Source organism: Topomyia yanbarensis, chromosome 1, assembly GCF_030247195.1.
Source record: "Topomyia yanbarensis strain Yona2022 chromosome 1, ASM3024719v1, whole genome shotgun sequence".
Taxonomy (NCBI): domain Eukaryota; kingdom Metazoa; phylum Arthropoda; class Insecta; order Diptera; family Culicidae; genus Topomyia; species Topomyia yanbarensis.
In genome coordinates, this window is record NC_080670.1 from 115613347 (window position 1) to 115731900 (window position 118554).

Below are 118554 nucleotides of genomic sequence, written 5' to 3' on the forward strand. Positions count from 1 at the left end.
GGAATGCGGCCACGCAAAAATTTCTCATATAAACTATAGGAAAAATTAAAAAAAGAATTTTTATTTTTGATGCTCAATGTGTTCAAGGTGCATGAAACGTCGAGATTTGATGCAAACTCGAAAAAAAAATTTGACGACGATTCACTTTTTTGGATTTTGGCACATTTTTGCCTTTCTCATATAGAAAGGTTATGCAATCACTCTGAAAAATGTCAACCTAATCCCGGCCCGGAGTGCCGAGTGTCATATCCCATTCGACTCAGTTCGTCGAGATCGGAAAAAGTCTGTATGTGTGTGTATGTGTGTATGTATGTGTGTGTATGTGTGTGTATGTGTGTATGTGTGTGTATGTGTGTGTATGTATGTGCGTATGTGTCAAATAATGTCACTCATTTTTCTCAGAGCTGGCTGGACCGATTTGCCCAAACTTAGTCTCAAATGAAAGGTGCAACCTTCCCATCGGCTGCTATTGAATTTTGGATCGATCGGAATTCTGGTTCCGGAATTACGCGTTTCAGAGTGCGGCCACGCAGAAATTTCTCATATAAACTATAGTAAAAATTAAAAATAGAATTTTTATTTTTGATGCTAAATGTGTTCAAGGTGCATGAAACGTCGAGATTTGATGCAAACACGAAAAAAAATTTGACGACGATTCACTTTTTTGGATTTTGGCACATTTTTGCCTTTCTCATATAGAAAGGTTATGCAATCACTCTGAAAAATGTCAACCTAATCCCGGCCCGGAGGGCCGAGTGTCATATCCCATTCGACTCAGTTCGTCGAGATCGGAAAAAGTTTGTATGTGTGTGTGTATGTATGTGTGTGTATTTGTGTGTATGTGTGTGTGTGTGTATTTTTCTCAGAGATGGCTGGACTGATTTGCCCAAAATTACTCTCAAATGAAAGGTGCAACCTTCCCATCGGCTGCTATTGAATTTTGGATCGATCGGAGTTCTGGTTCCGGAATTACGGGTTTCAGAGTGCGGCCACACAGAAATTTCTCATATAAACTCTATAGAAAAATTAAAAATAGAATTTTTATTTTTGATGCTAAATGTGTTCAAGGTGCATGAAACGTCGAGATTTGATGCAAACTCGAAAAATAATTTGACGACGATTCACTTTTTTGGATTTTGGCACATTTTTGCCTTTCTCATATAGAAAGGTTATGCAATCACTCTGAAAAACGTCAACCTAATCCCGGCCCGGAGGGCCGAGTGTCATATCCCATTCGACTCAGTTCGTCGAGATCGGAAAAAGTCTGTATGTGTGTGTGCGTGTTTTTTTTTTTTACAATGGAGAAGACCTTTACGTCCTAGCCCAGTACACGTGCTATTGGTAGGGTCCAATCCAGCACATGGTGTGCACTGGGGGCGTGTCGGGCTCGAATGGTGAGGCTGCCATTAATACCGACTAAACTCCATTGGGCTCCGCCATCATTCCTCCCAGGAACTACCTCTCGGTATTACTTCGGGGGGATGGCTGTACTAAATGTACTCATTCACTCTCATTCACGCGTTCATACGTCCTGTATGAGGCTTACTTGGGTGCTCTCTCAATCGCACTTTGATTCACTCTCAAACACTCCCACATGAGGCTGACTTTTGTGCTCACCTTTTTCGTCCCTTGCGAGGCTGACTTGTGTGCTCACCTTACTCATTCCTTGCTAGGCTTACTTTTGTGCTCGCCCCACCCATACTATGTGAGGCTGACTTGGGTGCTCACCCTATCACCTGATTCATTCTCAATCGTGCCACTCTATTGTACCTTTGTCACTCCCCCTGGCATCCCATGTGGGACATTTTTCTTAGGCCCCACTTCTGACATACCATGCGAGGCTGACTTGTGTGCTTACCTTTTTCATTCCTTGTGCAGAGTTCCTAATTTCCTCCGGTTTCAATCCCGGTAATATTCAATCATCATTTGCCAATCTCTTGGATGCTCGATTCCATGAGTTAAGTTGCATCATAAAGAATTAGCCTTAAGCTAAGTAAGTTTCATTAACGCTGCGCCTTGTATACGCGAAGGCAATGTTTAATAACAACAAAATTGTTTGCTTACGCCGCGATCCTACTGTAGCTGGGGCATGGCATCACCTTATGGAGCAGTCCATTGTTTTTAATTGAATCGGCCAGCGACCGACAGTTCTAGAGAGAGCTTTAGAAATGCTTTCAAAAAACTTCGTGCATTTCTCTCAGAGATGCGCGAAAGTGATCTAAACCCGCGTTGTTAAAAAGTCTTTTAAACCCGAGTTAAGAAGTCAGTCGTATAAGTCAGTTAGAGTTAGCACGCGAAAACCGGAGTGCGTCGTGCAGTCTTGAGAAAAGTTAGTCGATAGTTGAGAACCACCTGACCGGGTTCGGCGGCAGAGAAAATTCAGTCAGAAGTCTATTCCTATCAAAATATTAGTGATTAAAATTAAGCGGAAAATTCGACCGTATGTGAACATATATGTATGTGCCTGAAGGTGTATCGCAAAACAAATAAAGGTAGTGAAACTTAGTGCCTTTTCTGAGCGATATTTGTGCGAAAGAAAACGAAATAGCTTACGTTTGACCGAGTCCGGTAAGGCAAATCTGTAAGAAAAATCCACCCTGCTCCCGTCATACAAAACCAGTGGCCACCGGCGCCACATTCTGGTGACAGCGGAAACTTAAATCCGCAAAAGTGAAAGGCTAGGAAACGCCAAAAAACGGCCCGCGAGGCTTCCCTCGTCCAGTTGTAGTGGAGACAGATTGGAGTAGGCAGTGAATGAAAATTGTGGATTTGGACATATCTTAGAAAGTTTGCTTGTTGGTGGTAACCAGTTTTAATGCCTGAAATAAGTCCCGTCGCGAGGAAACCTTAACCATAAGTGTAGTCACCTCGACTAGATTCGAGAAAAGCAGAAATTCGACGATTTCTGATCGTGTTAATATTGAATGTGATGAAAAAAAAATGCGTAAATCGTCTGCGTAATATTGATGTTGAAAACTGAAGAAAAATCGCAAATCAGTCACGAAAAATGCGATAGCTTAAATGTGGAAAAAGGCAAACACTCAGCAGATCTAATCGATTCAGTGCAAGTTTCTTTGTTCGCAAAACTTTGACAGAGTGCGTCAACGGTCCCACACAAATACATCGTTTTGCGCTTGATAACAGTTTGGAAAGTGTTTCCAACAGATTTGGCATCACGTAAAGTTGTGCTGTGGAACTAGCGGCGCTCCATGTGCTGTAGAAATAGTGGTCTACATCATCTCGGCAAGAACGGGCAGAGCAACAATGCAATTCAGGTAAGTGAACCATTTTTACTTTATTTCAGCTACACCAAAAAGAAAAAAAAATCTGAATTTTATCGTTGACGTGTTTGCAAACATGACACAATTCAACGAACCGTAATTGACGAAATGATGGAATATTGCCGTGTTCCGTTTAATTTTGCATGAAACATATGCTTTACATGCGCAATGACATAGGGTTACACTTCCTACCATTCAGAACAAACGCTGTATGTGGAGTAGAATTACATGATTTACGAAGTAAAGCGTCATGTAAAATTGGAATCAAACGTGGGACTAAGTCATTTTGATGCTCGTATATGTCAGGGTCAGGAGACGTAAATTTACACTATTTTTGCTAGGTGTGTATCCAATATTCTCGCTTTTTACCAAATATCTAATAAAATTGAGTCATACGGCTCGGAATCTGGCTAGCAAAAATCGGGCTTTGAGCGAGACAAGCGGAACAATTTGAACTGTCAGTGGGGCTCATGAATTGTGCGCCCGCCGAGATGTTGACTTGTGTCAGTTCAATACAAATAGGATAGGGGTGCTATACGGGGTTTAAAGTAATTATTCAAGCAAATAGTCACTAACTCGATGACAAAACTAACTCGATGACAAATTTTTTATACTAACACTAACAGTCCGATAGAAATGGCGAGTCCAAGCTATCAGGTCAGTTTGTTTTATTAATACCGACCCTCCTTAAGGATATAAGGATCACTGATTAAAGATCCACTGAAAGCGCTACCAGGGTATCATGACCCGGAGCAGCACATTGTAGGTGACACGCAAAAAGTAGCTGTCCAATTTAATTTGTCCATTGCGACGATGAAAACCATCGCAAGCAATGCAGTTGTTTTCTAAACAAACGGTCAGAGGTTTGATGCCGCGTATATGATGCACACAGCACTATATGTGTTTGTGTTTGCTTTTAACGAATTAATAAACAAATAAAAGCATACGAGATACGCAGTAGACTTGAGCTCGAAGGTCACCGCCAGTATAAACGGCACAGAAATTCAATCCAAATTTGTCACCACTAAGGGTAGTACAATTGGACTTGAATCAGAGACTTGACGTGGGTCAAGTTCACCACCGTCGCACCAGGTTGGCATACAAAGCAAGCCGATCAACGGCAACGGCATAGCAAACGGCTATGAAATATTTTATTTTGCTGACCCTGACAATGGGTGGGTTTCGCAAACTGAACAGGGTTAAATGTTTTTGAGGACCCCAGAATAGACCATGGAAGTAACTCGTTTACGTTAGTTGTTTGTAAACCAACGAAAACTCGGCCGTACTCGGGCGACGTTGGATGCCTGGTATACAAAAAGGCATAACAAGTTTAAGGTCAAGTGTGCACAACACTGACCGCGAATAAAATAGTCAAGCCGGCACACGTATTGTAGGGTGCTTGTCAAAGTCGAATTAAGTTAAGTGAAACTGGCGGACACCACGGAGAACCAGGAGAAACGCCGGAGCAACGGCGGCGGTTATCCGGCAGGAAAGGCAAATGTCGAGCAGAATCGAGGAAATTAATGACTACATTTTACGGGAATACGACAATCTGTACAAAAACAAAACGAGATCAAGAACGCTCCAAGGCATTTTAACTAAAAAACAGACGTTGAAGGAAGCATACAGAGAATTTGAGAGCTTGGTAGCAAGCTACGAAAATCGAGTAGGACTCAATGATTGGAATACACTAATCGACCAATTGGAAATAGTAAGGAACAAGTACGGAGCGGCAATAAAGATCCTTGACGAAACCGTGATTTCCGAACAGACAGGTAAAACAGGTCTCAAAGCGCAGAGAAGCGTGTCAGAAGGCGGAAGAAGACAAACCTCTGGACGACGGAAAACCAAAAAAAACCACACCGGACTAAAAACACAAAGGAGTTTGTCAGAAAGTAGAAGTGGTACAGTAAGTGTAGACGAAGAGATCATGCAGGGGAATCAGAGAAACGTGGAGGCGTACCGCTTCCCGATGCAAATGGCGATACAATGTATCCCCGAATTTTTTGGATCTGTGGACGAACTAGAGCCGTTCTTGGTCCAAGTCAGCCACTTCGCCGACGAAATGCCACCAGACCCAAACCAAAAACCACTTTTAAATATAGTATTGATGAAACTAAAAGGCAAGGCGGCAACATTCATCAACCGAGTAAAAGCGGAGACATGGGCGGAAATGCTCCAGAAATTGAGGGGTCAATTTAGTAAAAGGACAACCGTAGAGGAAATCTCGCAGAAAATAGAGACCCTGGAGCAAAGACACAATGAATCCTTTGAAAATTACGCAGATAGAGCACTACGAATACAGGAATGTATCGACGAATTACAAATTCAACTGGGAAACAATGGCGACCAGGTATCCTTCGCGGAGAGGACGCTCAAAATACACTTTATAGGGGGTTTAACAAGCCCAAATCTGAAACAATCCGCAAGGAACCAGAGGATACCGTTTAAGGATTTAATACAGTTCCTGAAAGAGGAATGTGCGGAGTGCGAGCGGTTGGAAAACATAGAACAACGCTTGAAATCATGCCGACTAGGACAGAGCCCGCGCAGAGAGGTCCGAGGCAACAGACCCGGAAATTATAACCACTTCGCGACATATTCGGAGGCCGAAAGTGGCCAAACAAGAGGTTACAACAACCGAAATCCGGGACCTCCCGCAACGCAAAGAAGATTCGACAATAGAAACGGTCCTGATAGGGACTTCAGAAACTTTTCAGAGCAAAACAGATTCAGTAACAGAAACTCCAATAACAACTTTGGAAGATCGAGAAACTCGGGCAACGGTAATCGTGAATACTCACCTAGGCGTAGAGACGAATACAACGATAGGCCGCAAGGCGAATATAACACATACGCGAATAGTAGGAATCGAGAATATTCTCTTGGGCGTAGAACCGATTACCACGACAGACGACAAGTTGGACACAATAGATACACGAACGACGAGACCCGAGGAAATACTAATAGGCACAACGACAGAAACGGGAGTAACCAAGACTATGGCAGGACGCGGCCCTCGGTGACCGCGACAGATTCCACCAGCCATCGAGCTCGGGCTGACAGATAGCCGAGTTCCCAGCGAACTATACCTCCCAAAGGAACCCGGAACCTTTGACACAAAAACAGCAATAAGCACATTACAAAATCAACTGACAAAAATCGATCAACGCTTAGCCAGCATGAATATGAAAGGTAATATTACGAAAATGCACATTAAAGCGCCCGACAATTTAGTTGTCGCAATGCGCAATAAACAAGAGGACAACGAAGGGATCATTGACCATAAGATAACTAGGAATTGGTTCAATGCATACGAAATTGAATTGGAAAGTGCGTCCGAACAAGGTACGCGAGCAAGATTCCTTATAGACACGGGAGCAAGCTCCAATTTAATAAGTAGGAAGGGCGCAGAGACAATAGCCGCCGCAAAGATCAATATGGAAGAAAAGATACAATACTCGGGAGTAATGAACATCGCCCGAGTAAGCCTAGGGACTACAGAGGCGGACTTTACCATAAAAGGCCGCAAGATTAAAATAAAATTCGACGTGGTGGAGGAGCTGGGATTCGACGGAATCCTCGGTATGGAATTCATAAACAGACACGTGATAGCCATCGACAACCAAGGAGGGCGTCTGCTAATGCAAGAAAACCCCATAGCATTCGCACCAGAAGCAGAGCCGCGGCCAAGCGTGCAACAGTACCTGAGCGAGAACACACTCTCACTCGCGAAGGACAATGGACGGGAGACCAGCAAACCAAGAAATACAGGATTTGACATAATACAAAACTTCACAGGACTAGCGGAAAAGGCATGCGAAACTAAAGCGCGCCCAACCCTCGTGGAGGAAGGAGTCCAGAACACGACGAAAGTAAACGAAAAAGGATGCCAGACGGAAGCGATCATAGCCAACGCAGAAATCTTATACAATAGTAGAAACGGAGCTGGAAAAAGTATGAACCCCGAATATGGACCCGAAACCACGGAAGGAAGCAATAATTTTGAGCTTAAAAGCACCGGTATGATCAATCGTAATGATGAATACCTTGAAGAGCTCTACTTTGGTCGGGAGGAACAATTCCCAGAAAATCTCGACGATAACCAAGACTACAGCCTCGTTGATAATCAGAAATACGGTCAGTTACGTGGTAGCGAACGGACCGAGAAGTTATTCGAGATTCTCAATCTAAGCCATTTAAAAGGGGGAGATTTCGCAGCCATTGAATCAATAATGGCGGGATATAGCGATGTGTTCTACCAAAAGGGAGACCATCTAACAATCACGGAGGCGGCAGTCCATGAAATAGAGACAACATCGAATGTGCCAATAAATAAAAGGCAATATAGATTCCCCGAAGCAACAAAAAACATATAAATGCAGAAATCGATGAGATGCTAAAGCAAGGCGTTATAAAGCCTAGTAAAAGCCCATGGAATGCACCGGTATTGTGCGTGCCAAAAAAGGACGATGAAAACGGGAACAAAAAGTATAGAATCGTGGTCGACTTTAGAGCATTGAATTTGGTAACGAAACCATTCGTATATCCAATTCCGCTGATCGACGAAATACTCGACAATCTCGGAGAATCAAAATATTTTTCAACATTGGACTTGAAATCTGGATTTTACCAAGTCCCGATCAATCCAAAAGATGCGGCTAAAACAGCCTTTTCCACCCCAAAAGGGCATTTTGAATTCACAAGAATGCCTATGGGCCTTAGAAATAGTCCATCAACATTTCAGAAGTTGATGAACACAATATTATACGAAATTGAAAATGTGAAAGCTATCGTTTACCTAGACGATATTATCATTTACGGGTCGACCATTGAAGAACACAATGAAAACCTCATAAAAGTTTTGAAAGCTATGCGCCGACACAATTTGAAAATTGAGGCAGGAAAATGCCAAATTTTAAGAACCGAAATTAAATATCTCGGACATGCAATTGATTCAGAAGGCATTCGGCCGATGGAAGATAATATAAAGGCCATCAAAGAAATGACTGTGCCAAAAACAGTTAAAGGAGTCCGTTCGTTTTTAGGAACGGTTAATTTTTATGGTAAATTCATACCACAAATAGCAGAAAAACGTAAACCATTGAACGATCTGCTAAAGAAAAATGTAAAATTTAGTTGGACTAATGAATGTCAGAAAGCATTCGAAGAATTGAAAAAATTTTTAACTTTAGATACTCTGTTGGTAAGACCGAACTACAAAGATACGTTTGTGATCACAACAGATGCAAGCGAGTATGCCATTGGTGCAGTACTCTCTAATGAAAAGTCCACCGATAGACCCATAGCCTATGCGAGCAGAGGTCTAGTCGGTGCAGAAAGAAGGTACCATACGATAGAAAAAGAATTACTTGCAATCGTATGGTCAGTAAACAGGTTTAAACACTTTATATACAACCAAAAGTTTATTGTCTATACGGATCATAGACCATTGATCTCGTTATGGCATTTAAAAGAGACTTCCCCGACTCTTACTAGACTTCGCCTAAAATTACAAGGGTTAGAAATGGATATTCGCTACAAACAAGGCAAGGACAATGTTGTAGCCGATTTTTTATCAAGACTTCATCCGGAAACCGATAAGGATGAAATTACTCACACTGTCGCTGTAGTTACTCGACAGCAAAAGCGGCAACAGCAGCAAGAAGATAAAGAACTTGCGAGTCGGACAGACGCAGAGAACAAAACCCCAACACAAATTACGGATCAAACGGGAAGATTTGGTCTTTTCAAGAATAAACAGATATCCGAGTGGAATCCGCACATGGATGGTTTAGAGAATATCGATTTCGAATGGGACGAGAAGAGTGATGTTGAAAGATTGATCTCACACCAAGACTTCCAGAATGATCTAGCCCAAGGACGTATTGATTTTAAATTATTAAAATTTTCGAAGAGCAAGATCGAAGAAAGCCAAACAGACGCCACATTCGTGATTGTCAACAGTAAATCAGCCTATAAAGAGCTAAGCGAATTGGTCGACCTACCTCATGGGTTGAAAGATTATTTGAACGGTAGAGTATTTGCGATACCCAACCGAAAAATATGGGGAATGATATTAAACGGGTCGAGCCGATCAAGAGCCGACACAAAAGTATTTTTTGAAGGGTTAGTTGACGCGTTTGCGAACTGTCCCGAACATATGAAAGGAGATAAGAACATTCAAATTATCTCTTATAGAAATATACAAACTACACTGGAAACAAATATTTTAAGATTCATTGCAGGAAAATTCAATAAGGTGTTCACTCTATATGCACCAGAGAAAGAGCGAATGCACGTGCCAGTAGAAGAGAGAGAAACTGTTCTTAAAGAGTTTCATGACTCTCCGCTGGCCGGACATGTCGGAAGTAAAAGAATGATAAAACGTATAAGCCCACTATTCGAGTGGAAAAACATGCGTAGAGGCGTAGAAAACTACGTCAAACAATGTGACTCGTGCCAAAAGAATAAAATTGGTAGGTCCAACAAGATTCCGATGAAAATTACAACTACTTCCATTGCACCTTTCGAAAAATTGTACATGGATATTGTAGTATTACCCGAATCAGATTGGGGAAATAAATACGGTCTAGTCATGCAAGACGACCTAACTAGATTTTTAACAGTAGCACCGATGGAGAACCAGGAAAGTTCGACGGTTGCCCAAACTTTTGTAGAAAACTACATCTGTAAATTTGGAACTCCCTTGGAGTTAGTTACAGACAATGGAACAAATTTTGTAAGTTCCTTAATGAAAAATGTATGTAAGATTTTAAAAATAAAGAAAATCACCACAAGTACCTACCACCCACAAGCTAATTTGGTGGAAAGGTCCAATAGAGAATTAAAAATTTATCTAAGGCAGTACGTTGGAAAGGATCCGAGAACTTGGGATCAACGCTTGCCTTTCTCTACGTTTGAATATAATACAACGTTAAATTCATCGACTGGTTACACACCATTCGAATTACTATATGGTCAACGCGCAAACATCCCGAACTCAGTATACAAATGGGACAGTGATGGCGTATATTATGAAGATTATGTGAATGAGATGCGGTCTGCATTCAAGAACATGCATACTCAAGCACGCGAAAATCTAATTCTATCGAAACAAAAAAGGAAAGAATTGTACGATAGAAACACTAACACATGGCAACCTATGTGGGGCGATTTGGTGTTAGTTAAAGCCAACCCCACAGGTACCGGACAAAAATTGCAACCTCTTTGGAGAGGACCATACGAAGTCATTGAACTTCCGAGTGAGCACACGACCGTGGTCAAAAATGGAAACAGGTTAGAAAAGGTTCACAATAACCGACTAAAAAAATATTCAGATTAAGAGGTAGGGAGCAAAGCACAATTAAGGGTCACCGTACACATACCCAGCTAACTATACGACACTCAACGATGACTGATGATGTATAACTGGTTACTTGCAGAATGCTGGTACTACTATTGGTGTTATGCCTGGCTGGAGGGAGCGGGACGTCTAAGGTCATCCTAGAGAGAATCGGTGACGCGGTCATCACCCAAGGATACTACAGCATGAGGGTGAGTGTGGACACACGAGATATATCAATAGGGCGAATAAACGTGGATAAGGCCACGGCAGCATATCAGTTAATCTGCGGGAACTTTACCGAGCGACTAGGGAGGAGTTCATGTAAACCCCTAAGTGACGGGCTTAAAGCAGAGAACCTTCGTAACAAAGAGTTAGAGGATTTTACTGCGTCATTCTTCCCCCAAAGACATCCAAGAGGGATTTGGAATATATTAGGCGTTACGGACTCAGCCGATAGGACACGAGTCGATGAAAATATGGACAAACTACGTGGGAACGAGGAGAAACTGAAGCAGCTGTCAAGCCACCAAACTTCAGTAATTACTTCTATGTACGAATACGTCAACAACTCGATGCTGACCATCGATCAGAAGACGGTATCCATCAATAACAAGTTCGACGAACTTAAAAACCAAGTCAGAAAGGGGCAGGAGTACTCAAACGGCATCAAAGAAATACTGGCCCTAGAGGCCGAAATCATCGAAATCGGGTTTTTGATTCAAAACATAAACACTAAACTACGACACAGACAAGCATTAGTGGTGAAAGTGCTACTGAACGAAGCCAATATGGCCGATGTAATACTAGAACTAATAGAACCTAACGAGTTACTAGCCAAACTAGAAACGCAAGAAGATCTGTTACCAAAAGGGATATCGCTCCCACGAGGGACGAATGGGGACATAATCCCCGAAATATTTCAACTTATGAAGTTGTCGCGAACGGTGGGCAAAGGCGGCCAGATCGACCTAAACTTCAAGATACCGGTAGTTAAACAAGTTACCTTCGAGGTATCCAGAGGGTTTGTAACTCTCCATCTTAGGGACCACGTAGTGACTTTCGTGCATCTGCGTGAAAACATTATATTAATCGAGCGCACCAGGAAATGGGGATACGTCATAGACACGCAGACATACGAAAAATGCGTGAAGACTCGTAGTCTGCGGCTATGCAGCATACCGAATTTAGAGAAGAACTTAGAGCATGGGGGCGAGTGCCTAACCAATTTATTGTACAAAAACAACCAGGGCGGCTGCGACCAGCGCATCATCAAACTTGACCACACAATGTGGTTTGAAACAGAAAAACCCAACGTATGGCTGTATACGGCCCCTACAACCACCCAAGTCAATATTAGCAACGGAGGAAATTACACCAGCATGTCGGTACTAGGAACGGGCACGGTGCATGTGGTGCCGGGAATGGTAGTAACCACAGACGATATAAGAATCGTACATACAGAAGAGATCGATTTCGGACTAAAGGCCAACCTTGTAAATTGCAGCTTGGATTTCCGACTGCCCATGTTAGAACAATGGAATAAAGAGACTATCCCAACGTTAGGCAAGGACAACAAAATATTCTCATTCCTGGACAACAAGCGCCTGTTCGACTTAGGGGTGGACGTCAAAGACCTAACAGCGGATAGAACCACGTTGGAGAATTTAATATACGCACCGTTAGAACACCCTTGGGTGGGTTGGAGTACACTAGCCACCATTTGTGTCGGGGTGACGGCCATGGGGGTGTGTTGCCTACGTGGTAAAATAACATGCTGCCCCCGCACTGTAGGACGGTATGAGAAAACGATAACGAACAGAGAGAACAGGAGTGAAGAACGACGGCCCCCGCGATTTACGATATCGCAACCAATACCAATGACCGTTATGACTACTATGACCCAGGAAAGAAGGAGCCCCGAAAGCGGTGAGGAGAGGATCGGAAAGCTGGAGATATCTTCCCCTGTTCCAGTGCGAGCAGAGCGCGGAAACAGCACTACATGCACAGTAAGCGATATCGGGCGAAACAGCAGTACAAATACGGTTCCGGTAAACAGTAATCCTGCGACACTATCGGAAAGCGCGCAGGAGATAACTGCACTAAAGAAGAACGTCCGTTGAGACCAAAACGCGGAAACACCTTCCGGCACCAGAGAAGCAACAAATAAAAGGAGAAGCGTCAGCACAACAACTCCGCGAGTCAGGGAAGTCGAAATTCACGAAGAGGAACACGAGTATCTAGAACCCCGGTCGATACTGCCAGACAAGGAAAAGACTGCGGAACCGCAGGGTAGTGACGTGGATATAACTGCGAAAATTTTCGGAACGAATAATAAACTTACACATGTACACAAGAACGTACAAGCTTCCGACAAACCGCGGAGTAGAAACACCTCAAATATTACAATACAATGAAAAAGAAGACGAGAGAAAAAGGATATCAACGATAAACCGAAACATAGACCTAAGAATACGGTACCTAATGGTAAATACATATGTACATATTCACCTTATTAAACTACTCTAAATATAGAGACAAATAGCTATTGAATCACTATGTATATACTAGTCAGCATTCAAAAATAATAATTGAGTTATGGAATACATGACGAAAAATTCGCTATAATACGCTATACTAAAATAGGAACCTAGAATAATCATGCATACGAACAACGAAACGAAAGAAAAAAAATAAAGAATGGAATACAGAAGGAAGAGTAACATATAATACGGAGACACGAGGTCTTATTCAAAAAAAACCTGTTTTAATCCATCTAGCGGTGCAATTGTGCCTTTCTCATTTCTCTAAACTATGGCACGGAGGCTTTTTATGTTCAACATAATTGTGGAAATGTCCTACGGTGTCGACGGTGAAACACTTGAAACAAAAAAATATCATACTCCATTAGCCTAATCAGCATTAGATCAATGTTATCTGCTTGCTAACTCATTTTGTCATGCGGGGATGGGTATGTGAGGAGGGCGAAAGTCTCATGAACGAACGACTCCCCAGCATAAATTGGTATGCTTTGTAATATAGTGGTGGTTTAAAGATGATGGGGTTGAAAGGGAGGGGTATGAGGTGGTGGTCTGAGGGGTGATTTAAGGAGATTTTTAAAGGAGGGGAGTGAACAGTAGAGGAGGGGGGGGGGGGTGTAACCCCTCTCCGTAAACCATCAACTACGCCCCTGTTAAAATCCAGAAACCTTATGCGAGTCGAAAAAAAAATGGCCGGGATTAGGTTGACGTTTTTCAGAGTGATTGCATAACCTTTCTATATGAGAAAGGCAAAAATGTGCAAAATCCAAAAAAGTGAATCTTCGTCAAATTTTTTTCGTGTTTGCATCAAATCTCGACGTTTTATGCACCTTGAATACATTTACCATCAAAAATAAAAATTCTATTTTTAATTTTTCCTATAGTTTTTATGAGAAATTTCTGTGTGGCCGCACTCTGAAACCCGTAATTCCGGAACCAGAATTCCGATCGATCCAAAATTCAATAGCAGCCGATGGGAAGGTTACACCTTTCATTTGAAACTAAGTTTGGGCAAATCGGTCCAGCCATCTCTGAGAAAAATGAGTGACATTATTTGACACATACGCACATACATACATACACATACACACACACATACACACACATACACACACATACACACACATACATACACACATACACACACATACAGACTTTTTCCGATCTCGACGAACTGAGTCGAATGGGATATGACACTCGGCCCTCCGGGCCGGGATTAGGTTGACGTTTTTCAGAGTGATTGCATAACCTTTCTATATGAGAAAGGCAAAAATGTGCAAAATCCAAAAAAGTGAATCTTTGTCAAATTTTTTTCGTGTTTGCATCAAATCTCGACGTTTTATGCACCTTGAATGCATTTAGCATCAAAAATAAAAATTCAATTTTTAATTTTTCCTACAGTTTTTATGAGAAATTTCTGTGTGGCCGCACTCTGAAACCCGTAATTCCGGAACCAGAATTCCGATCGATCCAAAATTCAATAGCAGCCAATGGGAAGGTTACACCTTTCATTTGAGACTAAGTTTGGGCAAATCGGTCCAGCCATCTCTGAGAAAAATGAGTGACATTATTTGACACATACGCACATACATACACACACACATACACACACATACACACATACACACACACATACAGACTTTTTCCGATCTCGACGAACTGAGTCGAATGGGATATGACACTCGGCCCTCCGGGCCGGGATTGGGTTGACGTTTTTCAGAGTGATTGCATAACCTTTCTATATGAGAAAGGCAAAAATGTGCAAAATCCAAAAAAGTGAATCTTCGTCAAATTTTTTTCGTGTTTGCATCAAATCTCGAGGTTTTATGCACCTCGAATACATTTAGCATCAAAAATAAAAATTCTATTTTTAATGTTTCCTATAGTTTTTATGAGAAATTTCTGTGTGGCCGCACTCTGAAACCCGTAATTCCGGAACCAGAATTCCGATCGATCCAAAATTCAATAGCAGCCGATGGGAAGGTTACACCTTTCATTTGAGACTAAGTTTGGGCAAATCGGTCCAGCCATCTCTGAGAAAAATGAGTGACATTATTTGACACATACGCACATACATACACACACACATACACACACATACACACACATACATACACACATACACACACACATACAGACTTTTTCCGATCTCGACGAACTGAGTCGAATGGGATATGACACTGGGCCCTCCGGGCCGGGATTAGGTTGACGTTTTTCAGAGTGATTGCATAACCTTTCTATATGAGAAAGGCAAAAATGTGCAAAATCCAAAAAAGTGAATCTTCGTCAATTTTTTTTCGTGTTTGCATCAAATCTCGACGTTTTATGCACCTTGAATACATTTAGCATCAAAAATAAAAATTCTATTTTTAATTTTTCCTATAGTTTTTATGAGAAATTTCTGTGTGGCCGCACTCTGAAACCCGTAATTCCGGAACCAGAATTCCGATCGATCCAAAATTCAATAGCAGCCGATGGGAAGGTTACACCTTTCATTTGAGACTAAGTTTGGGCAAATCGGTCCAGCCATCTCTGAGAAAAATAAGTGACATTATTTGACACATACGCACATACATACACACACACATACACACACATACACACACATACATACACACATACAGACTTTTTCCGATCTCGACGAACTGAGTCGAATGGGATATGACACTCGGCCCTCCGGGCCGGGATTGGGTTGACGTTTTTCAGAGTGATTGCATAACCTTTCTATATGAGAAAGGCAAAAATGTGCAAAATCCAAAAAAGTGAATCTTCGTCAAATTTTTTTCGTGTTTGCATCAAATCTCGAGGTTTTATGCACCTTGAATACATTTAGCATCAAAAATAAAAATTCTATTTTTAATTTTTCCTATAGTTTTTATGAGAAATTTCTGTGTGGCCGCACTCTGAAACCCGTAATTCCGAAACCAGAATTCCGATCGATCCAAAATTCAATAGCAGCCGATGGGAAGGTTACACCTTTCATTTGAGACTAAGTTTGGGCAAATCGGTCCAGCCATCTCTGAGAAAAATGAGTGACATTATTTGACACATACGCACATACATACACACACACACATACACACACATACATACACACATACACACACACATACAGACTTTTTCCGATCTCGACGAACTGAGTCGAATGGGATATGACACTCGGCCCTCCGGGCCGGGATTAGGTTGACGTTTTTCAGAGTGATTGCATAACCTTTCGAGAAAGGCAAAAATGTGCAAAATCCAAAAAAGTGAATCTTCGTCAATTTTTTTTCGTGTTTGCATCAAATCTCGACGTTTTATGCACCTTGAATACATTTAGCATCAAAAATAAAAATTCTATTTTTAATTTTTCCTATAGTTTATATGAGAAATTTCTGTGTGGCCGCACTCTGAAACCCGTAATTCCGGAACCAGAATTCCGATCGATCCAAAATTCAATAGCAGCCGATGGGAAGGTTGCACCTTTCATTTGAGACTAAGTTGGGGCAAATCGGTCCAGCCATCTCTGAGAAAAATGAGTGACATTATTTGACACATACGCACATACATACACACACACATACACACACATACACACACATACACACACATACACACACATACACACATACATACACACATACACACTCATACAGACTTTTTCCGATCTCGACGAACTGAGTCGAATGGGATATGACACTCGGCCCTCCGGGCCGGGATTAGGTTGACGTTTTTCAGAGTGATTGCATAACCTTTCTATATGAGAAAGGCAAAAAAGGTTAATTCAGAAAAAATGAGAAGTTTAAAATAAAATAAGCAGTGTCTGTCAAAAAAGCAATTTAAAATGGCAGAAGATATAAAGAATCAATAAGAAGGAAGGTTGCAAAACAGTGATAATAAAATCGAATACAAGAGAGGGTCAGATTCAGAGAAACCTGAACCAAACTAAGGAAAAAAAACGGAAGGGCCAGAGTCAAAGGACCTGAGCCGATCACAATGTTACAAAAGGAAAAATATAAGAACGCCTGAGTCAGTGAACCAGAGCCAAAATAAAAGCCAGAGCCAAAAGGCCAGAGCCAACGGACCAGAACTAGAGCCGAAATCAAAAGGGGTCTCGCGTAGTTTCTAAATCTGATCGCGTAAGCTATACTACGATTAGAAACTCTGGAATTGACAAGACCAAAGCATCGAAATGGGAACACATGAATGAATGAGCAAGGGGGGGGGGGGGGGGGGGGGTCGGACCCCTAGAATGACATGGGTGAATGATACACAAGGAAACCGACGCCGGTATGCATGATAAACGAATGAGGTATGAGCGAGTGCTAAAATTTCAGATAGGACGAAAAAGTTGATAAACAAGGACTAACCAAGTAAGGGTAATAGGGGTGAAGAACAGGAATACGAGAAAATACGAAGGGAATAATCATTAGGAGATCGTAGCAGTGAAAACAAGGCAAAAAGTTTCATAATTAAAGAAGAGTGTTAATGGACACTATAATATATGTGACGAAAACGTCAGAAAAGGAAAATTATGAACGTGGGATCAGAAGTTAAACAAATGGCGAGAAAACGCCCAGATGGGAAATATTTTATGAAAAGGGCAAACATGCCAAAACAAGAAAGTTATCAACAAGTTGCAGTAGAGACAGACACTGCAGAAGAATTTCATTTTAAAATTCACAAGAGTCGCAAATCTGCCAAAGTGCGTTATTTTTTTCTATCTTTCTAAATATTATTAGGAGAATTTTGAGTTGGTTTCACAAGTTGCGCATCAGTCCACCTTGGCAATTGCAATTTTCAGGTACTCTCTAGGATGGATGTAGTTGATTATGGTAAGTAAGATTTCAGTATACTTTTCTTTCATAATCGCATGGTTACAAATACCATGTATCTTTTCGGGAATTTAAGTCTTTATTTACAGGTACCCTCCTGGGTCAACCTCAATTGGATAGGGGGAGATGTCGAAGCAACATACACAATAGCCCCAATAGACAGGAAGGAAGATAACGAAGTATTCCCGCAAAAATACTTACCTCGCTTCTACAAATGTTGTCGACTCAGTCTCTACGCATCGCTCGATCGAGATAGAAGTGTTTTGTTTTCGGTCTGTTGGAAAAAGAACAGTGCAGTAATCCGCGTTCAAGGTTATTTTGCCATTCTCTGCCTCTTCGAGGTTTGGACTTTTATTTTCTTTTGTGCGTGTGTTAACCGTTAGGTCACATTCCTCAACCTTTTGTTCGTAAAGCGAGGATTGAACAATAACCAGCTATTTAAGCTGGACTGGTGCGTCGTGGGAAACGAGTATACAGATAAGTGAAATCTACCTTTTTGATACATTTACGGCTTTTTCCCGTCTGCGCGGGTGCTGACCCCGTGCGTTGACGGTGTCGATGGCTTCCTCCCCGGATGGCCAAATGGAGATCGAGTCGACTCCTAAGGCTCTCCCCCGACCCAAACAATATCCAGAGCTCTCGACCGGTCCCTTTGTGGTCTTCTTTCGGCCCAAAACAAAATCGCTGAATCTATTACAGATTTCAAAAGACCTAACGGAACGGTTCTCGGCTGTGATCGAAATAAAAAAGGTCCGCTCAGACAGGCTGAGGGTCGTGCTGACTAACTCAAAGCAGGCAAACGATATTGCTTGCTGCGAGCACTTTACGAAGGACTATCACGTGTATATTCCAGCTGTGAAAGTACAGTCTGAAGGCGTTGTCACCGATGACAGTTTGACATGCGAGGATCTGCTGCAGTACGGGGTTGGCCGTTTCAGAGACCGCTTACTTCAGCCAGTGAAAATACTCGAGTGCAAGCGTTTGCACTCAGTAGTAGTTGCGGGGGATGGTTCAAAAACGTACCCCCAATCAAACTCTTATCGGTTGACCTTCGCTGGTACCGCTTTGCCAAATTACGTCCTCTTGCACAAGGTTCGTCTGCCTGTGCGTCTGTTTGTGCCGCGGGTCATGAATTGCACAAAGTGTAAACAATTGGGTCACACAGCCACCCATTGTAGCAATAAGGCCCGCTGTGGAAAATGCGGGGAGAATCATCTAGATGATTCGTGCAGTAAGAATGCTGAGAAGTGTCCTTACTGTGCAGAGAATCTGCATGATATCTCGGCATGTCCCGCGTACAAACTACGCGGGGATAAACTAAAACGCTCCCTTGCTGGACGATCCGAACGTTCTTTTGCAGAAATGCTAAAGAAAGCTACACCACCAACCTCAACAAACATCTATGCTCACTTGCCTCCTAACGAGGGCGAGGCTGATGACCCACAAGAGGGAACATCTACTAGGGCGCCTAGAAGTTATAGGAAGAGGAGGAACATTTCCTCTCCTAAAGTTCGTTGTAAAGGCCAGAAGGTATCCCTTGACGGGACTCAGAAAGTCACATCTATTGGAAGTGTTGCAACCAAACCGAAGCAATTAGCTCCTGGTCTCGGAGGATTAAACTCAGAGAAGGAGTTCCCAGCACTTCCCGGAACATCAAAAATCCCAAGTGTTCCTCTGTTTCAGTTCGAGAATAATCGCGGCACTGGAATTATCAAACTCTCGGACATTGTGGACTGGATAATAAAAACTTTCAATATAACTGATCCTATTAAAAGTCTGTTGTTAGCTTTTCTCCCTACAGTAAGAACATTTTTGAAGCAGTTGACTGCTAAATGGCCCCTCCTTTCAGCGATTGTATCCTTCGATGGCTAACTCATCGAACGAGGTCACGGATTTGATCACTGTTCTACAGTGGAATTGCAGAAGTATCATCCCGAAAATCGATTCCTTCAAAATTTTAATAAATAATTTGAGTTGCGATGCATTTGCATTATGTGAAACTTGGTTAACTTCCGACATAGATCTCAACTTCCACGACTTTAATATTATTCGCCTGAATCGAGACACCCCCTATGGAGGAGTGCTTTTGGGGATCAAAAAGCGCTATTCCTTCTACAGAATTAACCTTCCCTCGATAACAGGTATTGAAGTTGTCGCTTGTCAAGTAACAATCAAAGGCAAAGATCTTTGCATAGCTTCCATATATATTCCCCCCAACACCGCGATTGGGCATCGCCGGCTACATGACATCATAGAATCCCTGCCTGCACCGCGACTAGTTTTAGGCGACTTTAACTCTCACGGTACGGAATGGGGTTGCCTTTATGATGATAACCGTTCCTCTTTAATTCACAATATTTGCGACAACTTCAACATGACAATTCTAAACACGGGTGAAATGACACGGACTCCTCCCCCACCAGCGCGCCCAAGCGCATTAGATTTATCCCTTTGCTCGACCTCGCTAAAGTTAGAATGCGCGTGGAAGGTAATCCCTGATCCCCACGGTAGCGACCATCTGCCGATCGTAGTCTCAATCAATAACGGCTCAAGGCCATTGGAAACAATCAATATTTCGTATGACCTCACACGAAATATCGATTGGAAGAGCTATGCTGCCGCGATATCCGACAACATCGAATCTACTCAAGAACTTCCTCCGGAGGAAGAGTACAGCTTTTTGGCTGGCTTGATTCTCGACAGCGCGAATCAAGCTCAGACTAAGCCAGTACCCGGCGCGAACATACAAAAACGTTCTCCCAATCCCTGGTGGGATAAAGAGTGCTCAGACGTGTACGCAGAGAAGGCCGCCGCGTTTAAGACCTTCCGGAACGACGGGTTACCCGCTAGTTTTCGACAGTACGCGACGTTAGTTCTTAGTCGACCGTTACCGGTAGTAGACGTAGTTGAACGGCGCTACGCTACAAGTATTTATTTGATTAATTTAATTCAAGCCGCGCGCGATTTTCGAAAAAAAATAGTCAGCATTATGTCGTGCAGTGTTCGATCGTGTTCAATTAGTGATGATCGTTTTTTATGGAAGTGCGAGTTTTGCAACAAATCGTATCACGCGGCCTGTGTAGGAGTGCAACGGCACCAAGAGCATCACATCACGTCTTTTATGATTCCTCTATGCTCGGATTGTCAGCATAATCTTAAAACGGGGATTGACACACGTAAAGTGCTTTTCCAACAGGAGCAGCTCTTTAATTTAATCAAGACGCAAACGGATTCCAATCTTCGAATGGCTGCTGACATCAAAAAGTTGAACGCATTTGGTGAACTGTTCGATAACATTGATCACCAGCTAAAAGAAGCGGTGACTAATGTAAATAATATCACCTGCGCGAAAGTTGATTATGCGGTGTCAACATTATCGCGCACTATGGAAAACAACGCGGTCAATAAGGCCGATGAGCTCGTTGTTTTAAAAAATCATATAACGTCATTATTCAACATATCTATGGAATCCACAAGGAAGCGCATTGAGGAGTACGTGGTGGAGCTCACAACTGACCTGACTCGTGAGCTAAAAAAAATATGCTGCGAAGTTCAAAATTTAAGCGTAATAACCATTGACATGGCGTCTCAATGCAACGAACATACCGGTAACCAGTCGTTTTCTGCTCGTGATGCTCTTGACGAAATAAAATCACAAGCCAGCGCTGTTGGCGACGATATTTTAGACGAAGTAAGGGCAATTGCCGCGACAATTAGTACCCTGGAAACCAGTGTTAATAATGCTCGTTTGACACCTGCGGTGTCTCCCCCCAGTCTGATGGACGAATTGACCGTCGTTTCAAATAAAACTGCTATCTCAGGTTCGCAGCATAATCAAGTGGCAAAAGATGGATGGCGCACACTTGGTTCGAAAAGAGTGTGGCGCTCCGACTGGTCAGAATATGACTTACGTAAACAGCGTCGCATTAAACAACAAAAAGAGAAAGATAAAGCAGCAAAGAGTAAAAAATCGAGAAGAAAACAGGGTACAAGATACAGCAATATCAACAGTAATAACAATAACAACTGCAACAACAAAGATAGCAAGTGCAATAAGAACAGGAACCGCAATAAGTACAACAATAACAATAATCACAACTACAACCAAAATAGAAACAACAACAATAGCAACAAAAACAACAGCTACAAGTCCAATAATACCACCAACAATTTCAATAGAAACAGGCACAACATAAACAATAACGACCACAACGGAAACAGAAACAACAACATTAACAGCAGTAACAACAACAACAACAACAATAATCACAGAATAAGCAACTACAACAAAAACAGCAACAACAACTACAACAGAAATAACAACAACCACAACGAAAACAGAAACAGCAGTTACAGCAACAACAACAGAAACAGCATTTGCAATAGAAACAACAATGGTCTTAATAACAATCACCATAACAATAAACATCATTGTTCATCTTGCTCCTGTGAACGTTCGTGTTTTCGCCAATTTTAACGCACTTCTCAGAGGCAGACCAGGACAAGCATGACGCAACTGGTAACAGCACAATAGTTTTAAACAATATTTTTACGAATAACGAATCACAACCAACTTCTTCGAAAGCCACTGAAATTTTGGTTTACTGTCAAAATTTTAATAGAATGAGGAGCGCCGTAAAGATGAACGAAATCCATAAGAATATATTAGGCTCCTCATTTTCGATAATTCTAGGTACCGAAACAAGTTGGAATGAGGATATAAAAAGTGAAGAGGTTTTCGGTAGTGACTATAATGTTTTTAGAGATGATCGTGATTTACGACTAACCCAAAGAATGTCAGGCGGAGGAGTTCTCATCGCAGTTTCATCTATATTTAATTCCGATCTTATTGTCTCACCAAAATTCAAAGAATTTGAACATGTATGGGTTAAAGCACATATCGCTGATGAAATCCACATTTTTGTCTCAGTGTACTTTCCACCGGACCTAGCTTACAAATCAACATATGAGATTTTCTTTCAAGCAGCTGAAGAAATAATCTCTAATTTTCCTCCAGAATTCAAAGTTCATATTTATGGTGATTTTAATCAGCGCAACTTAGATTTTATTCCTGACTCTGAAAATGAGAGCATTCTACTTCCTGTCGTTGGGGATAACGAAACATTACAATATATGTTTGAGAAAATTGCATTGCTAGGACTCAATCAAATAAACCATATAAAAAATCAACACAATCGTTATTTAGATCTGCTATTAACAAACATTAATGAAGATTTCTGTGTTGATGAATCTCATTCTCCCTTATGGAAAAATGAAACGTTTCACACAGCAATAGAATTCTCTATTTTTGTGCACAAGAATCATAATTTCATTGATTGTGACTTCGAGGACGTTTTCGATTATAGAAAAGCAAATTATGAAAATATTAAATATAAATTAAGCAGTGCTAATTGGCAGTCCCTTTTAAAGAATCAAGTGAACGTTGAATGTGGAGTGGAGATCTTTTATAATATTTTATGGCAAATAATACAGGAGGAAGTTCCACTCACGAAAAAACGACGAAATCATGCATCCAAAAATCCAGTTTGGTTCAACAAGGAAATTATTAATTTGAAAAATCGGAAGCAAAAAGCTCACAAAATTTACAGAAAACACAATAATCAGGATAATTTGGAAAAATACCTTAACATTCGTGACCAACTAACTTTGGCTATTTCTTCGGCACTAACTGTATATAATGCAAAAACTGAAAATGAGATCAAGTCATGCCCAAAAAACTTTTTTAATTACATCAAAACTAAGTTGAATTCATGCAACTTCCCATCAAAAATGTCTTTAGATGGGAAAGAGGGTGAAACTTCAAAAGATATTTGTAATCTCTTCGCAACATTTTTTCAAGAAACTTATTCTAACTATTCAGACAATGATCGTGACTTTGAATATTTTTCTTATTTTCCTGATTATTCAAGGGATGTTGGTGTCAGTCACATTAATGTTCAAGATATCTTGTCTGGTCTCAATGATCTAGATGCCACTAAAGGCTCAGGACCTGATGGAATTCCACCTGCTTTCATAAAGAATTTAGCAACTGAGCTTACGTCACCTTTATTCTGGCTGTTCAATAAGTCACTAGAATCTGGTATTTTCCCAAAAGATTGGAAAAAATCTTTTTTAATACCTATTTATAAATCGGGTAAAAAATCTGATATTCGCAATTATCGTGGAATTGCCATTCTGTCTTGCTTTCCCAAACTTTTCGAATCCATCATAAATAAAACCATTTTCAACCAAGTCAAACATAAAATAACAAATTCACAACATGGGTTTTTTAAAGGCCGTTCAACTAGTACAAACCTTTTAGAATTTGTTGATTACTCGTTAAATGCCATGGATAAAGGAAATCATATAGAAGCTCTTTACACTGACTTCAGCAAAGCTTTCGATAAGCTGGACATTCCCATGTTAATATTCAAACTTGAAAAATTGGGAATCGAGATGAGACTCCTCAATTGGATTAAGTCGTATTTAACAGATCGTCAGCAAATAGTAAAATTCTATGAGATGAAATCTGATATAATTAAAGTTACTTCGGGGGTTCCGCAAGGTTCACACTTAGGACCTCTTCTTTTTATTTTATATGTCAACGACATCTCTCTTATTTTAAAAAACATTAATATTCTCATATATGCGGATGATATGAAGCTATTTTTAGAAATCAGAAATAATAATGACTATAATGTTTTTCACGATGAAACACAAATCTTTTATACATGGTGTTGTAAATGTTTACTGGAGTTAAATGTTAAAAAATGTAATGTAAATGTAAATGCGATAAAATAAGAGATTTAGGAGTTATCTTAGATAAAAAATTAAACTTTGTGGAACATTACAACACAATTGTTCATAGAGCTAGTAATATGCTTAATTTTATAAAACGCTTCGGATATCACTTTCAAGATCCTTACACAATTAAAACTCTTTACGTAGCATATGTTCGGTCTATTTTAGAATATTGTAGTATTGTTTGGTCACCATTCATAAAAAAACACGAAGTGAGAATTGAATCAATCCAAAAACAGTTTCTCATACGTCTCCCAACCTTTGAACGGAACGGATCGTTATATTTCACAGTGGTGTTCGTTGTGTAAATTTCAGTGATTGAAGGTCATCCTTTGTTCGTTCGTTAGCTGCCATTCTGCTGGTGCCGGCAGTAAATCCAGTACATTGTTTTCGCTGGTGCGGAACAATCGACGTTGTTTGCAGATAAGTTTTGCTTTATTTTTTTTTCCTCGTTTGCTTTCTTTCCTTTTCCCTACTTTTACTCTACCTTGTAATCAAATAATAAGACACATTCCCGTTTATATAACGCTCTGCCCTCGTGCTTAAATGGCCGAGGGCGAAATACCATCTGATGTAATCATGGAAGTCCCTGATCCCCCTAATACTCGCATTGCTCCCCGTATAAAGCAGTACCCAGAAGGTTCCTCTGGGCCATGGGTGGTATATTTTCGGACCGGAGAGAAACCGGTTAATATATTAAAACTTTCTCGAGATCTGACTGCTAATTACCCGGCCGTAACTCAGATAACACGTGTTCGGGCAAACAAGATACGTGTTCTAGTGAATGATCTCGGCCAGGCAAACGCGATTGCTTGCTGTGAGCGCTTTACGCGGGAATTTAAAGCATACGTGCCTTGTGTGGCCTGTGAAATCGATGGGGTAGTGTCCGAACCGGGCCTGAAATGCGAAGAACTGTTGGAGCACGGGGTTGGCTGCTTTAAGGACCCCTCTCTTGAACAGATTAAGATCTTAGAATGCAAACAATTGTATACCGCAAACACCGAGGGAGGTAAGACTACCTACTCTCTATCAGGCTCGCTTCGGGTGACATTCGCCGGGTCCTCTCTTCCCAACTACATCCTCCTTGACAGGGTTCGCCTACCAGTTCGCCTGTTTGTACCGCGGGTCATGAGCTGCAGCAATTGCAAGCAGTTGGGCCACACAGCCACATATTGTGGAAATAAGAAACGATGCGGCAAATGCGAAGGAGAGCATGAGGATGACTCTTGCGACAAAGAAACTGAAAAGTGTATTTGCTGCGGGGGCCCTTCACATGCTCTTAAATCATGTCCTGCGTACAAGCAGCGCGGGGATAAAATTAAGCGCTCCCTTAAGGAACGCTCAAGGCGTTCTTATGCAGAAATGCTAAAGAATGCTTCGCCATCTGTCCTGTCTGAAAATCCCTATGCTGGTTTGGCTAACGTTGAGCAAGAATCTGACGACCCACGAGAGGGAACATCTTTGGTTAACCCAGGGGAATCCAGGAAGAGGAGAAATCCAGCCTCCCCTACATTGCCTCGTAAGGGTGCCAAGGTGTCGTCCACTCAGAGTGCGCCATCTACAACCAATAAATCCAACGGAAGTGATGCACAAAAGCCGAAGCAATTTGCTCCAGGACTTGGAAATATTAATTCTAACAAGGAGTACCCACCACTTCCAGGGACATCCAAAACCCCAAGTGTCCCCTTTTTTCAAACAGATACTCAGTCCAGTAGCGGACTAATGAAATTTTCTGACATAGTGGACTTAATTTTCACAGCTTTCAATGTTACTGATCCTCTTAAAAGCCTTCTGATACGTTTTCTCCCTATAGTGCAAACATTTTTGAAGCAGTTGACTACTAAATGGCCCCTCCTTGCAGCGATCGTATCCTTCGATGGCTAAGTCATCGAACGAGGTCACCGATTCGATCACTGTTCTACAGTGGAACAGCAGAAGTATCCTCCCGAAAATCGATTCCTTTAAATTTTTACTAAATAGTTTAAAATGTGATGCTTTCGCATTATGTGAAACTTGGTTAACTTCCGATATAAATCTCAACTTCCACGACTTTAATATAATTCGTCTGGATCGAGAAAACCCCTATGGAGGAGTACTTTTGGGGATCAAAAAGTGCTATTCTTTCAACCGAATTAACCTCCCTTCGACACCAGGCATTGAAATTGTCGCTTGTCAAGTTTTAATCAAAGGTAAAGACCTTTGCATTGCTTCCATCTACATTCCTCCTAGAGCCTCGGTAGGGCACCGAACGCTTTGTAATATCACGGAATCCTTACCGGCACCGCGGCTAGTTCTGGGAGACTTTAACTCGCACGGTACGGTATGGGGCTGTCTTCATGATGATAATAGATCAACATTAATCCAAGATCTTTGCGATAATTTCAACATGACCATCTTAAACACGGGAGAAATGACGCGGATTCCTACACCACCAGCACGCGCAAGCGCGTTGGATTTGTCGCTTTGCTCGACATCGCTACAGTTAGATTGCATGTGGAAGGTGATCCCTGATCCCCACGGTAGCGATCATTTGCCTATCGTGATTTCAATTGCTAACGGTTCAAGACCATCGGAAATAATCAATGTCTCATATGACCTCACACGGAACATTGATTGGAAGAGTTACGCGACCGCGATATCCGTTAAAATCGAATCCACTCAAGAACTTCCTCCGGAGGAAGAGTACAGGTTTTTGGCTGGCTTGATTCTCGACAGTGCGAATCAAGCTCAGACTAAACCAGTACCCAGCACGAATACCCATGGACGGTCTCCCACCCTGTGGTGGGATAAAGAGTGCTCAGAGCTGTACGCGGAAAAGTCCACTGCATATAAGGCCTTCCGGGAAGACGGGTTACCCGCTAGCTATCAACAGTACGAGTCGTTAGAAAGGCGAATGAAGAGTCTAATGAAAGCCAAAAAACGCAGTTATTGGCGCCGGTTCGTCGACGGGTTAACGAGAGAAACAGCGATGAGCACTCTTTGGGGTACGGCTCGACGTATGCGTAACCGTAATAGTACCAACGAGAACGTGGAATATTCAAACCGTTGGATATTCGCTTTCGCCAAGAAGATCTGTCCGGACTCTGTCCCGGTACAGAAAACGTGCCGCGCCGCGTCTCCTCACGATACCGCGAACGAAACACCGTTTTCGATGGTGGAGTTCTCACTTGCTCTCTTATCGTGCAACAATAACGCCCCAGGGTTAGACAGAATCAAATTCAACTTGCTGAAGAATCTGCCTGACACTGCAAAAAGGCGCTTGTTGAATTTATTTAACAAGTTTCTTGAGGGTAACATTGTCCCTTATGAATGGAGGCAAGTGAAGGTCATCGCCATCCAAAAACCAGGAAAACCAGCCTCCGACCACAACTCGTATCGGCCGATTGCAATGCTGTCCTGTATTCGGAAGTTATTCGAGAAAATGATCTTGTTTCGCCTCGACAATTGGGTTGAAGCAAATGGCTTACTGTCAGATACACAATTTGGCTTCCGCAAAGGCAAAGGGACGAACGATTGCCTTGCGTTGCTTTCTACAGAAATCCAAATGGCCTATGCTAACAAAGAGCAGATGGCATCAGTCTTCTTGGATATTAAGGGGGCTTTTGACTCAGTTTCTATCAACATTCTGTCAGAGAAGCTGCACCAGCATGGTCTTTCGCCAATTTTAAATAACTTTTTGCTAAACCTGTTGTCTGAAAAGCACATGCACTTTTCGCATGGCGATTTAACAACATCGCGATTTAGCTACATGGGTCTTCCCCAGGGCTCATGTCTAAGTCCCCTGCTCTACAATTTCTACGTGAATGACATTGACGATTGTCTTGCCAATTCATGCACGCTAAGGCAACTTGCAGACGACGGGGTGGTCTCTGTTACAGGGCCCAAAGCTGCCGACTTGCAAGGACCATTACAAAATACCTTGGACAATTTGTCTGCTTGGGCTCTTCAGCTGGGTATTGAGTTCTCCACGGAGAAAACTGAGTTGGTTGTTTTTTCTAGGAAGCGTGAGCCGGCGCAACTCCAGCTTTTGTTAATGGGTGCAACGATCAACCAGGTTTTCACATTTAAATATCTCGGGGTCTGGTTCGACTCTAAAGGTACCTGGGGATGTCACATTTGGTATCTGAAACAGAAATGCCAACAAAGGATCAATTTTCTCCGAACAATAACTGGAACATGGTGGGGTGCTCACCCAGGAGACCTGATCAGGTTGTACCAAACAACGATATTGTCGGTGATGGAGTACGGGTGTTTCTGTTTCCGCTCCGCTGCGAACATACACTTCATCAAACTGGAGAGAATCCAGTATCGTTGCTTGCGCATTGCCTTGGGTTGCATGCACTCGACCCATACGATGAGTCTCGAAGTGCTGGCGGGCGTTCTTCCGCTAAAAAATCGATTTTGGGAACTCTCATATCGATTGCTCATCCGATGCGACATTCTGAACCCGTTGGTAATTCAAAATTTCGAGAGGCTCGTCGAGCTTAATTCTCAAACCCGTTTTATGTCCTTGTACTTCGACTACATGGCACAGAGCATCAATCCTTCTTCGTACAATCCCAACCGTGTCCGTTTCCTAGATACTTTTGATTCTACTGTATTCTTCGACACATCCATGAAGGAAGAGATTCGTGGAATCCCGGACCATATACGCCCGCAGGTGATCCCCAATATATTTTATAATAAATTCCGAGAAGTCGACTGCGACAAAATGTTTTACACTGACGGATCAAATCTCGATGGGTCCACTGGCTTCGGTATCTTCAACAATACTATCACCGCTTCATTCAAGCTCAATGATCCCGCTTCAGTTTACGTCGCAGAGTTAGCTGCAATTCAGTACACCCTTGGGATCATCCACACTCTGCCCACAGATCACTACTTCATCGTTTCGGACAGCCTCAGCTCTATCGAGGCTCTTCGTGCGGTGAAGGCTAAAAAGCAACTCCCGTATTTTCTGGGGATGATACAGGAGTCCTTGTGTACGTTATCTGAAAAATCTTATCAGATTACCTTTGTTTGGGTCCCCTCTCATTGTTCTATCCCGGGCAATGAAAAGGCCGACTCATTAGCAAAGGTGGGCGCATTAAATGGTGACATATACGAAAGACCAATCTGCTTCAACGAATTTTTTAGTATTTGTCGTCAGAGGACGCTCAACAGTTGGCAAACCTCGTGGAGCAACGGGGAACTTGGACGATGGCTACATTCGATTATCCCAAAGGTATCAACGAAGCCTTGGTTCGGGGGGATGGATGTGGGTCGGGATTTTATTCGCGTAATGTCCCGACTTATGTCCAATCACTACACCATGGATGCGCATTTGCGGCGTATTGGGCTTGCGGAGAGTAGTCTGTGCGCTTGTGACGAGGGCTATCACGACATCGAACACGTTGTCTGGGTATGCGCCGGGTATTGTGACGCCAGGTCTCAGTTAAAGGAATCCCTTCGGGCCCGAGGTAGACCACCCAATGTCCCAGTCCGAGATATGCTGGCAACTCGTGATTTCCCCTATATGTCCCTTATTTATACCTTCATAAAAACGATAAATATCCCAATTTAGCCCCTCTCTTTTATTTCTCGTTTTTAGAGTTTCCTCCTGCCTTGTGGAACCGATCAGCTCCAGAGTGCCACTATGTAACCGCCGTCGCCCTTACCACTACGCCTGCATAGAAGGAAACTGAAGCGAGAGCGACTCGAGGTCCGATGACTTTTGAAGGATTCCCCGCGGGTCCGAAGAATACCATCCGCCAATCCGGTACTCGACGACTTACTAGACTGAGGCGCAAATTTGTTTCGCTGATCCCCCTTTCCCCCCCCCCCCCCGTTCGAGCGAAAGTTGCAAGTTTTGCTCTTCTTTCCCTGTCTCTCCCCTGTCCTTGATACAACTGCTGCTACACTGATGCGGAAATAAGCCACCGTCTGAATATCTTGACCAAGCATAAGTTTTAGTTAAAAAATTCAAATTAGTATTCTGTATTCCTAGTTTTAAGATAGCTATAATTTTTACTCTTTATTGAAACTCTTGTCCTCCATCTTGTAAATAGAATTGAATCCCTAGTTTTAAGATTTCTGTGAAGTTTCTCATAAATATTTGTTCCTCCTTTTGTGTACTAAACTATATTGTTAGTTTTAAGATAACCGTAAAATATTTCGTAAAATACTATTACTCCCTCTCTTGTATATCAAAGTGAATCCCTTGTTTTAAATTTTTTCATAAAAAATCTTTTGGCCCTCTCTTGTATATTGAATCTTATTTCTAGTCTTAAGATAGCTGCAAACTCTTTTTTTCCTTTGTAAACAAAATATTTCAACATTGTAACCTCCTAGTTTTAAGATATCCAAAATGTAAAAACACAAGCATTTGGCACCGCCAAGCTAACGCATTTGTGCCTATCAAATAAACGAAATGAATAAAAAAAAAAAAAAAAACAGTTTCTATTATATGCATTACGCAAGTTAAGATGGACAGTATTCCCTCTTCCATCTTATGAAGCACGTTGTATGTTGATAGATATTCAAACATTAAAAGAACGTCGGGACTATGCTATGATCTCGTTTCTAAACGATATCGTCATGCAGCGTATTGACTCATCTTACATTTTGTCAAAATTAAATTTATATGCTCCTACTCGTCAATTACGCAATAGAAATTTGTTCGCGATAGGTCATCACCGTACAGACTATGCTAAATTCGGACCACTAAACCAGATGATGGCTGTGTATAACGAGCATTGTGAAAGTATTGACCTTACCATGCCCCGAACAAGTTTAAAACAGTTTTTCAACTCTTTACGGCATCATAGTACATAGAAATAGTTTACAGGATAGTATATAAGCAATTAATATTTATATAATGTAGTCTACATTTGATTGACGAAATAAATAAACAAGTTAGACAAGCGAATGAAGAGTTTGATGAAAGCCAAAAAACGCGGCTATTGGCGCCGGTTCGTCGACGGATTAACGAGAGAAACATCGATGAGCACTCTTTGGGGAACAGCCCGACGTATGCGAAATCGAAACAGTACTAATGAGAGCGTGGAATATTCAAACCGTTGGATATTCCATTTCGCCAAGAAGGTTTGTCCGGATTCCGCCCCGGCACAGAAGATCTACCGCGCCGCGTCCCGTCACGATAACGCGAACGAAACACCTTTTTCGATGGTGGAGTTCTCACTTGCTCTCTTGTCGTGTAACAATAAAGCTCCAGGGCCAGACAGAATCAAATTCAACTTGCTGAAGAATCTGCCAGACTCTGCCAAGAGACGCTTGTTGAACTTATTTAATAAGTTTCTTGAGGCTAACATTGTCCCACACGATTGGAGGCAAGTGAAGGTCATCGCCATCCAAAAACCAGGAAAACCAGCCTCCGACCACAATTCGTATCGACCGATCGCAATGCTATCTTGTATCCGGAAGTTGTTCGAGAAAATGATCCTATCCCGCCTCGACAATTGGGTCGAAGCAAATGGCTTACTGTCAGATACACAATTTGGCTTTCGCAAAGGCAAAGGGACGAATGATTGTCTTGCGTTGCTCTCAACCGAAATTCAAATGGCCTATGCTAGTAAAGAGCAGATGGCATCAGTGTTCCTAGATATAGAGGGGGCTTTTGATTCAGTTTCTATCAACATTCTTTCAGAGAAGCTGCACCAGCATGGTCTTTCAGCGACTTTAAACAACTTTTTACTAAACTTGTTGTCGGAAAAGCACATGCATTTTTCGCATGGTGACTTATCGACATCACGATTTAGCTACATGGGCCTTCCCCAGGGCTCATGTCTAAGCCCCCTGTTATACAATTTATACGTCAACGACATTGATGAATGTCTTGACAATTCCTGCACGTTAAGACAACTTGCAGACGATGGCGTGGTGTCTGTTACGGGACCCAAAGCTGTCGATCTACAAGGACCATTACAGAATACCTTGGACAATTTGTCTGCATGGGCTATTAAGCTGGGTATCGAATTCTCCACGGAAAAAGCTGTATTTTCTAGGAAGCGTGAACCAGCACAACTACAGCTTCTATTAATGGGTCAAACTATAGCTCAGGTCTTCACAGTAAAATATCTAGGGGTCTGGTTCGACTCGAAAGGTACTTGGGGATGCCATATTCGGTATCTGAAACAGAAATGCCAACAAAGGATCAACTTTCTTCGTACAATAACCGGAACGTGGTGGGGTGCCCACCCAGGAGACCTAATTAGGTTGTATCAAACAACGATACTGTCGGTAATGGAATACGGATGCTTCTGCTTTCGATCCGCCGCGAACATACATTTCATCAAACTCGAAAGAATTCAGTATCGTTGTTTGCGTATCGCCTTAGGGTGCATGCAGTCGACCCATACGATGAGTCTCGAAGTCCTGTCGGGCGTTCTCCCGCTGAAAAATCGATTTTGGGAACTCTCATATCGATTGCTCATTCGATGCGATATCTTGAACCCGTTGGTGATTGAAAATTTCGAAAGGCTTGTTGAGCTCAATTCTCAGACCCGTTTTATGTCCCTGTACTTTGACTACATGGCGCAAAATATTAATCCTTCTTCTTACAATCCCAACCGTGTGCATTTCATAAATACTTCTGAATCTACTGTTTTCTTCGACACATTCATGAAAGATGAGATTATTGGAATTCCGGACCATATACGCCCACAAGTGGTTCCAAATATTTTTTATAATAAATTCCGAGAAGTCGACTGTTCTAAGATGTTTTATACTGACGGATCAAACCTCGAAGGGTCCACTGGCTTCGGTATTTTCAATCAAAAGTTCACCGCCTCCTACAAACTCAGTGACCCTGCTTCAGTTTACGCCGCAGAACTAGCTGCTATTCAGTATACCCTTGGAGTCATTGACACATTACCCGCAGACCATTACTTCATCGTCTCGGATAGTCTGAGTTCTATTGACGCTATTCGCTCGATGAAACATGGAAAGCATTCCTCGTATTTTTTGGGGAAAATACGGGAGCTACTGAGTGCTTTATCTGACAAATCTTTCCAGATTACCTTGGTGTGGGTCCCTTCTCATTGCTCCATTCCGGGCAATGAGAAGGCGGACTCCTTAGCTAAGGTGGGTGCCATTGAAGGTGACGTTTTTGAAAGACCAATTTGCTACCACGAATTTTTCAGTATTACTCATCAGAGAACCCTCGAAAGTTGGCAAACCTCGTGGAGCAATGGGGAGCTAGGAAGGTGGCTACATTCGATAGTCCCTAAGGTATCGACGAAACCTTGGTTCAAGGGGATGGATGTGGGTCGTGACTTCATTCGTGTGATGTCCCGACTCATGGCGAACCATTACACGCTGGATGCACATCTCCGACGTATTGGGCTCGTGGAGAGTGGTATCTGCGCTTGTGGCGACGGTTATCACGATATAGAGCACATAGTCTGGGCGTGCACCGAGTACAGTTCCGCCAGGTCTCGGCTTATGGACACCCTCCGGGCCCGAGGAAGACCACCCAACGTCCCGGTTCGAGATGTGTTGGCAAGCCGCGATGTCCTCTATATGTCCCCTATATACACCTTCATAAAAACCATCAATATCCAACTTTAACTGCCCCTTTTTCCTTATCATTCTCAGAAGCGCTCTCTTCCACCTGTACCATACACCCACGATGGTTTGATGCGACTCCAAGGCGACACAAAACATCCCTGTCGAATGAGCCAACAAACACGGGACCTAAAGCACGAACATCACACGCACAACTCGAAATGTAGCCGATCAACATCTGAGCCGCACTACGAAATCGTCTGGAGAAACCCCTGCCATCTCGAGAACGACCACCCGGCGTCCCAGTACATGATTCTTCCTGATGAAGACCACCCTGATTCTGTAATCCATCCGTTGATCTCCCGAAGTCTGAAACTGAAATAATGTTCTCCCCCTGCCATGTTTGTCCACCCTACTTCCCCTGACTCTTATACACAGAAGTAACACCCCTTCCCCCCCCCCCCCCCCCTTCATGAAGCATTTAGCTCTTCTTGCCTTTTTAGTTTTAACTATTATATTATATGATCTCGTTGAAAATGCCCAACTCTACTACCACATAAAATAACTCTAATTAATGTCTCCGAATCTTTACCAAATTTAATCACGCCCTCTAATTATTTCTACTTTTAAGATAGTCGTAAAAATTTTCCCCCTTAGTTAAACATTATTTGCTCCAATAATCTCATTGCTAAAAATGTCAAACCATATTGCCATAAAAACTAAATGACCCCTCTAATCTTACGAAAATTATACTACCCCCTTGTGTATATGTATAGCTATAAATTAGCCTTAGTTTAATTTCAAAAATCAATATGTAAGCCCCTAGTTTTAAGTAATTTAAAATGTAAAACAAAACAAAATTGGCACCTTTAAGCTAACGCAAACCTGCCTTATCAAATAAACGAATTGAAAAAAAAAAAAAAATGTTGTCGACACAAAACATTTTTGGAGAAAAAATTTAAAGAAAAAAAATGCATTATGAAAAAAAAACACAATTACAAAAAAAAAACACAACTCGAGGAACACACAAAAAAATATATTATCCATCTCGAGCCTAAAACAATATTACAAAAAAAAATACTAAAAACCGAGCACAACAGGCAAAAGAACTCGAAATTATTAAAACGAGCAAAGTAGCAAAAGATCTCGAACAAAAAAAAACACATCTGGGGAAAAAGAAGGAATTGGGGGAAACATACTAACCACTAACACTCTTTTTCTTTTGCAAAGAATCACCGACAAAAAAAATAGAAGATTAGGAAGATTGCCAATCGAGTCGGTTTTCATTTTAAAATAAACTATAAACAAAAGTAATTTCACATATGACAAATTTTGAAGATTAAAGCAAATGATCGAAAACAAACACAAATTGAAATAATTAAATAGATATAGTAAATTACAGGTTGAGAATGAAGATAGCACAAAAAAATAGTTTGTTTATATTTTTAATACAATAATAATCTATAGCAGTCAAATTATCAAAACCGTACAACAAAGAAGCAAATAACATATAATGAAAAAAAAATTATTAAACATAGGAGATTTTGCATGAAGTGGAAGCAGAAGTCCAGAGTAGTGTGTGTCCCATGGAGATGGTAGTCACGAGCACTACCCAACGCGTTCGACAAGGATGGATTTGGAAAGGACGGTTGCAGGTGGTGACGGGAAGAAGATGGAGGGGATCCCGGAGGTGGAAGAATGGTCAAAATTCGAAACAAGCAGGACAGCCCATTATTAACGAGAAATTCAATGAAGCTGAGAGTGGAGTATTGGCAACGAAGGCTAAACCTGGATCAGCCTAAACCAAAGATTAAAGCCACAGTCGGAACAGTCAAACCCGGTCTGTGTGATTGAAAATAGCGCCTCAGTAGCCCACAACCAATATGGCCTGAAGGTAGCAAGCAAGCAGACAAATCTCCCGGATAAGCCAAACGTTGAGGGGGAAACCAATGTAGACAAATACGTAAAGGACGTCGATATCAATGTAATCGATCGAGGGTTGGTACAACAAATAAATTCTAACCAGAATCGAGGAGCGAGGAATCGATAACAAAAATTAACAACGTGAACGGAGAAGACAGAATCGAAACAATATGTATGAGCAAGCAACCATGGCCCAAGAAGACAACAATCTGCGGACAAAGAAGGATGTCACTTCTCAACCAATTGGAAATATCCTGTCGCACGAGGGGCCCGCAATCTGAATTCCTAGAACCACTACGCAACCGAGTCGAGGAGCCGAGAGTGGATGTAACGTTTGGAAGCAGGAAGATGTGCACACTGGGATCACCGTAAAGTTAGGATGTTAAGAAAATGTCAAATAATGATAGAAAATTGTAAATATTTGGTTTTGACAAAAGTAACAACAAATATGATTTTTGTAATGGCAATCTTAGGAATTAAGGTACAAAAGACTTTTTACCTCATTTAAAGGTAACCCGCGCAATTGTCTTGATGATGCGTCTCTCCGAGGCAACATCAAGCTCAATAAGTAATGGGGCATGCAGAGTCCCTAATTTCCTCCGGTTTCAATCCCGGTAATATTCAATCATCATTTGCCAATCTCTTGGATGCTCGATTCCATGAGTTAAGTTGCATCATAAAGAATTAGCCTTAAGCTAAGTAAGTTTCATTAACGCTGCGCCTTGTATACGCGAAGGCAATGTTTAATAACAACAAAATTGTTTGCTTACGCCGCGACCCTACTGTAGCAGGGGCATGGCATCACCTTATGGAGCAGTCCATTGTTTTTAATTGAATCGGCCAGCGACCGACAGTTCTAGAGAGAGCTTTAGAAATGCTTTCAAAAAACTTCGTGCATTTCTCTCAGAGATGCGCGAAAGTGATCTAAACCCGCGTTGTTAAAAAGTCTTTTAAACCCGAGTTAAGAAGTCAGTCGTATAAGTCAGTTAGAGTTAGCACGCGAAAACCGGGGTGCGTCGTGCAGTCTTGAGAAAAGTTAGTCGATAGTTGAGAACCACCTGACCGGGTTCGGCGGCTGAGAAAATTCAGTCAGAAGTCTATTCCTATCAAAAAATTAGTGATTAAAATTAAGCGGAAAATTTGACCGTATGTGAACATATATGTATGTGCCTGAAGGTGTATCGCAAAACAAATAAAGGTAGTGAAACTTAGTGCCTTTTCTGTGCGATATTTGTGCGAAAGAAAACGAAATAGCTTACGTTTGACCGAGTCCGGTAAGGCAAATCTGTAAGAAAAATCCACCCTGCTCCCGTCATACAAAACCAGTGGCCACCGGCGCCACACTTGCTAGGCTGACTTTTGTGCTAGCCTCTACCATACCATGTGAGGCTGACTTGTGCTCACCCTTAACATGCCGTGTGAGACTGACTTGGATGCTCACCCTTTCACTCCTCTGCCACGCCATGAGGCATCGATAGCTAAGTTCCAACATACTACGCTACGACCCTCCCGTCTTGGCATGAGGCAGTCCACTTATACGCCTATACACTCACTCTTCTGTCTTGCTTCGGGGTGGCTGGGTTTACCCCTTACGCGGTTGCCAGTCGCTGCGCCAAACCTGCCTCGGCATGAACAGACCATTCACTCCCTTTTTTGCGCTTGGCCTTTTTCGCTCCAGCTAACCAATCACTAGTTAGCCGTGCCCGTCGTCTGTTGCTCGGTTCGCCAGATTACCTGTAGCCTACTGACAATCTGGATGGTAGCAGCCGAGACTGCGTTCCACTTCTCCACCGATTGACACATCCGCTGAATAAGGGTATCAGGGGTTGTGTCCCAGCCACAGACGTCAAGCATTGCTCTTCTTTCGACGTCGAACCGATGACATACGAACAGTATGTGTTCGGCAGTTTCGTCTACACCTGGGCAGTCCGGGCAGACTGGGACCTTCACGTGCCCGAACCTGTGGAGGTACTGTCGGAAACAGCCATGGCTTGACAGGAATTGTGCCAGGTGGAAGTGAACTTCCCCATGGGGTCTTCCCACCCAGCTCGATATGCTAGGTATCAGCCGGTGGGTCCACCTACCTTTCGAGGAGTTGTCCCACTCACGCTGCCATCTGGCGACCGAGGTCACCCTAGTGCGCTCGCGGGCTCCCCTATTTCCACGTAGCTCAAAGCACTCCTCATCTTCCCGAATGACCAGCCCGACATGCTCGCTATCACGCAGGATGCATCGTGTGATACCGTGCGGTAGGCAGATATCACTCTGAGGCACATCACGCGGTAGATGCTCTCCAGTTTCTGTAGGTAACTGGTTACCCTCAGTGCTCTTGACCATGACGGGCCGCCGTACCTGAGGATAGATACGGCAACTCCTGCCAGTAACCTACGTCTACTGGTGCACAACTTTGAGCTGTTGGACATCATTCTCGATAGAGCCGCAACAGCAGTCGACGCTCTCTTGCATGTATAGTCGACATGGCTGCCGAAGGTCAGCTTGTCGTCTATAATGACTCCGAGAGACTTCAGACTTCGCTGTGAAGTGATCGCGACTTCTCCCACATGGATAACTGCATGTTGTGCCGACTTGCGGTTGTTGACGATAACTACCTCCGTCTTATGATGAGCGAGCTCCAGGCCTCTCGCGCTCATCCATTCCTCCACCGTGCTGATCGCGTGTTCTGCGGTTAGTTCTACCTCAAGAATTGACTCCCCGTAGACCTCCAAGGTTACGTCGTCAGCAAAGCCGACGATCTTGACCCCAGGTGGGAACTTCAGTCTCAGAACCCCGTCATACATGAGGTTCCATAGCACCGGGCCTAGGATCGAGCCCTGCGGGACTCCGGCGGTAATCGGAACCCTTTTCTGACCGGCATCGGTCTCGTATAGCAGTACGCGGTTCTGGAAGTAACTTTCCAAGATCCGGTACAGACCCACCGGTAGGCTAAGCCGGTGTAACGAGAGCGCGATGGCATCCCAGCTTGCGCTGTTGAATGCGTTCTTCACGTCAAGTGTCACTAACGCACAGTATCGAATACCTCGCCTTTTCCGTTGGATCGCTATCTCGGCAGTATTTATCACTGAGTTGAGAGCGTCCACTGTGGACTTACCCTTCCGAAAGCCAATCTGGTTGCTTGACAGACCGTCCGTACCTTCCGCGTACGGGGTTAGCCTGTTGAGGATGATCCTCTCAAGCAGTTTTCCAGTCGTGTCGATCAGACAGATTGGTCTGTACGCCGATGGGTCGCCTGGCGGCTTCCCGGGCTTCGGCAACAGCACCAATTTCTGCCTTTTCCATCTATCGGGGAAACGGCACTCGTCAAGGCATCTCTACATAGCTAACCTGAACATGTTCGGGTTCGCTATGATCGCTGTCTTGAGAGCGTTGTTTGGAACTCCATCCGGCCCTGGAGCTTTGTTCATTGCTAGGGATTTAGCCACTGCGAGTAGTTCTTGGTTCTTGAAGTGATTGGACTTCCACCCGCGTACCTGACAGGGATCTCCCGCCCTCGGATGCTGCACACCATAGTTGATCCTAAAGCGGATTGCTAAGTGATCGCTATGGGTGTAGCCTTCGTCTACCCTCCATTCCATGCCTGGAGCCAGACTCGGGCTGGCAAATGTTACGTCAATCCACGCCTCCACTCCGTTTCTACGGAATGTACTAGCGGAGCCATTATTAGCTAGCACAGTATCGAGTTTCGCAAGCGCCTCCATTAGCGCTTGACCCCTGCTATTTGTACAGCGGCTGCCCCACTCCACTGCCCAAGCGTTAAAGTCTCCCGCTATGACTACCGGTTTCCGGCCAACTAGGTCCGACGAGAGCCTGTCAATCATCTGGTTGAACTGTTCTATTGGCCACCTTGGTGGGGCGTAGCAGCTGCAATAGAACAAACCATTGATCTTGGCAATCGCAAAACCCTCGGCGGAGGAGTGTATTACCTCTTGAACCGGGAACCGTCCCGTTGTACAGATTGCCACCATTCCAGACCCGTCCGACACCCAATTGCCGTTGCCGGCAGGGATGCGGTACGGGTCTGATAAGAGGGCGACATCTGTCCTCGACTCCGAGACCGACTGCCACAGCAGCTGTTGGGCTGCTGCACAATGGTTAAGATTTAGCTGTGTGACTCTCACGGCTTCTTTTTATTTAACTCACCGAAGGGACACGAAGGTCCGCCCATAGCATGTTTATGGGCTTGCTTCTTAGCGGTGCAGATAAGGCACTTGTGTGCCTTAGTGAAACCCCGCTCTTTATGTCCCTCCTCGCCGCAGCGACGACATAGTTTGCTCCTATCTATGCCCTTGCACTCGTAGGCTTTGTGGCCGAACTCAAGGCACCGATAGCACCTATCCACTGAAGGCGGCTGGGGTATGCTAATAGGGCATACCGACCAGCCGATCTTCAGCTTCCCTTTCTCGGTTATCTTTTTGGCATCCGCCTTCAGTAGCCTGAGGTAGGCTACCTGGGTGCCAGAGGGTCCATCTCTAAATCGCACAGAGGCCCGCTCGATTGTGACGTCGCATTGTTCCTTAACGGCTGCGACGACATCTTCTGCGGTCGTGAGCTCGTCCAGATGCTTGCACTGGAGAGTCATTTCCGCCCCTAGCGACCTGACTTGGGCGCCTTCACCAAGGACCTCTTGGGCCAAGGCCTTGTATACCGCACTAGATTGTGCGCCTCGCTTTAGCACCAGAAGCATGTCTCCCGTGTTGGTGCGTCTCACGCTACGCACATCTTGCCCAAGGGCCGAAAGGCTTTCGGCCGCCTTCATCGACGTATTTGTACTTGTCGGTTTTTAACCACAAGGCCTCGCCTCTGTCCTTGGCCTTCTTCGCGGGCCGCAGTACCTCCGGTGTCGGTGCCGGCTTCTTCTTGGTGACCAGCGTCCAGGCGTTTGGGCCCCCCTGCCCCGGTCGCGCCGGGTCGCTGGTACCAACGCTCTGCTCAGCGAGGTCACTCTCGCCCTCGCTTATCTCGGCCAGACGGCGATTGGTCTTAACGGTTGCACGCCGTGTGGTGTCGCTTTTTGCACCCTCGTCTGGCGACTTCCTAGGGCGCTTCGCGCTCGACGCCGTCTTGCGATTGCCCTTGCCCTTGCCTTTTCCCTTCGAGGGGAACTCGGCAGCCGCTTCGAGCGACGTGGCTGCTCCATAGAAGGTGAAGGCCACTGTCTGAGTGCCTGTATCGACCTTCCCGCTTTCCTCCCTCTTGGAGGCCACTGTCTGGGTTTCTCTGTCAGACTTCTCCCGACATTCCACCCTCTTGGCATAAGCCTGCTGTTTCTGTCTTGCGACACGAACAGTTTTTCGGAGTTTCAGGAGACTCTGTTTTAACTCCTTGCTTATGTTTTGCTTTGCGCTAGTGTACTCGATTATTAAATCGAGCTACTCCACCACTTTGCGCATCGCCGATAATGGCCCGTCCGGTGCGTTGGTAGGGCTATTTCCTACCGCTGCTGGGGGTCACTGGTGCTTTCAGATGCAGCACTCATCGCTCCACTACTCTCCCCACGGGGGGGGGGAGACCTCGCCAAACCACCTCTAGCGAAGGGGTTTGGCAGCTCCGTTTGTTTACTATTTTTGTTTTTGTTCTCCATATCAGATCCCACGAGTAGCGCGAGAATAAATGTCCGCCACGCCAGAGCTCCGCATTAGCGTGGTAAGGGACGCTTACTGTGGGGGTTGCCCAGGTACCCCAAAGGCACCGTTAACGATCGAGCATCTTTTTCACCCCCTCGATCACTCATCCCTCGGCACGGGTCGTGTATGTGTGTGTGTGTATGTGTGTGTGTATGTATGTGCGCATGTGTCAAATAATGTCACTCATTTTTCTCACGTAATCTCAAATGAAAGGTGCAACCTTCCCATCGCCTGCTATTGAATTTTGGATCGATCGGAATTCTGGTTCCGGAATTACGGGTTTCAGAGTGCGGCCACACAGAAATTTCTCATATAAACTATAGGAAAAATTAAAAATAGAATTTTTATTTTTGATGCTCAATGTGTTCAAGGTGCATGAAACGTCGAGATTTGATGCAAACTCGAAAACAAATTTGACGACGATTCACTTTTTTGGATTTTGGCACATTTTTGCCTTTCTCATATAGAAAGGTTATGCAATCACTCTGAAAAACGTCAACCTAATCCCGGCCCGGAGGGCCGAGTGTCATATCCCATTCGACTCAGTTCGTCGAGATCGGAAAAAGTTTGTATGTGTGTGTGTGTGTATGTGTGTGTGTGTATGTGTGTGTGTATTTGTGTGTATGTGTGCGTATGTATGTGCGTATGTGTCAAATAATGTCACTCATTTTTCTCTGAGATGGCTGGCCTGAATTGCCCAAACTTAGTCTCAAATGAAAGGTGCAACCTTCCCATCGCCTGCTATTGAATTTTGGATCGATCGGAATTCTGGTTCCGGAATTACGGGTTTCAGAGTGCGGCCACACAGAAATTTCTCATATAAACTATAGGAAAAATTAAAAATAGAATTTTTATTTTTGATGCTACATGTGTTCAAGGTGCATGAAACGTCGAGATTTGATGCAAACCCGAAAACAAATTTGACGACTATCAGAGAAGAGAAGTGCCACTTCGAACAAAAAAAATCACGAAAGTTCTCACACAAGCGAATCGGATTTGTTACTGGTTTTCCTTGGTTTGCTTTGAGAGTGCATCCGTGAAAAGTTTCAACTAGTATAACTTTTGAAACTGGCTCGTATAAATCGTTGCAAGCGGCAAGGTCGTGCTTCGCTAAAGCGTACAGTAAATAAATGTGATAATTAAGCTGAAGAAATAAACTTTTTTTTCTGAATTCCAATCCAATGCAGTGAAAGCTAATGTGAGTACTTAAGGTCACAAGAGCACTTAGCACATATTAGGGAATCCAATGGAAGATTTTGTCGCGATAACTCTAATTTGTAAAACAAATATTTGTAATTCTGCGAACAAAAAAATAAAAAAAAGTTCGATAAAAGGTCAGCTGCGTCGGAAAAAAATGAAAACAGCATATGGCTTACTCTAGTAACAGTTGTGGAGTTATGATAGTTTTATAGCCCCTGGTAAAACTTAGATTGCACTTGTCGCGTGCTATAAAACTTCAATTGTTACTTGTGTTAATGACGTATACGTATACAATCTCGCCATCGTCGGTCTTAACAGCATTTGAGTTGTTTTCTCTAACAGTCTACTAATTTTTAAATTTATTTTAGAATTTTTTTTTAAATTGGCTGCTGAGTAACTGATTAGTATTTGCTTCTCGGTACGCAGATCTGAAAAGTGTGTAGCAGCGATGCCACAAGTACAGATTTATCTAGAAAGGTACAGATTTTTCGAGTATTACAGATTCTGTACGATACGGATACCATATTTTTGTAAAAAAGTACAGTTTGGTACAGATTTTTTTTTTAATGTGACATGTAAAATAATTTAACACCGCGATGCATACCAATAAACAGTTTGTAAATGTTGAGTTAGACCGCTGACAGCGTGATGGCGAGAAACAGAACTGGAGCTAACACTGACATTAGGATGCGGAATTCGAGAAACTTGTTTACAGCAAATCAAAGGATTGATGTCAAAATAGGTTTGTTGCCGTACCAGAAGAAACTGGAAGTACTTCTTCTTCTTTTCTACTTCTAGTAGCAAACCGAATAAAAAATTTTTTTTTGTTCCTGTTTGCTACGGAGCAACTAGGAGCAAGAAGCGTGTATTGAAACAAACCTAATTGAGTTCTTGTCGGCCGATCTCACGAACACTACTGCAGTTTCTTGGTTGAAAACAATCCCATTTATTTTTTCCGTTTTGTTTATTATTTTCCAGCAGCTAGTGATGTAATATTTGTGTCATGTGACGTGTACGTACTTGAGCTGTAGAAAAGTCTATGAAAGCCGAGCGGATTTGCGCGGATTGATAGGCCGCTTACATAGTGGCGGTGAGAAACTGTGTAGGGGTTGGTACTGACAGTAAGATGCGAGATGCGAGAAACCTTCTTACAACATATCAAATGGAACCTGTCAGAGTAAAAGCAGGTAGCCGGTGCAGATCCGCTCGGCTTTCACTCTGACATCATCCCTTTGGTTAGCAGCAAGCAGGTTTCTCGCATTCTAATGTCAGCTCTAGCCACAGCTTAGCTTCTAACTGCCACTCTGTAAGCACCCATAGGCTTCATTTGATTTGCTGAATCCAGGTTTGTCACATTTCGCATGCAAATGTCAGTACAAGCCACAGCCAGGGTTGCCCCATTCACAAATTTTTCTTTAAAGTCACAGATTTATATAACAATTAGGCAATCCATTAGACGTGTTGGATTAGCTGATTATTTCTTGATTGTTTCTTCTGACGTTACTCCGCACTGCTAGGCACAACGTCCGACAAAACCATTGATTCGATCTAACATCAAACGAATTGGTACTAATGAAAGATGTTTGTCGGACGCGTTTTTCTGTTCGCAGAAGTAAAGCAAAACAAACTTATTAACAAAACCCACCACTGAGTTGTCAAACAAACCTCTCCTAGATTGCCTAATGAAACACAGCTTCCAATTTGGCCCTGGCCGCAGCTCAGCTTAGGCTGAAAACAAAATGACAACGAGAATTTGAACGGGAGCTGATTTTGACATTACCCAGTCAAACACTCCGGAATTTGGACTGATTTCTGGCGAAAGTTTATCGCAAATGAAACAACTGATTCCGAGTCGGAATTTTTGGTTTTTCGTAGCAAAATATCAGCATCAGCACCAACTCAATATATCACTATCTCGAATGAAAAAAAATATATAAAATGATTCTGTTTGTCATTGTGTTGGTACAGAATACGAAGAATTTTCAACTCCCAGTGCAGATTTAATTGTGGCAACACTGGTGAGTAGTCAGAACGATTGTCGTTTGCATTTTTCATACGTATCAATCCGCTGAAGTTTTCGAGCCCATCATGGTTTACAGACCTTGGTGACATTTCGTAAAAATTTAAATGCGACGTTAAATCCTTGAAAAGGTACTCATGAGAATTTATACAAAGCAGCCTTTAATATTAAAGATTGAAAATAATTAAAAACTAATTTCCTCCACTTTCATAAGGATCAAAAAACTTATATCGAATCCTGAAAAAGGAAAATGGCTGGCTAACAAAATGCTGTTTGTGTTTGAATTTAATTTCCTTGCATGGTAGTTCTCAAAAGAAAGGACGCACAATAACCATTGGGAAGATATCCATTGAAAATCTTTCTTGGTCAGTGCGCTAAGAATCAACTGTGCAGTCAAAAGTTTAGATATTTAAACGTAAATGTATGCTTACATACGTCATCATAAAATCTTTCGGTTTTTCGATGGAAAAGGATAGGTTAATATTTAAAGTTAAATATCCGTTTGCAACCCAAAACGCACTCAATGTTTGAAAGATGGGTTAATTATTGCATGACAATTTTTATTTGGAAGAACATATTCTAACCACTTGTCGGATTATCGGGGATGAATTTGCTAGATATTTTATACCAGTAACGTCGTATAATTTTGAACTAATGTATTGATTAACAGTGTATTTTGCAGGGCATCGACACCACGTGCCGCTAGTGATTTTAAAAAGAATTGTGAGAAGTTTTTATTTCGAGTGGCCCTTCTCTTCTATGCGACTATTCACTTTTTTGGATTTTGGCACATTTTTGCCTTTCTCATATAGAAAGGTTATGCAATCACTCTGTAAAACGTCAACCTAATCCCGGCCCGGAGGGCCGAGTGTCATATCCCATTCGACTCAGTTCGTCGAGATCGGAAAAAGTCTGTATGTGTGTGTATGTATGTATGTATGTGTGTGTGTATGTGTGTGTATGTGTGTGTATGTATGTGCATACGTGTCAAATAATGTCACTCATTTTTCTCAGAGATGGCTGGACCGATTTGCCCAAACTTAGTCTCAAATGAAAGGTGTAACCTTCCCATCGGCTGCTATTGAATTTTGGATCGATCGAAATTCTGGTTCCGGAATTACGGGTTTCAGAGTGCGGCCACACAGAAATTTCTCATATAAACTATAGGAAAAATTAAAAATAGAATTTTTATTTTTGATGCTAAATGTGTTCAGAGTGCGGCCACACAGAAATTTCTCATATAAACTATAGGAAAAATTAAAAATAGAATTTTTATTTTTGATGCTAAATGTGTTCAAGGTGCATGAAACGTCGAGATTTGATGCAAACTCGAAAAAAAAATTGACGACGATTCACTTTTTTGGATTTTGGCACATTTTTGCCTTTCTCATATAGAAAGGTTATACAATCACTCTGAAAAACGTCAACCTAATCCCGGCCCGGAGGGCCGAGTGTCATATCCCATTCGACTCAGTTCGTCGAGATCGGAAAAAGTCTGTATGTGTGTGTGTATGTGTGTGTGTATGTGTGTGTGTATGTATGTGCGCATGTGTCCAATAATGTCACTCATTTTTCTCACAAAACCCACCACTGAGTTGTCAAACAAACCTCTCCTAGATTGCCTAATGAAACACAGCTTCCAATTTGGCCCTGGCCGCAGCTCAGCTTAGGCTGAAAACAAAATGACAACGAGAATTTGAACGGGAGCTGATTTTGACATTACCCAGTCAAACACTCCGGAATTTGGACTGATTTCTGGCGAAAGTTTATCGCAAATGAAACAACTGATTCCGAGTCGGAATTTTTGGTTTTTCGTAGCCAAATATCAGCATCAGCACCAACTCAATATATCACTATCTCGAATGAAAAAAAAATATATAAAATGATTCTGTTTGTCATTGTGTTGGTACAGAATACGAAGAATTTTCAACTCCCAGTGCAGATTTAATTGTGGCAACACTGGTGAGTAGTCAGAACGATTGTCGTTTGCATTTTTCATACGTATCAATCCGCTGAAGTTTTCGAGCCCATCATGGTTTACAGACCTTGGTGACATTTCGTTAAAATTTAAATGCGACGTTAAATCCTTGAAAAGGTACTCATGAGAATTTATACAAAGCAGCCTTTAATATTAAAGATTGAAAATAATTAAAAACTAATTTCCTCCACTTTCATAAGGATCAAAAAACTTATATCGAATCCTGAAAAAGGAAAATGGCTGGCTAACAAAATGCTGTTTGTGTTTGAATTTAATTTCCTTGCATGGTAGTTCTCAAAAGAAAGGACGCACAATAACCATTGGGAAGATATCCATTGAAAATCTTTCTTGGTCAGTGCGCTAAGAATCAACTGTGCAGTCAAAAGTTTAGATATTTAAACGTAAATGTATGCTTACATACTTCATCATAAAATCTTTCGGTTTTTCGATGGAAAAGGATAGGTTAATATTTAAAGTTAAATATCCGTTTGCAACCCAAAACGCACTCAATGTTTGAAAGATGGGTTAATTATTGCATGACAATTTTTATTTGGAAGAACATATTCTAACCACTTGTCGGATTATCGGGGATGAATTTGCTAGATATTTTATACCAGTAACGTCGTATAATTTTGAACTAATGTATTGATTAACAGTGTATTTTGCAGGGCATCGACACCACGTGCCGCTAGTGATTTTAAAAAGAATTGTGAGAAGTTTTTATTTCGAGTGGCCCTTCTCTTCTCTGCGACTATTAACCTTTTTGGATTTTGGCACATTTTTGCCTTTCTCATATAGAAAGGTTATGCAATCACTCTGAAAAACGTCAACCTAATCCCGGCCCGGAGGGCCGAGTGTCATATCCCATTCGACTCAGTTCGTCGAGATCGGAAAAAGTCTGTATGTGTGTGTATGTATGTATGTATGTGTGTGTGTATGTGTGTGTGTGTGTATGTGTGTGTATGTATGTGCATACGTGTCAAATAATGTCACTCATTTTTCTCAGAGATGGCTGGACCGATTTGCCCAAACTTAGTCTCAAATGAAAGGTGTAACCTTCCCATCGGCTGCTATTGAATTTTGGATCGATCGGAATTCTGGTTCCGGAATTACGGGTTTCAGAGTGCGGCCACACAGAAATTTCTCATATAAACTATAGGAAAAATTAAAAATAGAATTTTTATTTTTGATGCTAAATGTGTTCAAGGTGCATGAAACGTCGAGATTTGATGCAAACTCGAAAAAAAATTTGACGACGATTCACTTTTTTGGATTTTGGCACATTTTTGCCTTTCTCATATAGAAAGGTTATGCAATCACTCTGTAAAACGTCAACCTAATCCCGGCCCGGAGGGCCGAGTGTCATATCCCATTCGACTCAGTTCGTCGAGATAGGAAAAAATCTGTATGTGTGTGTATGTGTGTATGTATGTGTGTGTGTGTGTGTGTGTATGTATGTGCGTATGTGTCAAATAATGTCACTCATTTTTCTCAGAGATGGCTGGACCGATTTGCCCAAACTTAGTCTCAAATGAAAGGTGCAACCTTCCCATCGGCTGCTATTGAATTTTGGATCGATCGGAATTCTGGTTACGGAATTACGGGTTTCAGAGTGCGGCCACACAGAAATTTCTCTTATAAACTATAGGAAAAATTAAAAATAGAATTTTTATTTGTGATGCTAAATGTGTTCAAGGTGCATGAAACGTCGAGATTTGATGCAAACTCGAAAAAAAAATTGACGACGATTCACTTTTTTGGATTTTGGCACATTTTTGCCTTTCTCATATAGAAAGGTTATGCAATCACTCTGAAAAACGTCAACCTAATCCCGGCCCGGAGGGCCGAGTGTCATATCCCATTCGACTCAGTTCGTCGAGATCGGAAAAAGTCTGTATGTGTGTGTGTGTGTGTGTATGTGTGTGTGTGTGTATGTATGTGCGCATGTGTCAAATAACCTTCCCATCGGCTGCTATTGAATTTTGGATCGATCGGAATTCTGGTTACGGAATTACGGGTTTCAGAGTGCGGCCACACAGAAATTTCTCATATAAACTATAGGAAAAATTAAAAATAGAATTTTTATTTGTGATGCTAAATGTGTTCAAGGTGCATGAAACGTCGAGATTTGATGCAAACTCGAAAAAAAAATTGACGACGATTCACTTTTTTGGATTTTGGCACATTTTTGCCTTTCTCATATAGAAAGGTTATGCAATCACTCTGAAAAACGTCAACCTAATCCCGGCCCGGAGGGCCGAGTGTCATATCCCATTCGACTCAGTTCGTCGAGATCGGAAAAAGTCTGTATGTGTGTGTGTATGTGTGTGTGTATGTATGTGCGCATGTGTCAAATAATGTCACTCATTTTTCTCAGAGATGGCTGGACCGATTTGCCCAAACTTAGTCTCAAATGAAAGGTGCAACCTTCCCATCGCCTGCTATTGAATTTTGGATCGATCGGAATCCTGGTTCCGGAATTACGGGTTTCAGAGTGCGGCCACACAGAAATTTCTCATATAAACTATAGGAAAAATTAAAAATAGAATTTTTATTTGTGATGCTAAATGTGTTCAAGGTGCATAAAACGTCGAGATTTGATGCAAACTCGAAAAAAAAATTGACGACGATTCACTTTTTTGGATTTTGGCACATTTTAGCCTTTCTCATATAGAAAGGTTATGCAATCACTCTGAAAAACGTCAACCTAATCCCGGCCCGGAGGGCCGAGTGTCATATCCCATTCGACTCAGTTCGTCGAGATCGGAAAAAGTCTATATGTGTGCGTGTGTATGTGTGTGTGTGTATGTATGTGCGCATGTGTCAAATAATCTCACTCATTTTTCTCAGAGATGGCTGGACCGATTTGCCCAAACTTAGTCTCAAATGAAAGGTGCAACCTTCCCATCGCCTGCTATTGAATTTTGGATCGATCGGAATTCTGGTTCCGGAATTACGGGTTTCAGAGTGCGGCCACACAGAAATTTCTCATATAAACTATAGGAAAAATTAAAAATAGAATTTTTATTGCTAAATGTGTTAAAGGTGCATGAAACGTCGAGATTTGATGCAAACTCGAAAAAAAAATTTGACGACGATTCACTTTTTTGGATTTTGGCACATTTTTGCCTTTCTCATATAGAAAGGTTATGCAATCACTCTGAAAAACGTCAACCTAATCCCGGCCCGGAGGGCCGAGTGTCATATCCCATTCGACTCAGTTCGTCGAGATCGGAAAAAGTCTGTATGTGTGTGTGTATGTGTGTGTGTATGTATGTGCGCATGTGTCAAATAATGTCACTCATTTTTCTCAGAGATGGCTGGACCGATTTGCCCAAACTTAGTCTCAAATGAAAGGTGCAACCTTCCCATCGCCTGCTATTGAATTTTGGATCGATCGGAATCCTGGTTCCGGAATTACGGGTTTCAGAGTGCGGCCACACAGAAATTTATCATATAAACTATAGGAAAAATTAAAAATAGAATTTTTATTTTTGATGCTAAATGTGTTAAAGGTGCATGAAACGTTGAGATTTGATGCAAACTCGAAAAAAAAATTTGACGACGATTCACTTTTTTGGATTTTGGCACATTTTTGCCTTTCTCATATAGAAAGGTTATGCAATCACTCTGAAAAACGTCAACCTAATCCCGGCCCGGAGGGCCGAGTGTCATATCCCATTCGACTCAGTTCGTCGAGATCGGAAAAAGTCTGTATGTGTGTGTGTATGTATGTGCGCATGTGTCAAATAATCTCACTCATTTTTCTCAGAGATGGCTGGACCGATTTGCCCAAACTTAGTCTCAAATGAAAGGTGCAACCTTCCCATCGCCTGCTATTGAATTTTGGATCGATCGGAATTCTGGTTCCGGAATTACGGGTTTCAGAGTGCGGCCACACAGAAATTTCTCATATAAACTATAGGAAAAATTAAAAATAGAATTTTTATTTGTGATGCTAAATGTGTTAAAGGTGCATGAAACGTCGAGATTTGATGCAAACTCGAAAAAAAATTTGACGACGATTCACTTTTTTGGATTTTGGCACATTTATGCCTTTCTCATATAGAAAGGTTATGCAATCACTCTGAAAAACGTCAACCTAATACCGGCCCGGAGGGCCGAGTGTCATATCCCATTCGACTCAGTTCGTCGAGATCGGAAAAAGTCTGTATGTGTGTGTATGTATGTGTGTGTGTATGTATGTGTGTGTATGTGTGTGTATGTGTGTGTGTATGTATGTGCGTATGTGTCAAATAATGTCACTCATTTTTCTCAGAGATGGCTGGACCGATTTGCTCAAACTTAATCTCAAATGAAAGGTGCAACCTTCCCATCGCCTGCTATTGAATTTTGGATCGATCGGAATTCTGGTTCCGGAATTACGGGTTTCAGAGTGCGGCCACACAGAAATTTCTCATATAAACTATAGGAAAAATTAGAAATAGGACTTTTATTTTTGATGCTAAATGTGTTCAAGGTGCATGAAACGTCGAGATTTGATGCAAACTCGAAAAAAAATTTGACGACGATTCACTTTTTTGGATTTTGGCACATTTTTGCCTTTCTCATATAGAAAGGTTATGCAATCACTCTGAAAAACGTCAACCTAATCCCGGCCCGGAGGGCCGAGTGTCATATCATTCGACTCAGTTCGTCGAGATCGGAAAAAGTCTGTAGTGTGTGTGTATGTATGTGTGTGTATTTGTGTGTATGTGTGTATATGTGTGTATGTATGTGCGTATGTGTCAAATAATGTCACTCATTTTTCTCTGAGATGGCTGGCCTGAATTGCCCAAACTTAGTCTCAAATGAAAGGTGCAACCTTCCCATCGGCTGCTATTGAATTTTGGATCGATCGGAATTCTGGTTCCGGAATTACGGGTTTCAGAGAGCGGCCACACAGAAATTTCTCATATAAACTATAGGAAAAATTAAAAATAGAATTTTTATTTTAATTTATTTTTGATGCTAAATGTGTTCAAGGTGCATGAAACGTCGAGATTTGATGCAAACTCGAAAAAAAATTTGACGAAGATTCACTTTTTTGGATTTTGGCACATTTTAGCCTTTCTCATATAGAAAGGTTATGCAATCACTCTGAAAAACGTCAACCTAATCCCGGCCCGGAGGGCCGAGTGTCATATCCAATTCAACTCAGTTCGTCGAGATCGGAAAGTCTGTATGTGTGTATGTGTGTATGTATGTGTGTGTATGTGTGTGTATGTATGTGCGTATGCGTCAAATAATGTCACTCATTTTTCTCAGAGATGGATGGACCGATTTACCCAAACTTAGTCTCAAATGAAAGGTGGAACCTTCCCATCGGCAGTTATTGAATTTTGGATCGATCGCGATTCTGGTTCCGGAATTACGCGTTTCAGAGTGCGGCCACACAGAAATTTCTCATATAAACTATAGGAAAAATTAAAAATAGAATTTTTATTTTTGATGCTAAATGTGTTCAAGGTGCATGAAACGTTGAGATTTGATGCAAACTCGAAAACAAATTTGACGACGATTCACTTTTTTGGATCTTGGCACATTTTTGCCTTTCTCATATAGAAAGGTTATGCAATCACTCTGAAAAACGTCAACCTAATCCCGGCCCGGAGGGCCGAGTGTCATATCCCATTCGACTCAGTTCGTTGAGATCGGAAAAAGTTTGTATGTGTGTGTATGTATGTGTGTGTATTTGTGTGTATGTGTGTATATGTGTGTATGTATGTGCGTATGTGTCAAATAATGTCACTCATTTTTCTCAAAGATGGCTGGCCTGAATTGCCCAAACTTAGTCTCAAATGAAAGGTGCAACCTTCCCATCGGCTGCTATTTAATTTTGGATCGATCGGAATTCTGGTTCCGGAATTACGGGTTTCAGAGTGCGGCCACACAGAAATTTCTCATATAAACTATAAGAAAAATTAAAAATAGAATTTTTATTTTTGATGCTAAATGTGTTCAAGGTGCATGAAACGTCGAGATTTGATGCAAACTCGAAAACAAATTTGACGACGATTCACTTTTTTGGATTTTGGCACATTTTTGCCTTTCTCATATAGAAAGGTTATGCAATCACTCTGAAAAACGTCAACCTAATCCCGGCCCGGAGGGCCGAGTGTCATATCCCATTCGACTCAGTTCGTCGAGATCGGAAAAAGTTTGTATGTGTGTGTGTGTGTGTGTGTGTATGTGTGTGTGTATGTGTGTGTGTATTTGTGTGTATGTGTGCGTATGTATGTGCGTATGTGTCAAATAATGTCACTCATTTTTCTCTGAGATGGCTGGCCTGAATTGCCCAAACTTAGTCTCAAATGAAAGGTGCAACCTTCCCATCGCCTGCTATTGAATTTTGGATCGATCGGAATTCTGGTTCCGGAATTACGGGTTTCAGAGTGCGGCCACACAGAAATTTCTCATATAAACTATAGGAAAAATTAAAAATAGAATTTTTATTTTTGATGCTAAATGTGTTCAAGGTGCATGAAACGTCGAGATTTGATGCAAACTCGAAAAAAAATTTGACGACGATTCACTTTTTTGGTTTTTGGCACATTTTTGCCTTTCTCATATAGAAAGGTTATGCAATCACTCTGAAAAACGACAACCTAATCCCGACCCGGAGGGCCGAGTGTCATATCCCATTCGACTCAGTTCGTCGAGATCGGAAAAAGTCTGTATGTGTGTGTATGTGTGTGTATGTATGTGCGTATGTGTCAAATAATGTCACTCATTTTTCTCAAAGATGGCTGGACCGATTTGCCCAAACTTAGTCTCAAATGAAAGGTGCAACCTTCCCATCGGCTGCTATTGAATTTTGGATCGATCGGAATTCTGGTTCCGAAACTACGGGTTTCAGAGTGCGGCCACACAGAAATTTCTCATATAAACTATAGGAAAAATTAAAAATAGAATTTTTATTTTTGATGCTAAATGTGTTCAAGGTGCATGAAACGTCGAGATTTGATGCAAACTCGAAAAAAAATTTGACGACGATTCACTTTTTTGGATTTTGGCACATTTATGCCTTTCTCATATAGAAAGGTTATGCAATCACTCTGAAAAACGTTAACCTAATCCCGGCCCGGAGGGCCGAGTGTCATATCCTATTCGACTCAGTTCGTCGAGATCGGAAAAACTCTGTATGTGTGTGTGTGTATGTGTGTATGTATGTGTGTATGTGTGTGTATGTGTGTATGTGTGTATATGTGTGTGTATGTGTGGGTATGTGTGTATGCGTTTGTGTGTATGTATGTGCGTATTTGTCAAATAATATCACTCATTTTTCTCAGAGATGGCTGGACTGATTTGCCCAAACTTAGTCTCAAATGATAGGTGCAACCTTCCCATCGGCTACTATTGAATTTTGGATCGATTAATTTATTTTTGATGCTAAATGTGTTCAAGGTGCATGAAACGTCGAGATTTGATGCAAACTCGAAAAAAAATTTGACGACGATTCACTTTTTTGGATTTTGGCACATTTTTGCCTTTCTCATATAGAAAGGTTATGCAATCACTCTGAAAAACGTCAACGTAATCCCGGCCCGGAGGGCCGAGTGTCATATCCAATTCGACTCAGTTCGTCGAGATCGGAAAAAGTCTGTATGTGTGTGTGCGTGTTTTTTTTACAATGGAGAAGACCTTTACGCCCTAGCCCAGTACACGTGCTATTGGTAGGGTCCAATCTACCACACGGTGTGCACTGGGGGCGTGTCGGGCTCGAATGGTGAGGCTGCCAATAATACCGACTAAACTCCATTGGGCTCCGCCATCATTCCTCCCAGGAACTACCTCTCGGTATTACTTCTGGGGGGATGGCTGTACTAAATGTACTAATTCACTCTCATTCACGCGTTCATACGTCCTGTATGAAGCTTACTTGGGTGCTCTCTCAATCGCACTTTGATTCACTCTCAAACACTCCCACATGAGGCTGACTTTTGTGCTCACCTTTTTCGTTCCTTGCGAGGCTGACTTGTGTGCTCACCTTACTCATTCCTTGCTAGGCTTACTTAGCACAGACGTCAAGCATTGCTCTTCTTTCGACGTCGAACCGATGACATACGAACAGTATGTGTTCGGCAGTTTCGTCTACACCTGGGCAGTCCGGGCAGACTGGGACCTTCACGTGCCCGAACCTGTGGAGGTACTGTCGGAAACAGCCATGGCTTGACAGGAATTGTGTCAGGTGGAAGTGAACTTCCCCATGGGGTCTTCCCACTCGATATGCTAGGTATCAGCCGGTGGGTCCACCTACCTTTCGAGGAGTTGTCCCACTCACGCTGCCATCTGGCGACCGAGGTCACCCTGGTGCGCTCGCGGGCTCCCCTATTTCCACGTAGCTCAAAGCACTCCTCATCTTCCCGAATGACCAGCCCGACTGGCATCATGCTCGCTATCACGCAGGATGCATCGTGTGATACCGTGCGGTAGGCAGATATCACTCTGAGGCACATCACGCGGTAGATGCTCTCCAGTTTCTGTAGGTTACCCTCAGTGCTCTTGACCATGACGGGCCGCCGTACCTGAGGATAGATACGGCAACGCCTGCCAGTAACCTACGTCTACTGGTGCACAACTTTGAGCTGTTGGACATCATTCTCGATAGAGCCGCAACAGCAGTCGACGCTCTTTTGCATGTATAGTCGACATGGCTGCCGAAGGTCAGCTTGTCGTCTATAATGACTCCGAGAGACTTCAGACTTCGCTGTGAAGTGATCGCGACTTCTCCCACATGGATAACTGCATGTTGTGCCGACTTGCGGTTGTTGACGATAACTACCTCCGTCTTATGATGAGCGAGCTCCAGGCCTCTCGCGCTCATCCATTCCTCCACCGTGCTGATCGCGTGTTCTGCGGTTAGTTCTACCTCAAGAATTGACTCCCCGTAGACCTCCAAGGTTACGTCGTCAGCAAAGCCGACGATCTTGACCCCAGGTGGGAACTTCAGTCTCAGAACCCCGTCATACATGAGGTTCCATAGCACCGGGCCTAGGATCGAGCCCTGCGGGACTCCGGCGGTAATCGGAACCCTTTTCTGACCGGCATCGGTCTCGTATAGCAGTACGCGGTTCTGGAAGTAACTTTCCAAGATCCGGTACAGACCCACCGGTAGGCTAAGCCGGTGTAACGAGAGCGCGATGGCATCCCAGCTTGCGCTGTTGAATGCGTTCTTCACGTTAAGTGTCACTAACGCACAGTATCGAATACCTCGCCTTTTCCGTTGGATCGCTATCTCGGCAGTATTTATCACAGAGTTGAGAGCGTCCCCTGTGGACTTACCCTTCCGAAAGCCAATCTGGTTGCTTGACAGACCGTCCGTACCTTCCGCGTACGGGGTTAGCCTGTTGAGGATGATCCTCTCAAGCAGTTTTCCAGTCGTGTCGATCAGACAGATTGGTCTGTACGCCGATGGGTCGCCTGGCGGCTTCCCGGGCTTCGGCAACAGCACCAATTTCTGTCTTTTCCATCTATCGGGGAAACGGCACTCGTCAAGGCATCTCTACATAGCTAACCTGAACATGTTCGGGTTCGCTATGATCGCTGTCTTGAGAGCGTTGTTTGGAACTCCATCCGGCCCTGGAGCTTTGTTCATTGCTAGGGATTTAGCCACTGCGAGTAGTTCTTGGTTCTTGAAGTGATTGGACTTCCACCCGCGTACCTGACAGGGATCTCCCGCCCTCGGATGCTGCACACCATAGTTGATCCTAAAGCGGATTGCTAAGTGATCGCTATGGGTGTAGCCTTCGTCTACCCTCCATTCCATGCCTGGAGCCAGACTCGGGCTGGCAAATGTTACGTCAATCCACGCCTCCACTCCGTTTCTACGGAATGTACTAGCGGAGCCATTATTAGCTAGCACAGTATCGAGTTTCGCAAGCGCCTCCATTAGCGCTTGACCCCTGCTATTTGTACAGCGGCTGCCCCACTCCACTGCCCAAGCGTTAAAGTCTCCCGCTATGACTACCGGTTTCCGGCCAACTAGGTCCGACGAGAGCCTGTCAATCATCTGGTTGAACTGTTCTGTTGGTCACCTTGGTGGGGCGTAGCAGCTGCAATAGAACACACCATTGATCTTGGCAATCGCAAAACCCTCGGCGGAGGAGTGTATTACCTCTTGAACCGGGAACCGTCCCGTTGTACAGATTGCCACCATTCCAGACCCGTCCGACACCCAATTGCCGTTGCCGGCAGGGATGCGGTACGGGTCTGATAAGAGGGCGACATCTGTCCTCGACTCCGAGACCGACTGCCACAGCAGCTGTTGGGCTGCTGCACAATGGTTAAGATTTAGCTGTGTGACGTTCACGGCTTCTTCTTCTTTTTTAACTCACCGAAGGGACACGAAGGTCCGCCCATAGCATGTTTATGGGCTTGCTTCTTAGCGGTGCAGATAAGGCACTTGTGTGCCTTAGTGAAACTCCGCTCTTTACGTCCCTCCTCGCCGCAGCGACGACATAGTTTGCTCCTATCTATGCCCTTGCACTCGTAGGCTTTGTGGCCGGACTCAAGGCACCGATAGCACCTATTCACTGTATGTGCGTATGTGTCAAATAATGTCACTCATTTTTCTCAAAGATGGCTGGACCGATTTGCCCAAACTTAGTCTCAAATGAAAGGTGCAACCTTCCCATCGCCTGCTATTGAATTTTGGATCGATCGGAATTCTGGTTCCGGAATTACGGGTTTCAGAGTGCGGCCACACAGAAATTTCTCATATAAACTATAGGAAAAATTAAAAATAGAATTTTTATTTTAATTTATTTTTGATGCTAAATGTGTTCAAGGTGCATGAAACGTCGAAATTTGATGCAAACTCGAAAAAAAATTTGACGACGATTCACTTTTTTGGATTTTGGCACATTTTTGCCTTTCTCATATAGAAAGGTTATGCAATCACTCTGAAAAACGTCAACCTAATCCCGGCCCGGAGAGCCGAGTGTCATATCCCATTCGACTCAGTTCGTCGAGATCGGAAAAAGTCTGTATGTGTGTGTGCGTGTTTTTTTTACAATGGAGAAGACCTTTACGTCCTAGCCCAGTACACGTGCTATTGGTAGGGTCCAATCTACCACACGGTGTGCACTGGGGGCGTGTCGGGCTCGAATGGTGAGGCTGCCAATAATACCGACTAAACTCCATTGGGCTCCGCCATCATTCCTCCCAGGAACTACCTCTCGGTATTACTTCTGGGGGGATGGCTGTGCTAAATGTACTAATTCACTCTCATTCACGCGTTCATACGTCCTGTATGAGGCTTACTTGGGTGCTCTCTCAATCGCACTTTGATTCACTCTCAAACACTCCCACATGAGGCTGACTTTTGTGCTCACCTTTTTCGTTCCTTGCGAGGCTGACTTGTGTGCTCACCTTACTCATTCCTTGCTAGGCTTACTTAGCACAGACGTCAAGCATTGCTCTTCTTTCGACGTCGAACCGATGACATACGAACAGTATGTGTTCGGCAGTTTCGTCTACACCTGGGCAGTCCGGGCAGACTGGGACCTTCACGTGCCCGAACCTGTGGAGGTACTGTCGTAAACAGCCATGGCTTGACAGGAATTGTGTCAGGTGGAAGTGAACTTCCCCATGGGGTCTTCCCACTCGATATGCTAGGTATCAGCCGGTGGGTCCACCTACCTTTCGAGGAGTTGTCCCACTCACGCTGCCATCTGGCGACCGAGGTCACCCTGGTGCGCTTGCGGGCTCCCCTATTTCTACGTAGCTCGAAGCACTCCTCATCTTCCCGAATGACCAGCCCGACTGGCATCATGCTCGCTATCACGCAGGATGCATCGTGTGATACCGTGCGGTAGGCAGATATCACTCTGAGGCACATCACGCGGTAGATGCTCTCCAGTTTCTGTAGGTAACTGGTTACCCTCAGTGCTCTTGACCATGACGGGCCGCCGTACCTGAGGATAGATACGGCAACGCCTGCCAGTAACCTACGTCTACTGGTGCACAACTTTGAGCTGTTGGACATCATTCTCGATAGAGCCGCAACAGCAGTCGACGCTCTCTTGCATGTATAGTCGACATGGCTGCCGAAGGTCAGCTTGTCGTCTATAATGACTCCGAGAGACTTCAGACTTCGCTGTGAAGTGATCGCGACTTCTCCCACATGGATAACTGCATGTTGTGCCGACTTGCGGTTGTTGACGATAACTACCTCCGTCTTATGATGAGCGAGCTCCAGGCCTCTCGCGCTCATCCATTCCTCCACCGTGCTGATCGCGTGTTCTGCGGTTAGTTCTACCTCAAGAATTGACTCCCCGTAGACCTCCAAGGTTACGTCGTCAGCAAAGCCGACGATCTTGACCCCAGGAGGGAACTTCAGTCTCAGAACCCCGTCATACATGAGGTTCCATAGCACCGGGCCTAGGATCGAGCCCTGCGGGACTCCGGCGGTAATCGGAACCCTTTTCTGACCGGCATCGGTCTCGTATAGCAGTACGCGGTTCTGGAAGTAACTTTCCAAGATCCGGTACAGACCCACCGGTAGGCTAAGCCGGTGTAACGAGAGCGCGATGGCATCCCAGCTTGCGCTGTTGAATACGTTCTTCACGTTAAGTGTCACTAACGCACAGTATCGAATACCTCGCCTTTTCCGTTGGATCGCTATCTCGGCAGTATTTATCACAGAGTTGAGAGCGTCCCCTGTGGACTTACCCTTCCGAAAGCCAATCTGGTTGCTTGACAGACCGTCCGTACCTTCCGCGTACGGGGTTAGCCTGTTGAGGATGATCCTCTCAAGCAGTTTTCCAGTCGTGTCGATCAGACAGATTGGTCTGTACGCCGATGGGTCGCCTGGCGGCTTCCCGGGCTTCGGCAACAGCACCAATTTCTGTCTTTTCCATCTATCGGGGAAACGGCACTCGTCAAGGCATCTCTACATAGCTAACCTGAACATGTTCGGGTTCGCTATGATCGCTGTCTTGAGAGCGTTGTTTGGAACTCCATCCGGCCCTGGAGCTTTGTTCATTGCTAGGGATTTAGCCACTGCGAGTAGTTCTTGGTTCTTGAAGTGATTGGACTTCCACCCGCGTACCTGACAGGGATCTCCCGCCCTCGGATGCTGCACACCATAGTTGATCCTAAAGCGGATTGCTAAGTGATCGCTATGGGTGTAGCCTTCGTCTACCCTCCATTCCATGCCTGGAGCCAGACTCGGGCTGGCAAATGTTACGTCAATCCACGCCTCCACTCCGTTTCTACGGAATGTACTAGCGGAGCCATTATTAGCTAGCACAGTATCGAGTTTCGCAAGCGCCTCCATTAGCGCTTGACCCCTGCTATTTGTACAGCGGCTGCCCCACTCCACTGCCCAAGCGTTAAAGTCTCCCGCTATGACTACTGGTTTCCGGCCAACTAGGTCCGACGAGAGCCTGTCAATCATCTGGTTGAACTGTTCTATTGGCCACCTTGGTGGGGCGTAGCAGCTGCAATAGAACACACCATTGATCTTGGCAATCGCAAAACCCTCGGCGGAGGAGTGTATTACCTCTTGAACCGGGAACCGTCCCGTTGTACAGATTGCCACCATTCCAGACCCGTCCGACACCCAATTGCCGTTGCCGGCAGGGATGCGGTACGGGTCTGATAAGAGGGCGACATCTGTCCTCGACTCCGAGACCGACTGCCACAGCAGCTGTTGGGCTGCTGCACAATGGTTAAGATTTAGCTGTGTGACGTTCACGGCTTCTTCTTATTTAACTCACCGAAGGGACACGAAGGTCCGCCCATAGCATGTTTATGGGCTTGCTTCTTAGCGGTGCAGATAAGGCACTTGTGTGCCTTAGTGAAACCCCGCTCTTTATGTCCCTCCTCGCCGCAGCGACGACATAGTTTGCTCCTATCTATGCCCTTGCACTCGTAGGCTTTGTGGCCGGACTCAAGGCACCGATAGCACCTATCCACTGAAGGCGGCTGGGGTATGCTAATAGGGCATACCGACCAGCCGATCTTCAGCTTCCCTTTCTCGGTTATCTTTTTGGCATCCGCCTTCAGTAGCCTGAGGTAGGCTACCTGGGTGCCAGAGGGTCCATCTCTAAATCGCACAGAGGCCCGCTCGATTGTGACGTCGCATTGTTCCTTAACGGCTGCGACGACATCTTCTGCGGTCGTGAGCTCGTCCAGATGCTTGCACTGGAGAGTCATTTCCGCCCCTAGCGACCTGACTTGGGCGCCTTCACCAAGGACCTCTTGGGCCAAGGCCTTGTATACCGCACTAGATTGTGCGCCTCGCTTTAGCACCAGAAGCATTTCTCCCGTGTTGGTGCGTCTCACGCTACGCACATCTTGCCCAAGGGCCGAAAGGCTTTCGGCCGCCTTCATCGACGTATTTGTACTTGTCGGTTTTTAACCACAAGGCCTCGCCTCTGTCCTTGGCCTTCTTCGCGGGCCGCAGTACCTCCGGTGTCGGTGCCGGCTTCTTCTTGGTGACCAGCGTCCAGGCGTTTGGGCCCCCCTGCCCCGGTCGCGCCGGGTCGCTGGTACCAACGCTCTGCTCAGCGAGGTCACTCTCGCCCTCGCTTATCTCGGCCAGACGGCGATTGGCCTTAACGGTTGCACGCCGTGTGGTGTCGCTTTTTGCACCCTCGTCTGGCGACTTTCTAGGGCGCTTCGCTTTCGACGTCGTCTTGCGATTGCCCTTGCCCTTGCCTTTTCCCTTCGAGGGGAACTCGGCCGCCGCTTCGAGCGACGTGGCTGCTCCATAGAAGGTGAAGGCCACTGTCTGAGTGCCTGTATCGACCTTCCCGCTTTCCTCCCTCTTGGAGGCCACTGTCTGGGTTTCTCTGTCGGACTTCTCCCGACATTCCACCCTCTTGGAATAAGCCTGCTGTTTCTGTCTTGCGACACGAACAGTTTTTCGGAGTTTCAGGAGACTGTTTTAACTCCTTGCTTATGTTTTGCTTTGCGCTAGTGTACTCGATTATTGAATCGAGCTGCTCCACCACTTTGCGCATCGCCGATAATGGCCCGTCCGACGCGTTGGTAGGGCTATTTCCTACCGCTGCTGGGGGCTCACTGGTGCTTTCAGATGCAGCACTCATCGCTCCACTACTCTCCCCACGGGGGGGGGGGGGGGGAGAGCTCGCCAAACCACCTCTAGCGAAGGGGTTTGGCACCTCCGTTTGTTTACTATTTTTGTTTTTGTTCTTCATTTCAGATCCCACGAGTAGCGCGAGAATAAATGTCCGCCACGCGAGAGCTCCGCATTAGCGTGGTAAGGGACGCTTACTGTGGGGGTTGCCCAGGTACCCCAAAGGCACCGTTAACGATCGAGCATCTTTTTCACCCCCTCGATCACTCATCCCTCGGCACGGTTTGCTTCACGCCTTGGAATTGGGGTTATGACCTACCTTGCTTTACGTGGTGACCTCGGCCCAGATCATCACAACCATCCTCCTTTACCAGGGCTTTGGACCTGTAGCTCTGGTTCTCAATAGTTCCATGTACATATATTATTACAGACATGCCACTATTGAGATCTGTCATTCGCTAGCGGAGTTGTGTGTATGTATGTGTGTGTATGTGTGTGTATGTATGTGCGTATGTGTCAAATAATGTCACTCATTTTTCTCAGAGATGGCTTGACCGATTTGACCAAAATTAGTTTCAAATGAAAGGTGCAACCTTCCCATCGGCTGCTATTGAATTTTGGATCGATCGGAATTCTGGTTCCGGAATTACGGGTTTCAGAGTGCGGCCACACAGAAATTTCTCATACAAACTATAGGAAAAATTAAAAATAGAATTTTTATTTTTGATGCTAAATGTGTTCAAGGTGCATGAAACGTCGAGATTTGATGCAAACTCGAAAAAAAATTTGACGACGATTCACTTTTTTGGATTTTGGCACATTTTTGCCTTTCTCATATAGAAAGGTTATGCAATCACTGTGAAAAACGTCAACCTAATCCCGGCCAAAATTTTTTTTCGACTCGCATAAGGTTTCTGGATTTTAACAGGGGCGTAGCTGATGGTTTACGGAGAGGGGTTACACCCCCCCCCCTTCTACTGTTCACTCCCCTCCCTTAAAAATCTCCTTAAATCACCCCTCAGACTACCACCCCATCCAGCCATCATACTCCTCCCATTAAACCCCATCATCTTTAAACCACCACTATATCACAAAGCATACCAATTTAAGATGAGGAGTCGTTCGTTCATGGGACTTTCGCCCTCTTCACATACCCACCCCCGCATGACAAAATGAGTTATCAAGCAGAAAACATTGATCTAATGCTGATTAGGCTAATGGAGTATGATATTTTTTGTTTCAAGTGTTTCACCGTCGACACGTAGCTCATCAAGTTCGTGGCTGGCATGCCATTGTGTATAAGTGCAAAGTGTACTAAGAATGTAATGGACATTTCCACAATTATGTTGACCATAAAAAGCCTCCGTGCCATAGTTTAGAGAAATGAGAAAGGCACAATTGCACCGCTAGGTGGATTAAAACAGGGTTTTCAGAGTGATTGCATAACCTTTCTATATGAGAAAGGCAAAAATGTGCCAAAATCCAAAAAAGTGAATCGTCGTCAAAATCTCGACGTTTCATGCACCTTGAACACATTTAGCATCAAAAATAAAAACTCTATTTTTAATTTTTCCTATAGTTTATATGAGAAATTTCTGTGTGGCCGCACTCTGAAACCCGTAATTCCGGAACCAGAATTCCGATCGATCCAAAATTTAATAGCAGCCGATGGGAAGGTCGCACTTTTCATTTGAGACTAAGCTTGGGCAAATCGGTCCAGCCATCTCTGAGAAAAATGAGTGACATTATTTGACACATACGCACATACATACACACACATACACACACATACACACACATACATACACACACACATACAAACTTTTTCCGATCTCGACGAACTGAGTCGGATGGGATATGACACTCGGCCCTCCGGGCCGGGATTAGGTTGACGTTTTTCAGAGTGATTGCATAACCTTTCTATATGAGAAAGGCAAAAATGTGCCAAAATCCAAAAAAGTGAATCGTCGTCAAATTTTTTTTCGAGTTTGCATCAAATCTCGACGTTTCATGCACCTTGAACACATTTAGCATCAAAAATAAAAATTCTATTTTTAATTTTTCCTATAGTTTATATGAGAAATTTCTGTGTGGCCGCACTCTGAAACCCGTAATTCCGGAACCAGAATTCCGATCGATCCAAAATTCAATAGCAGCCGATGGGAAGGTTGCACCTTTCATTTGAGACTAAGTTTGGGCAAATCGGTTCAGCCATCTCTGAGAAAAATGAGTGACATTATTTGACACATACGCACATACATACACACACACATACACACATACACACACATACAGACTTTTTCCGATCTCGACGAACTGAGTCGAATGGGATATGACAATCGGCCCTCTGAAACCCGGCATTCCGGAACCAGAATTCCGATCGATCTGAGAAAAATGAGTGACATTATTTGGCACATACGCACATACATACACACACATACACACACATACACACACACATACAGACTTTTTCCGATCTCGACGAACTGAGTCGAATGGGATATGACACTCGGCCCTCCGGCCGGGATTAGGTTGACGTTTTTCAGAGTGATTGCATAACCTTTCTATATGAGAAAGGCAAAAATGTGCCAAAATCCAAAAAAGTGAATCGTCGTCAAATTTTTTTCGAGTTTGCATCAAATCTCGATGTTTCATGCACCTTGAACACATTTAGCATCAAAAATAAAAATTCTATTTTTAATTTTTCCTATAGTTTATATGAGAAATTTCTGTATGGCCGAACTCTGAAACCCGTAATTCCGGAACCAGATTTCCGATCGATCCAAAATTCAATAGCAGCCGATGGGAAGGTTGCACCTTTCATTTGAGACTAAGTTTGGGCAAATCGGTCCAGCCAGCTCTGAGAAAAATGAGTGATATTATTTGACACATACGCACATACATACACACACATACACACATACACACACATACACACATACATACAGCGAAATCGGTTAATTAGTATTAAGCATAATGACAAAAATACCAAAACAGCTCCGAGAACCGAAAAAATCAAAAATCCAACGAAAATGCAAAATAAGTTTTAAACGCCTTTTTAGATGCAAGCGTCGCGAAAAATATGAAGACGGATAATGGACCCCCGATATTTTGTATACTTTTGCTATTATATCTTACGCCGATCTCCTTACTTAATTTTAATATTAATAATACTTCCTCTCTCCCTCACTCCGACACTCTACTGGCCAGAGATTACTAACTAGGGAAGTTAAGAAAAGCCTTGAGCCATGCAATATAGTATCAGAAAACCAGAAGTGACGATATCATATATAATATGGTTTATGTTTATGTTTATTACCTTCACCAACAGGCCCCTTGGCCCCAATGGTAGTTTCTTAAACTAATTACATTTTAAAATTGCCAACATTTTCGCTTTTATCGAATTCCGCGTCCGGTTGAAGTCAAAGGCCGTCGCCACACTGTTTAAATTCGCTGGAGTCCGATAACAGCACTCTGGAAACCATAGTTGGTTCTCCTGAACGGAACTCGCAGAAGAGAGTTATTACGTAGAGCTCGAACACGGGCTTGAAGATCCAGACGTCCGAGGATTGTAGGGCAATCCACTCTTGCTGAGAGTAAGTCCGAGACGAATAAGGCTCGAGAGCAGTCCCTCCGAATGCTGAGTGTATCCAGGTGTATTAGCTGGCAACGGTTTTCATAGCTCGGCAGCTGAAATCTGTTTCGCCATGGGAGATTCCGAAGCTCGAAATAAACATTCTCGAGTTTATCCGATACAGTGCAAGATGCAAATGTATACGAAGAAAATGAATGTTGATGAGGGTGTGACAAAATTGCTGGATATTTGTGAATTCATCCGCCAATACAAAATTAGAAGAAAAATCTGAGCTTCAATATGTGACCTCCATTTTCGATGTAAAATCGTGTGCTGAATCCGAAAATGATGTCCAAAAAATTTAAAGTAGAACAGTATTCGAGTTAGAGTGAAAAAGTGACTTTCACCTTTAAATAAAAAAGTACATTTGACACATGAGGGATTCCATGAGAAACCGGCCGACCACAAAATATGACCATCGTCGATTCGAACGAAACTTTGAAGTTGTGTTCGGCTTATGAATCTCCATGATTTTCTCTGACTATTGCAATATTTTGATACAAGAGCATTTTTTCAAAAGGGCGTAAACATTTCTACGTGCCTTAATTTCAAATTAAATTAAATTTGTTTAGTTCGATTACTCTTTTTTATACAGAGTAACTTTCTGAGAACGAGTTTCAGGGAATAATCATTTATGTACGAAAAAAATATACACTGAAAAAAATGTGCCATTTTTCACAAAAACAAAAATTTGTGTTTAATAATTTATTTAATTGCAAGAAAACCATTTTTTCAATTTTTTATATTTTCTCAACAAAAACCTAAAGAGAAAAGAATCATTTTGAATGTGATTGTGTGATGGAAAACTCACCGGTAAAAAAGTTTTTCTAACAATTACTTTATACATGTCTTTAAATTTCATACTAATTGACATACAAAACTGTAATTTTATTACAGAATATAATTCTATGTATCATTTTAAATCAAAATGCATTCAACAAAAATTTTCCAAAATGCTATAGTTTTTGAGATATTTGGAATTTTGTTCAAACAAAAACAGTTCATTCGTGTGATTATGCCCTATTTGAAAGTTATTCGCGTTACCCTATCATAAAATGTCGAAAATCATATGTTTATCGTTTTAAAAAAGTAAAAGAAACTCCGCTAGCGAATGACGGATCTCAATAGTAGCACGTCTGTAATAACATACGTACATGGAACTATTGAGAACCAGAGCTACAGGTCCAAAGTCCTGGTAAAGGAGGATGGTTGTGATGATCCGGGCCGAGATCACCACGTAAAGCAAGGTAGGGCATAACCCCAATTCCAAGGCGTGAAGCGACCCGTGCCGAGGGATGAGTGATCGAGGGGGTGAAAAAGATGCTCGATCGTTAACGGAGCCTGTGGGGTACCTGGGCAACCCCCACAGTAAGCGTCCCTTACCACGCTAATGCGGAGCTCTGGCGTGGCGGACATATATTTCTCGCGCTACTCGTGGGACTATACATGGAGGCAAATAAAAGTAAAAACAAACAGACGGAGGTGCCAAACCCCTTCGCAAGAGGTGGTTTGGCGAGGTCTCCCCCCCGTGGGGAGAGTAGTGGAGCGATGAGTGCTGCACCCGAAAACACCAGTGACCCCCCAGCAGCGGTAGGCAATACCCTACCAATGCATCGGAGGGACCAATAGCTGCGATGCGCAAAGTAGCGAAGCAACTCGATTCTATAATCGACTTCGCTAGCGCAAAGCAGAACATAGCCAAGGAGTTGAAGTTGAGCCTTCTGGAGCTCCGGAAAGCTGTTCGTGTCGCAAGACAGGAACAGCAGGCATATGTTGAGAGGGTGGAATGTCGGGAGAGGCCCGACAGAGAAACCCAGACAGTGGCCTCCAATAGGGAGGAAAGAGAGAAGGTCAATAGAGGTTCACAGACAGTGGCCTTTACCTTCTACGGAGCAGCCACGTCGATCGGAGCGGCGACCGAGTTCCCCTCGAAGGGAAAAGGAAAGGGCAATCGCAAGACGGCATCGAACGCGAAGCGCCCTAGGAAGTCGCCAGGAGAGGGTGCCAAAACCGACACCACTCGGCGTGCAACCGTCAAGGTCAAACGCCGCCTGGGTGAGGTAAGCGAGGGCGAGAGTGACCTCGCTGTGGAGAGCGATGGTACCAGCAACCCGGCACGACCGGGGCAGGGGGGCTCAAACCCCTGGACGCTGGTCACCAAGAAAAAGCCGGCACCGAAACCGGAGGTACCGCGGCCTGCGAGGAAGGCCAAGGACAGAGGCGAAGCCTTGTGGTTAAAAACCGACAAGGACAAATACGCCGATGTCCTTAAATCGATGAAGGCGGCCGAAAGCCTCTCGGCCCTTGGGCAGGATGTGCGTAGCGTAAGACGCACCAACACGGGAGAGATGCTCCTGGTGCTGAAGCGAGGCACACAATCAAGTGCAGTATATAAGGCCTTGGCCCAAGAGGTTCTTGGTGAGGGCGCCCAAATCAGGTCGCTAGGTGCGGAAACAACTCTCCAGTGCAAGCACTTGGACGAGTTCACGACCGCAGAAGACGTCGTCGCAGCCGTCAAAGAGCAATGCGGCGTCACAATCGAGCGGGCCTCTGTGCGATTGAGGGACGGACCCTCTGGCACCCAAGTAGCCTACCTCAGGCTACTGAATGCGGATGCCAAAAAGGTAACCGAGAAAGGGAAGCTGAAGATCGGCTGGTCGGTATGCCCTATTAGTATACCCCAGCCGCCTTCAGTGGATAGGTGCTATCGGTGCCTTGAGTCGGGCCACAAAGCATACGAATGCAAAGGCATAGATAGGAGCAAACTATGTCGTAGATGCGGCGAGGAGGGGCATAAAGAGAGGGGGTGCACTAAGGCATATAAGTGCCTTATCTGCACCGCTAAGAAGCAAGCCCATAAACATGCTATGGGCGGACCTTCGTGTCCCTTCGGCGAGTTAAATAAGAAGAAGCCGTGAGAGTCACACAGCTAAATCTTAACCATTGTGCAGCAGCCCAACAGCTGCTGTGGCAGTCGGTCTCGGAGTCGAGGACAGATGTCGCCCTCTTATCAGACCCGTACAGCATCCCTGCCGGCAACGGCAATTGGGTGTCGGACGGGTCTGGAATGGTGGCAATCTGTACAACGGGAAGGTTCCCGGTTCAAGAGGTAATACACCCCTCCGCCGAGGGTGTGGCGATTGCCAAGATCAATGGTGTGTTCTATTGCAGCTGCTACGCCCCACCAAGGTGGCCAATAGAACAGTTCTACCAGATGATCGACAGGCTCTCGTCGGACCTCGTGGGCCGGAAACCGGTAGTAATAGCGGGAGACTTCAACGCTTGGGCAGTGGAGTGGGGCAGCCGCTGTACAAATAGCAGGGGTCAAGCGCTAATGGAAGCGTTTGCGAAACTCGATACTGTGCTAGCTAATGATGGCTCCGCTAGTACATTCCGTAGAAACGGAGTGGAGGCGTGGATTGATTTGACCTTTGCCAGCCCGAGTCTGGCTCCAGGCATGGAATGGAGGGTAGACGAAGGCTACACCCATAGCGATCATTTAGCAATCCGCTTTAAGATCAACTATGGTGTGCAGCATCCGAGGGCGGGAGATCCCTGTCAGGTACGCGGGTAGAAGTCCAATCACTTCGACAGCGAAGCTTTCACCGCGGCCCTGGGACTGGAGGCCAACACCGACAGTCTAAGCGGGGATGCGCTGGTAGCTGTTCTATCACGCGCGTGCGACGCCACTATGCCGAGAAAAACACTGCCAAGAAACGGTAGATGCCCGGTATACTGGTAGAGTGCCGAGATTGCAGCTCTACGGTCAGCCTGCCTCAGAGCTAGACGTAGGATGCAAAGAGCTCGCACCGAGGATGCAAGAGAGAACCGCCGTGAAGTGTTTCGAGCTGCGAAATTAGCCCTTAACAAGGCTATTAAAAGCAGCAAGAGAGCGTGTTTCGACAACCTGTGCGAGAGTGCCAACGCGAATCCGTGGGGTGACGCCTACCGGATTGTGATGGCCAAGACCAAAGGGGGCTCCTCACCCCCAGAACGGTCTCCGGACCGGTTGGCAACGATTATCGAAGTACTCTTCCCGTCTCGAGCCACAAGCCCCTGGCCACCTGCACTACAAGACAGTGCGGCACGGTCGAAATGGTGGCTCCAGTGACGAATGAAGAACTACTCGCAGTGGCTAAATCCCTAGCAATGAACAAAGCTCCAGGGCCGGATGGAGTTCCAAACAACGCTCTTAAGGCAGCGATCATAGCGAACCCGAACATGTTCAGGCTAGCTATGCAGAGATGCCTTGATGAGTGCCGTTTCCCCGATAGATGGAAAAGGCAGAAACTGGTGCTGTTGCCGAAGCCCGGGAAGCCGCCAGGCGACCCATCGGCGTACAGACCAATCTGTCTGATAGACACGACTGGCAAACTGCTTGAGAGGATCATCCTCAACAGGCTCACCCCGTACGCGGAAGGTACGGACGGTCTGTCAAGCAACCAGTTTGGCTTTCGGAAGGGTAAGTCCACAGTGGACGCTCTCAACTCAGTGATAAATACTGCCGAGATAGCGATCCAACGAAAAAGGCGAGGTATTCGATACTGTGCGTTAGTGACACTTGACGTGAAGAACGCATTCAACAGCGCAAGCTGGGATGCCATCGCGCTCTCGTTACACCGGCTTAGCCTACCGGTGGGTCTGTACCGGATCCTGGAAAGTTACTTCCAAAACCGCGTACTGCTATACGAGACCGATGCCGGTCAGAAAAGGGTTCCGATTACCGCCGGAGTCCCGCAGGGCTCGATCCTAGGCCCGGTGCTATGGAACCTCATGTATGACGGGGTTCTGAGACTGAAGTTCCCTCCTGGGGTCAAGATCGTCGGCTTTGTCGACGACGTAACCTTGGAGGTCTCAATTCCTGAGGTAGAACTAACCGCAGAACACGCGATTAGCACGGTGGAGGAATGGATGAGCGCGAGAGGCCTGGAGCTCGCTCATCATAAGACGGAGGTAGTTATCGTCAACAACCGCAAGTCGGCACAACATGCAGTTATCCATGTGGGAGAAGTCGCGATCACTTCACAGCGAAGTCTGAAGTCTCTCGGAGTCATTATAGACGACAAGCTGACCTTCGGCAGTCATGTCGACTATACGTGCAAGAGAGCGTCGACTGCTGTTGCGGCACTATCGAGAATGATGTCCAACAGCTCAAAGGTGTGCGCCAGTAGACGTAGGTTACTGGCAGGCGTTGCCGTATCTATCCTCAGGTACGGCGACCCGTCATGGTCAAGAGCACTGAGGGTAACCAGTTACCTACAGAAACTGGAGAGCACCTACCGCGTGATGTGCCTCAGAGTGATATCTGCCTACCGCACGGTATCACACGATGCATCCTGCGTGATAGCGAGCATGATGCCAGTCGGGCTGGTCATTCGGGAAGATGAGGAGTGCTTTGAGCTACGTGGAAATAGGGGAGCCCGCGAGCGCACCAGGGTGACCTCAGTCGCCAGATGGCAGCGTGAGTGGGACAACTCCTCGAAAGGTAGGTGGACCCACCGGCTGATACCTAGCATATCGAGCTGGGTGGGAAGACCCCATGGGGAAGTTCACTTCCACCTGACACAATTCCTGTCAGGCCATGGCTGTTTCCGTCAGTACCTCCACAGGTTCGGGCACGCGGAGGTCCCAGTCTGCCCGGACTGCCCAGGTGTAGATGAAACTGCCGAACACATACTGTTCGTATGTCATCGGTTCGACGTCGAAAGAAGAGCAATGCTTGACGTCTTTGGCTGGGACACAAAACCGTGGAGAAGTGGAACGCAGTCTCGGCTGCTACCATCCAGATTGCCAGTAGGCTACAGGTAATCTGGCGAACCGAGCAACAGACGGCGGGCACGGCTAACTAGTGATTGGTTAGCTGGAGCGAAAAAGGCCAAGCGCAAAATAAGAGAGTGAATGGTCTGTTCATGCCGAGGTAGGTTGGCGCAGCGAATGGCAACCGCGTAAGGGGTAAACCCAGCCACCCCGAAGCAAGACAGAAGAGTGAGTGTATAGGCGTATAAGTGGACTGCCTCATGCCAAGACGGGAGGGTCGTAGCGTAGTATGTTGGAACTAAGCTATCGATGCCTCATGGCGTGGCAGAGGAGTGAAAGGGTGAGCATCCAAGTCAGTCTCACATTGCATGTTAAGGGTGAGCATAAAAGTCAGCCTCACAGGTTGGTAGAGGCTAGCACAAAAGTCAGCCTAGCAAGGAATGAAAAAGGTGAGCACACAAGTCAGCCTCGCATGGTATGTCAGAAGTGGGGCCTAAGGAAAATGTCCCACATGGGATGCCAGAGGGAGTGACAAAGGTACAATAGAGTGGCACGATTGAGAGTGAATCAGGTGATAGGGTGAGCACCCAAGTCAGCCTCACATGGATGGGTAGGGCGAGCACAAAAGTAAGCCTAGCAAGGAATGAGTAAGGTGAGCACACAAGTCAGCCTCGCATGGAACGTAAAAGGTGAGCACAAAAGTCAGCCTCATGTGGGAGTGTTTGAGAGTGAATCAAAGTGCGATTGAGAGAGCACCCAAGTAAGCCTCATACAGGATGTATGATCGCGTGAGTGAGAGTGAATGAGTACATTCAGTACAGCCATCCCCCTAGAAGTAATACCGAGAGGTAGTTCCTGGGAGGAATGACGGCGGAGCCCAATGGAGTTTAGTCGGTATTAATGGCTGGTCACCATTCGAGTCCGACACGCCCCCAGTGCACCCCGTGTGGTAGATTGGACCCTACCGTTAGCACGTGTACTGGGCTAGGACATAAAGGTCTTCTCCATTGTAAAAAAAAAAAAAAAAATACAGACTTTTTTCCGATCTCGACGAACTGAGTCGAATGGGATATGACACGCGGCCCTCCGGGCCGGGATTAGGTTGCCGTTTTTCAGAGTGATTGCATAACCTTTCTATATGAGAAAGGCAAAAATGTACCAAAATCCAAAAAAGTGAATCGTCGTCAAATTTGTTTTCGAGTTTGCATCAAATCTCGACGTTTCATGCACCTTGAACACATTTAGCATCAAAAATAAAAATTCTATTTTTAATTTTTCCTATAGTTTATATGAGTAATTTCTGTGTGGCCGCATTCTGAAACCCGTAATTCCGGAACCAGAATTCCGATCGATCCAAAATTCAATAGCAGCCGATGGGAAGGTTGCACCTTTCATTTGAGACTAAGTTTTGGCAAATCGGTCCAGCCATCTCTGAGAAAAATGAGTGACATTATTTGACACATATGCACATACATACACACACATACACACATACACACACAAATACATACACACATACACACACATACAGACTTTTTCCGATCTCGACGAACTGAGTCGAATGGGATATGACACTCGGCCCTCCGGGCCGGGATTAGGTTGACGTTTTTCAGAGCGATTGCATAACCTTTCTATATGAGAAAGGCAAAAATGTGCCAAAATCCAAAAAAGTGAATCGTCGTCAAATTTTTTTTCGAGTTTGCATCAAATCTCGACGTTTCATGCACCTTGAACACATTTAGCATCACAAATAAAAATTCTATTTTTAATTTTTCCTATAGTTTATATGAGAAATTTCTGTGTGGCCGCACTCTGAAACCCGTTATTCCGGAACCAGAATTCCGATCGATCCAAAATTCAATAGCAGCCGATGGGAAGGTTGCACCTTTCATTTGAGACTAAGTTTGGGCAAATCGGTCCAGCCATCTCTGAGAAAAATGAGTGACATTATTTGACACATACGCACATACATACACACACATACACAAACACACACACATACATACACACACACATACAGACTTTTTCCGATCTCGACGAACTGAGTCGAATGGGATATGACACTCGGCCCTCCGGGCCGGGATTAGGTTGCCGTTTTTCAGAGTGATTCTATATCCTTTCTATATGAGAAAGGCAAAAATGTGCCAAAATCCAAAAAAGTAAATCGTCGTCAAATTTTTTTTCGAGTTTGCATCAAATCTCGACGTTTTATGCACCTTGAACACATTTAGCATCAAAAATAAAAATTCTATTTTTAATTTTTCCTATAGTTTATATGAGAAATTTCTGTGTGGTCGCACTCTGAAACCCGTAATTCCGGAACCAGAATTCCGATCGATCCAAAATTCAATAGCAGCCGATGGGAAGGTTGCACCTTTCATTTGAGACTAAGTTTGGGCAAATCGGTCCAGCCATCTCTGAGAAAAATGAGTGACATTATTTGACACATACGCACATACATACACACACACATACACAAACATACACACATACATACACACACACATACAGACTTTTTCCGATCTCGACGAACTGAGTCGAATGGGATATGACACTCGGCCCTCCGGGCCGGGATTAGGTTGACGTTTTTCAGAGTGATTCTATATCCTTTCTATATGAGAAAGGCAAAAATGTACCAAAATCCAAAAAAGTGAATCGTCGTCAAATTTTTTTTCGAGTTTGCATCAAATCTCGACGTTTCATGCACCTTGAACACATTTAGCATCAAAAATAAAAATTCTATTTTTAATTTTTCCTATAGTTTATATGAGAAATTTCTGTGTGGCCGCACTCTGAAACCCGTAATTCCGGAACCAGAATTCCGATCGATCCAAAATTCAATAGCAGGCGATGGGAAGGTTGCACCTTTCATTTGAGACTAAGTTTGGGCAAATCGGTCCAGCCATCTCTGAGAAAAATGAGTGACATTATTTGACACATACGCACATACATACACACACACATACACACACCTACACACACATACATAAACACATACACACACACATACAGACTTTTTCCTCTCGACAGATCTCGACGAACTGAGTCGAATGGAATATGACACTCGGCCCTCCGGGCCGGGATTAGGTTGACGTTTTTCAGAGTGATTGCATAACCTTTCTATATGAGAAAGGCAAAAACCTACAGAATAAGTTCTTTTAACTTAACTTTAGGTACTTTTGAGTTGTGCGTCACTTTCGCTCTTACTAGTGTTGTCAAAAACAAAACGAGAGATTCAACTCAGTCGAGGTCCTCCGTGCAGTAAGGTACTTTTGAGTTGTTTGGGTTATACTCAAAATTAGGTAAATTCAACCTAAATTTCAGTAAATTAAACTCAAGGTTGAGCTATTATTTTTGCCGTAGTCAAATGGAAACTACCTTCAACACGGTTTACCTAATTTTACCTTCCTGCACGTTACCCCGAGCAGGGATACCAGGCATACTTTTAAAATGTCTTCACATTTCATGAAAAAATGTCTTCATTTGTCTTCACCGACTAGGATTCTGAATCGGTTTTGTATTTTGAACCAGAATTCTGCCAGAAATCTGTCAGACAACCGAAACAAATTTGTCTTCTAAGTGAAACACCTGCCTTCACAGCCTTTCAAATGTCTTTAAAATGAAGACATGTCTTCACATCTGGCATCGCTGACCCCGAGATTGAATCAAAAGTACTCAAATATAGGTAGTTTTTCGGTAGCGTGTAGTGTTCTGTATCTATATTGGATGACGCTATTGTATGTTTATACTGAAGGCTGAACAGAGATGCTAGATTTGCAGACAAGCCTGCAAATGTGCAGACTTTTAATTTTAGATGCAGACTTTTTTGATTGAACAGATATTTGCAGATTTTTTTATTTAGGTTGCAGATATTTACAAATTTTTAAAACTGAATTTTCTTTTTTATATTGCAAATCATGAATAAGACAATTTTGACGAAAAATAGTTTTCCTGACTTTCTATGTACTTCCCAGGCCATTAGAATTTTCACTGCAAACATTTGAAAAAAGTACCTGGCATCTCTGATGCTGAACCAATCAATTTATGTTACCGAAATAAATACGATTCACACAATACATCAGGCTTCCGTCACCGGTACGGAACGTCAAGATTAGTTACATGCAATTAAATGGAAGCATTCACACTCAACATCAACGGCACGGAACGTTTTGGCGTACTGCACATTTGAACGGGCACAAGGGAAAAGTATTAAGTACGATTGATACAACAGGCTTCCGTCCCCGGTACGGAACATCACCGGCACGTCAAGATTAGTTACATGCAGCTAAATAGAATCATTCACACAACATCAACGGCACGGAACGTTTTGACGAAGTAGTGAACGGGCACAAGAGAAAAGTATTAAGAACGATTCAGACGATACATCAGCTTCCGTCAACGTCAACGGAACGTCACCGTTTCGTCAGGATAAGTTTAATACTTTTCTCTTGTGCCCGTTTATACATGCCGTACGTCAAAACGTTCCGTGCCGTTGATTTTGTGTGTGAATGCTTCCATTTGACTGCATGTAACTAATCTTGACGTTGCGTACCGGTGACGGAAGCCTGATGTATCGTGTGAAACGTACTTCAAACTTATCCTGATGGAACGGTGACGTTCCGTTGACGGAAGCTGATTTATCGTCTGAATCCGTTCTACTGAAATTCATGGATAAACATTAGATCGGTTCACGGTTTTAAAAGTTTCTTTTTTGTATTTTAGATGCGGGTCCTGGCGGTTCTATTTCTATTTCATATGACAACAAATGATACCAGAGCAACGGAACAGAACGTTTTAGTTATGTCCAAAAACCTAACTACCGTTGATGAACAATTTCCGTAAGTAAGCAGATATAATGGTTCAGATTATCTAGTCTAGTCTCGTCTACACATACACAGCCAATATATGTAGGGATCCAGGAAAATTGCAGACGTTCGCCCACAATTTTTCATGTCATTATTAACGTTTGTGGCACACATGGAATATGACACAAGCATTATAGTGGCCAGACCAACTGTGCAGCGTACAAAATGAAGATTATTCATTATTATATGGCAATCAAATTATTCATTTAATGATAAATTTAATCAACGAATTATTTTGAACCTTGAATAAGGAAGAAACGTGGACAACCGTTTCATTTTGATGGGGGTTTGATAAATCGTTGGGAGTGATTTTGCTAAGAGGGTTAATGTCACTCCTTTGGTTACTGGGATGGGACAGAGGTATTTAGCCCTGTCCTGACTAATGAGCCTAGGTTATAGCGCCTTTACTCGCTCTCTGAAATATTGATAGAGAAAATTAGCGAAATCGGTTAATTAGTATTAAACATAATGACAAAAATACCAAAACAGCTCCGAGAACCGAAAAAATCAAAAATCCAACGAAAATGCAAAATAAGTTTTAAACGCCTTTTTAGATGCAAGCGTCGCGAAAAATATGAAGACGGATAATGGACCCCCGATATTTTTGTATACTTTTGCTATTATATCTTACGCCGATCTCCTTACTTAATTTTAATATTAATAATACTTCCTCTCTCCCTCACTCCGACACTCTACTGGCCAGAGATTACTAACTAGGGAAGTTAAGAAAAGCCTTGAGCCATGCAATATAGTATCAGAAAACCAGAAGTGACGATATCATATATAATATGGTTTATGTTTATGTTTATTACCTTCACCAACAGGCCCCTTGGCCCCAATGGTAGTTTCTTAAACTAATTACATTTTAAAATTGCCAACATTTTCGCTTTTATCGAATTCCGCGTCCGGTTGAAGTCAAAGGCCGTCGCCACACTGTTTAAATTCGCTGGAGTCCGATAACAGCACTCTGGAAACCATAGTTGGTTCTCCTGAACGGAACTCGCAGAAGAGAGTTATTACGTAGAGCTCGAACACGGGCTTGAAGATCCAGACGTCCGAGGATTGTAGGGCAATCCACTCTTGCTGAGAGTAAGTCCGAGACGAATAAGGCTCGAGAGCAGTCCCTCCGAATGCTGAGTGTATCCAGGTGTATTAGCTGGCAACGGTTTTCATAGCTCGGCAGCTGAAATCTGTTTCGCCATGGGAGATTCCGAAGCTCGAAATAAACATTCTCGAGTTTATCCGATACAGTGCAAGATGCAAATGTATACGAAGAAAATGAATGTTGATGAGGGTGTGACAAAATTGCTGGATATTTGTGAATTCATCCGCCAATACAAAATTAGAAGAAAAATCTGAGCTTCAATATGTGACCTCCATTTTCGATGTAAAATCGTGTGCTGAATCCGAAAATGATGTCCAAAAAATTTAAAGTAGAACAGTATTCGAGTTAGAGTGAAAAAGTGACTTTCACCTTTAAATAAAAAAGTACATTTGACACATGAGGGATTCCATGAGAAACCGGCCGACCACAAAATATGACCATCGTCGATTCGAACGAAACTTTGAAGTTGTGTTCGGCTTATGAATCTCCATGATTTTCTCTGACTATTGCAATATTTTGATACAAGAGCATTTTTTCAAAAGGGCGTAAACATTTCTACGTGCCTTAATTTCAAATTAAATTAAATTTGTTTAGTTCGATTACTCTTTTTTATACAGAATAACTTTCTGAGAACGAGTTTCAGGGAATAATCATTTATGTACGAAAAAAATATACACTGAAAAAAATGTGCCATTTTTCACAAAAACAAAAATTTGTGTTTAATAATTTATTTAATTGCAAGAAAACCATTTTTTCAATTTTTTATATTTACTCAACAAAAACCTAAAGAGAAAAGAATCATTTTGAATGTGATTGTGTGATGGAAAACTCATCGGTAAAAAAGTTTTTCTAACAATTACTTTATACATGTCTTTAAATTTCATACTAATTGACATACAAAACTGTAATTTTATTACAGAATATAATTCTATGTATCATTTTAAATCAAAATGCATTCAACAAAAATTTTCCAAAATGCTATAGTTTTTGAGATATTTGGAATTTTGTTCAAACAAAAACAGTTCATTCGTGTGATTATGCCCTATTTGAAAGTTATTCGCGTTACCCTATCATAAAATGTCGAAAATCATATGTTTATCGTTTTAAAAAAGTAAAAGAAACCTTTTCAGCGTATTTGGATCATGGAGAAGCTTTCAACAAAAAGTTTTCCTAACAACTTTTGACATATTTTCATAATTTATACTATTTGCAGTAAAAAATACAATTTTCTTTTTGAATATGATTCTAAACGCCATTTTAAATCAAAACGCTCATATCAAAAAATTTCTGAAATGTAGTACTTCTCGACATATTTTAAATTTTGTTTTAACAGTACAATTTTTTTGTTTTATTACGGCCTTTTCAGAAGTTATTCTCCATCAACAACAATAAGTTTTTCAAAATTCCCATAACATTTCCTGTAACTTCTCTTTTGATATTGAGGCAATATTATAACCCATTTGAAAGTTACAAGAAAATAACCAAAATATGAACGAACTGTTTAGTTTAATATGGTTGAATAGTATTTTGGTTGTTTTCGTATAGCTTTCAGACGGTTTACAATATCACCTTGATGTCAAAGAGAAAGTTACAGGAAATATTATGAGCCTTTTAAAAAACTTATTGTTGTTGATAGAGAAAAGCGAATAACTTCTGAAAAGGTCGTAATAAAGCAAAAGAAATGTGTTGTTAAAACAAAATTTAAAATATCTCGAGAACTACTACATTTCTGAAAATTTTTGTTATGAGCATTTTGAATTAAAATAGCGTTTAGAATCATATTAAAAAAAAATGTATTTTTTTACTGCAAATAGTATGAATTATAAAAATATGTCAAAAGTTGTTGTTAGGAAAACTTTTTTATTGAAAGCTTCTCCATGATCCAAATACACTAAAAAGTTTCTTTTACTTCTTTAAAACTATAAACATATGATTTTTGACATTGTATGATAGGGTAACGCGAATAACTTTAAAAAATGCATAATCACACGAATTAACTGTTTTTGTTTGAACAAAATTCCAAATATCTCAAAAACTATCACTTTTTGGAAAATTTTTGTTAAATGCATTTCGATTTAAAATGATACATAGAATTATAGTCTGTAATAAAATTACAGTTTTGTATGTCAATTAGTATGAAATTTAAGAGCATGTATAAAGTTATTGCTTGAAAAACTTTTTTACCGATAAGTTCTCTATCATATGATATAATATCATATCTTATCACATTCAAAATGTTTCTTTTCTTTTTAGGTTTTTGTTGACAAAATATAAAAAATTAGAAAAAAAAATGTTTTTTTTTGCAATTTAAATTTTTACACTAATTTTTGTTTTTGTGAAAAACGACACAACAATTTTTTCAGCGCATATTTTTTTTCATGCATAAATATTTATTCCCTGAAACTCGCTCTCAGAAAGTTTTGCTGTATAAAATACAATAATCGAACAAAAAAAATTGTAAAATGATGCACGTAGAAATGTTTACGCCCTTTTAAAAGATCACCCCTTAGTCAAAATAATCTTACTGATTGTGGAAAAATTTTAGTCCTCCATGCCGGTGAAACGTGTAAAGTTTCATAGGAATCTAAGATGGTCACGATTTAAATATTTTCGGACGGATCTTCGTGGAATTCCTCACATTATTTCGTGACGTTACAACGATTTGACGAATGTTCATTCGACAAATATGTTATAACTTTATCAAATGAAGGCCTACGTCAAAACTTATTACAGATTCAGAAAGTAGACAAAATTCCACGAAAGATTCAAACAACATTAACTGAATATACTGAAAGAGGATTGTTTTATGACCGATAATGGAACGTGACGTTACAACGCGTGACAAATTAGAACTTTCAACGTATTTCAATAAAAGTCAAATCATCAAATTCTAGTATATTTAGTTTATGTTGATTGAATCTTTCGTGAAATTTTTTCTTCTTTCCGAATCTATAATAATGTTTGATGTAGGTGTTCATTTGATGAAGTTATAACATATCCGTCGAATGAAAAAGCTTTGCTAAAAACGGTATTGTTCCTTTTTTATTCGATACTAGCTAATACACGTCGCGCGTTGCTGCGGCTTTCAACGAAATAGGAGTGAAACACAATTCGTTCCGAAGTGCCATCTGGTGGGCAGATAACAAATGTCTACTACGTATACATTTTTATGGCAATCGGTAAGGCGTTTGGGAGTCTATAAATCACACACATAAAAAAATTCATTTTTATTTATTCGACATTTAGTTATCCACAATTTTCTGAGGATAAATGCGGGCTCGCAGTACATTCAACTCAAACACGACAAACAATGCGGGCTCGCAGTACATTCAACTCAAACACGACAAATTTTATTATGTCGTTCATAGGAATGATTCATGTCTAACTATTGAGAAATGATGTATTTACCCAATTCATTGGTGTTTTCGTCGAAGCATAAATGCAACACGGAACTAATGGTTCCCAAAATAGTGAATTTTGGAATAATTAGGTTTTAACATTACAAAAACAGTGCAATAGTTAACAACTTTATGAACATTCATAAAACAAAAGTCAAGTCGATTATTTTCTTTTTAAAATTAAGGAACATTTACAGTCTGACAGTGAACGAATTCATGATTTAATGCATCTTGATCATGATCTGGTTTTCGGGGTTGTGCATTACTTCACAAAAACCAAACAGTTTGAATATGGAGAAAAAAATAGTTTCTTTTACCAAAATTGTTTTTCGCTAAGGAGAAATATGGCATAGTAAACAGTCTGAATATACTTAGTTGAACTCTTCCCCTCAACGTGGAATAATATTCATGACTTTCCTCATGCCTCGTGAACATATTCATGATACCTAATATATAAGCCTCGATCCACTATTTGTTTTCGTGGAATAGTTCACGTAATCGCAAGATATTATTTTTAGACTCGTGATTCCTAGTATATTAGTCTTGACTCACCATGTCCTGGTGGAATAGTGCACAAAATCATAAATTAACAGGCATTCGTGATCAGGTTCTTGATTCATAGCACATTATTCGCGATCTATCTTGTGTGCTTGAAAATATTTAGAAGATATCCCTAATCATTTTCACTTTCATATAACTTTTGAAAATTTTGAGTGAACTATTCCAAAATATTTATGATGAAATACAATATGGTTGTGTCTAGCTGGTAGTGACCAGCCATATTTACGAGCAGTGAATGTAAGAAATATATTAGGACTTCGAACATCGTTATTCCCGTGGTAATGTTCAATGTGGTGTCCGAGCAGAAAATGAAAACTGAGTTGAGCGGTCAAAATGAACTATTGAGCTACAAATCGCTTTAGCAGCACATTTCCCAAAACATGTTACCGCGAATTGGTTACACTTTTATTGGGCAGTTCATATTGTTATGTTGCTCCGAGTTAAACATTCAATAGTAATCCAAAAATAGCATACAACAATAAAACGAAGAAGAATTATGAATATCGTTATAATACTGCTGATGTCATGAACATAAGTCACAAGAATAAAATATCACGTCGGTTTTCACAGTAAAGAGGGACAAGTCTATCTTTACCAGGAGACATTTTTTTCGTAGTTATGCTGCCTAAGCTCGACTCCTGGCAGCAGAAGACAAAAAATTAGCTCGAAGATTTTAAGCCTGTTTCCAATGATCCTGCCACTTCTATTTTTCCTATTTGTATATTTCACATCCTTGCTCTCTCTTCAGTACTATGGCTCTAATTTTTTTAACTTTTCCTACCTAGTACATAACTTTATAAACACTATTCATAAAACCAAAGCTCGACTCATGATATTATTCATAGATTTAGGGACATTAGTTCACGAAATCAAAACATTTTGGATATTTTCTCGTGAACTATTTCACGAATCTCGGAATTTTATTCATGAATCCATTCAATCCTGGAGAGCTAATTCATGATTTCTAATATATTAGTTACGATCAAGGTTTTTTACTTCTGTATATAAGAGTCAGGGGAAGTAGGGTGGACAAAGATGGCAGGGGAGAACATTATTTCAGTTTCAGGCTTCGGGAGATCAACGGATGGATTACAGAATCAGGATGGCCTTCATTAGGAAGAATCATGTACTGGGACGCCGGGTGGTCGTTCTCAAGATGGCAGGGGTTTCTCCAGACGATTTCGTAGTGCGACTCAGATGTTGATCGGCTACATTTCGAGTTGTGCATGTGATGTTCGTGCTTTAGGTCCCGTGTTTGTTGGCTCATTCGACAGGGATGATTTGTATCGCCTTGGAGTCGCATCAAACCATCGTGGGTGTATGGTACAGGTGGAAGAGAGCGCTTCTGAGAATGTTAAGGAAAAAGTGGCAGTTAAAGTTGGATATTGATGGTTTTTATGAAGGTGTATATAAGGGACATATAGAGGACATCGCGGCTTGCCACCACATCTCGAACCGAGACGTTGGGTGGTCTTCCTCGGGCCCGGAGGGTGTCCATAAGCCGAGACCTGGCGGAACTGTACTCGGTGCACGCCCAGACTATGTGCTCTATATCGTGATAACTGTCGCCACAAGCGCAGATACCACTCTCCACGAGTCCAATACGTCGGAGATGTGCATCCAGCGTGTAATGGTTCGCCATGAGTCGGGACATCACACGAATGAAGTCACGACCCACATCCATCCCCTTGAACCAAGGTTTCGTCGATACCATAGGGACTATCGAATGTAGCCACCTTCCTAGCACCCCATTGCTTCACGAGGTTTGCCAACTTTCGAGGGTTCTCTGATGAGTAATACTGAAAAATTCGTGGAAGCAAATTGGTCTTTCAAAAACGCTTTTAATCCACCTAACAGTGTGATGAGACATTTCTTATAACTCTTATCACTCTCTTCGGATATTATATCGTTTGAGAACATTTAGAGCTTGATGCTTCGTGATGTTTTTGATAACACATACTACATGGGATAGTGGCAGGACTCAGAGAATCTCTCAAATCAGCATAGGACAACATCAGTGCTAGAAATCTCAAACCAAATCAATGGGAAAGCGAAAAAATGGCCCATAAAATAGACATACAAACGAATTATTGCTAATGCTCTGTTAATAAAATATCTAAATTCCTCAATCAATGCATTGTGGTGGGAAAACTGAATTTTCCTAAAGGGGTTATATATTGTACTGAGCCAAAAAAATCGATTTTTTTATTGTTTTGAAGTTTATACTTTACTCAAATTTCCAACGCGACTGAGAACAGAGAAATCTACGCTTTTTCTTGAAAAGGGCGATACTAGCAGTGATACCATTCAAAGAAAATCAACAGTGAATATTTCCAGACTTGGTTTTATTTCCTATTTAGGAGCTATTGTGTTTTTTACATTCTTGATTGCATGATTCAGTGATCGAAACCCAAAACTTTATAAAGTATTTGAAATTATTAAATTAAAATTTGTTTTTGCTATTCAAATTGACAAAATGATAGTATCGCCCCTTTGGCGATTGTTTACCTTTTCAGTCCCACCTATCAGCATTGAAGTATCGCCCTTACGTTTTTTTACAATAACTAACGTTTTACACCACCGATTTCGTCCGGGTTTTTTCAATAGCGATCATTGTTACTATTTACAGCTGGTATCAGCTTAATATTCCTAAAAAATACGAAAAAAGCAGTTTCGCCTCGAAACTGCTAGCAAAAAAGTATCGCCCTGTTTGTTTGCATGGAGCGTGGAGGGCGAAACTTTAAATAAACAAACAAAATACAGTTTCGCCCGTTGTATTTTTTTGCTGTAGTTTAAGAAAGCAATAAGGTGGAAGAGAGCGCTTCTGAGAATGTTAAGGAAAAAGTGGCAGTTAAAGTTGGATATTGATGGTTTTTATGAAGGTGTATATAAGGGACATATAGAGGACATCGCGGCTTGCCACCACATCTCGAACCGAGACGTTGGGTGGTCTTCCTCGGGCCCGGAGGGTGTCCATAAGCCGAGACCTGGCGGAACTGTACTCGGTGCACGCCCAGACTATTTTGTTTATTTGTCTTATCGTCTTCGAGCAAGCTCGTACAGACTAGGTAGTAACTTATATACTAATATTCATTACGGTGCAACATTACATTATACTAACAACAAAACATAACATAGTCAACATCAATTATTACGAATATCTAACACAATTCTATACCAGTAGTTGTTGAAACTCTCGAAAGTAAATTCCTTTCGGCCAAGTTGATGGGTTCAGCGCTATATCACGTAATTCCAGATCAATGCCTACTTTGAACGACACATACGGCATCGTCGATGTATCCTTCCACGGTGGTACAAGTTTCTGCGCAGTAATCGTATCTTCTGTCTCTCCAATGCATTGTGAAACCATATCAATTACCTCTTTTTCGGTGACGGTGTTTTTTAATCTGGTAAGGAAAATCCAGCATTTCGTCGATGGTAAGACTTTTCTACTGTTCTCTAGAAGATTTCTCGAGCCTTGTACTAGCTTTGTCGATGACAGTGGGGATGATTCAGACGACACTGACACATTGAATGAGCCGGAAAAACCGGCCAGCGTTTGATGGATTCCAGCGATTTCATTCTTCAGCGCCAAAATTTCATCGTGCAAATCTGTTTCGCACTTTTTAGCTCTTGTGTCAGTGTGGGTTTCGGTAGTTGCGGTGGCAGCAGCGATGTTGGGAGCGGCGGTAGCGGCGGTAGCAGCAACGGTGGATCGAGATGAAATACTAGCGATATCAATTAGCTTGCGTCTATCCCAAAATACCTCCATGTCGTTAACATTACACATTATTTCGCCACATGCAGTGCATAGCCAGTAGATATTGAAATTATTGTTGCAGCTGATCGCCTCAGAACCAGTGATAGAAGCGCATTTTAGATGATAAACATCTGATCCGTCAGAACAAAAGCCTTTACACACGATTGTTTCTTCATCGGGTGCGATCTTTGTGAAGCATTTTTTGCAAATCATTTTGACTCAACTGCGATTTCAAGAATAATAAAAACTTTTTGTAAATGCTCTTCTCTGCCACTAATGTATAATCACTTCATTGAACTTCAGAGAAATAGCAAACAGTAACAGAGTTAATTTAACAAGCAATTTTCAACAAAATTCACAGCGCGGAACAGAAGCAAAACAAACGGGTACTATGTGCTCTATATCGTGATAACTGTCGCCACAAGCGCAGATACCACTCTCCACGAGTCCAATACGTCGGAGATGTGCATCCAGCGTGTAATGGTTCGCCATGAGTCGGGACATCACACGAATGAAGTCACGACCCACATCCATCCCCTTGAACCAAGGTTTCGTCGATACCATAGGGACTATCGAATGTAGCCACCTTCCTAGCACCCCATTGCTTCACGAGGTTTGCCAACTTTCGAGGGTTCTCTGATGAGTAATACTGAAAAATTCGTGGAAGCAAATTGGTCTTTCAAAAACGCTTTTAATCCACCTAACAGTGTGATGAGACATTTCTTATAACTCTTATCACTCGCTTCGGATATTATATCGTTTGAGAACATTTAGAGCTTGATGCTTCGTGATGTTTTTGATAACACATACTACATGGGATAGTGGCAGGACTCAGAGAATCGCTCAAATCAGCATAGGACAACATCAGTGCTAGAAATCTCAAACCAAATCAATGGGAAAGCGAAAAAATGGCCCATAAAATAGACATACAAACGAATTATTGCTAATGCTCTGTTAATAAAATATCTAAATTCCTCAATCAATGCATTGTGGTGGGAAAACTGAATTTTCCTAAAGGGGTTATATATTGTACTGAGCCAAAAAAATCGATTTTTTTATTGTTTTGAAGTTTATACTTTACTCAAATTTCCAACGCGACTGAGAACAAAGAAATCTACGCTTTTTCTTGAAAAGGGCGATACTAGCAGTGATACCATTCAAAGAAAATCAACAGTGAATATTTACAGACTTGGTTTTATTTCCTATTTAGGAGCTATTGTGTTTTTTTACATTCTTGATTGCATGATTCAGTGATCGAAACCCAAAACTTTATAAAGTATTTGAAATTATTAAATTAAAATTTGTTTTTGCTATTCAAATTGACAAAATGATAGTATCGCCCCTTTGGCGATTGTTTACCTTTTCAGTCCCACCTATCAGCATTGAAGTATCGCCCTTACGTTTTTTTACAATAACTAACGTTTTACACCACCGATTTCGTCCGGGTTTTTTCAATAGCGATCATTGTTACTATTTACAGCTGGTATCAGCTTAATATTCCTAAAAAATACGAAAAAAACAGTTTCGCCTCGAAACTGCTAGCAAAAAAGTATCGCCCTGTTTGTTTGCATGGAGCGTGGAGGGCGAAACTTTAAATAAACAAACAAAATACAGTTTCGCCCGTTGTATTTTTTGCTGTAGTTTAAGAAAGCAATATCGTAGAATCCAAAATTTTAGGTTAATTTGTTGCGTTTCAAAGCCCCCATTCGCATGTATGAAAAAAACCTTATGTTTACAATTGTAAGTATCGCCCTTTTCACAAAAAAGCGTTGAAATGAAATCGCAGCTTCTGATATCACGCTATCTCTGAAGTGCATGCGTGCATAGTTCCAAATTTTACTTCGACATCGACTTTTTCTAAAGGTGACTTCCTTGATTTGGTCACTATTTATTAAAAAATCGCGGTTAAATAAAAAATAAAACTATTAAAAAATTTCAAATAGTTTATAATTTTCACAAACTTATTAGGTAAAATTGCTTTCGTAATATTGTGTAGGAAAAAAGCTGAAAATTTCAATTTTTCTCTATGTGCAACATATAAACCCTTAAGTATACCAATTAATTGGTATACGAATTGGAATAGGTTCGCCAAATTTTGGAAGAAGTCTATAGTCCCTTGAAAACTACCTAAAAATTGTTGTAGTTCGAAGCAATAAAAAATCCCCAAAAATGAAATGTACCTATTAATGTGAAACACAGTGAATAATACATACAATAAAGACCCATTTTCATCAGTCTCGTGGTGCATTTTAGGCTGACAAAATAGGTACATTGACTAAATCGGGCATTTTTTTCTTTATAATAAACTGAAACTGTTAAAATATTCTTCCCGTCCCTTGATGTGGTCTGATAACTATTTCTGATTATGATGAACTTTTTATTTTTGCATATTTCCATCTTCATGATAATGAAACATGCTCAAGAAAGGATTTACTCGAATTCAGTCTTGTTCGTCTGCTAGAGCCCATCAAACATGTGTTCATATTTGGCTGATAAAATCGGGGTTTCAATTTATTATAATAGATATTCAGCATTCGAAGAAGTTTCTTGTGAACGAGCGTAGAACGACTTTGTTTCTACTTACTTGAAGTCAGCGGCGTAGCCAGAAATTCGGTTTGGTGAGGGTTTTGTGAAAATCGATCTTACTGTCCAAACGGCATAATTCCGAAACCATAATTTTTGAAGTTTTAAAATTAAGCAGAATTATTTTTCAGAAAATAGTAACAGAGTTCGTGTCTTTAGCGAATTTGTTGAGTCTTTATTGTAGTCATGAATGTAAACCTGAGAAAATTCACCATAAATACTTCTTGAACGATATACCGTCAGAATTATTTTATCAAATGAAGCGCTGTTTAACGTTTGTGAAACTCATCGAAAATACTAAACCTCCTAGATTGGCGGTTTCAGAATGATGCTATCCTTAAATTACCGTTTTTGAGCATTTGACCTATACATATAATTGGCCATACATCAAAAATGAAATGCTCATCAAAATCGATCAGGACCTGCTAGAGTCGCATGGAAATCGTCATTTTTCATAAATTTCTCTCTACATTCGGAAAGTGTTATCCTCGTTATTAATCATATTACGTTTTCGTCTCAACTCGACGCATTCCCAAAATAAAAACCTGTTTTAATCCACCTAGTGGTGCAATTGTGCTTTTCTCATTTGTCCAGACTACGATTCCATGGCTGGTTATGTTCAATACAATGGTGGAAATGAATAGTACATGTTCAGTACGATTTGCACATACATACAATGGATCAACAGCCACGATCTTGAGATACTATGTGATACTGAAACATCGCTTGAAACCAGCGGCGGATCATGGAGAAAGATCCGGGAGGTCCGGGTCCTGCCGAAAATTTTCAACTTGTTAAGAAATTTTAAACTAGTTTTAATTTTAAAGTAGCAACCCCTCACTGCATACTCCCTCCGGGCCGGTATGATTGTCGATTTTTAGAGTGATTGCATAACCTTTCTATATGAAAAATGCAAAAATGTGCAAAAGTCCAAAAAAGTCAATTTTTGTCAAACATTATTTTTTTTCGAGTTTACATCAAATCTCAATGTTTCATGCATTTTAAAGTCATTTGGCATCAAAAATACAAATTTGATTTTGCAAATGTTTCATTTCAGTTTATATAGGAATTTGATGTGTGATTGCACTCTTCAACTCGTAACTCTGGAACCGGAAGTCCAATCAATAAAAAAAAATCAATTGCAGCCGATGGAAAGGTTGTACCTTTCATTTGAGACTAACTTTGTGCAAATCGGTCCAGCCATCTCTGAGAAACCGAGGTCACATTTTTTTCCACATACACATATACACACACAGACATTTTCCGATCTCGACGAACTGAGTCGATTGGCATATAACACTTGGCCCTCCGGGTGGGGATTAGATTGACGAATTTTAGAGTGTATGAGAAAGGCAAAAACATTTTTAGCAAATGTTGAAAGTTATGCATTTTTTTGGTGAGCAGTTCTATGTTTCATAGACATTAAATCAATTTTAACTTCGCTTCCTATTAAATAAAGACCTTTATTACAGTACATCTCTACAAAAGCGAGCTCAATTTGAAAAGAAATCTGAGGATTATGATTGATTACAGAACTCTGGAATTTTCTATTGGAATGTTTTCAGGCAGGAATTTGATATTGATGCTATTAGACAACTGTGAAATCAAGACCAATAGATCAGTTACATATCAGGACCCCATTCCGACAATTTATCAAAAGTCCTCATGATGTTTAAAACAACAGGTTATCAATCTACGGATCAGATAATTGTTATTGTAATATTGAATTAAATCAGTCTGCATCAATAAATTTTCAACTTCAATCCATTATTTTTTTTTGGTGTTGTGGTGGGGGGAGGGGGGTTGTATGGTGTTAAACCCCAAAACCTTCTCTTGGCTACGCCGTTGCTTGGAATTATTTATTTCGCTTTTCATGTTCCGATATGTTTCAGATCGATCCGATGGTTATAAGTTAGAAAAATTGCAGTCAGAAGGTTCGTACAAATGAACATTTTTGCACTGATAAGTTATCAAGTTCCTTCCAGACAACTTGAAGGTGTTCGGTGATTATTTCTAGCGGTTGTAGATAGAAAAATGAAATACAAAATTCGTTTTATCGTAATAATGTTTGGCTTATTTCAATGGATTATTACTATATTGAACAATAAATAGGCGACAAAAGGTAATCCACAAACAACAAGCCATAACTTTTAAAGTATTCAAAATAGATATTTGAAGTCTTCAGTAAAGTTATTCGCAAAAGTAAGAGCTACAAATTTGCTGAAGACATCATTTCGATATAATCACTTCCAAGAAAATTTATGAAAATATCTCACTCATAAGAAGATTAATCAGCAAAAGCACTATACCAAAAGAAAGGGAATATTACCTCCATTAAATTCTCCGAAGATACTATTGACCTAAAATAAGCCGTTTTGGCGTTAATAATAGATTACATGTTTTTGGTCATATTTCTGGCAATGGGAAATGATAAAAATCTTTCGTCCGCATTTAATGTTTAATATCTCTTTTTATAATAGTCCGATTTCAACAATCTATAGCTTGTTCGAAAGGTATTCGTTAAAGCTGTCTAAAAACATATAAATTGTTAATCTATATTGTCAATTTCGGCAGATAATTCAAAAAGAACTGCAAAAAACGCAATTTTTGCGCATTCAAACATTCATATCTTGGAAACTAAACATCAGAATCAAAAACAAATTAATAGCGTTCATACTGTTTTTTAGTTCTTTCATTTAAAATTGGTTTGGATAAGATCGGTTCAGCCATTGCTGAGAAACACGAATGAGAATTTGTCCGTTACATACACACACACACACACACACACACACACACACACACACACACACACACACACACACACACACACACACACAGACATTGTCCCAAATCGTCGAGCTGAGTCGATTGGTATATAAGGCTCGGCCCTCCGGGCCTCGGAAAAATCTTGAAAGTTTGAGCGAATTCTATACATTTCTTTTATACGAAATGTAAAACGTCACCTTCAATGGCACCCGCCTTAGCTAAGGAGTCCGCCTTCTCATTTCCCGGAATGGAGCAATGAGAAGGGACCCATACCAAGGTAATCTGGAAAGATTTGTCAGATAAAGCACTCAGTAGCTCCCGTATTTTCCATGTTTCATCGAGAGAATAGCGTCAATAGAACCCAGACTATCCGAGACGATGAAGTAATGGTCAGCGGGTAATGTGTCAATGACTCCAAGGGTATATTGAATAGCAACTAGTTCTGCGGCGTAAACTGAAGCGGGGTCACTGAGTTTGTAGGAGGCGGTGAACTTTTGATTAAAAATACCGAAGCCAGTGGACCCTTCGAGGTTTGATCCGTCAGTATAAAACATCTTAGAGCAGTCGACTTCTCGGAATTTATCATAAAAAAATATTTGGAACCACTTGTGGGCGTATGTGGTCCGGAATTCCATTAATCTCATCTTTCGTGGATGTGTTGAAGAAAACAGTAGATTCAGAAGTATTTATAAAATGCACACGGTTGGGATTGTAAGAAGAAGGATTAATATTTTGCGCCATGTAGTCAAAGTACAGTGACATAAAAAGGGTCTGAGAATTGAGCTCAACAAGCCTTTCGAAATTTTCAATCACCAACGGGTTCAAGATATCGCATCGAATGAGCAATCGATATGAGAGTTCCCAAAATCGATTTTTCAGCGGGAAAACGCCCGACAGGACTTCGAGACTCATCGTATGGGTCGACTGCATGCACCCTAAGGCGATACGCAAACAACGATACTGAATTCTTTCGAGTTTGATGAAATGTATGTTCGCGGCGTAGCGAAAGTAGAAGCATCCGTATTCCATTACCGACAGTATCGTTGTTTGATACAATCTAATTAGGTCTCCTGGGTGGGCACCCCACCACGTTCCGGTTATTGTACGAAGAAAGTTGATCCTTTGTTGGCATTTCAGTTTCAAATACCGAATATGGCATCCCCAAGTACCTTTCGAGTCGAACCAGACCCCTAGATATTTTACTGTGAAGACCTGAGCTATAGTTTGACCCATTAATAGAAGCTGTAGTTGTGCTGGTTCACGCTTCCTAGAAAATACAGCTTTTTCCGTGGAGAATTCGATACCCAGCTTAATAGTCCATGCAAACAAATTGTCCAGGGTATTCTGTAATGGTCCTTGTAGATCGACAGCTTCGGGTCCCGTAGACACCACGCCATCGTCTGCAAGTTGTCTTAACGTGCAGGAATTGTCAAGACATTCATCAATGTCGTTGACGTAGAAATTGTATAACAGGGGGCTTAGACATGAGCCCTGGGGAAGGCCCATGTAGCTAAATCGTGATGTCGATAAGTCACCATGCGAAAAATGCATGTGTTTTTCCGACAACAAGTTTAGTAAAAAGTTGTTTAAAGTCGCTGAAAGACCATGCTGGTGCAGCTTCTCTGAAAGAATCTTGATAGAAACTGAATCAAAAGCCCCCTCTATATCTAGGAACACTGATGCCATCTGCTCTTTACTAGCATAGGCCATTTGAATTTCGGTTGAGAGCAACGCAAGACAATCGTTCCTCCCTTTGCCTTTGCGAAAGCCAAATTGTGTATCTGACAGTAAGCCATTTGCTTCGACCCAATTGTCGAGGCGGGATAGGATCATCGTGATCTGATTCATGCATCCTAGTATAATAGTTACAATCTAATATCCGTTCTCGTGAAATAGTTCACAAAATCATGAAATATTATTTTTTCTCGTGAGCTGGTTCATGATACTTAGTATAACAACCACGACATACCATTCATTCCCGTGAAATAGTTCACGAAATCCTAAAATAGTATTCATGTATTCGTGAACTGGTTCTTGATTCCTAGAACAATAGTCACGTCGGATTATAAAATAGCTCATGAAATAGCTTACATAATCATGAAATATTATTCATGATCCGTGATTCCATAAACATGACTTACATTTGATTTTGCGTGCTTGTGATATTTAGAAGATATCCCTAATTATTTTCAATTTCATGCAACATGATAATGAAATTTTCACGTGAACTATTTTACAAAATTTAGAGTATTGTTCGTGGAATTATTTTTGATCAATGCACTTTTTCATGAAATGTCCAGCTGCTATCGACCAGTAATAGGTACAAGCAGTAGATATAAGAAAACTGTTAAGACCTCTAACATCGATATTCATTTGATAAAGTTCAGTGTGATGCCTGGATAGAAAACGGGCTGAGCACATCAAATCATATTCGTAATATAGTTCACAGAACAAGATACCGCGAATCTGTCGAAATTTTATGACAGTTCATATTGTGACGCTACTCCGCGTAAAAAACCGATGATAACCAAAAAATAATAGATCGCGATAAGTCGAAGAAAAATTACCAACACCATGATAAAACTGCTAATATCATGAGTTCAAATTCGAAATTAAGCTCTGGAAGAAAATATCACTATAACGTGAACAGAAATTACGGAAATTGTGATTAAGATCCTGAAATCATGAACATAAATCACACTCGTGACAAAAACATCAAAAATCATGACTAAAATACTGAAATCATGAATATTAATAAAGATAAATTTCTACTCGTGACAAAAATATCACGACAACGTGAATACAAATTATGGAAATAATGATAAAGTCCCTGAAATATTGAACATAAATCACAATACTCATGACTAAAATATTAAAAAACCGTGACTAAAATCCTGAAATCATGAATATCGTTCGACTGTACAAATAGTTTCATCAATAAAAGGCGAAAATAAATATAATACATAGAATAAAAAAAGTGCATAAAATAATTTAAATACATGATATGAATAAACCCATGAATTGAATATACTGATCAGAATGAATCCAAAGAAGGAAGCGAATTAATAGATAAAATGAACCCAAATGATCAAAATGAACAAAAGGCATGCTAAATAACATAAATGATTGAAATGAAATGATCACATATTTAAGATTGGCCAAGTATTCAAAATGAATAAAATAAACAAAACAAATAAAACCCATGAAATAAATAAATTAATGAATTTTAAGAATTGATCTAAATAAAATGAATAAATAAAACGAATTGTACGAACATTGCTTTGGAAAGTTCTAAAATATTTTGAAAAATTCCATTATTTGAAAATGACAATTAATATACAACGCACTTTCTAGTGTTTCCATCCTTTTTTATTTTGACCTTATCGTTCTTCTTTCATTGGCGGCGTCGTTTAAGATTATCTGATGTTTTTGCTTAATTGATGGACCTCAATTAGTTATTTAAGAACCAGAAAGTTCAATTCGTCTTGGAAAATTTTTTTTCGCGCAGAATAGAATTTTCAGGTCTATTATTTTAACGTACAATTGAAAAATAGTGAGATACGGTCACATGAACTTTCAAACCCATCAAACACAGTGCGTCAGAGAGAGAATGCAATTCGTGAATGAGACAAGCAAGTATATATTTAAAAGTATTAATTTGCATAGAGAAGAGTGTAAAGTAGGGTGACAATGATTTACATGAAAAAAAAAATTCACAACCTACATCCCCTAGCGTCGTTCCAAATCATGAAAAAATGACACTGTCCAAATTTGAGAGAAATCGGTTAACCCTAACCCCTCCCCCAACGAGCTTAAAGTTTGTATGGGATTTTTGGCCAAAATGTATGAGGAAACACTCACAGTTCACATTATCGCCCCTAGAGGTCGCTGTTAACTTCCGAACACGGACTTAGGAAGGAGTTAAGCTTTTGAAGATATGCCGAACAAGTTTGTCGAAGACTGCAAGACAATCCAACCAACCGTTAAAGAGTTATTAACGTTTAAAGTTGGATACTGCTGCTTAACATGCGCAAAGGGCGTACTCCGCTTATCTCATATATGTGACCCACATGCAAAGGTGGGGCAAGGTTGGGAAAAACTCATATATCTCTGAAACGACGAGAGATAGAAAGTTATGATGTTCCACAAAGTTGTAGAGAAATAAAAGGACTTTTTGGTTTCACTGGAAAGTTTCAGGATTTCTCCGCATGGTGGCGGTAATGAGCCAAGCAATTTAAAGGGAATGCTCCTATCTGTACAGCGCTAAGAGATGGAGCATTTGGATGTTCTACAAAGTTGCAGAGTAGCAAAAATACTTTATTCTCTCATTTAAAAAATGCAAAATTCCACCACATGGTGGCGCCAGTAAGCAAAATTATTTCAAGGTAATACGCCTATCTATACAATGGTAAGAGATAATGCAATCTGATGTTCTACGAAGGTGTAGAGTACTTCTTGAGACACTATGTGGATGACTTGTCAAGAGACACATCTTTGGGTACTCTTTGAAACACATGCAGAAGAATTCGAAATCGAAAGGAGACGTTTGGCCAGATTCTAATACTGTGTAGAATATCATTCAATATGCTCCCACAACACAGTGGTCTAGAATGTGAATTTAGCAGCAATTTTAACTTTTTGCTAAAATTAAATGACTTAGCCTTACAACATGTTTGGTATAGTTGTTGTACTTTGCAATGCCCTTCTTTTTGTTTTAACAGATGCTAGGGTGATTCTCATTTTAGAAATTTTTAAAATAGAACTTTCAACGGTTCAAGATAATGTTCGATGTAGAAGTTGTAGAGAAACACATTTTAAACAAATTTGCTGAAGATATGCAAGCTCTAGCTTTTGTAATTTTCATTGCACGAGAAAACCAAATGTAAGCTTCAGGGTGTTCTGTAACCTTCCGCCAGCTAACAAAGCTAGTAAAAATGTGTTGGCGCACCAGCGGCTGCTCGTTCATTGGGCCACTTGCGCGACTTCCGAAGGGTTAAAAAACGGTTTTATTTCTAAAACTTTTGTAGTTTTTATTTTACACTGAAGCACCCTTTGGACAACTTGAAATTTATTTTAGGGCGCATAATTTGCATTAAAACATTAACTAACTACTAAACTTTTTTCGAAGTTATGAGAATTTTCATATAAAAACGTTTTTAATCCACCTAACAATGTGATGATACATTTTATATAACTCTTATCACTCTCTTCGTATATTATATAGATAGAGAACATTTATAACTTTATGCTTCGCGATGTTTTTGATAACACATACTACATGGGATAGTGGCAGGACTCAGAGAATCGCTCAAATAGGACAACATCAGTGCTTGAAATCTCAAATGCTAAACCAAATAAATGAATAAGCGAAAAAGGGCCCATAAAACAGACATACAAACGAATTATTGCTCTATTGATAACATATCTAAATTCTTCCATCAATGTATTGCGTGGGGAAAACTAAATTTTCCCAAAGAGGTTAAATAAATATATGTTGTGCTAAGCCCGAAAATCGAAAAAAGTCTTTTTGAATCAATTTAAAGTTCATACTCTCAATAGCGTTCAGCCTTGTTCGTCTGCTAGAGTCCATCAAACATGAGGTTGATAAAATGGGGACAGACTAAATCGGGGCCTGATCAAACCGGGTCTTCAATGTATTATAATTAACAGGCAGTATTCGAAGAAGTTTCTTGGGGACGAGTGTTGAACGACTTTGTTTCTACTTACTTGGAGTCAGTGGCGTGGCCAGAAATTCGATTTGGTGGAAGTTTGATGAAAACTTACTGTCCGAAACGCCATCTTTGAAGTTTTAATATTATGGATAAATAATTTTTCAAAAAATAGAAACAGAGTTCGTGTCTTTAGCGAATTTGTTGAGACTATCATTTAAAACTACTTTATTTCAGTCATGAGTACTAAGTGTAGGGAGTATATCAAGTTTTAAAATGATATTTACGAAATATTCCTTAATCTATTTTTTTTAAATCGGTTTCTATTGTGAGCTTCACAAACTCAAGCTTTGGATAAAATGTAAATTTTATTATTTATGAACAGTAGAAGAGATTTATCATAACAGAATAGAGATTACTGGATAGGGAAAGTTATGAAAATTAGAGCCATAGTACTAAAGTGAGAGCAAGGATGTGAAGTAAACAGATCGGAAAACTAGAAGTGGCAGGGTCATTAGAACAGGCTTAATATCGTACGGGCATAATTTTTGTCTTTTGCTAATGAGGGTAGAGCTTAGGCAGCATAACTACGAACCACCCGAGTTAACTAGCATGTGTCCTGGTATAGGCAGACAAGTCTATCTTTACCGTGACAACCGACCCTGGCACTTCTTGTTTTCCGATCTGTTTACTTCACATCCTTGCTCTCACTTGAGTACTATGGCTATTATTTTCATAACTTTCCCTATCCAGTAATCTCTAGCTAATTGAATGTAGTTCAAATATAAAAAAGAAAATGTGACTAACATAGTCGAAATAAAAAAGTAAATTATAAAGCAATTGAAAATTTTTAATAGAAGTGACGAGCGAGTGAACGATACTAGAGCATATTCGCGCGACTATACAACGGTCGGTCGGTTTTTCTCATCACTCATTTGACCGTCGTTATGCTACTTGCTAGCATCGGCAGTAGCGGAGTAGAATTTTTCGTGCTGTGACCCGTGCCAAACAGTTCGTAAATCCACCAGATGGAAAGCTCCCCGATAGCAGTTTGCAACGAAGGTCGTCCGCAGAACTTCAAAATTGATCTATGCTTCCAGACCTCAACCATTATTATGTCTCCCAAGAAACCAGCATGGCCTACCTATTGTGTCTTTCATAATAAAACAAATCAATGGTTAGGAAAGTGTGTCCTGAAAAGGGCAGGTTCTGGTTTTCTCGGCACTGTTTCGCCTGCCAACGCCTGACGGCAGAATGGCATGGATATTAGGCAACATACCATCCTGGAAAATGGTCACGCCGGAGAGCAATGTTTTAAAATCCGGTTTTCGTCGTGTATGGTACTCTCTAATCAGAAATGAAAATAATTGCCTCTGCTAACACAAACAGATTCACAAAACAGCCGTGTTCAGCTCACAAATAAATCCTTCTTGATATTGTAGAGCCCTTTGAGGACCCTGTACGCTCTAAACAGTTCAACACAAAATGAAACAAATCTACAGTGGACCTATATTTAAAATTTTTCATCATTTAAATGTGCGGTTGGTGCATCATATTGACAGGTCTGACCGAGATGAGCTGAATTTTTTCGCCAGTTCCGAGGAGTTTTCGAGTAATTTTTCAAAACAGTTTTTCGTTATGACAACATTGTTGAACTTATTTTCGACAAAATGGCAAGAAAATTATTAATTATATGCAGTACAGCAAAAGATATAAGCGTACCAAACCTTACATGACTTTCCTACCGAAATTTTTAAAAGGGCCCGTATATTGAAATGTAAGGTGTTAGTCACGATAAAAATGGAGCTTCATTGTATAAAGGGTTCCGCCGCGGTATTGGTATTTAATTAGCCTACTTTGGGGTCCTTAAACTAATGTCACTGTTGAGTTACTTAGTACTTTGGAATGGTAATCCATGTTTTCATGATCTCACATGGACTACCATTCCAAAGTTGGAATGGTAGTCCATGTGTTTGGAAGTTATGTGTGGTACCAGATGTGATGAAAAATTGACCATTAGAGTGAGACATGGTTATATGAAAAAAAATTTTTGCTCAGAGTAACTTATTAGGATACATTTAGCACCCTCTGAAAATTTTTGGCTCGATCGGTGAAACTATAGTTTTGCGCCCACTGTTTAAAGTTTACATGGGATTTCATATGAGGAAATCGTCTTTTGCAAAATAATTCTTCCAAGAGTCGTCCGTTACTTCCTAAAAATAAATAGATGTCTGATTTTTATAGGAAATTTATCAAGGAAATAAAGTCTAGAAGACCGCGAAACGATCTGAGGCTTGTTGAAAAAGTTATTAATCAAAAACCGATTGATACTCTGAAGATCGATGAAAATTTCATATTTCATAGCATCATTGCTGCTGACAGTCTAATTATATACAAAATTTTTAACTTTCTCTTATTATGTACAAAAGAAGCCTCAATTTATCTATCAAAACCTTTGCAAGGTGGCCAAACAGTATAAATAAATGATTTAGACACAGTAAATCAAAACAAAATTTCATATAATTGGACAACCAACAGTAGTGGTGCTAGAAAAAAATGATTTTTTTTATCAATCGTCAGAGCATCAATCGGTTTCTGTTTAATAACTTTTTTCTCAAGAGCCAAATCGTTTTGTGGTTTTCGAGACTTTGTTTCTGTGTTGAATTTCCTATAAATGTCACATAACGATTTATTTTTAGGAAGCAATGGGCAACTCCTGGAGGAATTATTTTATGAAAGTTAATTTTCCCACACAAAATCCCGTGTAAAATTTAAACAGTAGGTGCAAAAATATAGTTTCAGAGATCGAGCTAAGAATTTGCACAGGTACCTAAAAAGCTGCTCGGAGCTGGAATCTAATTTGACTATTGTCCATCCGGCATTCAAATTGCTCTAGCACCCTTTGCTTACTGCCGAAGTATCAGTCCCATACTCGTATAACCAATATCAATTGAGTTGGGTTCGCAGCACATGGCACGTCTCGAGGCGACCAACGAGCACCAACGGCAACAACATACACCACATCTCTGCGGCGATAGCAAGCAACATGCGCGATGAAACGCACAAAGCAAAATGACACTACCCAGCCGGTTCAGTCTCTACTACGACAGAGCGATCGACGAGCGCTGGCTGCAATGTTGCAGTTATAGCAGGAGACGATCTTTCCTTGCCGGAATAGTCGCACAAAGCAAAATTCAAATATCTGGTGATGTACTCCCCCCCCCCCGACTGGGCAGGCAGCGCAGTTGCCATGCACGCTTTGCTTGTTTGCAAGGTGATAGGGGATGCTGATTATAATAGAAGCACAGCGCGAATTGGATTGTAGCATACTTAGGTATTTATCCCAGGCTGCATTATTAGCGGAATGTAGTGTTTAAGTCTAGTAGTCCGCGTAAGGGACGATCCATAAATGACGTAGCATTTTTTGAGTGATTTTTAACACCCCCCCTCCCCCATCGTAGCATTTCGTCACAAACCTCTAAATACCCCCCTGGTAATTACGTAGCTTGACGGTAATTCTCCCCCCCCCCCTTTGTCCCCGTAAAATTTAAAAAAAATAAAAACGATGTTAGTTATTCTCCTTTAATACAGCTACGTAGCATGACATGACCCCTTACCCCCTGTCGTCACACATCATCACAAAATACAAAACTGCCCCCTCCCCCATATAATCCTACGTCATTTATGGATGATCCCTAAGGTGACAGAATATATTTTGAGCCCTATTCCTAAGTTATAAATGAGACCAGATATGATGAAAAAGTCACTAATCGGCATTCAAATGACCCTAGTAGTTCTCACCTATAACCAAAATATCAGCCCTGTAATCGTGCAACCAATGCCTGTCTAAATGAGTTCACGGCGCATAGAGTACGCTTCTTCTGCGGCAATCAACGAGCACTGACGCGCGGCACTGTTCATGACGTCTTTGAGGAGAGAGCGTTCTTAGAACTAGTCAACAGTTGCTTCAAAAAATTAAAAAAGGTTAATAAATGAGGCAACAGGAGAAATATCAATGGGATTACAAAGAAAGTCAAGAATATAAATTTTATTTTAACCTGAGAGTCCTAAATCTGTAACATGTTATGTATAATAAAAGAATCTCTGCACAAGAAATAAGAGTATTATTTTAAACTAGTTTGATTCTCTAACGCTATTGTGCGGAAAAAATAGAAAACATTCAAAAGGTGTATCAAAATATATTCATTCTCGATAATATATGGTTGTTAGCACCACTATGCGGCCTAAATTATATTTATACACGAAAGCCTTTGAAATGCTCTACAACTTCGTAGAACATCAGATTGCATTATCTCTTACCATTGTATATATTTTGCTCACGCCACCATTTGGTGGAATTTTGCATTTTTCAAATGAGAGAATAAAGTATTTTTTGCTACTCTACAACTTTGTAGAACATCCAAATGCTCCATCTCTTAGCACTGTACAGATAGGAGCATTCCCTTTAAATTGCTTGGCTGCCACCCTGCGGAGAAATCCTGAAACTTTCCAGTGAAACCAAAAAGTCCTTTTATTTCTCTACAACTTTGTGGAACATCATAACTTTCTATCTCTCGTCGTTTCAGAGATATATGAGTTTTTCCTAACCTTGCCCCACCTTTGCATGTGGGTCACATATATGAGATAAGCGGAGTACGCCCTTTGCGCATGTTAAGCAGCAGTATCCAACTTTAAACGTTAATAACTCTTGAACGGTTGGTTGGATTGTCTTGCAGTCTTCGACAAACTTGTTCGGCATATCTTCAAAACCTTAACTCCTTCCTAGGTCCGTGTTCGAAAGTTAACAGCGACATCTAGGGGCGATAATGTGAACTGTGAGTGTTTCCCCATACATTTTGGCCAAAAATCCCATACAAACTTTAACTCGTTGGAGGAGGGGTTAGGGTTAACCGATTTCGCTCAAATTTGGACAGTGTCATTTTTTCATGATTTGGAACGACGCTAGGGGGTGTAGATTAGTAATTTCAAAAAATGGTCGTTTTATTGTCACCCTAATATGCATGTTTTTATTCAGTTTGAATAGGCGCTCGTCGAGTTAGAGGTGACTAAACCATCGGTTGTAATTGGTGCCATGATAGTTATTTCTCGACAAAAATATGATTACTGGTTAAAGCCCAAGTTAATGGAAGAGAAATTTTTTCTCTTTTCTTTACTGCCAACATCTGTGATTGGCGAGTAATGGTTTGTCCGGAATTCCTTTTCAAAGAGAATTTTGACAGTTGGCTTTTAAGCCGGAATTATATGTTTGTAGAGATTTCATACTTTGATTAAAAAATTGGTTAAAATATTTCAATTTGAATTTAAAATGAACTGTGAGTGCCATTCTAATTAAACATGATACCTATCGACGTGGGGGAGAACATTTATTTACGTTTCAAGTGAATTTTCACAAGTTTGGAATAAAGATCAATTATCATTGAAGGTCTGCGAATTAAAATTATACACGTTTTTCAGCGAGGTTTAAATAAAAAGTAAAAGATCAAACAGAAAATTAAACTTTGACAGAATGATAATTTATATTCACGAGCGTTATATTTAATTTTTTTTGCGCTGTGGCAGACAGAATATAGATATATTTCTATAATGCATCAATGCAAATTGGAACGATTTATGCCAAAAATCGAAATAAATATATTGATCACCGTTGTGTTCACAATAAATTTCAAAACATTTTGTATTCAGAAGTTTTATGTGATTTTATTCTTATTGGAACATTGCACATATTTAAAATCAATTATTTACTCTTAGCTTAGGGTATTTGTGAAGCTAATTTCTAAGCGGTTAACATTCTGATTCAATTTGCTAACGACCAGTGTAAGTAAATTCATAAAATATTGCATTTGACGATCTATATCCAATTGCCATTTGTTTGGATCTATCCCTTAAAAACAATAATTTTCTTCCGTTATTTACTATCTTTGATCTGTGATACAATAGATATATGGGCAATCATTCGTGAAAATATGTTATCGATTTATATTAACGAATTAAATGGTCCCGCTTATTCTCTTAGCTATAAGCTAAAAGAAAAGAATCAAAACACTTCTTATTGTAGTTCTGTTTCTAATTCACAAAAACAACTTTGATCTGAATTGATCTCAATTTATCCAAACGTGCTCTATTGTAACCCTTTGATGTGCAATTGGAATCAAGCGTGTAGAGAAAAGGAAAGAACGAGGAAATAAAAATCAGGTAGATAAACACGGTAAAAAAACTTTACCCATTTTATGTATTCAAATTGCCTATTTTCGGAAGTTATTCGAACTGTCAAAAAATGGGTGTTTTATTGCTTCTAACAATTGGTGCTTTTTATTCATTTCACAACTACTCTATGAGATAATGTCAATGGATATACTGATCTTAATAATGAGTGAAAAGTCATTAAGAATTATTTTAAGCGAGTTAACCTGCAAACTAAGGTTCGTAGTGGAAGCTGCAAATTACCGGCCTGCATCTGAGTACGTGGCGGAAACGGAACATTTCGGCAATACTCATAAAAAACGGCTATTTAAACTACTGAGGATGTTGCAAATATGCGTTTGGCATTTTTAGAGCAGCCAAAAGATCCAGCCATTAAAAATATATCCAGTTGGCGGTTTTATTTTGTTAAGTAGATAAGGAGACAATAATGTGAAATGAATGTTATTTTATGTTTTTTTAATTCAGAAATAATTCTATTGACAGTATTTTTCATTCTGGCGCGATTTTCATGAATGGATATTTTTCACGCGTTTTGTTGTAACAGTTCTGCGAAAAATAAAGGGTAAAACATACCCAGGTTGACGTACAAGAGATGTATTCATTTATGGATACGAACTCTTTACCCACTTAATGGGTTATTCCACTTCTATTGAACATGCGTAGTTTTCTATGTATTAATTGGTATTTTATTTTATTAGTGTAATTCGACAGTGCTTGTCCTTCCTACCTGATAAACTGGCTTATTTATTGCCATCTTCATTGCGAGCAAAGAGGGCCATATTTATCTAGAAAGAAGCCGAAAAGAGGATTGAAAATAACGAAATGTATGCAAGAGAAGCATGACATATTTTTGCATATTTTTGTCTTCTTCCGGTAACACGATGCTGCCATTTGCATTGCTGCGTTCTGATCAGCAATACACGGCTATGTTAAAAAAACTGTACAATAAAGTTAATTTAAAATTCACTGTTTATGCCATTTAATAGTCTGATTATTTCGAGATTTTTTTTATTGCTCAATAAAATGGAGAATCGACATCTTGTTGAATGGGATTTATAACATAAGTATTGTATCAAATAAAATAATTTTTTCAAGCAATTTCATCAGAAGATGGCGGCTCTGCAGCATTTTCACCTCATGCGCGTTTTTTGGAAGGGGTCCACGGTCGGAAATCTATCTCCCGTGATTTTTGACCTAGTGCCAAAAACTAAAGTTTTTCTGATTCCTTATGTCAATAGCAATGTACGTAGGATTTTTTCGATATTTTGATTTTAAGCGAAATGGCGCAGTTGTGAGTGAAAAAACGTAGATAATGTCATTAAAATCTACACAAAATCGTTAATCAATAAAAAGGTAAGCAATAAAAAATTTAATCCGTACGTGACTTGAAAAATCAATTTTGAATATACTGTGAAAATTTCAAAGCGACCAAAAATTATTTGCTCGAGTTACATTTCCGGCCAGTGGTTTCGAGAAAAACGCGGTTAAAGTTTGCAGTACACATGGGTTATACATAAGAAGCGATGCGGCAAAATTGAAAATTATACTTTTGGATTGTTTTCGTTCTCCATGTTTTGGGATATCATTTTTTACATCCTAAAGCACATTTTAGACTAGTAAATAGAAAATCTATTGTTTTAAAATTCTACAGTGGAGTAACCGCTTAAACAATTTATTATTTAAGATCCATAATTGACTAAAACGTTATTTTGCTAAGAATGGTGCATACTATCGAGAACGTTATAGAGTTATATTTTTAGTCGCTAGCCACTCCAAGGGCTTGAAGAGCTTCTCTAACATTACACTTAGTAGTTTGTCAGTTCAGCCAAATCTGACTGTTCCAAATTAAATCAAATGCTTATAGAAAAAGAGTGAAAGCTTACATCTTTTGAAAAGTTTGTATCAGTTGCTGTTCTGCAACACATGAAAAATGCCATAAAAATTATTTATTTGCTTCAGATAATTATGTCGTCCATGGAATGGAAATCTTAAATTTTAGCCTGGTGGGGCTTATTATACCATCCTACCCAACTAGTCTACTAACCATGCATATAGAATTTGGCAGACCTACATTGCTGAAAATGAAGTAATTCAAATTATCAGCACGATAATGAATTGACAATTATAAATTTACAAATTGAACCTGATACTGGATGCAGACAAAATTTCTTGGACCAATCGTTCTGAATTTTGCACAGTTCTTCTTCTTCACATCATTGCCCAGGCAACTACAAGAGCTTTTTGCAAACTGCTAAATATTATTATTTTACAATAACATGTTAATCGTTGTTTTAACAATAATCGGACTTTGGTTTTAAAGTACTACGAAAAATCGAAAATCGACCAAAAAATAAAAGCTCCCTTAATTACTTGTGAAATGCTGTGAAAAACAATTGTGCAAATGTCTCAACGTTTGTCCAGTAGATTTTGAGTTATGGTGTATACCGCAAAAGAAGATTTCGATGTGGCGCCTGACTGCAAAGACAAAGAATCTTTGCATCGAAAAAACTATAGTATCCAATTTTTTGCCGATAATACCTTACACAACCCCCCTTAAGTTCCGACACGATTTAAGCGATTTTTCCGTATTCAACTTTTTGCGTCATTTTGTCAAGTCATCTGTCTAGTCTCAGCTTTCACAGCTCTTTCATACCCTGTGCATATCTGTTCTATCATAAAGAATTAAACGAAAATTTGTACTACAGCGGCAATGCAAATCGTTCAAGATAGGCTAGAAAATTATAAATTACGAAACAATACAAGCAAGCTCCGATAACATTTAAATAACGATCAAAATAAGAATATTTGTAACAGTTTGCCGTCATATTTAAAAGTGTTACTTAGGCTATATGGAATGGCTTCATTTACAATTTTTTATTCAATCTTAGTTTTGAGCTCTTTCAAAAGCAGTAAAAATATAAATAAACTTCCACATGCTTATGGTGTTCTTTGTGAGAAGATACAACTAGAAAAGGGAACAAATTGTGATTATATATTCTTTTCCTCATGTAAAAATAACTAAAAAATTGTGAGCAAATTAAACTTCACTCATTTTGATAGCCATAGGTAAACTAACGAACGAAAACAATTTTCATCTCTGAATCCAATTATAAAATTTCGTTCGACAGTTTGTTTCAATATGATTCGACTTCTGCTAACCTGCAATATAACTCTTCGATGTGGCGTTTTGAAATGAGCGTGTAGCACCTTCTAGATATAGGACGATAAAGAATATTTAAAAAAAATGCATTTAAAATTGGATTGCACCTGTTTTTCTTACGGGATAAAACTTGCTTACTTGCCCTCATATGGTTTGTGTGCAACATGGGCCATAATATTGCACATAAAGGTCGAAAAGTTGATTCAAATTATTGAGATGTATGCAAGAGGAACAAGGTTTCAATTCTCAATCATTTTACCAAGGTGCCGTATCACATCACTCTCTTTACCCTGAGTGTTCGATAACCTCCGTATTGGAAACACATTTTTAATTTTGTTCTTTATCAGAAATATGTGATCGTCCTGAAAAGGACGGTTTATACAGCAATATGTATTTCATTGGTGAGTTTCAGCGTTCGATTTATGCTTTCTTTTCGGTTTTCAATACTGAATACGGCAATACTGATTGGATGTTTTGCAACACACCACCTTGAGCAATGGGCGCTTCGGAGAGCAGTTTGTTCAACTTTTCGTTGTTACGAATCGCCAGCTGCTGAAGACGTGGGATAATTCGTCTTTTTGTTGTCACGGGCAGCATTTTCCTTCCAAATTCAACACTTTAGCAGCAAGGTATTCCATTACGGCTACTAAGTAAACAGCACTCCGACGCGTTCAACACAATTTGCTTGTGTATCGACCAACGAAGGGGAGGAGCTACGAAGAATACATATTGAGGACAACACAAAAAGGACGAGCTTACATTGTGCTGCTGTCAGGTATAAAAACTTAGCATTCTGCTGCTCAATATCAGTTTGTTTGTATCGTCGTACCATATACTTCGATCTGAATGTTTCCGAACATTGTCAAAGAATATAAGAAGAAGCGGCCGTCCGTTTGCAGCTATCCGAAAAATTCGCCAAGCACGTCGTCTCAGATGGCACAAACACACCAGCTCCAAGTAAATTCCGAACACTGCCCAAACAAAAGGCCCTGTTCAGGGCCATCAATTTATCAACAAAGAATCGAATTGAAATTTTGTTATTACAAGCATCAGAAGGTTGCTTGCCAAGAGCGTTGGATGGTAAGTGAGCCACTTGTGAAAAATATCATCGCTTTCACGTTGAATGGCACAAAATAAAAAGTTATCATTTGTGTGATTTGTTGACAGTTTCGTGTAATGATTCAATTTACAAAAAGATTCATTAAATGCTTTTTTTAGGATTACCATATTGTGGGGTATAGACAGTCCCATTATGTTAGAGCATCCCTATTTACTGAGTCCTCTCACAGTTATTATGTTACCCGTTCACTCATCTAGGTCTCAAGGGGGTGTCGATAGTCGGGAGATATTATTAGTTTACTCTCTGTTCGCTCTCTCTGCTCTTCCACTCATCGATCTGGGTACGTGGCTGCTCGAGATGCAGACTTGGCCTTTTTCACTTCGGACCACCTTACAAGCCGGACGCAGCAGTAAGTATCTCCGTACAGCAACACAATTGGACAACTTCGAACCAGATAGACTTTCACACATATGAGGATAAATATGTTCGAATATTTTAGATTTCGATGTAGGTGTATCGATATATCGGTATTTCGATTAGAAATAACGAAATAACTGCTTTTAATACAACTTATCAGAAGATAGTCAAAATTGTAGCATTTGTACCGTGAAGGCACATAATTCCGCGCACCTAAGGCATGAGTAAACCTAAATTCGTTATGAAAAATCAATCCAAATTGTTCTAGAAAGACGTTTGAATAAGGTTAACTTAGGTAACCGCGGTGAAGATAATTTCCATTAAACCGCGGTAAAGAATCTACCTTTGAATTGTTTTTTTGCTATGTATTCGAATTGTGGATTAATTCATTACATTTGCATCATTGGTTTTAGATTGGATTGGTTTTTACACTGCAGTTCCCTTTCTTTCTGTTCTTCGTCAAAAGTTTTTTTACTTACTCGTTTCTATCTGTTCTTCTTAAACTCGCTTTTTATTCAATCTCACTTCTCTTTTTTCTTTGTAAACTTATTTCAACAATTTTTTCTTCCTTCTAACCTCGTCGAAATATTGCTATTAAACTACTCGCAACAAACGATAATTATTATCCTTTCATATTGTATTGGGATTTACGTTTGCTGGTTTGTGACAAGTTTTATCAAAGGATTTTGCGATGTTGCCGGTTCAGTAGGTTCTGTAATCAAATCATATTCAGTTAATATCAACTCAGAATGAAACATCCAGAGTTTGTTCCATTTGTAACCTTGAGTTTATCTGACCACGTATTGAAATGTTGCTTTTAAATCGCAGATTACCAATGAGAGAAGAACAATCTCTTTTCTTGGATACTGGGCGGATTACTGTCTCATCTATATTGTTAATTCCAGAAGGCTCAGAAATTGCTTCCAGCAACCGTTGGAAGCAGAAGTTTTGGAAGATTCGTACTAAAACCAAAGACATAAAAGAGTATGGGTCAGGTACATGTACTCTTTTATCACCTTGATTCAGTTCGAATCTTTCAAAACTCCGGCTCAATGTTTGAAGACAGGTTTGGTACTCTTCCAGATATGTTTGAATGTCGCTGAAATAAACCTTTTATTCATTACCTTCCCGGAGTTTTCGCAGCTCTTTAGATGAAATGGTCGGTGTTAAGTCTAAATGACTAAATGACAAAATATTGATTTCGAGAAAAACGGGTTTAAAGTTTGAATTACAGCATTTTCTACGTAATAATTGGAAATTATTTTTTGCCATAATTCTTGTTTATGGTTACATATTCCAAAAATTGGCAAAAGTTGAATGTAGCTGAAGAAATTATTTATCCAGTATTGTCATTATCTCATTTTTTGACTTAATCCGGTCTGACTTAACACCGACCAAATGTCCTTACCAGACCATAAGCAACGGTTTTTGACGTTTTCTAGAGTGTATTATATGTTTTTCTTGTTGGCCGAGATTACAATTTATATGAGCGGAATTGGGTTCGCCTAAATTTAGTGTACCTTTTTCCGCGCACTGTAATTTCAGCGATAATACCTATTTATAAGTGCGCTGGCCATTTTGGCGCTATGAATTGTTATTCAACACACTCTTTTTATTTTGGTGTTTACAAGTTTGAAAATGAAAATCAAACGTTTCGCTTCAAATTAGTTATGCTGTCTACATTATGGTCTTAACGCAATCGCTAAGAAAATATGCAAACATAGCGGCCACAAGGACGAGCATTCTATTTTATTATTTTGCAAGTATATCAGCCGCCAGAAAAAAAAATATTTTTTTCTCAGTCGGTATGGATAAACATAAGCAGCATAGGTGTATGCCATGTTCAATTATTTTAACTACCCTGTTTCTGCAATTTGACAAATGGTTCAGAGTGCGCGGAATTCTAAACTGCGCGGAATTATGTGCCTTCACGGTATAACCAGTCTAAAGTGTATTCTACTTCACTCCGGTTATGTTTCTGACATTACCCACCCATCTTTTTTTACATTTGTTTAAACTAATGATATATAATGAAAACAATTTAACTATATTTTCAGATCTAGAAGAGTTCATGGAAGAACAATACAGCGACTGATTGGTGGCCATCAACTTTTTAACCCGGTCTCACCCATAAGCATTGGAACTAACAACATAAATAATTCGCTCGATGAGTTACCATGGCTTTCTTCTACAGCAGCAAATGGGCATGAAAAAGGAGTTAATGTTATCACTGAGAATACAGAATATAGAAAGACATTAGCCGATCAAGTAGCAGAAGGAAAATATGGTTTAATTCATAGAGAATTGTTCAAAACTACACCACGTCGACCCGGAGTACTAAATTACCTATCGAATTTTGAGATACCGGAAGATGATGCTGGAAATTTGGGAGGTTTGAGCGACGAAGAGATATGGCTCTCAGAGGGTCACTTGCTAGTTCTGAAAGGAGGTACGGTTGAAAAGAATTTAAATTTACCGAAATGGGAACCTGTGGATGACTATATCGCCCCTTTAAGACAAGTAAAGATCCCAACAAACCCAAAGATACCTCCTCCTTTTCCTGTCCAACTTTCTGAATATAGTCCCATACAGTTTGTCGGTAATAATAAACATCCGGTTTATAATTCGTTCTACAATGAGACATATTCTCTTTTCTCAAATGAAAGAGTTCCGATCTTTCAAGCCAACAACTCTATTACGAAACATATTCTATCCAGACATAGAACAGATATTTCTCCATCAAAATTTGATGGATATAATTACCCCACACCAACCCCAATCCCTTCAACCAAACATAATCGAACCTCTTATATTCCATTTTTGCGTCTACCACCATTACTACCGTATTCGGGTTCTTTAGACAGCCAAAACACAACAGATATTGACGAAGACGACCCATCTCAGTATTATCCACCACCGTACAGTTTTGAGTACAAAAACAATTACAGTAATCCAGTTCCGCCCGGGCCCTTAGTGCCTGGAATTATATTACCTCCTCCACCCAACTTTTTTGCTTCTTTAGAGAATAATGCTCCCAAAACATCTTTAGATGCGTTAAACAAAATCAACAAAAACAAATTGGAAGCACGCATAAAAAACGTATTACCGGAACAAATAACTACTACTGAAAAAATTGATAAAAAAAATGCCATATCGAAACCTTCAAACATCACGGGTATACGAAAGGAAACAAATAAATACATTGTTGAAATCGAAAAAGTGAAGGTAAAAACTTTTTCTACACAAAGTACTACAACTCATCAAACTGTCCCTACAACAAGTGCCACTCCTGTATCAAAAAATCCACCAGTTAGCAATGTTAGTAATGAAAAACCAATAAGATTAAAGTCACTTTCACCTCGGACATATCTTCATAAAATAAAAAATTCTTCCCCATCTACACATATTTCAGTAAATCAACGGAATGTTAAGAGTAAACCCATATACTATGAGTATTTTGATGCTAGAAAACCTACAATACACTTATACGACCATTACATATCAACTACACCTCCACAATCCGTACCTATTGTTGGTACATATGGGGTATTGTATATTAAAGAACAGATAAACCAGACCAGCGCTTCGAATAAAAAACGCCCACCGCCGAAAGAATATTTGCCAAGTAAAAACGAAGACATGTGGCATCTGGAACCTAAGATAGAAAATCTTCGATACAAACCTATGCAGGAATTCAATAGAGAAATTGAAACAATTCGACAAACCTTGCGCTACTTCGATAATACAATACCTCTTCTAGACAATCTTCCTACACGTAAGGCTAGGCCGACATATGACTTCAACATAGATTTAGCTCGCATCAAAACACCATTTGCGCCACAATTAAAATCCATTCACTCAATTGTAAATCAACCCGTAAACGACAATTTCAGACATACAACTAAACAAAATCAACATGCTAACGGTAGGCCATTGTACTACAAACCAGCTCAGAATTATAATAGCAACTTGAGAGATCATTCCCTTAATATAGAACTTACTAGCGCTAACCCCCTCTTAGATTTTACAGTATTTACCACCTCCAAACCGATTTATTTGGAACGGCCTAACTGGTATAGTATAAAAAAAATAATGGTGCATGACATACCAAATCCACTAATATACAATAATGGTGCTAGTGGATACAATCAAAAATTATATTTGCCTAGTAAAAATTCTTTCCAAGCAGGACCTATTGTTACAAAAGCCACTCTAGCTTCGTCACATGGGTATGATCACAGCTATATACTGAGACGACCATCCAGGCTAAGAGCGGTGACAAATCACTCTTCCCAAATTCAACGGTCAAAGACAATAACACATCTTGAAAAGGACATACTGGTCAATTATAAACATCCGTTGCCCGAGGAGAATTCTGATAGTGAGATACTGTCATATCACGGTATACCTACCAAATCTTACATTAAATATCACCAACCTGTTGAAAATACTAACGTTTATTTCACGCCCCGTGATTCGTAAGGATCGTCTGGAAATCAGTAAGGTGAACACAAATATTATAACCTTGAATGGCATAGGAAATTCTTTATAATTGTGATAATAGAAAATCATCCATGTAAAATATTAGCAAACGAAATAATATATATTATTTATTTCAAAATTATAAATTATGATCAAGTTTTCCATAGTCGAAGCATCTGAACAAAACTAACTGTCAAAAGAAAGTATCACGTTAACCTAGTAATTTATTTTGAAAGAAATCCTCTTATTTCGATGCGATGTCAAGTATACACAGTTCTACCTCCCTCTAAAGCACTATTAGGTTCTTTACTGGCAAAGTTAACCGCACTTTTCTTGACAGCAAGGATGGTGATAGGCGAAACAATCAGCGAAAACCATCGATTTGTTCTCGGTATTCTACACAGCTATGTCGATCAATGTGTTTGTGCAGTTAATACACGCCGCCACTCAGTGAGTGAATCATAGTTGGCGTTTGCCACATTCCTCCATTCCACCTCTTATGATGAGTGCCCGGGCGCTTTACCCGTAGACGATTCATTGCGTAGCGATAGGCTCTGTCTGGAAATATACCAACCAAGGATCGCTAGACGATAATTTTCAAAAAAGGTAGATGATTGGCATTTGTTTTGAAAATTATCATCGATATTTTAATGTTGCGAATTTGTTCAATCTAGATTATTGAAGTGTAATTTAATATTTGAATTTTTCAGGTATTATTGTACAATGAAGGTATAGATAATCCCTTATACACTAAAGTAAAAGGTGTTTTCTCAAGAGAAAAGGGAAAAGTTGACTAGTTCGGGTAACAGTTCTCACAGAAGAAGTGACAAATCGTTTTATTCTCCCCGTCTACCGCGACGACACTTATCGGTAGCGTTATCCGGGCGTCATGTTCAATGAATGATACAAAACAATGAGTTCAATTATAGGTGAAGTAAATGGAAATATACAGTAGTGACGGTGGACACATCAGTCGCTACCCTTTAATAGTTGAAAATACAATTCAAAATTAATTCAATAATCAACTAATTTATACAAATAGAAAGAAAATTCATAAAAATCTCTTAATACTAAATCACTTTTAAAATCTTCAAACAAAGATTAAATCTCGACAAACATATGATTACGGCCTAAAAGCCAACTGTCAAAATCCACTTTGAATGGAAATTCCGGACAAACCGTTACGCGCCAATCACAGATGTTTATAGTAACCGAAAGAGAACAGTTTTCTCTTTCATAAACTGTTGTGAACTGTGTTCGGCTAGTAACGGTTTGTCCGGAATTTCCATTCAAAGTGGATTTTGACAGTTGGCTTTTAGGCCGTAATCATATGTTTGTCGAGAAATCTTCTATTTAATATGAATAATCCGGATTCATAATTTGACGTCGAATCCTTTTTGAATGCCGCATGCCCAAGATCGGTAAGTTCGCCTCATCTGCGTCACGTTTTAACTTCCTGACTTTCAACTTATAAACGTAATCTGAATCCACATTTTGTACTCGAATCCTTTTCGGTCGCCGTAGATTCAAGTTCGCCTCGTCTGCGTCACGTTTTAGCTTTCTGGCCTTTGCCCGAACATCAGAGAAACCTCTGAATGGTTCGTCTTCTGAGCCGTATCCAGCTTCTAATTCCTCAGTGGGATGATTTTCTCGAGTGCCCGGCTTGATGCGGACGTTTGGCCTTGGTAGTAGCTCGTGACGTGTCCAGCTCTTAAGGCCCCCGTCGGGCTTCTTTTTCTTCTTATCTGCAGAATTGAGGATATCAATATAATACGCATATACGATACTCATATGAATGTATGCGTGCACGCGAATGAAATGAATGATTTCTTCAACCCGCTTTTTCTCTCGCTTTTCCCATAAAACTACCCAAGTATAGTATACCAATGGATTCGTAAGAATCCGAGGAAACTAATGGTAGCAAGTAAAACTTGATTCGAAAAACTTCATAACAGCGTTTTTCAATTTTCCCGTCGTACGCATTATATCGTCGCTTGTTCTGCGCAGTAGAAAAGCACAGGGTTTGTGCTAAATTAGTACTACCCGAAAGCTTGGTGTAGGGGCTAATTATAAATCATGTCACACTTGTATTGAGGGAGGGACAATGAAAAATTTCAACATTTTGTGAAATATGGTGTAAAAAAGTAACCTGAAACATACCAAATCTATTTACACGGAAGAAAAAAATATTGGTCATCTTATTCGTGACTGATTTACCAAGGAAATAACCAATATCCCTAAGAAGAGGGAGGGGGTAAATGAAATGAAAATTTTGCGTTACATCATTGATAGTTGCCCTGTTTGTATTTTAGAACTCACAGATAAAGCTTCGTTTGTGGAGAAATCTACTAAAAAGCTTCGATTGCCGATTTCTTTCCAATTGATACCATAAATTTATAAAAATTTTTTATTAAATTACTCATACTAGCTACAAGAAGCGCCAAAATATTGCACCCTTATAATAAATCATGATAAAAGAATGATTTCGTTTCGAAAACTACGTACTATATTTCTTTTGAGCTTTATGACTTTATGCTATGAATATATGCTAGCAATCAGTTTGCTCAAATCAATCTAATGATTATTCACCTCTGGCACATGGGCGGATTTTTCCTAAAACCCTATAGCGTGTTGCCTGTTTTTCATGGGCATTTTTTGCCTAAATTTTTGCACGGTTTTCAAAATACCACGTTTTTTAACATAACGATTCCTTTCAAGCAATAGTTGATAGACCAAAAAGTATTGAATCCACGAATATGAGGTTTGGTTTTTTGAACTATGCGAAATATGGTTATATTCAAAATCGTAAAAAAAATTCTAGTGCCAAATTTCGGTACGTTATTTGAACAGTTATTTCAACGGATATCTAAGTGAAATCCCAACGTTTAGAGCTGAAGAACTACTTCTACTAACACAAAGCGTCTATCTAGGTCGAGACTCGACAGAAAGGACTAGCTATTGGAACCAGCGATTTTCCTATTTCTTACCTCCTGATCAGGGTATATATTATTACCATCTTATTATCATATTATATAGACAAAATGTTAACGAAACTGATTTATACCGCAAGTAATGCACTGGTACTATGAGCCAGTCTGTGCAGTTGGACACCGATCAGTAAGTATGGACACCGACCAAGAAAGATCTTTGAAATTAGTAAGATTAGTTATACGGTAGAATAGTATTTTGATCTAAATATTTTCATACTACATAGAACAAGTTGTGTGTCATGAACAGTCCATTACAACTTTATCGTTGAGTTTTAATAATTCACTATCAAAAACAATACCTTGGTACTAACACTATTTTACAGTGCGATTGCAGGGTTAGTATTGCGACCCTACTTATCACTAAGAGTTCCTTCTGGCTGGGGCTCGAGCATACGCCGAGTGAGTTCTAAGGTCATCTAAGGCTTTAGCCAACATGTACGTAATTGTAAATGCCCTAGTCTGGCGGTTCAGCCAGACTAGGGCATTTACAATTACGTAAATGTTGTTTTGGGGGTTTTAAAACACAAACAAGCATTCAATTAAATTGAACTTTCGAAAGAAATTTCGAAATTACTTGTTGTTAGTTTTTTGTCCAAAAACAATTAAAAAGTTAGTTGGGAAACTTCACATCCCAAACAATCTATCCATTCAAGTAGTACAAACTTTCTCGGTTGTGGTTCATTAGGAGGTAGATAACAGTCTATTATCTCTCTCTGGACTAAATCAGCCTGGATGCCGTGTCGCTGGAGTCCTGCTCTCACATCGTGGAAGGCAGCAGAAATAGGAGTCCCAAGTTAACCTCTAGCTGAAAACCAAAAGGCTGGAAAGACTAAAATAAGTCAGCAAACGGAGCATAATTGACCTCTCCATCGCTGTGTCAACCGAAGCTCTAACATAATGGATGATTGTATGATTTTGTTGGCTATTTTCGGCAAATTTGAGACTAAGAGAAACGAAAGCAATGAAATTGAAAGACGGATAGGTATTCTAGAGTTCATCAGAACGGAAAACTAGGACTAAGCAGGCTCATATGGGCATGATCGAAAGGAAATGTGCAGAATCCTTTGCCATTTGGTAAGTAGGAGTTTGGCGTTATAATCATATTAAAACGCCGGCGTCGGCGGTAAAGCATGATGATGAGTTATGTTCAATCAATGACCATGCGGTAGACTTGGGTACAACGCCCAACTCCTACTTAGCAGAAGGCAAAGGTTTCTTCACATTTCCTTTCGATCATGTCCATGTCCATGCTTTCGTTTCTCTTAGCCTTAAATTTGCCGAAAATATCCAACAAAATCGATACAGTAGAACCTTGCGGCAATTAAAACATAGTCACATAATGGATGATTGTTTCTTCGCAAAGGGTGTGGTTTAAAAAGTAGCCATGCCTCTAATTAACACAAATAAGAGAGCATTATCCAACGTTTTCGATAGCTTCAAGTTGTTGTGGACTGTATTTTCATGAAGGATGCTATTATGTTGAAAACTTAGCAAACCCCGTTTTCATTGCATTTAAAAAAATTGCATGACCACTCCTTGTGAAATACCTAGTGCATTCATTTTCACGTATAGTGCACAGGTCTTATATTTGAGATAACAACTTACGATATTTTTGCTGTCAATCTGGTTGTTGACAGCATAGACAAGAAATACGTCTATTGTTCGGTAAATTTGCTACATATTACATCGCGTTTTGATGATTTTAAAAAGGTTGTGTCATATTGTGGTAGAAATTGTTTTTTACTCATAACGGGCAGTGCTCATAATAACATTTGGGACAGCTCTAACAGTAATACTCATCAATTGACTAACGAGTTAATGCCAAACGAGCGCAAATATTCATTATATCATAAAACCTCAGCACTTGGAAACACATTATTTTTTTTGCGATAAATGAGTCTTATTTGATTAGTTAGACTTTTCATCAGATGTCGAAGTGTGTCGTAGTCCCGGGTCTACAGGAACCTTGGTGAAGAAGACTTGGTGAGCCATAAAACGTATTTTCCAACATTTGATTTTTGACTTGGATAAAGGCGTCGAATTACATATTTTTTGTCATGATAGCGGCATACGAAGAAAGCTGACCCTCTTTGATTTATGCGTGTGTTTCAAAGCCTACTTTTATAGATTGTGAAACTATAACAAACCAGCATTTGAGTTTATTTTAGCAAGTTTCAATTTCTGTGTACGATTAGCACTCTCCATGCACGTCAGAAAACTTGTTTCCGTAATTCGAAATTCCATTTTCCAATTCGTGCATCAGATATATTTTGCCAAGAAGGCGTACCCCCGTTATTTTGTCAAAAATTCGAAGTTGTAATCTTGCAATATCATGCAAGATCAAAGCAAAATCGCAGACCAAAAATGCCTTGCCGGACAATACTTGAGATGAGTACAGGTATAGTGATGATTGGAACACTTTGCTGTTGCATTGACGTTCTCTTCAGAGATATTGAGATACTGTCTGAGATATACTGTGAGTCAAGCCGTCAACTGCGAAAATAATGCTCTCCCAATGTAAAATCGAAAGCGGTTTTTCAAACCTTGCTTGTGAAATTATTGAAAAAAAATCTCTTCTCGAATTGCCACGCGATGGAAGAAACAATCGTATGTCCGTGATCCGTAGAAAATAAGCTCAAGAAAGCACAAAGTCGAACCTAAAAGCCGAGCCATTGGAACTGGTTACTGATGTATGAGGCTCCGCCTGGTCATCATGGTCTGCTGGTGCAAGAAGAAGAGTGCTGTTTGTATCAAGGACAGGGAGGATTCTAAACAAATATTGCTCTAATGACGAAATAACCGGTCAATATAATAACTAATTTGAAAAACCTGTTTTAATGAACCTAGTGGTGCAATCGTTCCTTTCTCATATATCCAAGCTATGATTCCATAACTGGATATGCTCAATAAGTCTGCTACATTCTTATTATGCTTGGTACCTATATGTATTTCGCTTCTGGCATTTGGCATGTAAAATACAAATTCGATTTTTGAAATTTCTGGTATTGTATCCTACATTTGTAACCAAGTTTGTAAAAATCAGTAAGCGTTTGCGGAAAAATAGGTGTTACATAAACTTAAGAACTTGGCATTGGTCATTAGTGATCTAGACCCACAAATACAAAGAATGTTGCACCCATTTTAATAATCATTACAGTTCCTATTTATATGGAAATTTACTGTGGGATCGCACTCTTCAACCTGTATCTCCGAAAGCGGAAGTCCGTGCAGTAAAAAAATTAACAGCAGCTTGTGGGAGCGCTATACCGTTCGTTTGAAACAAAGTTTTTCCATATCAGTTCAGCCACGTCTTCCTCCTCATACTCACACAAACACACACAATGTATTGGCGACAGTCTGAAGTTAGACGGGTCAAACAGCGTGCTAGCAAAAGCAACGGATGAAGGGAAATAAGAACGTGCCATCGTTGGACAAATGAGAATTCGGTTTCTAGCTTCTGTGCCAGGAACTATCACGTTGATCGCGACAAAGCAATGAGCTCACTGGCTCTAAGTTTCGGATCGATGTGGAACCTCAATGGCTCAACAAATGCAAGAGCCCGCGGGTTAAGAAAAGAGCAGGTACAAGAACACAATCCTTCTCTAAGTAGTATCTACAGAAGGTGTAGATTTAGTCAGTTGATATAATGGGGAAAGAACAGTATGAATCCGACAGTACCACGTACCAAGTCTTTTAAAGATTCCTACTCGAGAGTAAAAAACACAGACATTTTCCGATCTCGACGATCTTTCTCGTAGGTTATATGGTATACGGTACTCGGACCACCCGAGACATGACTGAAAAGTCGATTTGAAGTGATTGGAAAGCCTTTCTCTATATCAGAATGGCAAAGAGGGGAGACATAATGCTGCACCAAAGTAATGAGACCCGAAAAAGTTGCGTGTAAGAATCACAGAGGATATGAACATTTCCGGAAACAAATTCAGGACGGCTTTCAAAGCAAATCTTTCGGCGCGAATGTAACCACCAAACGAAGCTAGTCGCAGTATAGTTCGAAATATACGCCG

At 41.1% G+C, this 118554-nt stretch overlaps 1 protein-coding gene across 1 annotated transcript; it reads left to right on the top strand.

Moving 5' to 3' along the window:
• Nucleotides 1–10712: 10712 nt before the first annotated feature.
• Nucleotides 10713–111739, top strand: LOC131680036 (uncharacterized). The gene is made up of 4 exons (XM_058960787.1): nt 10713–10838; nt 76211–76326; nt 109112–109503; nt 110104–111739. The coding sequence occupies exons 1-4, from the start codon at nt 10728–10730 to the stop codon at nt 111534–111536; spliced, it is 2052 nt and encodes a 683-aa protein (XP_058816770.1). The 5' UTR covers nt 10713–10727; the 3' UTR covers nt 111537–111739.
• Nucleotides 111740–118554: the final 6815 nt, after the last annotated feature.

Bases quoted from the DNA above. Each gene is read 5' to 3' on its own strand.
- LOC131680036 (XM_058960787.1), top strand. From the start codon at position 10,728: ATGCTGGTACTACTATTGGTGTTATGCCTGGCTGGAGGGAGCGGGACG. The intron at 10,839-76,210 runs GTGAGTGTGGAC...TTTGTATTTTAG, and splicing joins AAGGATACTACAGCATGAGG to ATGCGGGTCCTGGCGGTTCT. The intron at 76,327-109,111 runs GTAAGTAAGCAG...CTATATTTTCAG, and splicing joins ACCGTTGATGAACAATTTCC to ATCTAGAAGAGTTCATGGAA.